At 27.7% G+C, this 144179-nt stretch overlaps 8 protein-coding genes across 11 annotated transcripts; 5 read left to right on the top strand and 3 right to left on the bottom strand.

Moving 5' to 3' along the window:
- Nucleotides 1-27939: 27939 nt before the first annotated feature.
- Nucleotides 27940-45894, top strand: LOC135927065 (mucin-2-like; the record flags this gene model as incomplete). The annotated part of the gene is made up of 10 exons (XM_065463002.1): nucleotides 27940-28034; nucleotides 28142-28181; nucleotides 28225-28269; nucleotides 30447-30501; nucleotides 32267-32380; nucleotides 32485-32586; nucleotides 32638-32807; nucleotides 34245-36116; nucleotides 43222-43345; nucleotides 45752-45894. Coding segments are annotated over exons 1-10 (2760 nt in total), but the record flags the coding sequence as incomplete, so codon positions are not given.
- A 3641-nt stretch (nucleotides 45895-49535) lies between these two features.
- Nucleotides 49536-63380, top strand: LOC135927704 (aconitate hydratase, mitochondrial-like). Its single transcript, XM_065463873.1, has 21 exons — nucleotides 49536-49597; nucleotides 49643-49690; nucleotides 49733-49812; nucleotides 49857-49923; nucleotides 54324-54518; nucleotides 55098-55190; nucleotides 56040-56109; nucleotides 56552-56640; nucleotides 56753-56804; nucleotides 57068-57271; nucleotides 57562-57653; nucleotides 57714-57819; nucleotides 58265-58422; nucleotides 58728-58801; nucleotides 58894-59078; nucleotides 59200-59405; nucleotides 59609-59706; nucleotides 59939-60032; nucleotides 61588-61720; nucleotides 62621-62742; nucleotides 63032-63380. Exons 1-21 carry the CDS (start codon nucleotides 49565-49567, stop codon nucleotides 63185-63187), a joined length of 2355 nt encoding a protein of 784 aa, XP_065319945.1. The 5' UTR covers nucleotides 49536-49564; the 3' UTR covers nucleotides 63188-63380.
- A 2222-nt stretch (nucleotides 63381-65602) lies between these two features.
- Nucleotides 65603-67416, bottom strand: LOC135925641 (leukocyte elastase inhibitor-like). Of its 2 annotated transcripts, none has more exons than XM_065461022.1 (4): nucleotides 67320-67416; nucleotides 66536-67211; nucleotides 66097-66471; nucleotides 65603-65974 (listed from the first exon to the last, which is right to left on the bottom strand). In XM_065461022.1, the coding sequence occupies exons 1-4, from the start codon at nucleotides 67342-67344 to the stop codon at nucleotides 65710-65712; spliced, it is 1341 nt and encodes a 446-aa protein (XP_065317094.1). In that variant the 5' UTR covers nucleotides 67345-67416; the 3' UTR covers nucleotides 65603-65709. The 2 variants fall into 2 exon arrangements, with proteins under 2 accessions (XP_065317094.1, XP_065317095.1); XM_065461023.1 differs by having other exon boundaries at nucleotides 65835-65974; nucleotides 66084-66471.
- A 2080-nt stretch (nucleotides 67417-69496) lies between these two features.
- Nucleotides 69497-73263, bottom strand: LOC135926113 (leukocyte elastase inhibitor-like). Its single transcript, XM_065461808.1, has 4 exons — nucleotides 73128-73263; nucleotides 72332-72995; nucleotides 71877-72251; nucleotides 69497-70260 (listed from the first exon to the last, which is right to left on the bottom strand). The coding sequence occupies exons 1-4, from the start codon at nucleotides 73150-73152 to the stop codon at nucleotides 70002-70004; spliced, it is 1323 nt and encodes a 440-aa protein (XP_065317880.1). The 5' UTR covers nucleotides 73153-73263; the 3' UTR covers nucleotides 69497-70001.
- Nucleotides 73264-76902: 3639 nt separating this feature from the next.
- LOC135927260 (stress-activated protein kinase JNK-like) lies at nucleotides 76903-106415 on the top strand. 2 transcript variants are annotated; one of them, XM_065463215.1, is made up of 15 exons: nucleotides 76903-77005; nucleotides 91682-92061; nucleotides 99897-100010; nucleotides 100363-100492; nucleotides 100995-101053; nucleotides 101840-101978; nucleotides 102242-102407; nucleotides 102502-102573; nucleotides 103491-103676; nucleotides 103789-103913; nucleotides 104245-104308; nucleotides 104515-104712; nucleotides 104814-104965; nucleotides 105626-105878; nucleotides 106063-106415. In XM_065463215.1, exons 2-15 carry the CDS (start codon nucleotides 92042-92044, stop codon nucleotides 106161-106163), a joined length of 1779 nt encoding a protein of 592 aa, XP_065319287.1. In that variant the 5' UTR covers nucleotides 76903-77005; nucleotides 91682-92041; the 3' UTR covers nucleotides 106164-106415. The 2 variants fall into 2 exon arrangements, with proteins under 2 accessions (XP_065319287.1, XP_065319288.1); XM_065463216.1 differs by having other exon boundaries at nucleotides 99902-100010; nucleotides 106063-106414.
- A 4419-nt stretch (nucleotides 106416-110834) lies between these two features.
- LOC135927238 (UPAR/Ly6 domain-containing protein crok-like) lies at nucleotides 110835-111913 on the top strand. Its single transcript, XM_065463191.1, has 3 exons — nucleotides 110835-110964; nucleotides 111008-111163; nucleotides 111542-111913. Exons 1-3 carry the CDS (start codon nucleotides 110880-110882, stop codon nucleotides 111790-111792), a joined length of 492 nt encoding a protein of 163 aa, XP_065319263.1. The 5' UTR covers nucleotides 110835-110879; the 3' UTR covers nucleotides 111793-111913.
- A 249-nt stretch (nucleotides 111914-112162) lies between these two features.
- On the bottom strand, nucleotides 112163-125602 carry LOC135926115 (protein KRI1 homolog). 2 transcript variants are annotated; one of them, XM_065461810.1, is made up of 13 exons: nucleotides 125470-125602; nucleotides 125196-125299; nucleotides 124879-125108; nucleotides 124017-124106; nucleotides 122982-123195; nucleotides 118373-118541; nucleotides 117660-117824; nucleotides 116921-117057; nucleotides 116290-116380; nucleotides 114996-115067; nucleotides 113868-113998; nucleotides 113091-113311; nucleotides 112163-112574 (listed from the first exon to the last, which is right to left on the bottom strand). In XM_065461810.1, the coding sequence occupies exons 1-13, from the start codon at nucleotides 125576-125578 to the stop codon at nucleotides 112385-112387; spliced, it is 1923 nt and encodes a 640-aa protein (XP_065317882.1). In that variant the 5' UTR covers nucleotides 125579-125602; the 3' UTR covers nucleotides 112163-112384. The 2 variants fall into 2 exon arrangements, with proteins under 2 accessions (XP_065317882.1, XP_065317883.1); XM_065461811.1 differs by lacking the exon at nucleotides 113091-113311 and having other exon boundaries at nucleotides 112390-112574.
- Nucleotides 125603-134500: 8898 nt separating this feature from the next.
- Nucleotides 134501-140127, top strand: LOC135926011 (dnaJ homolog shv-like). The gene is made up of 10 exons (XM_065461650.1): nucleotides 134501-134646; nucleotides 134688-134841; nucleotides 134926-135026; nucleotides 135068-135188; nucleotides 135269-135411; nucleotides 136571-136653; nucleotides 136777-136834; nucleotides 137073-137184; nucleotides 138157-138325; nucleotides 139476-140127. The coding sequence occupies exons 1-10, from the start codon at nucleotides 134573-134575 to the stop codon at nucleotides 139541-139543; spliced, it is 1083 nt and encodes a 360-aa protein (XP_065317722.1). The 5' UTR covers nucleotides 134501-134572; the 3' UTR covers nucleotides 139544-140127.
- The last annotated feature ends 4052 nt before the right edge of the window (nucleotides 140128-144179 follow it).

Genomic DNA, 144179 nt, shown 5'->3' with positions numbered 1-144179 from the left:
TTGATATATTTTCGATTCATTCATTAACTATTTAGTTGAAAATCATATCGAATCATGATAAAGGCGTATTTCTGATTCACAATATTATTAAGAAATATTGTGACAAAGATTAATTATCTAACTTAATTTATATCTATTAGGTATACCTAAATGGTGATAATTTGATGGATATTAGATAATAGTATATTATATGCAATATTTTTGATCATACCCTTTTATTAGAGAGCAATTAACATTGTAATTTAGTAGGATCAACCATAATCCTAATATTTTTTTAGAAGTACATTGGCTTAAAGCAACATAAAGTTTGTCGTGAGAAAAGACTGGTTCAGGTATAAAACTACATGATCAGAGATTTGTCACTGAAACATAAAAGAAAATTGTCGACATTTAAGAATAAAAGGTCATTGTGATTCACTCAGGGCTAAATCAATGCAAGGAATAAAAACTCTAATACCTGTAATTATTTCAGCATCCAAAAAATAATTATGCATGACTTTTATGATTAACCAAGTACCATTACATTACCCTCTTAAAGGATTCATATTTCGAAGGGGATTAAAATTGTACCAACCTTTAAGTATAATATATGAAGAGGTATGTCAGATCATATAAGGGAATAAAGTAATTCTCTGGGGCAGTTATTAAAATCATCTGCGTTATCGTTAATTAATAATTCAGAACTATACTAATGTCTAATAGGGGATGGAAGTTATAAAAATATTTCATTATTTAGGGACAAAGCAAAGTTAGTTATGGTTAAAATAATACGACGAGATAAATAATCGGCATTATTAAGTAAACTTAGATCACAATATATAAAAGATATTATCCTCAATCATTGTTCGAGGGATCTCTACATAGTCTGAATGGATATGGAATAAGAGCGGTATTTTTTTTCTTTCATCAATTTGTAAAAGCCATGTAATGTAGACTGTCTCATCTGGTAAAATTTTCATATTGTCCATCAACTCAGGAAAAATATGCCACTTGGGCAAAGATTTAATAGACTCTATTATGCATGTTTTAGTAGCTTAGATATAACAAGAAGTGTTTGTCTAAAATTCCTACTAATAGAAGAACTTTACCACCGAAGAGTGTATGTAGTTGCATAATATCCCTTAGTAATAAATTTATAACGTTAAGTTGTCATCATACCTACTTCGTTAATTATTAATAAATGTGTCATTTCAAGTTCTTGAGCCTATGATGATATAGATCTCATAGGGGAAACAGATTTTTCTAAAATAGGCACTCGAAGTTTAAAACAACTAATGAATCTTTATTCCACCAATTAGTAGGATAGAAGATATACCTGTAGAAGCAAATGGCAAAACAGTTTTATTTTGCTCGAATGTAATGCATTAAAGTAAAAGATATGTTTTGCCTAATCCACCGGGACCATCAATATAAAAATATCTAGTAACAACACAATATATAGTCAATAGCCTGGATAACCTGCTCAAAGCATGCCGTTATAAAAATTTAAACTGGCTAACTTCACCAGTGAAGTTTCTGCCTCTGTTACTGTTTTTTGAAGAATAGGTTTAGGAATAGGAAAATTAAAATTTTTACCATTGAACCCATATTTGAAAAATCATGTAAAATCAGATTGATAGCAATTGTTTCAGTATTATGTAACAAAATATCCTCTATTAATAACGATTTTATTTCAGACCAGATAAATGAGACGTTTTGCGGTTTTGCGAAAAAGCATATAAACGCAAAGGTGTAACATAATTGAAATTGCATTTGGAACAAGGGTGCTTCATCGAGACACTATTCCCACTCGTTATCATCAGATAACAATGATATCTTAGCAGTAGCCTCCTTAAAGTATCAGGCAATATACCGTCTACAGTTAGCAAAACTCAAAACTAGTCGCTTAGGAATATGAAGAAGGTAAGCAAAGGTAAAAACGTTCGTCACATGTTATATAAGCAGAGAAAATTCGTGAAATGATAGATTTGTGCATGCGTATTTGCTTGTGCCAGGCACAATTATCAAAAATATAGGGGTATGGTTTAGTAACATAGAGGTATTGTCTAGCGCAAGGGGAAATCTGATTTGAGATAAATTATGCAGTAAGAGTTGTATTTTTGTAAAGGGCTCTTTCCATATCCGCTTTATTATGGCCCAGATGAAAATAAACTTAGTGTTTTATTGGCCTATATATATACTTGTGTAAATACTATAAAATGTTTGGTAAATTTTTAACCCAATTTTCAACAAAATTATTTAAAGGCGTTATCTTAGTTTTGCCCTAAAATGACATTAATATATAACAATAAAAATTTTTTTTACTAACAATATAAACATTTTACTTTTAGACGATGATAGATAAAGTTTAGGGGTGGTATGCCCAAATTTTTCATTTATTTTTGCAGTCATAATAATTTGTTAAAAATCAAAATGGTGTAATAATTATGCGAAAACCAAAAATTATAATAATTAAATAAAATGGTAGATTAATTAATAATTTTTAAAAAAACAAATTGTAAACAAAATTATTTATTATATTTATTGCGTAATATCAAATCAATAAGCATAGTTATCCAATAAAATGTATTACATTTATTTCATTTATAGGGTAAATTATTTTTAAAAAAACAAACAATTAAAATAAAATAACAATATGTTTTTTTATTTTAGCACAACCCTCAAAAAATAAATGACAATCAAATATATAATATATAACAAAACAGATTTAAAAAATACATACGGTTTTGGTATCGTCCCTCTAATTCGTATGAAAATTTAGGAAATAGGTTTTTTGTCGTAATTGCAATAGTTCGTTCCCAAAAAAAAATAGTTCGTTCCCAAAGTAGTTTGTTCCCAAAATAATTATGAAAATCCAAGAGATTAATGCTAAATCGCAACAATTATCAATAAGAAAATTGTAAAGTATATATTATTTAATTTGCATATAATAATTAATTTTTTTAGAAAACTAGGCAAAACAAAGAGTGCATATAAACAAAGCTATTATTCAAATTCTAATAATCAAATGGTTCATTATAGTTTGATTAAATCAAAATACAACAATAATATTATCTATTCTAACAAAATTTTAATTCAATTTATACATTATCATGCAAAAAAAAAGAGATTGCATTTTTATATATTAATTAAAATTTTTATTATGAGATATTTCATATAAATTTTAATAATGTCATATCAAAGATATATTTATAATAAAGAGTTTGCTAAAATATTGTAAATTATCTGCTATTTATATCATTTTTAAACAAAGCTATTATTCAAATTCTAATAATCAAATGGTTCAATATAGTTTGATCAAATCTAAATACAACAATAATATTATTCTAACAAATTTAATTCAATTTATACATTATCATGCAAAAAAAAGAAATTGCATTTTTATATATTAACTAAAAATTTTATTATGAGATATTTCATATAAATTTTAATAATGTTATATCAAAGATATATTTATAATAAAGAGTTTGCTAAAATATTGTAAATTATCTGCTATTTATAATTTTTAAACAAAGCTATTATACAAATTCTAATAATCAAATGGTTCATTATAGTTTGATCAAATCAAAATACAACAATAATATTATCTATTCTAACAAAAATTTAATTCAATTTATACATTATCATGCAAAAAAAAGAGATTGCATTTTTATATATTAATTAAAAATTTTATTATGAGATATTTCATATAAATTTTAATGATGTTATATCTAAGATATATTTATAATACAATTGTGCTATCTATTATATATTAATGGATCTAGAGCATTAAGAGTTTGCTAAAATATTGTAAATTATCAGCTATTTATTTTTTAATATATACTGTTCTTGTATTAATATAAATATTAATTACCATTTAGCCATTTAAATTTAATTTAAAATAAAAAGCATTTTTTAATTTATTTCACAAATCTGTTACAACGTTTCAAAATTATACAATTTTATAATCGCTTCAAATATATTTGTGGCCATTTTAGGTCATTTGACGTTTTTTCACAAATGTTCATACGATCTAGTGGACCCTAACCAATTTTTTTGCATTTACAATTTTTATATAATTTAATTTTTTTTATAAAATACATACGGTAATTTTTTTGGAGTGTTAAAAAACAAATATAGGTCGATCAATCCCCGACCAAATACTCGAAACGAAATAATTAATAATGTAACATCAATTCTTAATGAATTTACTATTCCTTTTGATTTTTCAAATTATTATAATAAAATGCATCAATTTTTGGAGATTGGTTATCGAGGACAACCAATGAATTAAGGTAAATTTATAAATATAATTTATATTACGTGATACGTGATATATAGCGCTTATGCCCTCTAGTGTTGAAATGCAACAGAGGAATTTAGAAAAAGGAGAATATATATATAAAGAAAAAACGAAAATTAAAATATCCAATTTTTAATGTATTTTTTAAATCTGTTTTGTTATATATTATATATTTGATTGTCATTTATTTTTTGAGGGTTGTGCAAAAAAAAAACATATTGTTATTTTATTTTAATTGTTTTTTTTTAAATAGTTTACCCTATCTATATTACAACAATTTTATGCATTATGTTAACCTCCAGGGCGGGTAGGGCCCAGTTTGAATATGGTTGATGTTAAAATTTCACCTTAAATCCGAATTTAAACTCAAATTGAATTGTTGTAGTAGTCAATTGTTTGAGCCGGGTCGGTGGGCGGGTCAAAGATTTAACATCAGGGTAAATATATGAATGGTGAATTCCATATCAAATCAACCAAGGTTTCAACCCGACCCCCTTCAATTTTTCTTAAATTTTGTGTACTGGTAGTGTACACTATTATAACTAAGAAAAAAATGAAATTTTACCTTCCAACACTGTTTATCTGCTAAGATAAGGCCGTTTAAAGCGCGGAAAAATGGTACATTTTTTACAAAATGCACCTCGTTTATTTTCAAATATCTTGAGAAAAAGTTAGAAAAATAATTAAAATTTTATTTTGTAGCTTAATAAAAGTTCTTTAAAATGACATAAAATTAAATATGATAGACATTTGATTAATATCGAAAACCGGATGTGTAAAACCGGAAATGGCCATAGAATAAAAAGGTATTTTTTTCAAAATTTTTTTCTGTAGATAGATATCACACTGCTTTATATTTGTACAAAATCCTAGACTGAAATCAACATGGGTTTAGGAGTTATCACTCTTTATATGGCTAAATTGAACAAATTTAACATTAATATTATCATAATGAATAGTTATGAATTAATGTTAATTTTAAAAATTATGTGTTGATAGTACTTTTTTTTATCTTTATCAAAATTTTTGAGAAGTGGCTGGAATAATGAGCTAAAAAGGGATATTATGTGATTTAAAAAAAAAACATATATAATCCATACCGAACAAAACTTGATGTAAGAATTTGGATTTACTTAAATTCTTGTAGGTAAGATATAATAAAATATTATTCAAATATTTGGATATAAAATTTAAAAATAATATTTTTTTAAATATAATTTACGTCAGAATCAATGTAAATATCAAAATTCCCTTAAATTATGGAGTAATCCTAGTAATTGCGACAGATTTCCTAAATTTGTAATCGTTGGCCCTCAAAAAACAGGTTAAATATAGAACTAATTTCTTATTTATACACCAACAAAATGATTAGTATAATATAAATATTATTTAAAAAATAATATTGCTTAATATTAGGAGCAAAGGCGTTACTCTGGTTTTTATCAATGAACCCTTATTTAAAAAAGAATAAGATGACGGAATATTTTGAAGAGACTCAATTTTTTTCGGGCAAAAACTATAAAAAGGGAATTGATTGGTACATTTTATTCATTATCCTTTAATATTTTATACTTTTAATATGTGGACATAGAAAATGTTTGACACATAGAATTTAAAGCTATATGAGCTTGAAGTTAAAAAAATATAACATCAAGCTGCTTTCACATATACTTTCTTAAACAATTCATTTGCAGGCCCATCTAATTTAAGCTGGGCATTTTAGACGGAGTAAACTTGTAAAACCTTAGCATGGCGAACTCTCATAAAATCGATAATATTAAATAAAAAAAATCACAGCTCCACCGATAGCTTAAATTTGATACATCTAAATGCAGAGTTGTTAGCGCTCTTTTTTGTAGCTAGCTCTCGCTCCTACCTTCTTAAAAGGAGCTAGCTCCCGCTCCCGCTACTACATTTTTAAAAGGAGCTAGCTCCCACTCCATAACCGCTCCTTTGATTTTTATTTTTTTAGAAGGTATATGAAAACAAAATCATATTTTTTTTATCCAAAAGCTTTATTTAAATTAAATATCAATTTATTTATAATCTTTTATTAGCTTTTAAAAGTAATAAATTTTCTAAATTAGAATCTAACAAATATCCACGCCTCTCCCCTAAGACCTTTTTTGCAATACTAAATAGGCACTCCACAGGGACACTAGAGGGAAGCGGGGTATTGTATTTTATAAATATATTTAATTCAGGTAATTTATCAAAAATAGTAATTTTGGTATCATTATTTAAAAAATATTTGTCCAATATATTATCTTCCTGATGATCAATTTCATGGAATCCAAAAAAATCTTCCAAATCAATTTGTATTTAAAAAAAAGATTTTTTACTTTTAGATGCTTTTTTAGATTGAAGCTGCTCACTTTTGAAAATTAAATAGTTTTATTTAAACACAAAAGACATTTTGCCCTTAAATTTGTTTGATCATTTGAATCAACATCTTTTAGAAGTTTAAAATATTTTTTGTATGATGGAAATGGAATTCGATTTCTTCATCTATGATCTCTTAATCCATAATATCGAAAACTATTTTTTATTATAATATCTATAAAATGAATATTAATATGACTTACAAGATTTTCCAAAAAATTTTAAATATATAAAGGAAAACTTGATGTTTAATATTTAAAATGATTAGATAAAAAAACCAATATAAAACTCGGCTAAACATTTAATAATGGATAAATTTAAGTTAAATAAAATTTCATTTTTATTGAATTTTAATTAATAAATTATAATTAATATTTTTAAAATAATTTAATTTATACATTAAATTTAAAGGAGCGGTAGCGGCGCTCTTCCACTCCAGCCCTAAAAGAAGCTAGCTCCCGCTCCCCAATTTTAAAACAAATCATATATACAATTTACCTTAATTTATTGATTTTTCAAGTCAAAAAATTCATGGTTACATTAGGCCACCACATAGATAGTGTTGTTAAATGGCTCATTTTGAGCCGATTTTTAAAAACGGCTAACTCGATATTTTAGACAGAAAAATATTGTCTAAGCCTCGAAACTTCGCTAATAGATATTTGGACCTTTGTGCCATCTATGTGCAAAATCTTTAGGCTTGCGTCATATTATTCTGGATAAAATGTTGAGTTAACCGTTTTTAAAAATCGGCTCAAATCGAGCCGTTTAACAACACTACACATAGAAGATCATGCAAGACCACCACATAGGAAACTTTATTAACAAAAAATTATTTCTTAATACTTATTAGGAACAAGAAATAAGGGCATTTTTGCGTTCCCGATCTGTTCCAAGTTAGGTTAAAAAATTTCTCCCTTACAATTTCGTTCTACATTTCGAAATGTTCCTAGGAATATATCTTATTTTAAATCTATACATTTTACTGCAACATTCCGTTCCATGTCCCTGCTTAATATTATGGAAAACTTTCTTATTAAAAAATGAATTATAAACAAATAAGTCTTATATAAAAGTTGTGATTTATTATTAATTATTTTTTTAATTTAAAACATATAAATTTCTCATTATCAGCAGCATAGGATGAAAGTGCTCATTCTACAAATATTTTTCATTCCAACAAGTCTTCATTATGATGAAAATTATATTCTTTTCATAATTAAAAGTTTGTTTTACAATTTTATTTTTGCAATATCTTTCATTCATTCGATATTTCATTCAGCTTTTTACCCACTTCACGTTATTTTCTGATATGGGTCCTTAATTTCAATTTTTATATGGCAATTGGATACATATTTCTATTTTTTTTTCACTTACCTTGATTCATGGGTATATTAAATATCCTTTAAGTGTGGAAAAAAAAATATATTGCCATGGAGGATATTTATATGAGCTTCAATTGATATTGGGAAAGTATTAGATATAGATATTGTAATAAACAAGATTTTAGAGCCTAGATATAAAATAGAAAGACAATTAAATAATAAATTTATAGTTTTGAAACATAATATAAATTCTATCCTTTATTAAATTCTATTAATTATAAATTAACAAAAAAAGAAAAAGGAACAAAAACATAAAAAGACAAATAAAAATAAAATAAGAAAAAGTAAGAGATTAAAATTATGTGCAAAAAATAAAAAGTTAATCATTTCCAATTGTTGAAACTCTTAAAATATGAAAAATCTACAATTATCACGCGCTTTCATCTCATTAGCATAGTTTACTTAAATAAAAAAGTAATAATTTTAATAAAATATTATTTTTGTGAATATTATCACAATTTGAATAATAGATCTTTTTGTAACTGAAAATTACAAGATATTAAAAATATGATGATCGAAAAATTAGTATAATAATTTAGTAAATATGTTCTTAACAATAATAACGATCCCGAGCCGGGCTTTTCGTAATAAAATATACGAGCCTGGTAAAGATTCTTAATGGGCCTAAATGAGTCTTACACATCCCTAATCTAGATATATTTGAAAAACTCTCCAAATATCTATGTTTTTTAATGATTTTTAATTATTCTTGAAAGATTTATAGAAAGTATCTTGTATCCAGTATCTAAGATACATATTATTTAAAGGTAATAGTATCTTAACCAACTTTGTATTTAAAAAGATACAGATACTTAAAATTTTTATATTAGTTAATTTAAATAGTATTAAAATTTAAAATGATATTGTTTTAAAATTTAAATGAAAAATTAAATCAGAATTTAGAAATTTTAAGATAATTTATGATATATGACGTTTGAATCGTTTTAAATTCGTCTATTTTAAAATATTGGAAGAAAATAGAATAATATGTTTATACTCATCTTCAGATGATTCTCCAACCGAAAAATATAACTAAAAATTTAAATTAAGTATTTTAAATAGGAAATTTTTTCAAGTACTTTAACATGAATAAAATTACTGCAGAATTTAAAGAATGCCACAATCTATAAGTTATTCTGCAGACTCGTCATCAAATTTTGTCAAGCATCTAAAAGCATAATATATAATTATATAATAAATCACATTTATAATCATATTCATTATCATTTTATATTCCCATATTCGTTGTCTGTGCCATACTATAAGTCTTATTGCCACAACTGTCGAGAAAGCTATTAAGGATTCTCCTAACATTTCTAAAATTCATCATCCCGCAATAGCCAAATGTACTAAGCTATGGAATGCTAGTAATCGGCCTAAAACTGCCGAACTTATCAAAGCAGTTTTAGGAAAGCAATTTTACACCTTGCTGCACAAGATGGAATAGTATGTTTGATAGTCTTGGTCGTTTATTAAAATTTAAAGGCGAACTTCCTAAATTATGTCAAAAATTAGAATTTCCAAAATTAAGAGATATTGAAATAATATTTAAAAGAATATTGCAATATAATGTCCCCATTGGATATAGCGATTGACAAAATACAAAGTGAAATCAACTGCTATTATGGAGAATCAGCTCCAATATAAATATCGTTAAAAAAAATTACAAATCTAATTCAAATTGTGCAAACCATTAGGAAAATTCTTTAATTAAAAGATTTAAATAATATTTAATAAAATTTAAAAGCGCATTTTTGACAACTATTTCTCATCCCTATTTTAAAAATCGTTGGAATGATAGTTAAAAGTAAAAAAAATACCTTCAGGATTTGTTAATACATGAAGCTTTAATTATTTTTAAAAATAATATTGAAATTAATACGACAACAATATCTTCAATTGATGAAGATGATGATTACTTTTGTTTTAAAAGTACCACATCCAATTCTAATAATTCAATAAATGATTTTGATTAGAGATCCTATGAAAGATGATAGGCACAGTATAAATATGTTAAATAGTTATAAATATATAAAAGAAATATTTATTATATATAACACGATATTACCCTCCTCTGCCCCCGTTGAATGATTAATTAGCTTTGCTAATATGTTTATAGACCAAATCGTCAAAGATTGAACGATAAATTATTTAAAAAATTAATAATATTAAAAAATATTGTTGATTTATGATGTTTTATTATTATCTACTAATTATACAATTATTAAAAAAAATATCGCATTATCCTATATAATAAATTTGTTATTTTCTAAAAATTTTTATAAATTATTTTTTAAATTTATATTATAGTTAATAAAATAAAGCTTTATACATTTTGATTTTGACTATTTAAAGTTTTTTAAAAAAATATCTTATACTTTTTTTTAAAATAAATACAAGTATTTTGTATCTTATATATTATTGCAATTTTTCTAAAGTATCTAGTATCTTGTATCTTAAATACAAAATTTTATAAAGTATCTGTATCCGAATACAATTTTCTAAAAAATTTGCCCAATCCTGTTGATAGAATCTATACCTACAATTAATGGTATATACTTTATAAAATTGTAAATAAATTTTATATTCTAAAGAAATGAAAATACGTATATTTAAGTATGGCAAATGCCAATTTGGCACAAATGATTCTATGTTCCTCGATTCGAAATAGCAAAATCCCACTTCTTTGTCATTAAATTAAAAATTTACAAATAATATAAGAGTTATCCATATAATATTTATGGTTTAATTTTAAAATTTCAGACGAAATAAATTTTTAAGAAATTCATAAAACATCTCTAAAGCTTAAAATTTTAATGAGTTGACGCGTGTCAAATCTTATCGATCATAGGATTACATTTTAAATCTTAGATTTAATTATTATAATAAATGGGGTTAGCTCACGTGCTTCATGACCCTATGTATCTCCCCCTTGTTTATTACAGCTTAAAATAAAATTGGTCATTGGTTAACTTATAATATTCATAGGTATTTAGACCTCTTTGTGGATGATACAAACTGTTCTAATTGTGCAAAATCAAATATTCAACATATAGAAAAATCGACCACTTATTTTGATCATTCATTTGCTCCTGAGAGAGTTTTTAATTTATTACCCAAAGCCATAATCATTGCTGTTTTAACCAATCCTGCAGATCGCGCATATTCTTGGTATCAAGTAAATTTCCTTTTTTTAATTATCTAAAACTATTTTTTAATCAAAATTTTGATTTCATATTTATCAGCTAATGAATAAAATTGCATAAGATAAAAAAAAATTTTTAAACCTCAATTTAATTTTATAAAAAGTGTATAATAAGAAAAGGTTCAAAGTATTAACAATTTGATAAACATGATTTTATATGATACATCAAAAGATATATATATAAACTTTAGAACAAAATATTTTACGTTGTATAAATAATAAGTCAAAATTGTAAATTTTGATGTTATATTTTAGCATATTAAAGCCAAAAAAGCAGAGGATTTTAGTTTCAATTCCATCGTAAATTACAGTGTTAAAAGTTCTGGACTCGATTCCAATTTAAGTGCCAAGATTCTGAAATTACAACGTAGGTGCCTAAATCCAGGAAAATACGTTATTCATCTATATCGTTGGCTAGAATATTTTTCATCTGAGCAGGTAAATTTATACTTTATCTAGAAATTTTCTTAAAACGGAATATATCTAATGCTTATGTAGATTCAAATTTAAAAAAAATATAAATATATAAAATTTTGAGGAAAAATAAATAACATAAGCTATTTTTAATGCAAAAAAATAAAGTAGTGTCCTAAATCATTTTTCGTCATTTACAAAAATTAACATTGCTTGGGTAATTTTTATTACGAAAAAACTAGTAATATTAAAGTATTTGGTGGAATTGTTATTTTTCACATTTTATTCTCTTTTTTTAACGTTTTTTTTTCTTTCTTTTTAGTTGTACTTTTCGTTTTTCCTTATTTTAACTTTTACAAAATTAAAAAAAAATATTAGAAGATTTCGGACATGTTTCATAATTTTATTAATTTGCAAAAATTTATAAATTTTGAGGTTTTTTCCAAAACATTTTGGACACAGCTTAATGTAACATTGACACTGAGGGGGGGGGGAATACAACTTCTAGAAACTATGCCCAAACCTTGATCTCCGTGTCGCAAATACCTTACGAATTAAGATTGAATTGATTTTGGTTAAATTCAAATATAAAAATTGAAATAAGCTTTCACTAAAATTCATGTAATCTAAAATCCGCTCTTAGTTTAACAGAGTATTAATAATGCACCTAATGAGTGTTTATTTTGATAAAAAACAGATCTATGAAATATTATTATATATAAAAATAAAATTTCTTTTTACATGACAAGTATGGCTCAGATCTTACAAGCATAACAAGTTAGAATTTGATGGGTGCATATTTTTAATTGAATAATTCGAGCATTGCTTAGTAAGGTGCTACATTTTGTCTGAAGACCCAATTTCATGAGGAATGAATCAGAAATTAATCTTGAAGAAAAACTTAGATATTTCATGTATCCGAGAAAACTTGAACAAATATTTTCTAGGCCTGACTTAAAATTTTGCAGACCGAGCCCATCTATAATTTCAACACTATGGATTATTTTGAACATATTTGATTATTTTTTGATATCGATTTATATATCCTCTATAAAATAAAATTTCCTATATACATGCATAATAAAAAAAAAATTTCAACTATATTTTCTTTAAAACATTTCGTAAATTATGATATAAAATTCTGGTCTCCCCAAAAAAATTAATTTAAAAAAAATTGATTATTTATTATTCGTATTACGAATAATATATCATTCAACTTTTACGAATAATATTGCAGAGGTCGGAGTCGACGCGATTCGGTCTGTATTTTTACTAAGCCCATAATGATTTTGTATAAAAACACTTTCAAAACTTCGGCACGGCTTATTTTGCACAATTCGCTCTGTATAAAAATCTCTTTTTGGGACTTTGAGCCAGACCTTCCTTTAATACAATTATTCGAATTATAAAAAACGAAATAAGGCACTTATTCGATTTACAAAAATTGAATAATAAATATACTTCTCGATTTTTTGGAGGATCTATCTAGTCAGTGGTTCTGCAAAGTAAAAATATCCGACCAGGCCCGATTGGAATTTATCTTTTACGCCATCCGGCTAAGACCTTTTTTACTTTTACAAATATCACGATAATCCAGTCCAATAATTTTTTTCGCCCTCTATGCTGTTTAATGGCTCGAAAGTTATTGGGTTAAAACTTAACTCAATTATCGTTAGGTCCTAGTTACTAACTAATCAATCAAATAATGATTTTTAAAGTTCACTAATCCCCTTAAACCTCACAATTTATATAAATATAATATCTTTATTAATTTTATAATAAAGATTGTGTTAGTGGATGGCGAAAGATTAATGAAAGACGCTTCGGCCGAAATGACATCGCTTCAAAATAATTTGAATTTAGATGGGAAAATAGATTACAAAGAAAATTTAAGGTCTGCCGATCGTTAAAATATTTTTTTTTATGATACATTTTATAATCATTTCAAATTATTATAAATTGATATTTTAGGTTTGATACTACCAAAAATATTTATTGTCTAAATGACGGCACAAAAAAAAAATGCATGTCAAAGAGTAAAGGAATAAATTATCCACCATTCGACCAAACCACTAGGAATTTTTTGGAACAATATTACAAGTTTTATATATATTAATATGTTATATAACCAATTGATACAAAGGCCCTATAATACTGAATTAAAGAAATGGTTGAATGATAAGAAATTCAAAAGAAATATTAAACCGTCATGGCTATGATCGACTGAAAAATTTTAATTTTTTATAAATTAGACCTTTAATTTGATAATAAATTTTAAAGTGATTATTAGATTTATATAGAATCATGCTTAATAGCATAGGGAATATCATTATAAAATGAAGGTTACTAATAATATTCTGTGAATGGATTATCTATTATTATAAATTCATGTTGAACAATTAATAAATTTATTTAAAAAATGTTGCCATTAATGAAATTCGCATATTATTTTTTTAAAAAAATAAAATGGCTTCTTATACACCCCTTTCCTCTGCTCATCCGAAAATAAATATATATTAAAATAAAAAATTTTGTAAATAATAAGTATAGTTTTACAGGGTTCGGCATAATTACATTTTAAGAGGAATTAATTTACCAATTACAATTCCTCAGAAAAAAAAATGTATTTTATTTGAAATTTCTAAAAATTCTGTTTAAGTACCAATTAGAAGCAATCATGCCTTTTTTCGAGCAATGAGGATTACCCTTTTATTACTGATTATCCCGTCATAGAAATGCAGAAATGACAAAGAATTGTATAAAAGGCGGTGAATCCTAAATAATGGAGAATAACAAATGATAGCTAATCACGTTGTGGATATTCAAAGAAGATGAATCATATTTGGCGACGAGTAAAAGAAATCACAAATCAAAATTACAATGGTAGTGAAAAAAAAAATGTTAAAATTTCATTTTTAGATATTAAAAACGAGCAAATTATTAATTTACTAAATATAAAATCAATAAAGTAAGCCATATATTTATAAAAAATGTAGTGATGCAAAGTATTGATGAAAGTGACGGCGTTACTTGAGGCAAAACGTTATTTGTTGCATTAAACTGAATTGGCCCTGGATTCATTTCCAAAACGACGAAATAAAAAATTGTATACTTATTTCCATCTTAAGAGGGAATCTTGAAAATACAAATATAAATCAGACTACACAAACCATATTAACTCTGATAAATAGGAAAAAATTCGATGAGGATCTTAATGAAGATTCATGCGAAATACTCTAAGTATTTACGAAAATAAAGAATATTATTATTTAAAATATCCCCCACTTAATGTTTATTTATAAATGCAACACAACCCTCCCATCCTGTCATCTGCAGTTGAACGCGTGTTTTGATCCTGCGAAAGCTGTGAGTATAAAGCTATCTTATTAATCTGATAAAAATTTTAAAAACATTTGTTGAAAATGAATAAATATTACAAATATACTTATCTAAACTATAATTTGTATACTTTTACTATTTTGTTGTAAAAAATTTTTTTAAAAAAAATGTGTAATGTGTCACTCCTTTTTGAATAATCAGTTCCCTTTTTCGCAAGATAAAAAATGACGGTAACGTGTTTTATTTATAAATTATTTTCGATATGAAAAAAAATTGCGTTATTATAAAATCAAATAATAATAAGTAACAAAATGTTGCTTTGATATAATAGAAAAATTTTAAAAATAGAATACACCACAATGAGATAACAGTATTGTTAACCTAATGAATTTACTTTGCTCCTCTCCTAACATAAGCTAAGATTAGATATTGGACAAATCTTAATTGAATCTTACCAATGCGAAAACAGTATTTTCACGATATACTTTTGAGAGGAATTAAATCGGTGAGAATCCTCTCTAGACTTGAACCAACTTCATATTTAACGATATTATACGTCCAGCCAGTGTGTCCTCAGCTCCATGGTCAAAAAGTCAGCTCATGGTTTCTTCAGCATTGATTCAATTGCCTCATCTAACCAAAATGGCGATGCCCTGGCACTCTCTATCGGAAAATAAATGGATATAGTTTCATCAATCCTTCTTGAGCATTCACACCCATTGTCTGCTCTACTTTAATATATTTCGGTAGCAAAGCTTAATTTTTTTTTAGATTAGGGAGAAGGATCCGTGATAAGATCGATCAACTCAAGGAACTTTCTTTACAGAATAGGCTTGCTAAAGCCATATTTTGCTCTAACTACCTAAGCTTTATCCCTTCCATCAAATAGTCTCCAATACCTCTCATTATCTTTTCCTAAATTACTTTGCTATTTTCTTTATATCTTCTTTTCTTGTATTTATTTATTTTCTACATCCTAAAACATTTTCATGTAGACAAATCAAGCATTTTCTATTACAAAAGCCTTTTTAGGGTTCATATTTCGTGTTAACATTACTCTCAAACGTAATGAGATGAGATATGCGTGAAGGGGTACGTTTTTTGTACATTATGCTGTAATCATATTCCCTGCACCTAATAGGATCCTTTGATTTAAACGCGTTTTCGGAATGGCAATCTAATAAAATGTATAATGATATAAAGTAATTTTCAAAGGCTAAAAATCGGAACCCAAAACGAACTTTTATTATATAAATTCTGAACTGTTAAATAATTTTTTATGAAAGATTCATTTTATGTTTTTGATTCATCTCCACTAGATTCTATTAACATAATTTGATTCCATTACCATCATTATGTTTGTTAGTATCCTTTTTCTCCTTCAGTTAAAAGCATTTGATATCTTTATAATAAAATTTAAAAATATGTTTAAAAGAAATCTTCAATTTTATAAATATCTTCTTCAGGAAAAGGTTTTAATATTCTTTAAATCTAAATATGACAAAATGACATCATTGTAAAATAATTTTTCTCTAAATTTCATTGCATCCGTTAAAGATCATGACCGAACCTAGGATTGATCATTAGTGCCACTTAACCTTATCACCTCACCAAATCACTCCCTGTAACTGACTCATCTATTTTCGTGGCCTCTCTAAAATAAAATTTAAATCATTATATAATCATTATTTTTTAAATTTGAAAAGGAAATAGAGTCAAATCTCTTATTCTAATTACACCTATCCTTTATCTCTCTTTTTCTCACATATTACTTGAGACCTGCAAGAGTTATTTAGCTCGGCGGCTCACGTTTGTCCATTCAACAGGCGGGCTTGAAGGCGGGTTAAATAATTTTAACATTGAGCGGGTTAGCGTACAGTAAAAAAATTTAAAAATCGGGTAGCAATAATTTTTATCAAGAAACTCTTTTATATTATATATTACGATTGTTTGCCAAATAAATACCAATAATCATCACGTATTCTTTAGCAGTAAGAATAACATGTCGCCTAAGGATATGTATATGGCTGGTTTAGTACCACCCTGACTTATCTGATTTGATTTTTTGCTTCCATGTATAAAAATATACTAGCATTAAATAATATTCTATAAATTATTATCCCAATTGTTAGTTTTCAGATAAAACAAAATATAGATGTTAATTTGGCTCCTAGTCAAAATGTCTGAATATTTAGAAATAGTTTCTTTTTTTATTTTTAACAGAACCGGGGAAAATTACCGGAAACGGAATCTGTAATCCCATTGTTTATAGGAAACTGGAACATCAAAGAATTCCTTAATCAATATCAAGATAACCGTGTTAAATATCAGAAGGGGAGTCTAGAAGCCACATTTAAATTTTCAGAAGCCTGAACATTTTTTTTTAAAATATTCATTATCTTAGCGTTTCAAGCTCTGCTAACATTATTAATTTTAGTATATCAACTCTTAGGTAAATAGCAAAATAAGAAGAAAATTAGTATAAAACCGGACTCTCCCCTTATAGTTTCTTTAGTGAAATTGTTACATGGCTTAAAACCTTACAATATTTCTTAATAAAAACAATATCCACTTCTTCAAAAGTGGGACATTCAATTGTTTAATATAATTAATTTAATTGTTATTAATATTTTAACAATGAAGTCATAATATCTCATAGGGTATTCCATCTAGTTATGCATGTAACTTTGGGCTGATTACATCCTGTTATCTCCCTTATATTTTTTGAAGATTTTGGCCTTTTCATAATTTTGCAATTTTCTCATTGCTCAAATCATTCCAATATTCCTAGAGTTTGATATTGCAGAAGGACTATCTTTTGTGTTAATTAAAGATAAAGTGTGGCAAGCGCACTCAGGGTTGCTAGATGTCACTATTTATCCTCCAGTCTTTGAGCAATTCAAAATAATCCACTTTTCTCACGTTTTTTAAATAAAATATTTTTAAAACAAACATAAAGTTTTAAATTAATATTATTTTCAAATATCTAAAAAAAATTTATTGTTTGTTAATAGCCCAACTAACCAATCATGTTAATTTGTCAATATTTAATTTAAGAGGCATATTTAAGAATTGTTATTAACATAAACTTGCAATTACAATATAATGATGTCTTAGCTATATATATATGTATATGTGCTCTTATAAAAAAACCTGAGAATTCTTTTAAAATTCAACAAAAATTTTATGAAAACATTTCCAAAAACATTTTACAACGTAATACTGATGAAGAAAAGGCTTTAAATTTCAAAAATGAATCAAAGATGTTTGTAGAAATATAGAATACATTAGAAAATGTTTGTATTTGATGAATTTCAAGAATTTAGTAATAATTATAAATATTAAATATAGATTCCGATAATCTCTTTGAGGAATATTCACATTTTAATTCCGATTATGAATATAAATTATCCAAAAACAGTAATATGAACGTGCAAGAAAAATGGATGGATTTCCTTTCAAATAATAACTCTCCTTTAATAGAGAAATTTGCAATTTTATATTTTCCCTTCCAAATTCAAATAGTATGACTACTGCTTAGCGAAAATAACGCAATGGATTACAATTATTTTCATTGGAATGAAATTCTGATTAAAAAAATTATAATTATTTATGCAAAGAGTTTTAAGCATGTCTCCATCGCGCCCATAAAAAATGTTTGTTGCCTCTTTTAAAATGAACATCATAATAATTGATAATAGTAACAATTAAAAAAATATTAAATTTAATATTGTCTTAAAAATCTTGTTCCATTAATTATAACATATTAAGTGAGGTTTTAGTTGTATCTATTATAAAGATTATTGCTCGTTTACAGTCTAAATAAATTTAAAAGGTAAATTACGTGTTTGAAATTTTTTTCTTTAATCGAAAATTATTTTAGATAATATCGAAAATACATGACATGTAAAAATTAATGTTATTTAACATGGTTAATACTAAATCTAAATGATGGTATGGGACGTTAGTCAAACTTAAAAGCAATTTGCTCAACGCCTTAATCTAAATGATGATTGATGATGCGCGACGTTAGTCTAACATAAAGCAATTTACACAACGCCTAAAATGCAATAAGACCCATTTTTTAATATATATTAACGGATTCATGCTTAGTGCAAAAGTGCCCTGATTTACTTCTACTACATATATCTCTTAGCAAACACCTAGGTTGGTATAATAAATCACTTGTCGCATCAAGAATCGAACTGTAAATTACCTGGTTTCCTTAATTAAGGTTAAAAAAAACATTTTTAAGATATGCAATTAATTTTTTGAATAATTTTAAATATAATTTCTAATCAGGAAAGAAATAAATATGTTGATAATAGTTTAAAAAAAACGATATGGATTCACCTATAATCTTGGAAAGTTACTTGATATATTGCTTTTTGTAAAAATTGTCAACATTTATTGATTAATATAATATTGCTTTAATGTTCAGATATAATTTTGCGAATAGTAATATTAATAAGATTTTTATATTTTATAAGCAATCTAAATAATGATTGTATTATAAATTAAAAATATATAAATTTATTGGACAATTAACTTGTATTATAAAAATATGTTATAGTGATTATATCAAATAACTAATATGTATCCATATTTTTTAGAAAATTTTACGTTAAAATTATATAATTGTGATTGAAAAAGGAGTAACTATAATAAATATATACATCTTTTATACAAATAAAATTCTTTAAGCTAAAACAGAGATATAAATAATGGTTTTATATAAAAAAAAATTAACTCTATTATTATCCCAAAGGAGTTGTAATCATAGTTATGGGAGTTATGCTAACAATTGTAAGAGTAGTAGGTGTCGAAATTGTGGTAGTAATTATAGTTGTAGAACTTATAGTAGAAGTTATAGGACTGATAGTCGTAGTTTGTGAAGTTGTAGTAGTTGGTACAGTTGTAGTAGCTGGTGAAATTGTAGTAGTTGATGGGGCCGTAGTAGTTGGTGAAGTTGTAATAGTTGGTGAAGTTGTAGTAGTTGGTAAAGTTGTAGTAGTTGGTAAATTTGTAGTAGTTGGTGAAGTTGTAGAAGTTGGTATTGTAGTGGTTAGTGAAGTTGAAGTGGTTTGTGAAATTGTAGTAGTTGTTGGAGTTGTAGTAGTTGGTTGAGTTGTAGTAGTTGGTGAAGTGGTTGGTGGAGTTATAGTAGTTGGTGAAGTTGGAGAAATTGTAGTAGTTGGAGAAATTGTAGTAGTTGGTGAAGTTGTAGTAGTTGGTAGAGTTAAAATAGTTGGTGGAGTTGTAGTAGGAGAAATAGTTGTCGAAGTTGTAACTAGAGTCGTAGGAGTTGTGAAAATTGTTGTGGGGATCATAGTCGTCACTGGGGTAGTAGTTGTAAGGTTAGTAGTTATATTTGTCGGAGTTATACTAGAATTAGACGTAGAAATTGTGATATTAGTCTGAGTTGTTATAATAAGTCTAGGTATATTAATAGTAATCGGAGTTGTGGTATTAGTTACAAGATTAGCAGTTATATTGTTATTATTGATAGTTGTTTTTTTGGTTTTAGTCATTATGGGGATTTTAGTAGCTTCCGAAGTAGTCTTTGGGGTTCTTGTAGTTGTTAGAGTTCTTGTAGTTGTTGGAGTTCTTGTAGTTATTGGAGTTCTTGTAGTTTTGATGGTTCTAGTAGTTTTAAGGGTTCTAGTAGCTTTAGAGGTTCTAGTAGAAGTTGTTTTGGGAATTCTACTAGTTTTAGAAATACTATCAGTTTTATGAGTTCTTTTTCTTTTTGGTCTCTTCGTTTTAAATCTTCTAGTGGATATCGATTTATTTGTTATAGGGGTTCTAGTAATTTTAATGGTTCTGGTTGATATAGTAATTCTAGTAGTTCTGAGAACTCTAGTAGTTGATATTGGAGGAGGCGTGGCATTTATGATGGTTGTCGAAGTGTTGGCAATAGTTATAGGAGAGGTAGTAGTTGGGGGAGTTGTAGTTGTCGGAGTTGTAGCAATAGTTGTAAGATTTGTTGTAGGTATTGTAATCGTCACATTTGGGATAGTAGTTGTAAGGCTATTAGCTATGGTTGTCGTTGTTATGTTAGTAGTAGATATGAAAGTAGTAATTGTCGTTGAAGTTGCCGGAGTTGTAATAATTATTGTAGGTATAGTAGTAGTAATTGGAGTTGTGGTATTAGGTACAAGATTAGTAGTTATATTGTTATTTTTGATAGTTGTTTTTTTGGTTTTAGTCATTATGGGGATTTTTGTAGTTTCTGGTGTTCTTGTAGTTGTTGGAGTTCTTGTAGTTGTTGGAGTTCTTGTAGTTGTTGGAGTTCTTGTAGTTATTGGAGTTCTTGTAGTTATTGGAGTTCTTGTAGTTTTGATGGTTCTAGTAGTTTTAAGGGTTCTAGTAGTTTTAAAGGTTCTAGTAGAAGTTGTTATGGGAATTCTACTAGTTTTAGAAGTACTATCAGTTTTATGGGTTCTTTTTCTTTTTGGTCTTTTCGTTTTAAATCTTCTAGTGGATATCGGTTTATTTGTTATAGGGGTTCTAGTAATTTTAATGGTTCTGGTTGATATAGTAATTCTAGTAGTTCTGAGAACTCTAGTAGTTGATATTGGAGGAGGCGTGACATTAATGATGGTTGTCGAAGTGTTGGCAATAGTTATAGGAGAGGTAGTAGTTGGCGAAGTTGTAGTTGTCGGAGTTGTAGCAATAGTTGTAATATTTGTTGTAGGTATTGTAGTCGTCACATTTGGGATAGTAGTTGTAAGACTATTAGCTATGGTTGTCGTTGTTATCTTAGTAGTAGATATGAAAGTAGTAATTGTCGTTGCCGGAGTTGTAATAATTATTGTAGGTATAGTCGTAATAATCGGAGTTGTGGTATTAGTTAAAAGATTAGTAGTTATATTATTATATTTGATAGTTGTTTTTTTGGTTTTAGTCATTATGGGGATTTTTGTAGTTTCCGTGGTAGTTTCTGGTGTTCTTGTAGTTGTTGGAGTTCTTGTAGTTATTAGAGTTCTTGTAGTTATTGGAGTTCTTGTAGTTTTGATGGTTCTAGTAGTTTTAAGGGTTTTAGTAGTTTTAAAGGTTCTAGTAGAAGTTGTTATGAGAATTCTACTAGTTTTATGAGTTCTTTTTCTTTTTGGTCTTTTCGTTTTAAATCTTTTAGTGGATATCGGTTTATTTGTTACAGGGGTTCTAGTTTTAATGGGTCTGGTTGATATAGTAATTCTAGTAGTTCTGAGAACTCTAGTAGTTGATATTGGAGGAGGCGTGGCATTAATAATGGTTGTCGAAGTGTTGGCAATAGTTATAGGAGAGGTAGTAGTTAGCGGAGTTGTAGTTGTCGGAGTTGTAGCAATAGTTGTAAGATTTGTTGTAGGTATAGTAGTCGTCACATTTGGGATAGTAGTTGTAAGGCTATTAGCTATGGTTGTCGTTGTTATGTTAGTAGTAGATATGAAAGTAGTAATTGTCGTTGAAGTTGCCGGAGTTGTAATAATTATTGTAGGTATAGTAGTAGTAATTGGAGTTGTGGTATTAGGTACAAGATTAGTAGTTATATTGTTATTTTTGATAGTTGTTTTTTTGGTTTTAGTCATTATGGGGATTTTTGTAGTTTCTGGTGTTCTTGTAGTTGTTGGAGTTCTTGTAGTTATTGGAGTTCTTGTAGTTTTGATGGTTCTAGTAGTTTTAAGGGTTCTAGTAGTTTTAAAGGTAGAAGTTGTTATGAGAATTTTACTAGTTTTAGAAGTACTATCAGTTTTATGAGTTCTTTTTCTTTTTGGTCTTTTCGTTTTAAATCTTCTAGTGGATATCGGTTTATTTGTTACAGGGGTTCTAGTAATTTTAATGGGTCTGGTTGGTATAGTAATTCCAGTAGTTCTGAGAACTCTAGTAGTTGATATTGGAAAAGGCGTGGCATTAATGATGGTTGTCGAAGTGTTGGCAATAGTTATAGGAGAGGTAGTAGTTGGTGAGGTTGTAATTGTTGGAGTTGTAGCAATAGTTGTAAGAGTAGTGGTAATATTTGTTGTAGGTATTGTATTCGTCACATTTGGGATAGTAGTTGTAAGGCTATTAGCTATAGTTGTCGTTGTTATGCTGGTAGGAGATGTGAAAGTTGTAATTATCGTTGTAGTTGTCGGAGTTGTAATATTATTTGCAGGTATAGTAATAGTAATCGGAGTTGTGGTATTAGTTACAAGATTATTTTTGATGGTTGTTTTTTTAGTTTTAGTCATTTTGGGGATTTTAGTAGTTTCCGGGGTAGTTTTTGGTGTTCTTGTAGTTGTTTTTAGGGTTTTAGTAGTTTTAGGAGTTTTTGTATATTTAGGGGTTCTACTAGTTATAAAGGTTTCAGTAAACTTTGGGCTTCTAGTACTTTTGCGAGTTCTACTAGTTTTAGGAATTCTATCAGTTTTAGAGGTTTTTATTTTTGATCTTTTTGTTTTATGTCTTCTAATAGTTTTGGGTATATTAGTTCTAGGAGTAGTGGTTTTAAAAGTTCTTGTTGTTATAAGGGTTTTTGTATTTTTTTGTGTTTTAATTCTATGTCTGCGAGTAGTCGTGTAAATTAGTTCCCAGGTTGCATTAGTATTTATATTAGTTATATTTTTATTTTTTATTGTATTAATGTTTATAGTGGATGTATTAGAGTTCATTACAGTTGCATTAGTGTAGATCGCGGTTGTTATAATTGTGGTAAGGTTAACAGGTATAGTTTGAACAGTGATATTATCAGAAAGGCTTCCAACTCTAAAATCTGGTATTAATTTATCTTCATAATATATTGTGGCTTCTAAGACTTTGATACTACTACCAACTATCGTCTAATTTATGAATATAAAATTATATGTGTCATAAATTTTCAAAATAAATTCTTTACATTTTATCTTTATTTATATTAGATTTCTCTTATTTAAATATGTAAGATCATCAATTTTAAAACACCCAAAATGAATAAGAATCGGAAATAGACTTAATAAAATCGATAGGACGGAGTTGAATTAGAACGGACCTGTATAAAATCGTTTAAAAATAACCGGAGTAAATATATAAACAAGCAAGAAGGGAAAACAACAAAATTAATTCAAGTCCACGTAGAAAAAAACATATCTGTGAATATATTTTTTTTTTCGATTTAAAACTTTTATATATTATAAAAAAAATATATCAAAAATAACATATATAAAATTATATTAAAATTTATAAAACATAAAAACTATATCACATTTTTTTTTAAAGTCAAAGAAAACAATCAATTTTATATTAAATCAAAGAAAGTTTTCATTGAGATTCGAGGAAACTAAAATCTCCTAGCAAATTAGTAATTTGTATTTTTTTTTAAATAAAAATATATATAAAAAAATCTGTTTTAATCTATGTTGTCGAGAAAATGAAAAAGATACAATCTTAGATACAGATATAAGTATATTATTAAAAATGTCAAAAAGATACAAGATACAAAATGATTTTATTATATTGAATAGACACAAGTATACGCCGGACTGGCCAACTCTGGTTTTTAATATCATATATATGGCGAAATCCATGACAAATCAACATGAGTTTCAACCCGACCCTCTAAGATTTTTCTAAAATAAAGATAAAATTTTGCCTCCAACTCTAAACAGCAGCCGGGATACGAGCCTCTAAAAATCTATTCTTTTTAATTTCTAAATATCTTTGTATATAATGAAGCTAGAAGCTATATATAAATATAGTCTAATGGTAGGCCTTTAAAGTTATTTAATGTTATATATTTTTTTAAAAAAAATTAAGAAACGGAAATAGAAAACTGGTAATAGTCATAAAATCAAATCGACATTTTTTTTTCTCTCTCAAATTCTTTTATATATAGATATAGATCTAGATAATAAATGTGCAAAATTTTAAGTTGAACCTATCTCAGGTTTATGGAGATATGACAATTTATTAGTCAATTGTAAAGAAAAGCTCTTAAATATCATGTATTTAAATCAGAAACCTGTAGGAGTACCATTTGCATAGCCCGACCAAGATTTTTAGGCCTTGCCCTTGTATATTTAAAATAATTGAAGTACCGCTAAGGCCTGTGTTACTAGGCCAGGCTTAGGGTCGCGACTGCAGGTTTCAGATTTAAATAAAAGATTAAATATGTGTAGGGGGGCTATATAAGTAATATATTTACTTGGCACCTAAATTTTTCACAATTTGGATAAAACATATAGGTTGTGAAGGCCTAAGAAATGTGCTTTCTTTGAACGATTAACCAGAATAAATCATTAACGATCAAATTTGCGTTATAGGAAAGAAAAATTTGAGAAATATGTTTTGAAAATTTTTTTCAGAAGATAATCTTAATATTAACGATGAATGAATTGAAAAATAAATTTAAAACAACACATTCTAGCAATGAAAATATTCAATTTAAATTGATAGAATACCAATTTGATTTCTTGAATATTTGTAGTTTTCTATTTCCGGTTTTGACATTTAAAATTTTTTTACATTTACTATATAACTTTAAATGCCTATTATTAGGCTATACAAATAAATTTAAATGACGCTTATTGCTCAATTATCTATATCCAAAGAAATTTGTCCATTTTTCCCAAAAATACCTCATATTTTTTAGGTTTAAAGGCCCATATATCAGCCGTTGTTTGGGAATTGATGTTAAAATTTTCTCTTCATTATGACATATATAAATTCTTGTAAAAATTTTAGAAAAATTTTAGGGGGTAGGGTTTAAAATCGTGTTTTCTTTGTCGATTTAATTTATTTGTAACACTATTTCATCATTTTGATAAACAAACGTTTTAAAATTAAATTTTATCATATATATATAAGTACTAAATGAAAACCTCGAAATCTACGCTGAGAATTGATGATATCCTCGAATTTCTAACATAGAATCTGAATTTTTTGAAAACTCCAAAATCTGGAAATTCTCTTCGTACAACTACGGTTAATCCATTCATAGAATAATCCGTCATATCTTTAGTATCAACTAAAGTATTACCAATCCTTACGCCTATACAATATTATTTTTTTCTATTTTCTGTAAAAAAATCATTATATTACCTATCACATATGGCGGTGGTAAATAGAATATCAATTCAAAATTGCAAACAGCTTCATCGAAAGGTTTTCTCGCAGAAAAAAATTGTACGTTAGTGGGAATCTCTTAATAATTTTTTTATAATATATTTTAACAAATTAGATATAATATTTCTAAATAAATTTTAACAAAATAATACTTAATTGAGATATTACTATATATTTATTTTTTTTACTCTGCACGAATGAAATTGGTTCATTTTGGTCTAAATCTTTTGATAAATATACATTTTGCTTTCCACCTGACAATATACAGAGTTGTAATGGTCTACGACCCACATTCAGAAAACCTATGTTATTTATTGGTAAATTTTAACATCATTGTGTATTCATAATATTATTATATAATATATATAATATATTTAATATATACAATAATGAGTATGGGTAACACGGGCCGGCCCGTCCTTAAATCCGCCTGCCCGCAGGCCTTTCCAAGAATTTAAAAAAAAATTATAACACTGCCCGCGCTATGCAAAAAATTTAATGTGCTGGTCAAAAAATTTGGCCGTGGTCGTGCATTGTATTCGTATATAAAAAAATTCGCTCGTTGGACAATTTCTACATCAAAATTTAACTAAGACCTAGAAAATCTCTTTAATAGGTTATTCCGGGCATAAAAAATTTTGATATATATTTTTTCCTGGATTTTATGCTAATATTTTGATTAATACTATATAGAAATAAATTATAAAATATATTTCTTTGCAATTTTTAATTAAGAGCTGTCTAATTAAAATACTATATCTATAATTAATATAGCCTAATTCACAAAAAAATTAGTTGTTTATGATATGATTAAATTACGTATAACACAATACAGATATCAAACGCAATTAATTTATATAAGGCGTTTATTTTGGAAATAGCTAGCAATAAAGGGAGAGAAAAGTCTTAATTGTCATAGGAATGAATTTGATTTATTAAAAATATGAGAACCGGACTTTTCGTAAACTTTTAACTGGCCGGGCCAGTTTTTTTTTGTAAAATTTTAAAGGACAGAGCAAGTACTTAAAAAATTTCCGGCATTTAGGGCCGGGCCAGGCTTTATATACCTATTAATATTGGGGATATATAGAATATACGTACTTAAAAAATTTCCGGCATTTAGGGCCGGGCCAGGCTTTATATACCTATTAATATTGGGGATATATAGAATATACTTCTATTAACGCAACGTTCCGAGTATATTTCATTTTTTGTTTTAGAACTTATAATTTTTTCTTAACCTGCCATTTTATAATTAATATTATACAAATTTATTAAATAAATAATCTGTAATACTATTATTTTTTAGCAAATATTTTCCCCTCATTTAATTATCCTCAGGATTTGTATGTTACAATGCCAAACTATTATATAGGCATATGTTTAGTCCGCCTAAAATCTATGAATCCTTTTCATACTTTCTCTTTTTAATTTTTTGTATAACCCTTTTCATTTTTTTTTTTTAATGTTACATAATTTTACCGGGTAAATTTATAAAGATTAAATATTTCAATTTTCTCCCAATTCCAATATTACTACAATTTATGTATAGCATTATTATAAGAGGAAAAATTATATTTTAGATAACACATATTATATTTAGTGGCCGTTCCATCCTATTACTAAACCAAATATTAACGTCAAATTAGGAAAATATATAAAACATTTTTCGAACCAAGCCCGGTAAAAACAGGTTCTATATTTGTCCCAAGATTAAATTTAGCCAATAAAATTTTACTTTGCCCAATTATAAAATTAAAAAAATGGTTTTATTATTTATATTATAATATATTAAATGACATTTAATAAAATTTGTTTTAATTTCCTCCTCTTAAAATTTATTATTTATTAGACCATTTTTGGTATATTAAATGAAATATTATTATTTTTTTACCAGAGTTGAAAGCCAGTCCATAGTTGATACCAATAGCCAAGAAAATTGCAACACACTAATTGAAAAATTAAGGTTTGGCCTCATTAAAATTAAATATAAATTTGTTTTACCAGCGAATTCAAATGCATTCATATATTTGTAAATTTTATTGTAATGTTATTGTAAAAATTCTTATCAAGTCTTTTTATCGAATTTCCCCAACTTGAAAAGGAATGCCAAGTTTTTACATCAATATATTAGATTTAACATTGAAATATATTAGGTTGACTTATTATGCCATTTGAAAAGCATTTTGGAACCAATTTGGGTAATATGATAACTTCAATAACAAATATGTTATCTTTAATTTCTAACGATATTAAAAGGTAAGAAAACTATTTTATTATTCTTATCAGTAGTAACAAAACATCATTTGGAATGATTTTCTATGTAATTTGATATATATTTTGGAGTGTCAGAATACATATTTATAGTTTTATGTATAAGAATATATAAAAAATTACCGAAATTTATTCGGATAATAGTTATAAATCAAGAATTAAAATTTTCTTTTTATTTTTAATTATTATTGTAATTTATTTGTTGTATTCTGCATTCATTTCAAGTGTGAATTATACCTTATGAATGATTTAGTTATGTATAATAGCAAAGGGTTCAGTATTAAAATTTAAATGCAAAAAGGAAAAGAAAAATTCTTATACCAATAGAATAAATCCTTTTAACGATTTTAAAAATTACAACCGGATGTTTTGCTCCAGTCCTTCCCGGAATCCGGTCTAAACAAGGGCGAATAGCCCTGATTCCCATATTTTTTGGGTTTTCTCTTAATGATTTAGGAAAATACTGCCAAAATTATTAAATTATTTTAAAATGAAGAAACTTAAAAAATCTGCGCAGCAAAGTCGTGATTAAAAAATTGAATTATTTCTAAAATCCAGGTCGGGCTTAAGTTGTTATTTTAATCATTTTAAGATAATTGGTTTCGATATTTTAACCTTAGGAGACCTGAGCGAAAATTAATTTGGTCCTTTTAACCCTCCACCCATCTCCCACCATTAAAAACAAAATTTATGAGATGATAAACCAGGTTAGTATTCAGATATCATTTTGAATGAAAGACGATCTGAAAAATAAAATATAAAATTAATTTACCAAGAACCCCCCTTCCCCACCGCCTCGAACTTCAAGGCTGAGCTAATTTTATGGCTCGTGCTCCAAGACTTATTCTATTTTTTCCGACTGGCGCTCCTAGGCTAAGCCAATATTTTTTTAATCGAGCTCCAAGTTTAAACCATTTTTTCGACTCGTATACCAGGTTTGAGCAGATTTCTGTGGCTAAAAAAGAATGAGCCAATTTTTCAGCTCGATCTCCAAGGCTCAGCTGATTTTACAACTCATGTTCCGAGGCTGAGCCAATTTTTATCGGTGTTCCATGGCTGAGCCGTTTTTTCGGTTCACGTCTGAAGGCTGAGGCGATTTGTTCGGCTCCCGTTCAAGACTGGCCGGCTTGAGTGGAGCGATTTTGCATAGCTACACAAAGAGAAATAAAATTTGGTAACCCTAGATCAATGACATATAGTCATACCTAGGCTAACGGTGACGATTAGTAAACTTAAATATATATCAATATGGACCAACTGCTGGCAAGCCATTTTGTAAATTATTTTGGTTAACTAAAATGGTGTACGACCAGCCGATTCGAATATAACGACTCTTCGAAATGAATAGCAGTAAATGATAGGGTATTAAATGTCATTGTATCTAATATAAGCTCACCCACCTCCTCATTTGCAAGAGACTGCCGACTTTTTATTTTTAAATATATTTTTAAAATCTAAATTTTTTGTAATTTATACCCCCCCCCCCCCCACTCTTCAAGGCTAATGATATACCCGTTGGCAACCTATTTTAAATATATAAAATATGTAAAATTCAAACTTAGCCCAATAAATGCTCATATTTCATATTTACACAAAAATATTTTATTTTTTTTTAAGTTTTTATCATAGTATTTTAAAACTATTTATTTAAACACCTTAAATTGAAGGTTGGAACTTTAACCTTGTTGTAATTATCAAGTTTTTTAAAAAATATATATATATTATCATATTACATAAATTTACTCCAAAACAAATAATATAGATGTTAGTATCTTCCATATTAACATTAAATATCCATGTTTAAAATTAAATTTATAAAGGTATCAAATGTCTATTTCACCTTCAGTTTAAAATATTTTATATTAAAAATAAATTTTGATAATTGATGCCCAATATGGTTAGTATATAAAGGCAGAAATATCTGGATATAAAATTAATATTTTAAAACTAAACATTATTTAATTACCATCCCAAAATAATCCCAATTTTTATAATTATTTTAAAATGGCAAAGAATTCAACTTCTATTTTTCTGGTAATAAATTTATTTATTCATAAATGTTCATTATAACCAATTTATCTTTCTCTGTTTTTTTTCCTATTAGGGTCTCGTAATTTTGTTGATATTTGCGACCAACTATGGGCTGAGTTTCAACCAAGGTAAGAAAATTATAATTTAAAACACTTTACCATTCAATTATATATAAATACAAATTTTTGGGAAATATCGCTAATTAAAATAAAACAACTTCCCTTTATCAATCTCGTTAATTAATTCAATAAAAAAATGATTTTCGAACTATATTATCCAATAATAAAAAAGTTTTAGGAAATCCATGGGGTTTTGAATTTTTTTTAAGTTTATAAAAATTAAATTAACAATTCAGTAATTAATTATGTAGATGCGATTTTAGTCCTTTAGGAAAAATAGGTATACAGGTTTTTAGAGAGAGTGTTTGCCTTCAGTAAATTTTCTGTCATCTGGACGCTGCAAATAACTAAATAATTGGATTTTTAATTCAAAAAGAGAGGTTTAATTTTGAAATTTTATTCAAACTCTAAAACGCAATTACAATACTCGTGTAATTTTTGTATTTTATTTAATGATTTTTAAATATTAGCTAGAATTTCCAAATATTATCTATCGTGATTTTTATGCATAAAAAATCTTTCATGGTGAAATCATAATTTTTAACTTTTTTTCGTCTTTTTTTAAAAAAAAATCTTTAATTTTGCCATCATCAGGGTCTTTCTTTTCTTTCTTTTTCTTGCTCAAAATTTGCGAATATTATTTTTTCAAACTCTGATTTCAATTATCAGCTTATTTTATACCAATAAAATTTATTTTAAAAATTGGATTTGTTTGATATTTTTAGATATTTCGTGTTATAATTTCCAATAAAAATATTTTTAAAAAAATATGTAATCCAACAAGGCTAACGTAAAAACTTCCATATTTTTTTGAGCCATCCAATACCTTATAATATCTTTTTTGATAGTAATTTTCTCAAAAATTGTCATCTGATGAACAAGTTCATTTATTTCTAAGCAGAGCTTTTGTTGTGTTGAGCACTTGTTTCAATAGGTGTTGGTAAATCTGTTAGATGTCCGATTCTGGTGAATTTTTTAAAAACGAGCCGTTTAAAATTTTAGCCAAATATTATGTCAGCCTGGAGATTTTGATAGGCAGTAAAATGCTAAATCTTTAGGTATAATCTTTATCCGGTCATTATTTATTTAAATCGACCCTATTCGGACTTTTTAAACAATCCTATGTGTTTGAGATGCCCGTGGTGTATTATATTTCACAAAAATGATTTTTTCTGGATGGAAGTTTAAAGATTGCTAAAGATGTAACAATCTCCAAGAATTTAGGATTTTTCATTCTTTAGAGTCATCAGATTCCTTTAAAAAATCGTTTCCTCTTTCCTTGAAAATAAATTTTGGCACTAATAAAAATAACAAAATATAAAGATGACAAATAATTTATAATTTAGAACATATTCTCTCTTACTCTCTAATATAATTGCTAATATTCAATTATGGAACCCATAAAAATGTAAACGTGAAGGGAAATCAAAAATTTTAATTTATTAATTATTTAATTTGCAAATACTTGTTTTAAAACATTTCCAATATCAGTTGTAACAACTTTCTTATGGAATTGTTTTAAACAGTTATAATTTATTTTAGTTTAAATTTTACATTAATAACAGCGAAAAGAAAGGTATTGTGCAAATATAAGGAAATAATTTATACAACAAAATCATATTATTATTGAAGTAAAAAACCCTCTGAAAATTAATACGATTCTTTTTTATTCGAGATTGTTACAAAAGGCATCAATAAGAAACTATTATTAAAGATTAATATTTTAAATATTTTTATCATTATTGGCAAAAATAAATTTGTTAACCAATTACAGATACTTCCAGTGTGGGACGTAAACTATTACAAGCCTGCTTATTGTCAGGTGGAAGAGATAATATATATTTAGACAAAGAAGAACCGCAATCTAGGCCATTAACATTCGCAGCCAGTAAAACAAAAATAAAATGTCGATGTCATTTAAAATAAAAATTGAAATTTATTATATATATTTTACTACATAATATCTATCAAATATGTTATGTATGATTTAAGAGATTCTCACCAACATGCAATTTTTTACTGTGAGAAAGAGCGTTGCTGCGACTACTTGTAATTTTGAAGTGCTTTTTCTTGTGCCACCGCCATATGTGATAGGTAAATATCATTGTTTTTTAAACATATACATGTATTACATTTATTATGAAGGTGTAAGAATTGGTTCCGTTTTAATCGATACTAACAGTTTGAGAGAGTACTCTATGAATGGACTGACAGTAATAGTACGAAAAGAATACCCCAATCCCGGGATTCCCATAAAATATAGATTTTATATTCGAAACACGCAGATATCCACAATTCTTAATATAATTTTTGAGGTTTGTATTTAATAAATATACATTTTTTATATTAAAGATATCTTTCATTTTAAGGTTATAAGTTGAATGAATTATGATCTATATGTAATATTAAATAATATATTCTTTGCGTGAATTATATGATAAAAAAAAATTCTAATTACTAAATTAGTCATTTAAATTTTGCCTTAAAAATAATTTAGTGTAATAAATTTATCTGTTTAAATAATTTAACCTTCATATATTAATTGTAATTAATATTAAATAAATTCTCCTTAATTTTACGAAAGTTAACATTATTATTGTCTGATTTTGTCATATGATTATAATTTGCAATGATGTATTGCATATTTTAATTTAGTATCGCTTCGATATTCTAACTTTATTGATTATAAAAAATGACGAAAAGTGAATATATAATTTTCGGTTAAATACCAGTTATGCAATTAAATTTCTAGCTCGTTAAACATTGATATTTACTTAACTTAAGTTTTTATTAAATTTAATATTTTTGCAAAAAAGAAGGGTAATGTTTTTATTAGGTCATTATATTATTTAACCTAAACTATTTAGGAGTCAATTTGTATTAAGTGAATAAAATTAATGAGAAATAATTAATAAAAACTATTTATTTTTGTTAATAGTCACGAAAAGTATACATATTTATTTTTACCCTGTCATAAATGTTATTTAATAAATTTCGGATTTCTTAAAAGTAATGTTTATTTCTGACACAATTTCTACAAACCAGTTATAGAATTTTAATGATAACCATGATATAAATTCAATATATTGAAAAATTAATGACAAGAGAGGAAAAGTTTTGACCTGAGAATTGTTATGATCTCTCTATTAGTCGGTATTGGGGGGGAGGGGGTATTAGCCTGTAGAATGGGGGTTAGTCTGTGTAGAAAATTCGCTCGCCTCAAGAAGTTCACAATAATATTGATATGGAATGAATATATTATAAAACTAAAAATAATATGATTATTTGTATTAAGATATAAAACTTCTAAATTTTAATCATTTCGCAATATTTATATATAAATCTATGCCTCAAGTAAAACATTTTGTAAAAAAGTAATATAAATTGATTCGGTAAATACAAGTAATAATAAAAAGAAAAAGTAATGTAATAATATAATAAGTAAATTGATTATGTAAGCACAATTTGCTACTACTTTTTAAATACTTTAAGGCCATCTAATTTATTTTTTAAAATTAGGTTTGGAAATAAATATGTACACTCTTCGTGAAAATAAAAAAATAATTGGTTTGCATGATTGATATTTATTTTACTACTAAATTTTGGCTTTTAATAGTCTAACTCAAGTCAACTCCAAAGGCCTTACTATAAAAAAAGTGTAAATATTTTTATCAATATTCATTTGTATGACATATTTATATTGTATTAATTAAAGCTAAAATAACGTATGAAATTTTATATATATAAATAAGACTATAATTGGAAATCCTGTCAGAACTTTGGAAGGAACAATATTTTATGCAAATGGAATAATACCAGGAATTGCTCTTGAGAATGGCTTCACTAGTCCCAATACAAACCTTACCACTAAAATAGCTATAACTAAAACTAAAATAACTTCAACTGAAAAGAGAATACCTACAACTAAAATAGCTACTGGAAAAATCACAACCAAAATAACTACAGTAAATATGAGATATACTACTAAAACTAAGAGAAAAACCCGTCGAACCAGATCCCCTAGGACTACTAGAACACCCAGAACCACTAGAACTCCCAAAACAACCATAACTCCAACAACCATTAGAACCCCAAAAACTACTAGAACTCCAATAACTACTAGAACGCCCCAAACAACTAGAACACCTAAAACGACTAGAACCCACAAAACTACTAAAATCACTAAAATTGCTACTATACCAATTATTACTAGACCCAAAACTATTAGATCAGAATCGACTAGATCAAAAATTTCAACCCACAATACTACTAAAATCCACAAAACAACTAGAACCCGATCCCCAAAAACTACTAGAACCCCTACTACTACTACTAGAACTCCTTCTACTACTAGAACCCCTACTACTAGAACCCCTACTACTAGAACCCACAAAACTACTAAAACCACTAAAATTACTATTAAACCAAGTACTAGACCAAACACTATTAGATCAAAAACTACAACCCACAATATTACTAGAATCCACAAAACTACTAAAATTCGATCCCCAAAAACTACTGGAACCCCTTCTACTACTAGAAATCACAGAACTATTAAAACCACTAAAATTAATATTAAACCAAGTACTAGACCAAACACTATTAGATCAAAAACTACAACCCACAATATTACTAGAATCCACAAAACTACTAAAACCCGATCCCCAAAAACTACTAGAACCCCTTCTACTACTAGAACCCCTACTACTACTAGAACCCACAAAACTACTAAAACCACTAAAATTACGATTAAACCAAGTACCAGACCATACACTATTAGATCAAAAACTACAACCCACAACATTACTAGAATCCACAAAACTACTAAAACCCGATCCCCAAAAACTACTAGAACACCTTCTACTACTAGAACCCCTACTACTACTAGAACCCACAAAACTACTAAAACCACTAAAATTATTATTAAACCAAGTACCAGACCAAACACTATTAGATCAAAAACTACCCACAATATTACTAGAATCCACAAAACTACTAAAACCCGATCCCCAAAAACTACTAGAACCCCTTCTACTACTAGAACCCCTTATACTACTAGAACCCCTTCTACTACTAGAACTCACAGAACTATTAAAACCACTAAAATTAATATTAAACCAAGTACTAGACCAAACACTATTAGATCAAAAACTACAACCCACAATATTACTATAATCCACAAAACTACTAAAACCCGATCCCCAAAAACTACTAGAACCCCTTCTACTACTAGAACCCACAAAACTACTAAAACCACTAAAATTACGATTAAACCAAGTACCAGACCATACACTATTAGATCAAAAACTACAACCCACAATATTACTAGAATCCACAAAACTACTAAACCTCGATCCCCAAAAACTACTAGAACCCCTTCTACTACTAGAACGCCTACTACTACTAGAACCCACAAAACTACTAAAACCACTAAAATTACTATTAAACCAAGTACTAGACCAAACACTATTAGATCAAAAACTACAACCCACAATTGTACTAGAATCCACAAAACTACTAAAACCCGATCCCCAAAAACTACTAGAACCCCTTCTACTACTAGAACCCCTATTACTACTAGAACTTATAAAACTCATAAATCCCACATATCACGAAATCCTATAGTGTGGTAACTTAATTTCCAATACCAAATTTTAAATAGTACTTGACAACAAGCATCAATAAATTATATTAATTATATAACATTAACTTATATTCTAAATATTATAATAGACATAGACTAACTAAATTAATTAATATAATTTTGGTACAAAATATTAGCTTTGTAGAACAAGATAATTTTCATGTTTAGATAAATATAATCAAAAGACTGTAGGAATTTTAGACCCGGCGTGGATTTTATTTATAACTATTTAGATATTTTGGCTGTAGTTTACGAATTGTTTCATAAGGAACTTTAAAATATAAGCAGCAAGTGAATATTAAACGTTTATGATTTTTCAAATCATTAAATAAAAATTTTTTAAAAAAATTTGATCGGATCGGTCAAAATTTTTAACCCCGGCCCAGATTAAAATTAACTCTATTATTGGCCTCTTCCGAGCCTAATTTTTAATAAAATCTATTGTATATATATTTATTTAATTTATATTATTCATAAAAAGGCAATATTAATTATTTTTTTAAAAAATACCTATTTTAGCCATAAAAGATGAAACTCTTATTTTATGATAAAAATTACACAAACTACAATTAAATCAATTCAAAAACTTCTATCCACAAAATTTATTTTATTTAATGACCAAAAAAAATCACTCAAGGAAGTATATTGTTAGTATAGTAAAGATTTAATTTCATTACATGTATATTATAGCGGTTCTCTTTATTAACTAAATGATAAATAAAAAGGTTAAATTTCAGAAAAATGGAGAAATCCCTTTCCTCTGAGATATGCCTATGCTATTCCCTTAATAGGATTACACTCTATTAGCATAATATCATCTTTAGAATATAATTAAATGTTATATTTAAAGCTTATAAATGCTTGTTTTAATTTTTTTTTTAATATATAATATTTAAACTTTATTTCCAAATTTCAAATAATGAGCTATCTATGCTAATTCTATATTATGCAACTATCAAATATGATTATTAATCCTATAAATAAAACTAACTCTTGAAAACTACCCATTACCAACAATAACTTAAATTATCAACACTAACAACAACCAAAACCACAACAAATATTATCCTCTACTAAGCCCATATAGCTTAAACTACCATTTAAAAAGCAATAATCAAACGAAAACAACAACTCCTAAACTTATATCTAGAGTTAAAAAAACTCCCAATAAATAATTATAAATAAGGATAAGGACAAACCAAGTGTTCTAGCATTTGAACGATAATATAGATTATAAATTCACCGATTATTGATATGGAAATTATTTATTTTAAAATGTTTATTTTATTGTATTTAGTTTATTTTATCTCTTTTATAATTTAACGATCTATGTATTCCTTCTTTAGAAAATATAGATTATATTATATATATAATGTTCAATCTTTAATTTAAATCATAATATGAAAGATATAATTATAAAATTTCTTATAATCAATACAAATTATATAATGAAGAATTTACAAATGACAAAAATTTATATTATGATCATTTATACTTCGATCTATGTATTCCTTCTTTATTATAATAATTAACGTTTCATTTCCTTATTTATATAAATATACATATAAATTATCATGAAAAACATTTTAGAAAATATAGATTATATTATATTATATTATAATGTTCAATCTTTAATTTAAATCATAATATTATCAAGATATAATTATAACATTTCTAATAATCAATACAAATTATGTAATGAAGAATTTACAAATGACATATAAAATAATATTATGATCATTTACAATGTTGTGATTTATCTCTTTTCTATCTCTTATTATACCTTAATCATATGCCTAGCCGCGATTTTCAGAGAGAATGATGAGAAGTAAATCATAATTATGTAGAATTCTTCCCCATAAAATTTACTTAGGGATGGGGGATTTAGACTCACTTTTGCAGGTTCTTTGGTGGCTTTAATTTTTTTTAAGAAAAATATTAGTTAATGGTTATTTTAATAAATTTTTTAACTTTTATTTATTTCTTATAAATTGTGTTTATGGCAAAATATTCTATGCATCTTTGGAAGAGAGTGGAAGTAGAGGGAAGGGAGAGAGGGAGGGAAATTGAAGAATAATCTTTGCTAAAATAATATTTCTTCGAGCCATGCCCCCTGGATACACTTTTTATAAAAATAACTGACTACACATTAAGTCATTGATCTATCATCTAAGTTCCTTAAACTAATGAAAAATTATTTATATTAAAATAAAACATTTTTTTTACATTACTATAATAATTATAGTCCTTTTCTAAATTAGTATTGTTTTTCATTGGTTTTCAAAATGTGCATTTTTTTTCTAATTTAAAAATAATGGCATATAAAGATCAACCTAAATGCTCTATATTATCCAATCGATGAGCTTTTTGAGCCCCCATACCCCCTATCCCATTATTAATTACTATTCCCTTCGTATATTCCGTAGATAATAACTTAAATTATCCATACTCTACTTCCAACTATCAAAAAATAGTGAGTTTAAAGGAGTTATTTTTTTAGAACTTGAATTAGATTGAAAACCCCCTCATTAACAATGAATGCATTATTATAGTATATTCTTTGGCATGAATATGAGTTTGCTAATAGAATGTCTAACCCTATTAAATTACATTTAAAAAGATAGCAGAAAATTATGTAGAAATAAATTTTATTTAAAAAATTATGACATGCAATATATATATGGTCGTTTAGCAATATCATCTTATCATAATAAGTTAAATTATTCTTTATATCAATATTATTTGCCCTATATTATCTATAATTTTAATTGATGACATCCCAATAAATTTTCCTACTACTAGCCAAAAAAATGGAAGCAAACTGCATCTAACCCCAGCCAGTGGCCCCTACAACGGGGGGAAGGGGGTCCGAAGCAATTGCTTCTAGAAATTTATGTGGGGGTACTTTTTTTTAAAAAAAATTTTTTTTTAATTTTTTTAAATATTTTTTTTAAATTTAATTTTTTTTTTGTTTTGCTACATCCATCCATAATCAAGTGATCTCTAGTTTATGAATATAATAATAAGACCCCCCACCCCCCACTTATTATTTAATTTAATATGTATTGACCGAAATTTTAGTCGATGTTTAGTAAATTAGGTTGCTATCCAATATTTCTTGTCATAAAATTATTTTTCCAATTTCAAAATATGCCCAAAAATATTAACCAAAAAAAATACAAATGCTTAATTAAAAATTACACATCTCATAATACAAGAGGACAGACCATATTAGAAAAAGACATAGTGGGCTTAATTTTATTGATATAAAGAAAAGCTTTGTAATAGTAGCTTTTTCCCATATTACAATTTATAATACCCCAGAAAGAATGTGTGGACAATAACCGTTCTATTATAAGAATAATAATACGATGTCTAGGTTATTTAATATCTCGTAACCAAGCCTTCTGGGGAATAGACAACAAGAAGGCAATATGATGGGCCTTAATAAACTAATTGCAGATATGAACCTGTTGTCAAAATGTATTTACAACAAAATGAAGAAAGAAGAAGGGAGAAAAAAATTAAGGGATTAAAATCTAAATTATATTCAAATCTATTATCATATAATAACATAAATATTCTCATTGAAACCATGAAAAATATGATTATAAAAATAATTCAAAAGGAGATTGAATTTAACAGGTGCTTAGTAAGATTTATTGAAAATAGCGAGAGGCCTAACCCTGTTGAAAGACTGATAGACATATATTGTACAGGAAATATTTCGAAGGATATATGGTTTGCAATAAATCAAATTCAATTGGCAAAAGATTGCCTGATTAATTTGAGAAATATAATTTAAATTATTGTCTTTTATTATTTTCTAATCATAATTGATAATAATATTAAATTTTTGTATGTTTTTTCAAAAGCACAAGATTTTATGAAGGAGAGAAATCTACCTTTTCATTTTGAAAGTTCTAGACTTCAAACATTTCAATCCAAAAAATGAGAGGTATATACTTTCATCATTTTTATTTTAGCTTTAAAACCAGTGCTTTATGCTGCACTTGATTTTTGATTTGAACTATGCAGTTTAATGAAATATTTAATGATGAATCAATGAAATTGTTAAATCAAACATCATTTTTTACACCAAAGGGAATGGCGGAAAAGTCAATTGTTAATGATGATATCGAGGATATATATGAATTTTATCATTTAAATTCAAGTCAAATTTTTGAAGAAATGTTGAAGTTTCGACATATTTATAAGATGGCTAAAACAGGGGAGTAAATATTACTCGTGTAGAGGTTAAAGAATCTAAAATAGATTCTGAGAATTGTGAATTTATTTAACTAAAATATTTATACTAATACATTATTTAGCTTCTTCTTCTGATGATGATGATAATTCTTAGACTTATGATTCAGACTGGACAAACTATTTTTTTATTTTACCTTATCGTCTACTTTTAAATTTTTCTGCTTTCCCTAATTTAACAATTTTATATAAATATTTATTAACCATTCCTACTACCTCATGTACTGCCGAAAGGGTCATGAGTAAAATTAAATTAATTAAAACAAGATTTCGTAGTACCATCAATTTAACCACTTTATCAATGGAAAAAAATTTATTTAAACAATTAAATATTGATGAAATTATAAATTATTTCGCTTTCTCTTCCCCTAATTCAGCGTCTACATGACAGGATTTTCACTGGATGCAAACCCCCTTCAAAAACCTTTGCCTACCCCCCCCCCTAAAAATCGTCGCCTTCGGCGGCGGTGTCTCTTTATCATTATTTTTACCTATTTATTTATTGATATTTTTTTCAAAGAATTTATAAAGGATAACCTAAATTAATCTATATCTACTACCAACTATCTATATTTTGTGATTATAAATAGTTTATTTTTTAGATAATAAATTCAATTAAAACCTCCATTATTTACAATTAGTTATTATGACATTATGAGCTTGCTAAAATATCTAAACCTTTTAAATTACATTAAAAAGGATAGTTTATTTGGAAAACAATGTGTATGATTGTTTGCAATATATAGATTTGGTCGATGAATTGTATTATAATAATACTATAATAAAAGTATAATTTTTACAGCAATAAATTTTGTCCTACAAAATTTAATAGATAACCTCCCCCCCCCCCAAAAAAAAAAATTTATCCTACCCCCAATAAAGCAGCTTACCTCCTACCCCCTCAAAAAATAGGATGCAAACTGTTCCTACCCCTCATGCAATAAAAATTACTTTTGATGGGTGTCAAAAAAAAATTTTTTTCGAGGTGGGGAAGGTACTTTTCAGGGGGGTATACTGCTTCCATCCCTCAGAAAGTGTAGGGGCCACTGACCCCAGCCACTGCTCATGAAGTCGTTGTTCTTAATAAATTAATAACATTTTCTTATAACTTAACATTTAATTAACACCCATATAATAACATTGGTGGTTATCAAATTTAATTATAAACATTGTTGAATACTTTTTTTTTCACTGCATTAAAATTAATTATATAAATAATAACTACATTATATCGAAATAGACATATAATCAACAAAATAAGATTAAGCTTATGATTTATAAATATTTTTAAGATATAGATACATAAATATATACTAATTTTTAATGTTGACCTAATAAAATGGAGGAGGGGGAGTGCCAGAAAATTAAAAATGATTATAATATTTATTAAATAATAGCTAATTATTCAGTTTCTGTTAATGCGAGTAGTTGCAACTATATGTTTAGTGATACCACTTTTTCATTAATTGTTGTTTTTATAGTGTTATAGGTTTAGCATATATTTAGGTAGAATCTTTGCAGTTGGGTTTAGTAATCATAGTTTATGTTTTTTGTTATACTTTTATTTGATTTCTTCAACATTTGGTATAATTCCATTTACGTAAAAGATCGTACCTACTAAAACTCTTTCCGGATCGCCAACAATGGTCTAATTTTTTAACATAAAATAATGGGTTAAAAATATAAATGAATTTGATTTGATAATATAAACCATAAGGAACTGAAATAATTATGAACGCAACGTTTTCGACAGCTCACTCGTTAGTCATTATTTAATCAATGATAATATAAATAAAGACAGCCTCAATCTTTGATTGGACAAAATTTTTATAATTATTAAAGCTTTATAGAACGTATATTTTATTTAAAAATTATAGTTCTTAAATTATTATTTTAATATGCATTACTTTTTTTTGGCTATATTTTTTTTTATAAGTATAAAATTTAAAAAACATAGTTAAATCTATTTTCTTAATTATAGGATGAATCAAAATTATGGCGTTATGTTTAAAATTCGAGTTGAATATCATTAATTATCAGTTTATAATTTAGTATATAAAGATTTATTACATTTAATAATAATATTATTTTTTTTAGATCTGCATTAATTCTTTATTTTATAAAAAAAAAATATTAAGATATTTTATTTCAAAAAATAATTATTACAACTTCCAGGCTGTACCAAGCCTTTCTCTTTAAATGACACAACTCTGCTGAGATCAATAAAAAAAATTCTAAACCCAAATATTTTAAATAAATATTTTTAGGAGTGGACTTAGGAAAAATTTAATTTGATCATTTATTGACAAAGAAAATATTTTAGCATTTTTAACTCTTAGTTTATTTATTTTTATCAGTACAAACCTGAAAAGTTATGTTAAGAGCTGTAGATGTCTCGGAATTTCTAACATAAAATCTATAAATTTCATAAATTCCAATATTGGGCAATTCTTTCCGCACAATAACTATTAATCCATCTTTTGAATATTCTACCAATTTTTTTGTATCTATTAAGGTATCACCAATCTTTACACCTTCAAAGAATAAATTTTAAAGTATTTTTTTTTTAAAGTTCTGATATTTACCTATAACATATAACGGTGGTATTTTAAAAAGCATTTCAAAATTACAAACTGATGCAGCTACACGCTTCCGCACAGCAAAAAATTGTTTATCTGTTGGGATTTCTAAATTATTTTTTGTATACATATTGGTAAACATTTCCTGATCATTTTTTTAATCATATTTTATTTTATTCTATTCTATTCATTATTTTATTTCATTCTCTTTATTTTATTCTAATAATTTTACTATCTAAGAATGAAGATGGTACAGATTGCTCGATTTCTTCTTTCAATAATATTCTATCCTTTCCTCCCGACAATAAACAGTCTTGCAATAGTTTGCGACCCAAATTGGGAACACCTGCATCATTCAATATTGGTTAAAAATTTTATTGTATACAACTAAATAAATTAAAATAAATAAAAACTAATAATAATAATAATAATAACATTTTTAAAAAAAAAATAATATAATAATAATCCTAAAAAGTTATGACATTTTATCCACCCGCGTTTTTTTTCCAATTTCCGCACCTTTAATTTTTTTTTTCCATATCCGACCAATGTGCCGGATACAATTAAAAAATAGACCCAATAACTAGAATGTGCTAATCGCTATAAATTTCATGTGATTTAAAGAATAAAAATTGTTAGAATTCGATTTTTCTGCAACAAAGAACGAAGCTTAATAGAATAGTCTATGCAAGGTTATAGAGATGGGGGAGGGGGGGGGGGCAACTAGATTATTGGACCCTATTTTGTCCTTATGAGGGAGGGGGGTTGTAGCTACGCTATACACTAACAACATATTAATTGTTTTTGCTGCATATTTTTATCTTCTTTTTTTTTGAAATATGTTTTTTTTTATATACGTCTTATATTTATGATGCAAATTGTTGTTTATATATTTTTATATTGCAATTCACTGTTATGTTAATAAAATGGATATTAGACTATCTAGCCTCTTGTATCATTGGGATTTTGGTGTTAGTGTGGTTAAACTTAATTTACAAAAGGTGGGAGATGGAAGAGGAGTAAAAATTTATATGGATTAGGAAGTAAAGTTGTCAATATCTTGGGAAGGGGGGTATGAAAACTTCTGCAAGATTCAAATATAAATATAGCTATCGTGAAATGTTATATCCATTTAAAAACGAATACCCAAGTTATAAGGGTATCGCTGATCATTTTTTAGATGAAATATTTTTTTGTGTTTAACTTTATCAACACACAAGAAACGTTAAAATTAATGATTAATGATAGCTGAATAGGACTTAAAGACTTTAGGTTATTAAATAATAATAATAAAATAAATTGTTATTTCCACTCATCTTTTTAAACTTTAAATCATTTTTTTTTAAATTTGTATAATGATAAAAAATAATTTTTATATACCATGATTGAGACCCATTCCATAGTTGGTTGCTAAGGCCGTGAAACTTAGAAGACCCTAATTGAAAAATTAAGGTTTGGATTGCCATTATATTTTATATGAATTTTTTTACCAGAAAATTTGAATGCATTATAATATAAATTGTAATTTGATGATAAAATCAATCTATTTAAAATACTTATCTTTAACGAAGCCTTATATACCCTTTTCAAAAATTTTCATATTCCTTTCCAAAATTAGTAATTGGAATATTTCCCAACCTGAAAAGGTAGTTGGATTTGTTATACCTCAAGTTTATTCATATTTTCATAAAATTTTAAAACCATTTGGCATTGAGGTATGTTGGAACTTATTTATGTAATATGATACCTTATTTGAAAAATGTCTTTTTTTAAAATATATATTTATTAATGTAAAAGTTTTTATCATTTATTTGTAAAAACATTTTTTTTTCCATTTGGCATTAAAACATTTTGGAATGTTTTATCAGTAATATAATATTTATTGGGCTAAGGTTACATATAAAATTTCATAAATTTTAACGTAGATATATCTAAACAGTGGGGAAGAATGCCAAATTAGAAGTTATTTTAAAATAAATAATATATACAATGCGTGATTACCAAATGCGAATTTTTTGGTTAGATCTGCCAATGGGGAAGCAAAAATCAAAATAAATCGCATTTAAAATTTTTATATATTTAATATTTATATATATATATTTGGCATACTATAAATTAAGTAGTTCTGAAAATAAAGTAATTTTACCACACATAAACGTTAATGGTAATCTCATTTTAAAATTTATTTGTATATGATTATTATCATATATTACTTTTCTTCAGAAACATGGTGTATCTTTTTCAAACAGTATAGTTTTTCCTTTTCAATACTAATTAATTAATTAATTAATTAATCAATTAATCAATTAATCAATTGACACTAAGTTTTAAAAAAGAAAATTATATCTCCGATTAAATGCAACGCGAGTTAATTTTAGCATTATTTATCTATAAAACATTGTCCAAAAGAATAAATTAAAATGGCCCTATTAATCCTTACACATTTTTTTCGGAAGAGGATAGGGGAATTAGGGTTAACCTTATTTCACGATTTTGGGCGGTTTTTTTAAAAAAATTACATATGTTATATGTCGTTTTTGAAATGCGTTGGGATTACGAATCCCTAAATTCTATTCGAATTCCTCTCTTTTTTTAAATATTTTGTAGTATGTGAGTAGAACCAGGGAACCAAACCGGAAATCAATATCAGTTCGGTTTAGATAGATACATTATAACAGTTCAAGGTTTAGGTTCGGTTCTTATAAACGAATAATCATATTGGTTCGGTTCGGATCTTAAACCGGTTTGATCCCTCTTTTAATGCCAAAAGAAAGAAAGAAAGAAAGAAAGAAAGAAAGAAAGAAAGAAAGAAAGAAAGAAAGAAAGAAAGAAAGAAAGAAAGAAAGAAAGAAAGAAAGAAAGAAAGAAAGAAAGAAAGAAAGAAAGAAAGAAAGAAAGAAAGAAAGAAAGAAAGAAAGAAAGAAAGAAAGAAAGAAAGAAAGAAAGAAAGAAAGAAAGAAAGAAAGAAAGAAAGAAAAAGAGAAAGAAAGAAAGAAAGAAAGAAAGAAAGAAAGAAAGAAAGAAAGAAAGAAAGAAAGAAAGAAAGAAAGAAAGAAAGAAAGAAAGAAAGAAAGAAAGAAAGAAAGAAAGAAAGAAAGAAAGAAAGAGAAAGAAAGAAAGAAGAAAGAAGACTGCAATGGGTGGGTTTTAACCCGAACGTCCGTCTTCCATTGTTTTAAAAAATATCTAACTTATTTAAAAATTATTTTATTGGTTGGTTTGATTTCTTTATCTTAATCGTATCTTTAATTAAATTTATAATAATAGGCAATATTATGAAATAAAATACAGTTCTATTAATAAATAATCTATTCCGCTCATTCTGTAAAAATATTTCAAATTCACCCTCCCATTGTTTTTTACAAGCTTGTCAGTCCATAACAGATCATCGAATTGAGCTATACAATTAAAGTGATTTCTAGGTTCACCTCTGGAACCAATTTATAAATATTATTTTTTTTATTAAGATGGATTAAATTTTAATCTTCAAAAATATTTTATCTTACTTATTATGTTCAGTTAAAAAAAATATTATAAAGGATAATTATGAGAATGGGTATTAAATTGTTGTTAAACTAATTATTATGATTTTTGTTGATTTGAAAAATATTGGTATTGCCAAAAAAAATTCTTAATAATTATAATACAAAAAAAGAAAATAATCTAAATAGTAAAATATTTGGTAAAAATAATATTAAAATTTTTGTTGTAAAGATATTTCCTTTAAACTATCTTCCAGACTTGATAAACCACTATTCTGGGAATACTTCAAAGTTAGGAAAACTGTTAAAGATGTACCAAGAATTTATCTAATTTTTTTAATTATTGGAGAAAAAAACTTCAAAACTTAAAAAAAAAAATAATAATTTTATACAACATCTCCAAATAATATATGGTTTAAAAAAAATTAAAATCTTTCTCCTAATGAATAAGAACAAGTAACAACTCTTTTTTCAGAGTTTGCGTAACATGCACATGCTATAATAGATTATTTTACTTATATTAGAATAATAATACGATTTGTTATAAAATATTTCCCATTATATTTGTACCAACTTTCTTATAAAATTGTTTAACTTGTAATTATCGTAAAAAACAACATATTGCGAAAATTCTATGAAAAACAATTACAGCAAGATAAACAATTTTATAAGAAAGTTATTACAAATATATATGATAGTATTTTAACCCAAATCTTCCTTTATATTCTTTTTAGCTTCCACCTTTTTTGGTGGTAAGCTCCTACAATATCTCTCCCCACTTTATTACTAATGCTATATCTTTCTATCTAATTTATATTTCTGATATCCCACCGGAGTATTCCTCACACTGAAATATCAATATCGATAGATATTCAATCGGAGTATTCTTATCGATTCCATTAGCTTGATATTCCACCGGAGTATCAATCTCGATGGATCTCCCACCGGAGTATCGTTATCGAGTCCATTGTAGATTGGTAGACATTGTACTTGAACGGCCCCCGAGGTTACCACTATTTTAGACCTGGCCAAGAGATCGCTAGTCCTAGAATGGTCTTCAAGTTCAGCTGGCCATATTCCATTTGGTTTATTGGACAAGTATCCTAGCACTTGGCTGCCCAAGTCTGTCAGTGACTGGGGTGACATTTCTCAGCTAATTCATCTTATCATATGTCTTTACACATCAGTCATCGAAGAAAAACATCTAATTTTTACAGTTCTTTAACAGGATTAAATCTGGGACCTTCGGTTCTTAAGCATATATTATAAACCACTAGGCCACTATTAATATTTTAATTTTTAATATATTTCTTTTATCGGTACCGATGATTACACTTTAAGTGCATTGGTGCCAATATTGACCTTTTAAAGGAAATATCTGGTCGGTCGATCTTAATAAAATTGGCAAAATAATATGATTTATTTATATTTGTTATATAATAATTCAAACATAATAAAAATGGCAATAAATAAATGTGTGATCTTATAAATATTTACTCGCTTAATTTTTAATAAGCTCACAAATCATAATCTTAGTTTACAATACATATTTCCCAATTTTCCTGTTTAAAAAATTATAATAATCTTTATCTTTTTTTATATAAGCACAATAAGTTACATAAAACATTTTGTGAGGTTTTAGGTAGTATCTAGGTTAAGAAACAATATATATTTATAAAATAGATCCAGTTAGATGAAAATATAAAAAACATAAGATTCTGAAGAAAAAAAACGCTAGGATTCGATTGGGATTTGGAATCCGAGAATTCCTATAGCAATATAACATATATTATATATATTATATTTAAAATTACAACTATAATTGATATACTTAATATTTTGAATAAAAATACTACATTTTAAAATATTTATTAAGAACACATCTCCTATCAGTAATGTTGCTGTACAGGTTGTTTAATACTTTAAAATATTAAAAATGTATAAATCTTTCATCTTTGGGGAAAATTTTGTCAGGATTTTGTTTTGTTTTGTTTTGTTTTAAATTTAAATTTTAATTAAAAACTCATTAAATAATAAGCAAGTTGAAATATTTCAACAGTTGAAAATGTGAAACTGGAAAAACTTTTTAACCTTTTTAACTCATCTTTCTTTATCTATTATCTTGGCGCTAAGCTTAAAATATGGGTGAAGTATGGCGGTTAAGGTTATGTTAATTAATTTATATGTGCGGTTTTTAAATTAAAATGCTCACGTTTTGAAATTTAATCACAAAGATTTTATTAATTATTTGCATATTTTTATTTTACTTATTTTAAATTAATTGCATTTTTATAGGCGTTTGCTAATTGGGGCATTATAATGTTTTATTTTCATCACATCTGGCTAGCAAGCTGGAATCTGAAGAAATTTGTTCTAAAATAAATTGGTATCAAACAAGAATAATAAATTAAGTATACTTGTAATAGATACTAAGGATACTTTTGTTTGTAAAAGAATTGTACTTTCAAGTAAGCATAAAATATACTTTTCATCTTCATTGGAAACCAAATGTTATTTATTTCTCTTCTTGCCTGTATATAAGCCAATTATAAATAAAATTATATAATCAACTTATAAAAATAAATTAAATAATAACCAAATATAGTACTACCGATCCTTTTTCCATATTAATGATCATCGCTTGCTCTACTCTAACCTCGATGGAAGAATTTTTTAGAAAATAGGGGAGAAGGAGTAGCGATAAGACCTATTAACCCAAAGAATCTCTCTTTCAAAGACATTTACTAGAAAAAAATTTCTCTCTAACTATCTGAGCCTTGCCTCAAATTTTATTTTACTTACATTTTTCTTTCATAATTTACATGTACGAAATGAATTTGAATAAATATAATAAGTAAACACTTGATTTAGAAAGAAAGTATTAATATTTAATTATGATTTATTTAAAATAATATTGCAATTTGATCTTGACCTCTGAAATATTATTTTGACTTATATACCTAATAGAGAGACAAAAAAGTTCACATTCTGACTATATCAATGACATATATGTCATTGGACTATATATCGACCTACTCTTGGCATAAATCCATTATTTTGATTCGATATTTTGTCGCACTCATATGGAAATAAATTAAAATATGATATTATATTTAAGTTCTTTCTATTATAAGGTAAAAAATTATAATATATAGATACATATATATGGTTATGTATAGACTATTCCTAAATTGCGGAATGGGTTGAATTATAAAAGATATCATAAAGTAGTTTTATGATTTAATATGATAAATTAAATATAATTAAAGGTTGCCTTGAGTCATTTTGATCCAAAATCATTTATTGATTATGAAACTATGGTTACAAAATTGAAAATAATTAGAAAACGGTATTTAATTGATTTTATCATTCAATTTAAAAAGATTTGTATAGATTAAAATGTCCATTAACACTATCTGAAAAAATTTTATACTCTCATTTAGATGACCCTGAAAATCAAGTATTACTAAATTATATTTATATGATTAAAAAATAATTAAATATATATATAATTGGCCATTTTAACCCTTAGTTTACCAACTGGGTTTATTGATATTTAAAATGTATGTTACTTACACAATCTTTTAGGTTTATTTTCCCTATCTGAAATTTTTAAAGCCTATATATATATGTCATAGAATAACTAAAATTTTATCCAAAGGTTTCATCTAGAATATAATAAAATGATAACTCATTGCTAGTATTTTTAAACAGTTTATTTTTAGTCAATTTTATACATGGCTAATACAATATTTTAGCCAAAAAAATATTGCATAAGCATTAAGATTTTGATAATATATGTTTGAACCTCTGTTCCTTCTATGAACAAAATCTTCAGGCTTGCATTATATTTTTCTGGATAAAATATTGAGTTAGCTGTTTTTAAAAATCAGCTCAAATTGAGCCCTTTAACAACACTACTCACTGCTATCCAAAAGGATCCATTAACTCTGCTTAAATTTATAATATTTAAAATAATTTTTGTTAATGAGAAGATTATGTTATTTATATTTTATTGGAATAACTATAAGTTTTCTCCATCATTATGAATTATAAACTTTCATTGAATGATACAGTAAAAATAAAAATTTTGCATTATTTTATATATATAATACAATATGCAATATTCCAGACAATATTATTTGTTTTGTTTTAATTTATTTTATCCACTAAAAATACAAATATTTCATTATTAGCAATAAAATTTTCTAAGAAGTCAATGATTCTGGAAATACTGGATATGTCATAATGATTATCTGAAAGTTCTGATTCTCTAGAAGTTGAGAAAATTATAAAAAACATTGATCAAATCAAATTATTTGTATTCAAGAAAATAAAAAATAAACCTGTTATTCGTAAAAATCTAGAAATTTGCTGATTGAGAATGCAATTCCCAAGTATCTTTATTTTTTATATGATATTGCTTAAAGATATAGTGGACAAATTAGTCATTTTACCAATAAAGCCAAATAATTTTTATACATTAGACCAAAGGTCATATAAAAAATCAATTAACGATTATAAAAATAAGTACATATATATAAAAACAAACAACTGAATTAAATTTTAATGGAAAGGAAATTATTAAGAGATTGGTTTACTTGTACTATATGGAACCATGACAAATTCCGGAATGAAAATAAAAAAGAAAAAAAATTGAATTTTATATCTGCCATTCCAATTTCCTAAGATACACTCCTCTCTAGAGTGATATGTAGTGATGCAAAATCGCTCCATTCCAAAGACTCGAGATTTTGCCAACTAAACCTTTGTTCCACTTATAAGAAAAATCTTCAGGCTTGCATCGTCGTTTTTAAAATTGGGCTCAAAAGGAGCCATTTTGCACCATCAGTGATATTTGCCACCATTTTTTTAGTTTATTTTTTTAATTTTTTTTTCATATAATTTTTATTATATTCTTATTTGTTTTTTTTTTAAATAATATATTTTATTTTGATATCGTTTCATATTTTATTTTTGAATCCGATTTTTTTAAAAAATAAATTGTGGATTTATTTATTTAATCCTTTTTTAAAACAATTCTTTTAATTTTTTTTTAAAGTTAAAATAGATCTTATAAATTTATTTAAAATACTTTTCAAAATTTGTGGAAACAAAAAAAGCATCAATATGGGATAATGCTTATTTTGTAAAGAATAATTTTTATCAGTGGAAGTGGTTCCCGTTCTAAATCGCTAAAACAAAAATCGCTAAAATGGAAGAAATATCATCCAAATTCCCAATTTGATTCCCAAAACTGGGATTTTGGATGATATTTCTTCCATTTTAGCGATTTTTTTAAAATTTTCAATTTAAATACAAGCATTTAATCCCCTAGTATCTATTAATATTAATTTCAAATTTACTTCAAAAATTTTCTAGGAGATATAAGCCAGGTTCCCAATTTTTAGCGATTTAGAACCTATCCCGTGGAAGGTAGAATAAGTAACTTTATTATAAGTATCGGTAGTATTTGCAGATAAAGATGGCATCGAGGCATCTTTGAACTAGAGTCCTGCAAGCGCAAGCTGGTTCGGTCCAAACCTTTATTTATTTATTTTTAGTCCACCCCGGTTTAATTTTTTTTTAATGCTAATTTTAGGCAAAAAATACAAAATTAAGCCATATTTGTCATGAAAGTTAAATAAGATATCTTTACAAAAAAAATTGTTTCAAATTCCGGAGGAAGCTGTATTTTTTTAAGGGAACTTTTTAAATAACCACGCCTGATTTTTCTTTCAACATTTAAACTCCGGCTCGGCTTTGTTTATTAAATTTTAGGTCCGGCTCCCTTGCCTCTCCCGACTCGGGGAGCTCCGGGCCGACTGGTAGAACTCTCATCTGACAATTATGATATAAATACGAATTCCTTTCTATAAAAGTGCCACGTTTGTTAACTTATTTCCATCTATTCTATTCAATATTTTCCTTTCCCAAACACGCGACTCGGTATTGTTTTACAAACTTTCACTGATTGAAGATGCATTCTATAATTAAACACCATTTTTTTTGTTTATTTATTAGAAATGATATTTAGATGATTATCAAAAATAATCTTTATTTTTTGCAAATATTTGCCTAACCGCCCCGTTTATAGGCTGCGCGATTCTCTCTAGCGACTCGAAATTTTTCGCAGCGCAATTTACGAAAGCGAGGCAATAGGTATAAATACCGAGGCGAAATTACGAAATCGCGACAGAGAGTATTATATCTGTGACGAATCAGCTGTGATTTCGCTCGAGCCAATTCGCGCTTACTAATCGGAATAGGATTAATGACCATTATATTATTATTTTTTTAAAAAAAAAAGGTCAATATGTCATTTTTTCAACTTTAAATCATTTCTTGAGCACGTTTTTTTTAAATTTAACAATCGGATTCTACCGGAAATGTATTTCATCATGTTTAGAAGACCTACCCTATCAAATACAGACAATTTTGCCATGAATTGAACTTAATGTAATTTATATTAATTTTTTCATAGATAATTTTTTATATATAAATTATAAATGATTCAAAGGTTAACGACAACATTGTCTACAAGTCATAAGATAGGTATTCTAAACATGTTAGATTACATTTCCGGTAAAATCGGATTTTAAATTTTGTTTAAAAAAACGCGCTCAAAAAAAATGATTTTTAAAGTTGAATAAATAACGATTTGCCGGGAAAAGGGCATTTGACGCTAACATAATATAGTAAAGTAAATTTACGGCATTACATTATCATATAATCACTATTGCCTTTTATAAACTATTCATGGGCAAACGATTACAATTCGTCAGTTAGAAAATAAGTAAATTTGCTTTCGTATCTTATTCAGTTGACACTTTTAAAACATGACATCTTGAATGTGAGCTTATGTTATTATCTAAAATTTTGAATTTGAGATCGGGCCAAAAGCTGACAAATATTTTGATTAAATTTTAAATTTAAGGCAGAGTTTTTTTAAAAAAAATAATATTTTTAGTTATGAGCAATGATATATAATAATACCTAGAGACGATACATTCGTAATAATGCAGTCGAAAGCGTCTTTGAATGCAAATCAGCTGGACCCGCCATTTTGGTAATCCATAGTAATTGTTCTCACGTTAAAAACTACTACTAACTTGATAACTCTCTTCCTTATTATCTCCATGATCGGGCAATTCTTTAATAAAGTTTGCGTCAGACATAGGAATAAATTGGCCTCTCGTTTTAAAATTTTTAATATGATACGGGTAATTAAAATGGCGTCCACAGCTGTTTTTCATTGATATACACCTTTAATGTATACATCATCAGTCTAGGTATTATTGTATGTCATTGATGAGCGAGTTTAATCAACCCTGCTTGCCGTTGATTAATTTTTTTAGCCACACGCCCACTTATGATTTTTTTTTTTAAAAAACCTCACCACCCATTTTCTTTATTAAAATTTATTTGATTGATTGGTTTGGCAAATTTATTTAAATACATTTTTTAACTGCTAGCCCACCCAATCCTTGCATTGTTTTTAACTTGCCCATTGCACTAAATGTGCTTACCTTTCTGACCACCCGGAAAGGCATAACTACTTCGCGCTGTTTGGAATTATAATTATTAAGTCTAGGTTGGCCCATTTCCGGGAAAAATATAATTTAATAATTGTGCCAATATTAGCCAATCGAGTTTAATCTTTAAATGTGGTCGATTTAAGCCACTCCCTTTTCTAGATGTTTAAATAACCCCCTTTTAGATCTCCAGACATTTGCGGAAAACTGTGGCCATTTTTCTCTCTCTAAATGTAATGGGTAATAGGGACTGCATTCTCACTTAATTTTTTTTCTTATAAATTTAAAACCCGATTATCTCTGTCAAACGTTATTACGTGTGTAGGAAATCGCCCGTGGTAAAAGTTATTTAGCCCTTCGGCCGGATCGCGTAGCCATGCAAGATGCCACTGCTCAAATGGCCATGATGCAGTTCATATCAAGCGGACTGGCTCGAGTTCAGGTCCCGTCCACCATCCATTGCGACCATTTAATCGAAGCCACGACCCACGGCGGTCCTAGCGATCTGAGTAAAGCTAAGGTAATGATTATGCTCGTTATTTATTTTATTAATTTTATGGTCTGGATTGAATCAATCCAATAACAAGAACCGGAAACCTAAAAATTTATAGTAACCGAAACCAGAATCCATTTTGAAATTTCCTTGAACCGCAGCACCGTGCCTAACGAAAGCGCAACGTATTCACATTTCTAAGGAGAGTTTGAATCGGAAGGAATCCTTGGAACCTCGTTAATTCTAAGTTATAAAAAGCCGTATCATTTTTTTTTGTAAAACGAAATTCTAAAATTTATCGGTCTTTTCCAGGTTCAAACTCTGCTTGCAATAAAATTAAATTTATGCGAAAAAAAATGGATGGTTTTGTTGTTAAATCTTGTGTTCTTGAACTTCCAAAACAAATTTTAAAACTTTAATTTCATTTTATTAACAATGAAAAATGGTCTGATCTGTCTGAGATGATAACAAATTTTATCATTTATAAATAATAATCACATATATTATTTTTATAAATATAAAATAACATACGATTTTAATGATTAACTATTTATGAAAATTTAAATCGTAATAAAAAATTAATAATTTTATCACATCTTTCGCCAGCAACAAAATGAGGAAGTTTATCATTTTTTATCGTCTGCGGGTAGCAAATATGGCGTTGGATTTTGGAAACCTGGAAGTGGCATTATTCATCAAGTTTCTTTATTCATTTATATTATAAATTTTTTGTAAATGGCATTATTAATTCAAATCAAAAATGAGCATAAAAATAAGAATGTTAGTTTTTAATAAGTTTTCTGACGGTAATTAATAATGTTTCGGGAGCTTGTAACCTTTTAAGCATTAGATTCTATATTGACTAATCCACATTACCCCTCCATTCATAGTTAGCAATTAGGACTAAAGCCACACTAAACGCGTTATGCTCAAGCGTTTCGTTATTTAACGATGCAGCCTTATTACAAAATCAAGCAGTAATAAATACGTATAATTTATAGACATAGAGCGTTATGATAATAACGCCATGAGAAAATTTTAAAAATTTATTTTGCTATGCGTTGATAAGAAAATATGCAACGGGAATTGAGAAATGTATAGCGTTAGAACACCTGTTTGAGTTATTTCAAAAAATATTAAGGTTTAACGTTACGAAAAATCAGCTGTGATTTCGATAGCGTTAAATAACGCAACGCTCAAAGATAACGCGTTTACTATACACTGAGCGTAACTGAATGAGGGGATAGGCGATGTCGATGCTAACTTTTTAAAATAGACAACAATAGGCTTTGTTAAATGCAAGGAACAGAACTTCATTAGAAAACTAAATGCTATGACTTTACAAATTAGTGTTTTATAACATCCTAAAGGGAACTCGCTCTTTTTTTAAAAAAAAATGTAATTCTAACGAAAATTTGGCGAAAAGTCGAAATTTTTGAGGACTTGAGATCCTGCTGGCCCCCTAACGGCGCTACTGACATCAGATCTTTATAACTTATGTATTTCTCATGAAATCAAAATATTTTATTTTTAATAATTTTTTGCCAGATTATATTAGAAAATTACGCGTTTCCGGGTGTACTATTGATTGGAACGGATAGCCATACCCCCAACGGAGGTTAATTTTGATCATTTTCTATGATTTGCCTTTTTTATCGAGTACAAGTATAACTATTAACATTTTGAAATAAAATTATTTTTATGCGAATACGTATTTTAAAAAAATTAACTTCCATTGTACGCGTCCATAATAAAAACTTAGCAATTTCAAAGTGTGGCTGGTCGTAGTGAATTGTTAACCTTACCCGTTCGGGCTTTCATTATCCAAAAGAAGTGAACGTCCAAATTCAGATCGAGTTTTTACACCAAATGGAATCTAGTTATTTGGTGAGCCAAATCGGTCTGTAGGACTGTGAAACGGTCTGAACCACGCTAGATATATGGATTAAAAATTCCCCCTTATTTTAATGAGGGGCGGGGAGGAGGGGGTGAAATACATATTCTTTTTGTGTCTATTAAAGAAGATTTAATCACGCCTATAATTTTATGATATACTATAGGAGGATTGGGCGGTTTATGTATCGGTGTTGGCGGTGCCGACGCGGTTGACGTTATGGCCTCTCTACCCTGGGAACTCAAATGTCCAAATGTAAGATTTTAAATTTCAAATAATAAAACGAACAAAAAAAAGGTCCATTTGTTATTTACTTTTTATTTTATATTACAAAGACATGAACGCGCTTTACTAATTTTTTTTATAGGTGATTGGCGTTAAATTGACAGGCAAATTAAGGGATTGGACATCTTCCAAAGGTAGTACGCTTATATATATATTTAATCCATTACCTGTGGCTGATACTCAAAAATGTTAATTGACATAAAATTCATATTTTTAAAAAAAGTAATTTTAAAGTCATAATTTATAAAAACGTGGTAACAAAATAATGGATTTATCTCAGAATCAGAAGAATCTTTAAAAATCTGCTCAAATATACCAACAGTATTTTTATGAGATTATAATTAATACATTTCCCAAATAAAGATCTTAAAAAAAAAAAAATTACATTCGCTCAAAGACGTAATACTAAAAGTAGCGGGTATTTTGACTGTCAAAGGTGGAACTGGCGCCATAATCGAATATTTCGGACCGGGTGTAGATTCCATATCTTGCACGGGTATGGGTACCATATGTAATATGGGTGCAGAAATTGGGGCTACCACGTCGGTATTCCCTTATAACGTTTCCATGAAAAGATATTTAGATGCCACAAAGAGAAAAGGTTAGAAATAATTTATAAAAATAGTTATTAAGATTGTATTTGTTATATAACTTTAGAGGAGTGAGGTAAGAGAGGGGTGGGGGGGGTTTCCGCCTAATAAAATCCATTTTTTTGTGTGGATGTTTAAATTAGGTGTTTTTGGATGCGTTATTTAATAACTATATATAAAAATTTATAATATTATAAATTATATTAAAATACGTTGAACCTGATTTATATTAATAAAAACATTTTTGATGCGTTTTCGCCACTAAATTTATTTTATTCTTATAAATTGGCATACTTTTAAGATATCGGAGATCTAGCAGACCAGTACAAGGATCTTCTAGTTCCGGATAAGGATTGCCATTATGACAGGGTCATCGAAATTGATTTAGACCAGGTTGATTTTATTTTTTTAAAAAAAATTTTGACAGCATCACGATTATTTATTTTTTTATAGCTAGGACCTCATGTAAATGGTCCCTTTACGCCAGATCTAGCTCACCCGATTGCGAAACTGAAAGACGCGGCCATAAAGAACAATTGGCCTTTAGAAATTAAAGTTGGTAAGTTCGTTCTCGATAACTACCTTAGTTTTAATAAATATATATAGAAACTGGAAATTTAAGAACTCGATTTATATTTCGGTGAGACCTGCAGGGAAAATAATATCAGGTTTAGTGGGTAAATAAAATATTATAGCTATAATTTTTCAAAATTTTAGCTTAATTTTGTTAATTTTACAACTTAGCCACCACTGACTGCTTTTATTTTCCCGTCCGATATGGGGCTAAAGTTAGCCAATCCAGGTCGGACCTGAGTATCTGATATTTATTTAATATACTGAATTACCATTACTGCACCTGCATTATTTCCACACTATTAACTCTATTTCTGATTTTTTACTAAAAATTTATCACCTTGATTCATAGAGTGTTTACCAGTTCAAAATTATTTTATAAATTTTTATCCTATTCGATTTAATTTTTATACCGAACACGCGCATCTTAGGTCTGATAGGCAGCTGCACCAACTCTAGTTACGAGGACATGGAACGGGCCGCCAGCGTAGCTCGAGAGGCCTTATCTCACGGCTTGAAATCCAAATCGGCTTTTACGGTCACACCAGGCTCCGAGCAGATCAGGGCAACCATAGAAAGGGATGGGCAGGTAATGTAAACAAATTTGTAGATATCTAAAAGCTTATAAAATTAGATAATATCATATGTTCCTTTTTTTAGAACGAGTCAGTAAAAGAAATCGAGAAATAGACGAATAAAGACGTCGATAGAACGGGGTGGGGAAAAGGAGGGGGGGGGGTGGTATTAAAATAAATTTTGCCTTATCAGAGTTACCGTAAATAGACATAGAGCGGGATTGGCTCAAACGTTTTAGATCGGCATCGTTTAATCCCAAATTTCAGGAGAGAAATAATTATTATGTATTATAGAAATATTTAATTAAAACAAAACTAGGCGGATATTTTTAGAGAATTTGGCGGAGTTGTTTTAGCTAATGCCTGTGGCCCGTGCATAGGACAATGGGATAGGTATTATTGCTACTTATATGTATAAACACGAGTAATTGCATCCTTTTTTTTACTTCTTCCCATAGCAATTAATATTTTTTATGATTTTAAAGGCAAGACGTTAAAAAAGGCGAGAAAAACACAATAGTCAGTTCCTACAACCGTAATTTCACTGGCCGTAACGACGGAAATCCCGGTACACACGCTTTCGTTACATCCCCCGAACTTGTAGTCGCGATGAGCATAGAAGGGAGACTCGATTTCGATCCCGTTAACCAAGAGCTCACGGACAAAGACGGTTTTCTTTTTAGTATTTGGATATTGAGAAATAAAGGGTAGACATAGTTTCGGGGTTCTAGACTGGAACTCCCAAAATCTCCTAATTAATCTTAGATTAAAAAATTCTGAAAAAAATAAAGGCAAAAAGTTTAAACTCTCAAGTCCGCACGGGAACGAATTACCGGTTCGCGGATTTGACCCTGGCGTGGACACATACCAAAAACCGCCCAGCGATGGCTCTGGCGTCAAGTTGGAAGTCGACTCCAAAAGTCAAAGACTTCAATTGCTGACACCTTTCAAGCCTTGGGACGGCAAGGATATCATCGACGCTCTCATACTTATCAAGGTTAAACATAATAATAAATATGAAAAAAAAATTGTAAGATAAACCTAGTAAGAGACTTCATCTTAATCATGTTAAAAGTCTAAGAAAACTCAATAAATCATAGCCATTTTTGAGTAATTAAAAATATATTATATATATTGATTACATTAATTGTCTATAAAATACGACGACAGCAATCTTTAAATTGTTTAATATTTTTTAAGATTAAAGGTAAATGCACAACCGATCATATCAGCGCCGCTGGACCGTGGCTTAAATACAGGGGCCATTTGGACAATATCTCAAATAACATGTTCATTGGGTATTAATCGATAATTATTAATTAATAATATATTTATCCTCTTGAAAATGTGAACCTTATCTATCTTATTCAAAATTCAAAATTTCCTTCAATTAATCACGTTGCGGGCTGAAAAGCCTTAATTGTTATTTAAATTTCATTCAATTATCCTTACAATGATTCTAATAATTTGAATTACAATCGAATATTTTATTTTAAAAAATTTTTTTTTATATATATTTCCCATATAAAGTGCCATCAATATAGTCAACGATAAAGCGAATAGCATTAAGAATCAGCTGACAGGCGAATTCGACGCGGTTCCAGCCACGGCTCGTTACTATAAAGTCAGATTTTTCTTAAAAAGCAAAAAAAAATTATATATAATTAGACCTGTGCGTCGACGAATGGGCATAAATTATTAGATCTTTATTGGAAAGAAAGCAGATTATAAAGGCAAACTCACTTTTGTAATTTTTTTAGTCAATCGTGTGTTTAGATAAATTTATTTAAATTTGCCGGACATAAAAATGATCTCCTTGAATTTAATATCAACCCAGCTATAGAGAAACCCCTTAAAACAGAGTTTTTTTGGTTAGCATGGAAATATTGGGAAGTTTGATCTTCTTTTGTCTTTAAAAATTTAGAAAATCCATATCCTTTGAATGACATTTTTTGAGGAATATAGCATTCTTGTTCTATCACTTAAAGTGGAATCATAAATTGCTTTGTATGTTTAATTGCCAACCTCGTCATATAATTTGTATTTGTGGTTTTCAATCTCTATATTTATTAATCTAATATCATTATTATTTTAAGATGTTAAATAATATATTCCAACGATATGCTATTTTTATTAGATATTTTATTACAATTTTAATTTTTGAAATTTTAGGTTTAGAATAGAAGTCAACACCTATATAAATTTTGAAATAAATAATAATAAGATCGCAAGCAGGAAATGAAATAATTGTCGAGCTATCATTATCATTTACTATTAAATGTGTTTTTATTTCCTTAAAGTAATGCCAAGTTCAATGTTGCCCCATTTAGTGAAGATAAAAATTCTACTGTTTCTTTAAATTTCGAATGGAAAATTGTTTTGAGATAATGCTTTCTACTTTTTTTTTCAAAACATGATTAATTTGATTTTTTATTAGTTAGCTCAGATATGCATTTTAGCACAATTAATACACTGTCATCGGTTAGGACATTTAATTTTAATGTTCTCATTTGATTGGCATTATTGTTATTATTCAATTTGAAACGGGTATCAGTGCTGTCACGATCTATCATATCCGATGTTGGATCTAATCACATTATACAGTTACAACAATGATGTTGACTTATCATTAGAATAAAAATGTATTAAAACATGAAAATTATTTTAAAAGAATTTATGAGTCGGGCGTGCGCCACCGTTTTGAATATCGGCGGCATTTTTAGCATGATCAGAACGGCGGCCGGTTTGACACACAGGTCGATATATAACATTTGTTTCGTGCTATCTGAAATTTTGATATCAGATTTTCTAAAAATAATCTGATTGGCCTGCGTACATTAATTCTACCTCGCCCATTTAGTGATATATAAGCTAGACCCTACATCGGACATAAGGAGCAAATGAAAAATATTTTAAAAAAAAATAATTCCTTGCCCGGCCTATGAAGAGAATGCCGTTCAATACTGCATTGGGATCTAGTGTATCATATTATACTTCACGATATTTATATCTTACCAACCTACTTTATGCTTAAAAAAATCGAATTTGTTCTAAAAAAATGGATGGTGCATTTTAACAGATGTAACTGAAGAGATAATATTTTATATATATTTTATTTATTATTTTTATAAAAGAAAACTATCTTAAATAATTATCAAAAATTTTTTTTTAAAAAAAAGGCTCACAATGTTAACTGGGTGGTTGTAGGCGACGAAAATTACGGCGAGGGAAGTTCTCGAGAACACGCGGCTTTGGAGCCTAGACATCTGGGTGGGCGAGCTATCATAGTCAAGAGTTTTGCCAGAATTCATGGTTTATATTGTATATTTTCTTTATTCCAACATAATTTGAACCCCTCTTCACTCCGTTATCGTCGAATAGGAAATATTTTCTTATTTTTTATATCTTCAATATAACATCATTCTATTCCCAAAAGTTTTATATAAAGGTTTTCCATTATATAATTATATGGCGCTTTTTTTGCCATAAGTATTATGAGAATTAAAGAGGGATAAGAAAGTGTTCTCAAGGAAAAAACGTGATTCCCTTCATAGATTTTCGAATGGCATTCGTGCTTTAATAATAGTGAGCTTTAAGGGCTTTCTAGGGAACCAGTATAAAAATCTTAACGGTCCGGGTCATACCATGCTCTCCTCTAAAAGATACAATGTATGTATACAATTTAACATAATTTATTTTTTTACTTTAAATTAGATTATTATATATATATATATATTTAGCGTCAATATATTTTTCCCGGTTATGTGTTATTTTTTAACTTTCAGTCATTTTTTGAGCGCTTTTTAAAAAAATTTAAAAAATCTAATTTTACCGGAAATGAATTTTACTATGTTTGGGAATACCAACTCTATGAATTTCGAACAATTTTTTTCATGAACTTTTAAACATAATTTAATTTATAAGATTTTCCATATATTTTTTATATAAATGGCTCTAAGGGTAGCAGCAAAATTGTCTTGAATTCATAAGATAGGTATTCCAAACATGATAGAATATATTTCCGGGTAAAATCCGATTTTAAAATTTAAAAAAACGCTCTTCAAGAAATGATATAAAGTTGTAAATATAACACATTGCCGGAAAAAAAGAGATTGACGCTAACATATACACATATGTATATTTATTTAATAGTTTAAGATACACATGCATTTTATAACACAAAATATTTTGCCAATAAAAAAAACATATCAGAAACTAATCTAAAAAAACAGGGTGTCCTACCTTTAACTTTTGACAAACCAGCTGATTATGATAAGGTACAACCATATGACAAAGTCTCCTTATTGGACTTGAAAAATTTAGCTCCAGGAAAAGTAACAATTTTTTCTTTCAATAATTATAGAAATTCTAAGCAAAATTTTTAAGCTATTTAGTTAAATTATTGTTAATTTCTATATGATTCTTTGTTATAATCCATATATTTGAATATAAATAATAATAGTTATTTTTTTAAATTATTGCAAAATTTATTAATATAAAAAATGATAATTTTATTACATTAGATAATCTCATCTAATATGAGATCATAATGGTCTTACCCACGTAAATTTTTCCATTTTATTTTCGAATTTAATGATTTAATTTTTTTTAAAAAAATTGTAGCCAGTTAAATGCGTTCTAAGTCATGCCGACGGTTCGAAAACAACTATTTACTTGAATCACACCATGAACGCGCAGCAGATTGAATGGTTCAAAGCCGGTAGCGCCCTCAATAAGATGTCTCAGCTATTTCGCGATATGAAAGAATCGAAACAATGAATATTTTATAGCTACCTAATCATATTTCGCAACTTTTCTTGTCTACTTTTTTTTTAAAAAATTCCATCTACAGAAATCCCTTGTTAGTTAAATATTTAATTTATTTTTTAAAAAAAATTTAATTCTGATTTTTAATCTCAACAAAACTTATAATTTCTTTTTTTAAACGCACAACAATGTTTAATATTTGTAAAGTATTATAATGTGATTTATATTTATTTATTTATTTTTTAACAAAAAAAAAACTCTAAATTCTTTGTGAAAAATATATGCGATTTTTAGACTCGTAAAAAACTCAATAATATAATAATCATTTTTTAACTTGTAAAAATTATGAGGCATTTGGAATGTTATTTAAATAAAATTATTAATATTTATTCTTTTTATCTCGGTTGTAGGAAGAGTTTGAAAAAAATTGTCATTTTCTTCTTGAAGTATCTTTTTTGTGCATGAAAAGTACAAAAGTTATACTTAAAAAAATTTTCACATTTTAAGATGAAATTTGATCAGAATTCAAAAAAAAATCTTCCAAACTCTAGTCGTAAAGTATATAATTTAGATTTTAGATATTTCAGATCCAACTAAAACATTTTAGCTTTTATTATTGTGACCTATTTAAGTTATTAATTTTATATAATAGGAAGCAATATACTCGAAAAATAGGATTTCGAACTGTGAAGTCGAAAGTTATAAATTTTCGAAGTGGTAGCTATAACCGAACCGTTATAAGAATTTTGAAAGGAACCCTTATACTTTCGAGATTATTACCGGTTTCTGAAATTTAAAAAAAAATAGTACAAAATTATATATGGATATGTTATACTTAATTTCGTTATTTCTTATTCATGTTTTTATAGTAACATAGAAAATGAAATTTATATTCTTGTTGGCGTATGGTCGGAAATGAATTCATTTTTGTTAATTTTTAATATGAATTTTTCGGATCATTATTGATTAAATAAAATAATATATTATTATTAATTTTTTTTTAAAAAAAATCCAAAAATTATGAGAATCGATATGAATTTGTTTCAACATAACCTGAAATGGAATTACACCGTTTTCAAATTTTAAATTAAAAAAAAATAAAGTATACAATGAAACGAAATAATTCATAAGAAATTAAATATGAATAAATATGTATTTATTAGTTATCAGATTAGATATATATTATTATACAAAAAAAAAGAATTTATTATATAAAATCTTTTAGAAATGAATTCTCTATGTTTTTAAACGGCTCGATTTGAGTAGATTTTTAAAAACGGCTAACTCAGTATTTTAGTTAGAAAATATTGACTAAAATCCTCGAGATTTCGCTAATGGATAAACTTTGTGCCAGATCAAAATCTTCAGGCTTGGGTAATGTTATTCTGGATAAAATATTGAGTTATCGGCTCAAAGAAGCCGTTTAACAAAGCTAATGAATTCCATTGATATTTAAAGAGATAACTTATGATTAGGGGGATGGTAAGGAGTAGGCAGATATGGTATTAGTTTATTTTCGTTAAAAATGGATCAAGTCTCAACATCTCTTGGGTAAAAAAAAAAATTCTTAGTAAAACTCGGGTTAGGGTATAATTGGGTGGTTGAATACTTGTATAAGATCCTTTTGTGTCTTGTAGTCATTATCTTTTAGAAAATTTTAATAAGAGACTTGTAACTGTATTTAAGATTTTTTGTTTTCAAGACTTTTTTTCATTTTCTTGACAATTTTTTTAATATATTTTTGTTTATAATATTTAGTGATCACATAAAACCTTATTTATTTTCGTGGATTATTTTATTGATTTCATTATTCTTTCTTTCCTAGCGTCACATTTAAAAAAAATACCAGTAAAATTTGCAGTACAACAATAATGAACTTGAAAATTTACAACTTACATCAAGATAAATAAATAACTACACCAAAATAATAAAAAATAAAGCATAGGGCATATTTTTGAAACATTAACAAAACAGAACAAATTATATATTTATATGTAGTTAAATCACATCTACAAAATTTTAAAAAAAAGTATAGCTCTCTTCCTACAATACTTTAGGACCTGTAATAAATTAATATATAGTTATTTTATTTTACCCTATACCCGGGGTATAGTGGCTTAGTAACAGGTTAAAGTGGTTAAAATAAAATTGAACATAATTATATTGTTTAATTGAACAAAATATTTCAATTTTGACATCTATTCATCAGTTTTATAGTAAAAACTAATCAATACAAATGTCATAATTTAAAAAATTATATCAACAAATAACACATTTTTGAATGTACCCATTTTAGGCACATCGTAATTGTGACGATTAAAATTACTAAATTTTGAATACTTTTGAGTCAAGACATTCACAAACATTTCGTTAATAATAAATAATTGTTAAAACTTTGTTAAAAGACCTTCATTTTTTGATAGTATACTTTATTTAATATCATGAAAAACACCAAATTAAGAACAAAGGAATTTTGACATATAATGTTTAAACCAATTTAAAGAGAGAAATTTTCGTATATAAATTATTTGATTTTATCTCATTGTTTTTTTTATGTAAGTTCCTAGGAACAATATATTTCCGTTCAGAGAATCGAAGATAAAATATAGGAAGGGTCTATTTGCATTGAATTCTTGGGGCATTGATAATTCCCTAGACGTCGCTATACCGGTAGAGGCTACACCCTCAGTTCCTATCTCATTCACTTCGATCATAGCTTTGTGAAATACTTCACTAATGAACAAATTATCGATGCTAGAATCATTGGATCCTGTTAAGCCGGTGAAATCCGCTATGCTCCTAACCATGAATTTTTGGTTGTCATAAAATATATTAATTAATAATAAAATTAAAACGCTTCTCCTTATTTATCGTATTAAAATTGATAAATTATTTTTTAAATATATACTTTACAAAATTACTCGAATAGACTTCGGAGGCCGAGATTTTTGAGGGTCCTAGAAAGAGTGACATCATAACTTGTTATGAAAATAGGCAAGGCAATATCGACCATAACGTTTTCCGCGATATTTATCAGTGAAGCGAAGGAAGCGGTAGATAAGACATTTATCAAATTTGTTAACCCCCTTTTCTCGGGGAGCACAAAAAACATGGCTAAATTCGGATTCATATATTGCATTTTGAGCACTTTGATCTTTTGATCTGGAACGGAAGTTGTTAAGGGTGCAATGTTTTTTAGACGAGTTTCGCCGTATTGTACTAACCTTATGTCATGCATCATTTTAATCTTTTCTACCTTTTTATCGTCTCTTATGAAAGACCTTTTGGCAGTGTTTCTTATATTGATGAATGATAAAGAATTATTCTTAAAAAATCAATAAAACAATCATTTAAACTAACTTTGGGTTAAAGGGCGATTCCCAATCACTTTTAAAGTAAATTGTATCAACTATGACAACTCTGGTGTCTGAATTAAGAGATCCGGGAGGTAGTAAGTCCCTTATTAACCCTTTCGTAGCCTTTGAAACATAGGAATTGATACTCTTAGCGGCTTCATATGATTTCATTTTGTAATTCATAGCCTGAACATGTGCCGCATAATATTTGGAAGCTTTTTGGGCGAATGCGGGGTCAATTTTGATACTTTCATCGGGATATATACCGTTAGATATCTCTACTGTCGAATTACCGTAGTGCTTAAGAGTTTGAGTAGCATTCAGTATGACTGAATGCAGAATTTCTTGATCCTTAGGAGTAATTTGGTTGGATCCGCGAAATAAATCTCGGTAATGCAAGGTATTTAACAATTCCTTAAACGTTTCTCCCCCTGCTCCAAGTAATAAAAGGCTCAATGCGTGACCAATACTGAACGGCGAAAATACCAAATTCTTTTGATTCGATACAGCTATAGGGCCTACATTTATATTTTGTAGAGATTTTAGTAACTCGAAGGTAAATTTTTGGTTAGCCTCCCCCAAAAGCTGTATTTCTAAAATGTTATTCGGAGCAGCCGTAGCATTACTTATACTAATTTCATCGCATTTGGATAAATATACGTTAAAAGCAGCTAAGAATACTATGAGATGTTATAGCAATAAAAATAATGAATGTATAATAATAACTTAAAATAAATTTTATATCATAATTCAGGAGGAAAAAAAAAATTTTTAATTATTCCACTCACCTATAGTCTCCAAGTGTTTTTTCATCTTCAAAATTAGGATTATTTTTGAAAAAAACAACAAAAAAACACAATTAAAATTTAGATACAAATTTATTAATTTTTTTTAAAAAAAAACATAAACATAATTTATAACATGTGTTTGTCAAATTTTAGCATTGTTATTTATAAATAACTTACACATTAAAATCACCGCTATTTCTTATCATTTAACCTTTATTCTTGAACATCTGGCATAATTCATCTTTCTCATTTAGAAGTCTAAAAGTGTCAAAAAATAATTTCCGATTTAGGCTTTATTTGAAAAAGTTGTATAAGAGTGTTCATGAAAATAAAATTTAATGTTGTTTATTACTTTTCTTTTAACGTCTTAAGCTCATCTGTAGATTATCATACTTATTTTGAAACAAGTTTTATCAATTTGCGGGATAATTATATAAGATTTTGGTTGATTAATATATTAAATATTGGCGTAGTTTTCCATCTAAGACATTATATTCTCTTGGATCTCTTTGCCTCTTGAGAAAAACGCCTATCAAATTTTCAAGGCTTTTTAAGTCCTTTAACGATATTTCCCATTTTTGTATGATAAGATAACGCATTTTTTGCGTTAATATACTCAAGGTTAAATATTCATTTTTTTTAAAAAAATGATTATTTTGCCTAAAATGTAAATATCTTTAATGATCGACAAAAAATGAAGATTTTACGCATAATAAGATGCGCATGTTGTTTGTTTGCGGTATAAAGATAGGGAAAACCCCAATACCGACTAAACAAAAGGATTGATAGATGAATGATGGATGAAGGGAGGGGGGGAGGGGGGGGTGGTTTAAATAGTTAATGTTTTTATTATTATTATCATCTTACCTTGTTGTATGAAATTAATTATAGCTTTTAATTTTCATTTATATAATAACCATTTTTTTTCCAAAAACATTTTTATTTATATCTTATTTTTAATGGGGGGAAAAAAATATATATTATTTTTAAAAATCCATGATTTGAACAAAAAAAAATCTCAAATGAACATTTTTCCATAAAACTTAGAATTTTGGACAAAAATTTATTCAAAAATCTAGCCTTGGGTTATAAGTCCAAAACCCTTTTATTTAAAAAAAATACTCGAATTATTCTAAAACTTTCAGAAGTTTTAAAATTTTAAGGAAATCGTCATGTTATAATTTTTTTATAATTTTTTTAAAATTTTTTTAGCATTATATTTTGGAAACATGTTTTTAATTTTATATTTAAAAAAAAAAGGTTATATTTTATTTTCTATAAAGTTTCAAAAAGTTTGTCTTTTTGATATTTTGAATTTAAGCCCTTTTTAATCATACTTTAAAAAAGAAATATTTTAAAGAACCTTCATTTTTTTCTATCTTTTCACATTGAATATTTTTAAGGAATATAAACTTCTTGAAATATGATATATTATTTCTGTCAACTGCCCGTAAGTTTTTTTTAAAATGTTTAAATGGCGATTGTAAGGACATTAAAAATGTAAAACACATTTTTTAAATGATTTGATTTTAGACCGAATAAAATGTTTTGAATGATACCTTTGAGAGTAGTTCGAAATTTAGTTGTAACACAAATTTCTTTGTTCCACGAGGGCAAAAATAAAGTAATGAAATTTAACTTTACTTTTTTTAAAAAAAAGGTTTTTAAGTGTGGTAAAACACGAAATTAATGGCGCCAAAATTACTTCTAAATAAAAAAAAAAATTTATAACAACTTGATTTTTAGACCGGACAAATAGAAAATGTTTTAGGGTAGCAGCAAACGAGTTGTGTTAAGATGGGGATTTTTTCTTTATTCCACTAGAAAAATAGTTAAAAAAATTTTTAAAAACATTAAATCCTTTTTATCCATCACAAAAAATAATAATCGAGGGAAAATTCGTCTCAAAGAAATTCCCTCAATTTTTTTTTTCCTGAAAAGGCAGTAATGGTTATATAAAAATTATTAGGGGAAATTCTGGACTCGAGGTGGATAGACGCATCCTTGATAGCGTTCCCGCCATGGGGTGTCAACATCATTAACTGAGAGTAGGGTAGGGGACAAGCGTTAATTATAGATATCGCATGTAATATATATATTATTAAATTTGATAAATGTAAATCTATGAATGAATTAAAAGCTTCCACAGGGAGTAGAGTGACTAACAAAAAATAACATTTTCTAACCTTGCAAATTGGCCTTTTATTGTATTAAAAAATAATTTATTCTTTATATAACTATAAACAAAAAAATTAAATTAGGAAACAATTAATTTTTTATTTTTGTATAAAATGTTTATTTAAAAAATGTTTTAAACAAATAATTATAATATATTGTTATGGTGATATATAATGGATAAGGAATAATCAACTGAAGGAGATTTCTTTTTTAATAAGATGAAATATAATTAAAATTTAACAAGTATATCTGATGTAAGAAGTAGGATTATAAAGGTTAGAGAGATTTGGGTTCGGTTAATTAAAGGTTTGAGCGATATAGATTTGGGAGGGGGGGGGGGGGGTGAATAAGATATATTGAAGATTAGTTTTTTTCCTAATCTGATGTGAAATGAAATAGAAGAATAGCAAATTAAATAAATCAGTTGTTGTAACTTCGATTTTCCTTGATATAATAAAAATAATGTTGTAGCTATTTATCTATAAAAAAAAATTTATATCATCGTTATCCCTTTATGTAGGTTCCGAAGAATAAGATATTTCCACTCAGCGAATCCAGTATGAAATACAAGAAGGGTCTATCTGCAATAAATTTTTGGGTTGAGGGTAGGTATCTAGATGATGTTAACATCACTGCACCAGTATCAGCTATTGCCTTAGTCCCTCTCTCCGTCACTTCGATAGAAGCCTTGTGAAATACTTCGCCGAGATACAAATTATCGGATTTATGAGATCTAATTAACCCCGTAAAATTCGTCATGTCCCTAATTTTTATATTTTAAAAAAAATAATAATAATATAGATAAAAAATGATTAATTTAAATAAAATTAAAACGGTGATTTTTTATTTGAATTAATGTGACTAAAAGGCTATATTATATTTAATTAAAAGTGGACATTTAAAAAAATTTTAAGTTCCACATTCCACTAAAAAAAAATTAAATTTAAAAATGGAGCAAAATTACAAAGATTTAGAGTTTTAAAAACTTTTAAATTATAGGGCCAGATAGAGGCGTATTGCCCATAAAGACTTCTTTCTTTCTTTCTTTCTTTCTTTCTTTCTTTCTTTCTTTCTTTCTTTCTTTCTTTCTTTCTTTCTTTCTTTCATAAAACGATCCGAACCGGCTCGAAAAAAATTTGATTCAAAAATCCGGTCCGGGTTTAAAAAAAAATTTTTTTTAATTTAAAATTAAAAATAAATTAAAATTTTATAAATTTATTAGTTAGAAAATGTTAAAAAAAAGCATATAATAAACCATCTATTTTACTGATCATATTTCCAATTCCCCTTTGAAACAAAATTTGCAAAATACAGTTAAACTGTTTAAAAATAACGAAATTTATAAAATTCTGTTGTCGGGTGAGAAAATGATCAAAAATAAAAATACGCATGGATCAAAGATATATATTTTAAAAAAAAAATCGCGAGTCGGGCTCGGCTTGAAAATATTTTTTATTAAAAAAAAATCCGGACTGGGCCCTAAGATTTTAACCCTATATGGGTTATCACTTATGCCCCGGGCTGAAAAATAAATATTCGAAAACCTGGGGCAAGCCCAACCACCGATTGCCGGTCCCATAAAAGTTATTTGCCAAAAATTATTGAACTGAATTACTGATAAATTCTTATATGATAATCTATAAAGTATAATGTTTTTAATTAACCAACTCCTGCCAATAATAATAAATAATCGTTTATTTTTTGTGTTCATCTACATATATTTTGGGTTAAAGTACTAAATTCGCTAATGCAAAAATAGGCTAATAGTTGGGAATTCTCGCTTGCTTTGCATCTCCTTAGATAAATTTTAAAATTGATATTGAAAATAATATTGATTAGATGCTATAGCAAGTAAAACACTTGTTTAAATTGAGTTTTTTATTTTAAAAAATAAAATCGCTAAAAGATGGAGGAAATATATTGGTTCCAAGAACTGGAAGCGACTTTTGGCGAATATCGATGATATTTTCTCCATTTTTAACCAAATCTTTTTAATAAAAACTGAAAACTTAAATACTAATATTTACTTCCCCTTGCAGCATATATTAATTTTAATTTTTAATTTAATTTAAAAAAATTTCTAGGAGATATAGGCGAGATTCTCAATTTTATATTGTTTTTTTACAGTCCGGGGGGGGGGGAGGCCTGGCTGGGTAACTTTAGTAAAAAAAAAATTGGAAACAGGCCGAGCCGGTTACAAATTTGACCGGGCCAGACAAAAACTAAATTCCAATATGGCCGGGCCGGATCTGAAATATGGATCATTTTCGATTTTTTCTTTAAAATAATTTTTCAAAAAAATATTCATAAAATTTATTAAAATTTATGTATTTTTTAAAAAATATTTCTAAACCCTGACCAGGTTTGAAAAAAAATTACTCGAATATGCTTTTGAGTCCGAGATTTTTGAGAGTCTTAGAAAGTGAGAGGGCGTAGCTTGTCCTGAAAACGGGCAGAGAAACGTCAATCAATGTATCTTTCACGCTCTTTGTTAGTGAAGTGAAGCCCGTAGGAGATAAGACTTTGATCAAATCGGATAATCCATGTTTTTCGGGTAGCACAAAAAACATGGCCAAATTTGGGTTTGCATATGGTATTCTGAGAATTTCGATCTTTTGATTAAGAATAGAAGTTGGTAGAATTACTAAATCGTCTAGTTGAGCTGCACCGTATTGAAGCGTCCTGGTATCGTGCATCATCTTAACCTGTTCCACTACTCCATCGTCTCTAGTGAATGGCTCGGGATATGTCTTCCTTTATTAACCAAATTTTAGAATAAAACCATTAAGATTATTTAACCAATTCTTGTATAAAAAAAACAGTTGTAAACTCACTCTGGTTTAAAGGGATCTTTCCACTCACTTTTAAAGTAAATGGTGTCAACTATTAAAAATCTAGTGTCTGGATTAAGAGACTCGCGAGGTAATATATCTTTAATTACGCCTTTCGTAGCCTTTGCGATATCCGAATTGATGGTTTTAACGGCTTCATCGGCTTTTGTTTTGTAATTTAGCTTTTGAATGTGTGTCCCATAATACTTGGATACTTCTATGGCGAATGCCCGATCAACTTTAAATCTTTTATCAGGGTATATTCCATAAGATAACCTCACGGTAGTATTTTTGTAGTTTTTGAGAGTTCTAATAGTTTTGAGTATGGTTGAATGTAGAATATGCTGATTTTTAAGGGTAATCTGGTTGAATATTTGAAATAATTCTTCGTAGTGCAGGGTATGCAGCAATTGATTAAACATTTTCTCATCGGCCCCCAACAATAAAATGGCTAGTGAATTACCGATGTTAAAAGGAGAAAATATAAAATTATCCTGCCCCCCGAGCATTGGTATATCATGGCCTACATTCATGTTTTGAAGAGATTTTAGTAAATCCAAACCAAATAGTTGGTTAATCGCTCCTAAACGTTGCATATTATCATTTTCATCACCGAAACTAATTCCATCGCATTTAAGTAGGCATACAGTGAAAACAACCAAAAATGCTATAATAATATACAAGAACGATATTTATGTAAAATTATACGAATTAATATATATAAATTAGATTTAGTATCAATTTTTAATTTTTTAACCAACAAAATTTCAATTGCTATTCTAGATATTTATGTACTTACATTTAAAACTATTATAACCGATCATATATCTTTAGTTTTTCATCTACTATTTCAAAAAAAAAATTTTTGAATATATTTATATACTAAACAAAATTAATTAAAATAAAAGTGATACATATTTCAATGTATGTTTTTATTATTATTATGAATCAAACTCATAAATTATATAAAATATTTTTCTTCTTCTTTATCTAATCTTTAATCTTGAACATAATTATTCATTGCGTAAATAATCTGAAAATGGAGGATATTACTTTGGAGAGGGAGGAGAAAGGTGATTATTTAAATAAAATTTTCTAAATATTTATACCTAATAATAGGGGGGGGGGGGGTGCGTATTTCAAAATTATTCTATATACAAATTTTCTAATAATAGGGGGGGGGGGGTGGTTGCGTATTTGACCGGTCAAATACGATTCACAAAGTAATTCCATATACAAATTTTTTAGTCTTTATATTAGTTTAATATATGATCCATTGGTTGGACTTTTAATCTAATAATTAAATAATGAATAAAACTTTGAAAAATGAGATTTGGAAAGTTAAGCAAATTAATTATGCTAACGAGGAGTTATATATTTTTTTTTATTGTGTTAAAAAATCAATCATCTAACTTTAAAGTTGTGGGATAATCCTTTTTCTGTCAGACTTCGATCATAACAAGTTGTGTTTTTGATTGGCATTCATGTCATCATATCTTGTGACTCGATCCTGCTCTTTCGAATGTTGAAATCTAAGCGCTGCTTCATACAACTGATTATAAACTCCATACATAATTTTTGAAATATTTTATATAAATATCTTGCTTATTTTTTGATAATTTATCAACCAAAATATCAAAGTAAAATATATTGAAAAAATTGGAGTGTCTTATTGGATATTTTAAGATACTGAAAATTGTCAGAGTTATAATGCCGGGGAAAAATTACGGTAAAGGGTTCAACAAAATTATCTGATAATTGTCCCTGGGGTATGATAGAGTCTGATGCTTGTTTGATTTACTTCAATTAATTTTCAATTCAAGTTATTATCACATATCATATAACAGTGTAAATACCAGCAGAGTTCTTGAAACTCAGTAGTGTTTTGCAGTGGTGTCCGGGTCCAATCAAAGACCGATTAAAAAATATAAAAGTTTACAATGAATTACTTTTTAATAAATGTATATCGTAAAACATGATTAATTGCCTAACACTTTATAATATCTCATTCATTGTTTTCTTTTTCTATTCTCTTGCATAAAGAAAAAATATGTATAAAAATATTATTTTTTTATTAATTAATATATTTATCTAAGGAAATATGATATACTTGAACTGGGAAATCAGACGAATCTGAGAAAGATGATATATCGCATGAGAATGAATCTTTTCTGAAGCTAGTGATAAAATATTTCAAAAAAAAGGGAAAGGATGGAATCGAATGAATCCAAAGATGGTTCAATCCCTAATGAAATTTAAGTTATGGATAAAAATAGGAATTAATTTGAGAAGATTTTTAGAATATTTTTATATAAATCAATTTAACCAACTATTTATAACATATTATACATATCATATACTCGTTATATATGCAAATCGATTTATATTATATTCAATAAATTTTATATTAAAAATTATTAGATGGTATAATTAAAATATTAGTAATTTAACAGTTCATTTTAATAAATTTAAAGCAGAATAAAACTTTCATAGTATCACAAACCATATTTAAAATTAGACCGGTACAACAAGACCAAACTGGACTGACGGTCTCACAGTCTGATTTCATTCGACCTAACGGTCCAACAATTCAGTCCCATTTTAAAAAAAGAGCGAACAGGACTGGACCGCTACAAACACTACTCTGTTTGCATTTTGCTTTAAATTGCATAAACTGTTATAATATAATTACGAAATAATATTATTCGAATTTTATTCATATCATATACATATGATATGAATAGCCCTCGAAACTGAGACAAATTCTGGAAGCGGAATCAGGACGTCTGTAAATAATCATGAACCAATTTAGAACTGATTTTAAAATTTTAATAAATTCAAACTGGAATTGGTTTTATCATAAATGCTACCAATTTAATGCATATTCATTTAAAAATTTAGGGTGATTTATCTTTGAGGGATTGTTTGATAGAGTAAGCAGAACAAAACTTTCATAGTATCACAAAAACCATATTTAAAATTAGACCGTTACAACCAGACCAAACTGGACCGACGGTCTCACAGTCTGATTTCATCCGACCTAACGGTCCAGCAATCCAGTCCCATTTTAAAAAAAAGAGAGAACAAGACTGGACCGCTGCAAACACTACTCAGTTTGAATTTTGCTTTAAATTACATAAACTGTTATAATATAATTACGAAATAATATTATTTGAATTTTTATACATATGATATGAATAGCCTCGAAACTGAGACAAATTCTGAAAGCGGAATCAGAACGCAATTCTGAAAATAATCATGAACCGAATTTAGAACTGATTTTAAAATTTTAGTAAATTCAAACTGGAATTGGTTTTATCATAAATGCAACCAATTTAATGCATATTCATTTAAAATTTAGGGTGATTTATCTTCGAGGGATTGTTTGATAGACTTTGGAACCATTATCAGAACCTAGAACTATATGAACCGATCAGATTCCAGAACATAGAATAAAACTATAACTTTATTTTTAAAGAAATTTGAAGATGTAACCAGAACAAGGGCTCTATACAATTCAAGAGAGGCCACGACCTACAGACATTAAATGCAGGCTAAAATTTGATTTAATGATCTTGAGTCAGGCATATGTTAAAATTTTTTTTTTTAAATTAATGGATAGATACATAATTTATATGGGTGTAGCAAGGATTTTCCGGGGGGTGGGAGTGGGGGAATTATAAATAGGGGGGGGGCGAAACAACCCTTTTTTTGATGGGTCCTCGGAAAATGACCGGGTTTCAAACGGGTTTCCTAAGCCTATATATAGCTAAAAAATATTTTTATAGAATAGGAGTTTCATTTTAATAAAAACAACTTAATATTATTATTTAAAATGTGAAAATTGGTTGCCAAGAGATGGTATCCAAAAATAAGCTGTCTTGAACAAATAGGACATATATTTTTATTAGTTTGTATAAAATTTAATAAAATCCACATATTAAAACATTTTTTAACTAATATTTTTGATTTATCACAAAAGCGTTTTTCCAAAAAAATATAAGTAGTCATTAGTTTTAGTTTGAAAAATTATTAACCTTTACATTACTTTTTCAAATTATTGCTTAAGATATATGCTTGCATTTTTGGGAGATAATGGGTGAGGAGGGGGTTAAGGAAGTATTTTTATTAGCTTAAAATGTAAACATATTGAACATTGTATATTATATTTATTTAAATAAATTTATAAAAAATTAAAACAATATGGCGCTTTTTATTAAATATCTATAAAAGAAAAACCTTTGATAAGTAGAAAATTTTTAATTACACCCCAAAATTGTGATTAATTAAAAATTAGTAAATTTAGAGTGATTTATTAAATTGCACTACAGAAGTTTTTCTATTGAAAAGAATTATATATATAATTCATGATTCTTCAGATATCCATGTTCAGGCAACACTTAGTCATCCCTCGCAATAAAGATCATGACCCTCTTTGGAAGTTTACCACCACCGGGGCTATTAATATTAAATTTAGTTTCTTTCATTGAGAATTAATTTGATATTCTAATTAACTCAAAACAAAAAGCGCGGTAGAAAATTTAAGTGTCATTTCTTTCTCAAATTATCCATATCCCATATACATTCTTTTTAGGCCTTTTGACGATTATCGATCTTCCATGTGTTTGGGCATTTTTATTTTTGTATATGAAAAAAAATAAGCATATTCTTTAAAAGGTACTTTAATTTATGTTTTTATTGAGATTGATATACTTTATGTGTATTAAGATTATTAATGCCAATTTTTTAAATATATTTGAATTCGTATATTTATATATTGTAGCATTTAATAAATCTTTATACTTATTATTTTTGAAACTAGATTTAGATATTATTTTATTTTTATCTAAATACCAAACATTTTGATATTAAATTATTAATGGGACCTCAAAATAATTAATATATTGTATTAAACAATTATTAGTTTAATATTATATATACCAATTTTTAATTCAATATCCATACAATTTATACTAAATAACCTCATGTAGTAAATTTTTCTTAAAAGTTACATGAATATTAAATATTATAACCATTATTTTTAAGTTTACTAGACATACATTGCTAACTTTTCCAAAAAGGTTTTTACAATAAAAATATATAAATTACTTTTAAAATAATGTATATTATATACACTAATAATTACTTTGAGTGTTAATTTGGATGTGTTTGTTTTTGATATCACATAAATTATGCAGAGTCGTTTCTTTGTATAATTATGTTGGTTTGATTAAATGATCAAAAAAACCTAGCTTCTCAAATAAAAAAAACAAGAATTAAATTAAAATTATTAAGGGTTGTTCAAATCATCCTATTTTTTATGCTTTTTCCTTTTCCTCTAGAAATTACAATTACTTAATAAGGAAAAGTAAAAATTTGGGGGAATGTAAGGGGTTAAAGGTCACATTAGTTTAGATGTATTATTTTTTATTTATTGTTATATACTCATGCTCAAGTTTCAATTTATCCATTAATTTGGGCCAAGCTATGTTAAAATGTTTGAATGTTTTTTATGGGTTCACCTTTTTATTCTAACCATAAGCCACCTAGGCATATTTATTTGAAATATATTTAGGTAATCGCAGATCATCTTTATTTTATATTATAAGTTGAAAAATATGTATATTAGTGATCTGCATCGGGCCTAATTCTTCAAGCCCAACCCGAAATTTTTTTTTAAAAAGTTTTGCCAGCCTGGCCCTAACCCGATCTTTCTTTCTTTCTTTTTTAAAAAAATTTATTGGCCTGGCCTGAATTTATTTAAATATAGAAATTAATTTTTATAATTACTCAAAATAAAAGACATATGTCGTTTAGTTTCAATTTAACTAAAATCAAATATTTTTATTTTTAAATAATTCAATATAAAATTGATAAATTTAAATATATTTTAAAAAATTTCCAAGGTCCGACCCGACCCGAATTTTTTATTAAAATATTAGGCCTGGCCTGAACCCAATCATTTTAAATAGAATTAGGCTCAAACAGGCTTTGGGCCAGGTACGGGCTGGACCTAACTTTGCAGATCTCTAATATAGATTCCTCATTCAAGCTGGGCCATAGATTTTTATTAACTATGAGCAAGGCCATGTTATTTTATTATATACTATGGACTTCGCCTAAGTTTTAATTAATCCATCTGTTTGGGCCAGAACAGAACAACAAAATTTTAGTGTCTGTTAACCTCTGGGCCTAATACCAACTATTTTTCAGATAATATATCACAAAAGCTTTTTGCCTAGTATTTATTCTAACTGGATTGAATTTCCATTAGAGAAATATTACTGGTGCAAAACCAATATAAGGTAAGCCGTATGGAGACTAATTAAAATTAAGTTGAGTATGGGGTGAAGTTCCACTCCATTTATTTTTCTCACTACCAAGACCTAATTCATGAATTTTACATTTTATATATTGAGTATTGAATCAGAAATCTTCCTAAGCAGACCCACCCTTTGACCCATTCAGATTTTTTGCACAAACTGCCTGGCCCATCATTTAAATGATTGACTGCTAACCCAAGCCTGAAATATTTTTTAAACTAATTATCCAGCTCACCCTATTAAAATATTTTATTAAATGTAAGTCTGGACCGTTTTATATTTTTAGACAAATTTACTAAAAAAATTGGAGATTTTCGAGACCTGTCTCCATTTTTATGGATGAATTGCCAGGCCTATTGAATTTGCCTGCCGCCTTTAGACTGGTCGCACCTTGCAGATATCTGTATTTAATCTAGTGCTTTAAATTTTTACAAAAAAAAAACTAATTCGTTTGCGTTTGTCTTTCAATTATAGAATTGGTTCGCGTTTAAAATTTTGCAAAAAAAAAGAAAAGAAATGCGTTTGAATAATTCCTGAACACCAAATGCATGCTGTATAATAGAAGAAACATGGGCCCGATTCGGTCTAAAGTATCATTACATGTATGTAGCAAGAAAATCAAGATTTTCAGCCGAACCCTTTCAATTTCGATAAAAAGTTAAAGGCCGATTATATAGGTTCACATTAGATCAATAGCGCATTAGCAACTATATTAACGGGAGATAATCGGAGAAGCTCCAAAAGTCGTCCTTTTTTTATGGCTTCTTCACTGATATTTATTAGTTTTTAATTTAAAGCAAAATAAGATCCAATATTGAATCCGATATTAAGGGCTAGGCTAATAATCTATAATTTATGGCGAAAAATCAAAATGATTTTTTTAAAAAAAAAAATATGGGTCCTATGTAGTGTTGTTAAAACGGCTCATTTTGAGCCGATTTTTTAAAATGGCTAGCTCAATATTTTATTAGATTATTATGCAAGCCTTATAATTTTGCTCATAAGTGGCACAAAGGTTTGAACATCTGTTAACGAAATCTCGAGGCTTAATATTTTTCTGGCTAAAATATTGAGTTTTAACCGTTTTAAAAAAAATCTGCTCAAATTGAGCCATTTTACAACACTAGTCTTTATGGTCAGTAGAAAATTTGAGAATAATATTTCGATATTAAATATAATGTTCAATTTTTAATTTTCATTATTTCGTTTAAACTATTATTTTAATAATTTCTTCAACAATTAGCGCGACTGGATATTTATTTTAAAAAAATCTTTAAAATATTTTAATATATATGTCAGCGTCATTGCGTTTTTTTTTCGGCATGTGCGAATTTTTTAAAATTTTAATAATCTGATTTTACCAGAAATGTATGCCATCATGTTTGGAATATACCTACCCTGTGAATTTCAGACAATTTTATCGTGAACTTTTGAACTCAATATAATATATTAGTTTTAAGATAGATTTTTCACATACGTTATTAATGACTCGAAAGTTAAAGGTAAAATTATCTACAATTCCTAATATAGGTATTCTAAACATGCCGGAATACATTTTCGGTAAAATTAAATTTAAAAAAAAACGCTAACATGTATGATAATAATATAATATAATTAGGTAATATCGTAAACCTCATTCCCCGGCTATATTTGCAAGATAAAAATTTTTAATAATTTATATATATATATTTAAGTGTCTAGTTAAAGTGATTTTTAAAAAAATCAGGCTTAAAATGGTACAATATAATTATTAAGAGGAAAAATCGAAAATCACATTAATAACCAATTCATTTATGGAATGGTCATTTTCTTAAATTAATGCAAAAAAAAACGAAGATCAACAAAATTGAAGATTGTTTATTTACGAAGATCGAAAATTTTTTTTACTCAAAATTTATGATTCTCGACTTTAAAAATTTTGGGTTATAAAATGATTTTGAGCATTCTTTATAATATCTTTAAAAAAATTCTTCTGATCAAAGTCTTAGAATTTTGAGTAAATGCTTGTTTTTATCTTTTTCTAATATTACAAAAAAATTAAACTGATTAGTAAAATTAATTAGCGAAGTCTTATGTGTACTTTTTAATAAATTAAATCATGAAAAATCTAATCAATAAATAGAAGTTGCTAAAAAAAATACTAATTGATTTCTATAATATTTTTCTTAAAATAAAAATTTTTTTCAAAATATAAGCTTAAATGTTGCAATCCAATATTAAGCCAAAACATAAAAATTTCTACTTTTTTCTAGCATTTTTTCTAAAATATTTGTATATATATATTTCTAAACATATTTCACTGCATTTAATTCCCTTTTATAATATTGATTGAAAGCTAATTAGTTTTTATAATTTAAAGTTGAATATTTGGGACAGATATAAAAACCATCATTTGTAAGTTATTCCAATTTCAATATAAAATAAAAGTTTCATAACTTTAATTTATAAAAGAAAATGATAATATTATTTATCCGCTAGATGGCTTCTTTTGAAAATATTTAAAATTAATTTTAGTAATAGCGAGGATAATTTACTTTACCTGAATGATACTTGTGATTTTCTTTATAATATAAACATATAAACCCAAATTCTGCCCCTTGCAATCGAATATGACAGAATTATTTTCAGAGTATCATAGCGGATCAACTCTCCCGCTTAGGTTCTCCTATCAACTGTGTGGGAGCTAGTCAACATTTTTTTTTAAATAAAATCTTATCTAACTTCAAAAACTTCGAAGAACTCTTATCTGCTCACGAGGTTTTTTTCCCTTAATTTAAAAAAAACCCATCTTCAACATTTCCAAAATCTCTGCCTTCAGATCCACCGCTATCTTCAATTCACAAAGAACTTGAAACATACGAGATAAAAAATAAGAATCACCTGGTTTCAAGCACTTCCAGCGTAGGAATTGGTATTTGGTTCCCAATCTCATTATGGATTTGGCGATTATCTCATTTAGGTGTCCTAATACTTGAAGGAAGGGTCCTCATAAGAAAATAAAAAACATTTAAAAAAATGAAACCCGCCACTTATTTAAAAAATATTTTATTCACAAGCGTGGCAAAATTATAGTGAAAAAAAAAGATATGGTACCTTCATTCTCTTATCTGTTTCAGTTATTTTAAATTGCGAAATTAATTTTATTTATCTGGTTTGACTATGGATAATTAAACCATAAATTCCATTGATTTTTAAAATCAATATTGTTAATTAAATTTTGGATTTTTGCGATTGAAAAAAAAAATTGTGAAAATATATTAGAATATTCTATAAAGGTGATATCGATTTTTAAATATAATGGAATCTCTCCCCCCTCCTTATTAATAAATATATATCTTATGAAATTTATGAATTTTATATTATTAATAAGTTTTTGAAGGGGCTGCTAATGTATTTTGATTTAGAGACGCATTGCAATGCTGTAATGTAATCAAATTACAACGCAAAGACGAAAAAAGCTGTTACGATCACGTGATTTTATCGAATTCCTATTGGGTCTTTATTTTTTTATATATTAACTTCCCAAAATGTCTTCGGAAGAAAAGGATTTTTAAGTTTAGGACACGCGATGCCCAATATTCCAACCGGAAATCAATTTAACGCGCGTTTGATGATACACAATAAATATTCCATTTTTTTAAAAAATATTGACGCTAAAAAAATTTACAATGTCTTTAAATATAAATTAAAATACGTTGATTTTAAACTGGAGAAACTTCTTAGATATGCTAGAACTTTTCCATTTTTGACTGACATAGATTTATCTAACATATCAATATTTTTTTTAGCTTTTGGTGAAACGCGGATGAAAGCGTAAGCCTCATTTGAAAATCAGAGACCTGCAGAAGTGCCATACTCCACTGCCCGGCCCGAATTTTTTTTTCAAAAATTTTTTTCGGCCCGGCCCGGATTTTTTTTTGAACATAATATAATTATTTTTGATTTTTATAGCTAATGGCGATAAATATTTGATTTTAAAATATACTACCCGACCCGGAATAATATTCAGGCCCGGTCCGGATATATTTTAATGCCCGGCCTGCAGGTTTCTGATAAAAATATAATGGTGAAGAATTCTATTTTCACTATTAGAAAGTCAGTCGTTCTCACATCTGTATACTATATTTAATAAATGTTTAGGCATACCATAATCTATCTCACCCAAACCTCATCCTATTTTGGGTTTTTTATTTAAAAAATAATTTAAAAAATTTATTTACAACTAGAAAATTTTTTTTGTATACGTATACAAAATATATTAAAATTTTAATAAAAAAATATATTGTATTTCATGGACTTCTTATCATATTTTATACAGTTTGATTTATCTAATTTATTCCTAATATTAGTGTGTTAGCAATTTCGGATTTTTTAAAAAAAAAACCCTTAGCTCCCCTTAACTGAAAAATATTTTTTTTTAGATCCTTTAAAGGGCTTTAAAAATTTCGAATTATATATAATATTTTTTTTTTCATCTTAATTTGTAAAAGTTATGCAATATTGACCTAAAATAATACAAAATACAATTTACATTTTTATAGGGATTTAATATATATTTTTTACTAATATTATTATATTATAATTTTACCTCTTTTCTTTTATATCTAATATAAAAAAAATATAAATCATCTTAAAAACATTTAAACAATTTAAAAGCTGACTTTATCAAATTTTTCTATTCTATCTAAATATTTATTTAGTTTTCGCCTACCCTTTCCCTCCACCTACCCCTATTATATTTGCTTTAATGATTAATATGGATTTGCGTGCAATCTAAACCCTAAACCTTAAAAAAATTGCTTATCTAAAAAGTAAGAATTCTATGCCATATCTAGCATATATATGATAAATACGAATATACCCCCTCCCCTATCCCTATATTAGATCTGTAAATATCATGCGAACTGGATTTGGGATATTTGCGAATTTGATCTTTTTGGATTGCTTAACGAAATACGTTATTTAAAAATCGTTCTCAGGTATGGCTTCAGGTTTATTTTCTGCTAGCCCCTTAATTCCTTGTCCTCCATTTTTTTGTCATTCACCAAATTTAGCCTCTTCCGGAAGTCTTCAACAAATAAATTGCTTTCCCAAATTTTATCACTGGCATATCTACTTTCTACACGGCCAAACGGGCTTTCACAAAAAAAATAAGTTAACTGAGCCCTTTCGAAATATTTTAAATATAATTAAACTACGAAGTTGCCTTTAATTCAAGGCGAAAACTAAAGATCACTCCCCCCCCCCTTCCTTCCATAAAATCAAGTTGATTTTTGGATCAAAATTTAATTAATCGAACGTTCCAATAAATCGAATTTATTGTTTTTTATTACTAAAATTTTTTTAATTAAATTAGTCATTAAGTCTATATACTTTTGTCTTGACGATTTTCTGAAACATATTTTTTGACAATCATTCCCCCTCCTTACAAATCAAATTTGTTTTAATTTACGAGAATTATTAAAAAATAACAATTTTATAAAACGGAATTTCAATTAAAATTTCGTAAATTTGGATACTTTTGAAACTTTTAGAATTTTAATTTTTGGACATGGCCTAAATTTAATTTTAAAAAAAATATGAAAATGTTTTCGTTTAAATTTGGCACAACACGTTATAATAAATTAAATATATTAAAGTATAAAATAATTAAATTTTATAAATACGAAAAATATCCCAAGAAACAAAATAATTAAATATAACTATTATATATTTTTTTTCATTAAAATTTTTAAAATGATTATACTATAAGTAGAACTTGAAAATTTTTACCAATATTAATTTTGTTTGGAGAGCGATGGGGGGGGGGGGGGGGGTGATGGGTCATTGTACTTTAGAAAGAAGTAAAGAAAAGGAAGAAATCTTGCATTTATATATTATATTTCGTCTGCTTGTCTTTGACATTTCTTAAACATTAAACAATTCTCAAATTGCTGTATTCCAGATCCCCAAGGATAATATAATAATCTAGGAAATTTTTTTAATTGGATGAAATATATTTAAAATTAAATATGAGTATCTGAAGTAAGGAGTTAGGAAAAGGTTAGAGAGATAATGGGTTAGTTGTTTAGATTAGTTTTTTTTAATAAAAAAAATCTAATAACCTGACAGGGTCATGTGATTATAAATAGACGAATTAGAAATTTAAATGAATCGTCTGTCCCGGCAATTTCCTTGAGTTTTTGGATCATAATTTAAATCGCGTTCCCATTTCCGTTTCCGCGTTTATCTAAAACCATAGCACGCTCTATTGCTCCCATTTAAAATAAATACATATCTATCATTATTATACAAAGTGAAAACATGGCGAATATAATCCCACAAAATTATTTTTATTTTGTTTAAAATGAAAATATTTTACTCCCTTTTTTTAAAAAATGAAAAAAAATTCTAAATTTAATCAATCACAATCACTACCACAAAATAAAACGACATCCTCCATTTTTTTATGTCATTTAAAAAATAATCTTTTCCTTCTCCTTAATATCTTCTTTCTTATTATACCCTTCCCTCACTTCACCAAAAAAAAAATGTGGGGCAAACGACTTCGAAGCACATCGATGCATTATAAACTATAGTTGGTGAGTAATAGCTAAAATGTCTGCTAATTCGGCTCAATCTACAGGTGCGTGCCAGAGAAAATCCGTTAACATTATGGCGTCTTTCAAATTTGAGCTGCTATTAAAATTTTTTTAAAAAAAATCCCTGGGCCAAAGTGAAACTGCTAAAAAAAATATACAAATTACTCAACTATAATTATAACTAACTTCGCGTCAAGTAAACGACAAACATTTTTTTAAAGCTTAACTTAAATTATAAAGGCACATAATGTTGTCTATTTATTTGGCGGCATTAATGCTTCCATCCTGTTATCTGCAGAATCCACCCCGAAACTAACTTTACTGAAAAATATAACCGAATACATAAATAAAAACTCTTTTATTTGGTTGCTTCAAATCAGTTTGTCAGACTTCGCAACACCTGATTAGTGGTTGCGTAACGGCTCGATTTTTAAAAAACAGCTGTCTCAATATCTTAGCTAAAAAATATTACGTGATGTCCAGTCCCATCTGCCCTCTAAATCCTAAGGTTTGCATCATATTTCTTGGCTAAAATAATGGGTTATACGTTTTTTTAAATCGAGTCGTTTAACCACACTAGGTTAATCGGTTTTTTTTGAAAAAATACCTAACCCATTAAAAAACACAGTTAAAACCTGATATTTATTTGTAAAATATTTTATAATTTTTTTTATTGGATAAAGATTTTTTTTTTCTCATAAAAATGTGATCTTGTACATTTTTTAATTTGTAATTTATTAATTTTTTTTCCCAAAATTATTGGATATCAAAATTCAAAATCGATAAAATGGTTGCTTTGACAAATTGTTTTAAAAAGAAATTGTTTTTTTTTATGTGAACACGTGGTGAGCCCAATGACATATGACAATAGGTCAGACCGGCAATTCGTTCATTCAAATCTACAAATCAGCTGGCCACACGCCATTTTGATTTCTCATATAAACAATAAGAAGACTTTTTCTTTTTTAAAAAAAATTTTGAGTTTTATATAGAATAAATAGTACTGGAAAACGAAAAATGGCCTCTCAGTCACCAGCTGAGTCGCATTCAACGACGATTTAAACCGCATCGAATACTTGAGAAAATCATGGCGACCCCTAACCTATTTGAACATTAGTAATATTAATCTGATATGCTTTGAAATCGATACAACTATATTTTTCAATCCTATAACCGCAACTAATACTGTATCGGTCGATAATAATATAGTTACATTTTTATTGAAATTAAAAAGGCAAAAATATTCTTATTTTTTTAATTATTATAAAAGTAAAAAAGAAAAATAGGGGGGGGGGGGAAGGAGGGGGGGTGAGATTGGATTGGCAACCATCTTTTCCCCTTTTTTTAAAAATAATCGGTTTAGAAATTTGGGTAATTTAATTTGCATTGCTCTAGGCCAATCCACTCAGGGAATGTATTTTATTTATTGCAACCTTGCTTATATTTTTTTGTTCCCCTAAGGATTGCACTTTAAATCATTTATTTTGGCATAATAATCATTACCAAATTTTTATCGGGTAAATATAGTGTATCCAAAAGTTTAAACAATTCGACGATCGTTGACGTATTTATGGAGAACATATGTTTTTCCATAAAAATTGACACGAATTTTCTGAAAATTACGGGAAACTAAAGTAAACATAATTGCATAAGGAATTTGTGCTCTAACACTACTATTTTTTTATATTCGTATTTTAATGTCTTACCATTAGTAATTGTAGCAATTTACATCATCATCATTCTATTCTCCTTTTCTATGAACTAAAATAAGTGATAACTCTCTAAACCTTTTTTTTGAACATCCATCCATCCTAATCCTGTCTTCACAGCTGCATAATTAGCTTCGCCATCCAAATAAAGAACGCCCCCCCCCCTCCCACTTTCTCGAGCAAGTTATTTCTATACAATTTTGAATGAGGCTCGCTTCATATCTTCAACATTCTACTTGACACCTCTGATACAGCCGTTCCACTTAATATAAATGTCTTGCATCGGATATTTTTTTTTAAAAAATTTTCAAGCCCGGCCCGGGTATATATAAAAAAATTAAAATACGGCCCGGCCCGTGTACACGGCTTAGGGCCGGGCCTGCAGGTCTCTGATATGCACATAAATTTTATTCAGTTAAATATATAAAGTTAAGTTAAAAAATACAAACGAATATTTAAAAATTATTGTGATTATGTAAAAATAATTTGAATGGTTGATGTCAAAAGAGGATATATTTGTTTATATAGAGAAAAAAAAATTTCTAAAAAAATATAATAATGAACATCAGTTATTCTAAATTGACATTGTGAAACAAAATTATATTTTGTATTATTAAAGATATTGGGTCTAGGGTCGGACACATTTTACAACCCGATCTGAGCAAATTTTTTTCAATGTCCCAAACCGACCCAAGACTCGGGCAGTGTGACCTCTATTCAGGATTCAGTAATTCTCGTACCGCTGAAATCTTCTCTTAATCGCTGAAGATGGGATTACAGCTGTTTTTAAAAAAATATATATTTATATCCCTTTTAAGATGAGCTTAAATTTTATTATTTTATAATCTTATTTAAAAAAATGTTTTTTTAAAGAACTATTATTTATACATGATGTATAATAATCTTCATTTTTTTCTTATCCCCTTTTCTCTTAATATTTGACATAATGTCAAATATTTAAGAGTCGAGATTTTTTTGACTAGATAAGAAAAAAAGGAAGAAAAAAAATAAGCAACAAAATAAAACGAGTTATAAAAAAAATAATTATATATATATATTTTTTATGAAATTGTCAAAATTCAGTTAATATTTTATACATTTATAATATACAATATAAACATAATAGTAAGACGAGAAATTTTTAATAACATGTTCTCTCAAATACTTTTTCTCTTTTTAACTTATTATATTTTATTTTAACAAGTATAAATATTCATTTTTACAGTTATAATTTTTAATATAATACACCAAAAAAATAATAAAAGGTTATTATTATATAGATTTAATTATACTATTATAAATAAGTGTAAAGTCCAAAAATTTCGTTTATAATATTACAAATATTGACACTTTCGGACTAATTTTTTATATATATTTATTTAGATAAATTGCGTAGTGTTGTTAAACGAACTCAATATTTTATTATGAAAAAATATTATGCAAAACTTCGGATTTTGATCATAGGGTGGCCACAAAGGTTTGAACATCTATTAGAGAAATCTCGAGGCTTAGACCATATTTTTCGGGCTAAAATATTGAGTTAGCCGTTTTTGAAAATCTACATAAATCGAGCCGTTTATCAACACTAAAATTGCGCGGTAGCAATTATTTTTTAAAAAAAATATTAATAAATTCTATTTGTGTTGCATATATCTGAGATACCTGCAAAATCAATTTCTCGGGGCCCGTCTCTCGATGACAATTTCTTTTTAGTCAAAATGATGTTCTGACTCAAAATTTGGCGATTACATTAATTTTTTTTAAAAAACCGGTGAATTCAATATTTTATCCAGAAAAAAATTTGCTTTTAGTTGGCACAACGGTTTGGACATCTATTAGCGAAATCTCGAGGCTTGGGCGAATTTTGTTTTTGACTAAAATATTGATTTAGACGTTTTTTTTAAAAAAAAAAAATTTAAACCAAAAAAAATGAACGCGAAGAAAGAAATAATAGATATTCTTATTGGAAATAATTACTAATTTTTGTTTTCTTCCTTCAAATATTATCTTAAGATATACCAAATAATAACCTATATATATATATATATTTATTTTTTTCCTTTTTATGTCAGCCTAGAATAATGTTATCTTTTAAATTAAAATTATTTATGGTTATAAGCGTTTTATTAATTTTATAATTTTTTTTCGAATATATATATGTCCATGAAATTTTAAATTTCTTCTAATAACCATTTTTAGACCTTATTCAAAAAACTAATACAAACCGAATACCGAATTATCCGTATTCAATTCTTTAACCAGTCGAATAATTTACTATTCGTATCGGTTACGAATAATATAATATGATATTCTTATTTGATCGGTAATAATTACGAATATTAAACTATTCAATTCCTTCAAAGGCATGCCCAAAATGGAAAATATATAACCTCAATGTAAATAACCATTATTTTTCGTGGGACTTGATTTCGGGATATTAATCATACGCCATTTTTCTACCGGTACGGTCCTGACCGATTTTTTTAAAAGATTTTTTGGGCCCGCCAGGTAATGCACGTCATTTATGTTACTATTTATTTTCGACAAAAGGATCTTGCCTAAGAATGGGAATGTTAACTATCCAGTCAATTTTAAAAAATATGTAATTCATTATTAAAACCTTTCTTTTCTATATTTAGCTGAAAACAAGTTTTGTAATTCAGATAGAGCACTCTAATACTCAAGCGTATCTCATAAATCATCGCAATTTCGAGAAGAAAAATGATTTAAATGGGGGGAAGGGGAGTAATCACCTTCAAATTATGATCCCAAAAATAATACATAAAATGAAATATTATCTAATTAGCTCATACGAGTAGCGTCCATTTGAAACATTCATTTATATATATATAGCTCTAATTTAATCAGAGGACATAATAATATTGTATTTTTTTGCGGGATTATAACCTTTTCGTATTAATTATTCTCAATATTACATACACACACAACAGTATTATGGACAGAATATTTATTAGGAAGGCTTTTTTTGATATAATGCAAATGGGGGGAAAAAAAAAATTTCCATACTAGTATTATTTTTTTATATCACAAAGTTGTAAAACTTTATGTATTAATTAAAATAATAATTTATTTTATAATATGAAACTTTGAGCTATAGATTTTTTTAAAAATTTCAAAAAATCTTTATTTTTTTTGTATAAGCATTTTCTATATTCATAAATAAAATACCTAAGCTCATTATCGCCATATAAATATTGTAATGTGTAAAATGTATATATTTATCCAGTTTTTAGTATAGTTGGATGATGGCTAAAATGTCGGCTTATTTGGCCCAATCTGAGGCGTGTGCCGGAGAAAATCCGTTAACATTAAGGCGTTTTCTTAAATCTATAATAGTTTCTTTCAAATTTTATCTGCTATCTTCTTGTAAAAAAAAACCACCGAGGTTACCTGATAGTTTATTGGCTGGAAACTAGGTTTATCCGATTTTTTATTTGTCATCATAACCCTGCAAAAAATTTTTTTAGTTGGTTTTATTATTAGGACAGTTTTTTTAAAATAAATAAATAATTGAATTTAGAATGCGCGCCTCGCATAAAGGTTACTCTAAATGGTGTAAATGCGTGGCGGGATAATCCGGGTTTGGATCCAGAAAGTAAAATCTAAAAAAACCAGAACAGAATCTCTTTTTCTAAAATTTCCAGGAACCTCGGGATCTTAAGAGAATATTCGAAAGATATAAAAAATCTACGCGCTTGACAATGTTGTGCATATACTACCGGACATAGGCGTATCCAGGATTTTGCTAAGAGGGTGGAAAGTACTATTAGATGAATTTTTCCCCCGTAAATTTTATTGGAGATCTTTTCCACTTATTGTAGGCCTTTGGCTATTATAATGATAAATTGTATACATTTTTGGGGTGTGAGGGGGAGGGGTAGGGGGTATTTTTATTAGATTAAAATGCCTCTTCATTTGTTACATGCCAGCTACCGGATTGACCATTTATGTATCAACTGCATTTAAAAGTGTACACATTTAAAAGTCAGCTGTAACGCCATTTTATGGTTTGCACGTCGATCAGTGCACTGATATGATGATCGATAAGAAGCCTAGTTAACGTGAAAACCACAAAATGGCGCTACAGCTTACTCCTATGTATGCGTACATATTTAATTAACAAAAAAGCCAATCCAGCGGTATTATATTACATCAATTAATTTTTTTTAAAAATTAAATTATTTTTTATTTTAGATGAATTTTAACTAACAACTTTGACAATTTATATTTTATATTTATATTATATTTTTTGTTAAAATCGATTTTGCCAAAAATTTTGAGATATCAGATAACGACAAAAAAAAATATATATATAAATTTTTAGACTGTGAACTTTTTTCGAAAAATCTTTTTCATATTTTCCTTCCACTTATTATTGCATACATATATTTTTTTCCCGCTTCTCTCTTGGCTTGTTAATCTGACAAGGCATGAAATTATTTTATATTTATCGATTTACTTTTTAGCAAAAAAAATTTATAAAATATTTATCCATTTTATTTTATTTTTTTCTAATGAGAGAAAACAAAATGATGGTCATTAATGAACCATATATTGGAAAGATTTTATTTGTGATTAAAAATTATTTTTTATTGTTTGATTTGAGGGTTTTGTTGGGTTGACAATTTAAAATTAAATAAGTATTTAAAATTATATTATTTATTTATTTTTATGGAATTTAATTTAATATTTTATTTTCAAAATCAAAAAAAAATGAAGAATTAAAAATTGTATTCCAAAAAGGTCACATCGCTAACCGGCGCTATTCTATATTCTTTACGAGAACTATTAGAAACCGACTTATTTTAGATTTTTTTATGAGAACGAAAATAAAATATGCGTTAAAATAACGTTTCAAATGACAACAACAACAATAATAATACCGTAAATTTTATGGCATTACTCTCACTATCTCATCCATATCATTCCAAATTGCTGGCGATTCCATTCTTATAAATTCCTTTTATTTTTGGCGATATCAACGAATATATTCTTTATTTAATCTCATTCCTCCCACACCCCCTCTCCCCTCTCTTCCTTCAGGAAAGAAAAGATTAAGCAAAATTCGATCGCTTGGCTATGCAAAGAAACAGTAAAAAGTAAATATATTTTCTTATAAATTTTTTTAAATGATGATTATAATAGAAAAATATAAATAGTCTCTTTTATTATATAATATTACATCTCTATATTTTTGTATCCGTGCAATCCACGCGGATTATAAAAAACGTTTTCATTTTTTGCCGAATTTTATTTTTCCCGAATATCTGAAGTGTGAGTTAGTGCCTACTTAAAACATTTATTATTAAGAATAAATTATAAACCGTTTAACTGAATGGTCTCTTATGCCGTGAGTGACACAGCTGTTTTTTTGTCAGATTGGAAAAAAATAAAGATATTTGGAATTCAAAAATCAGTCAAAAAAAACTGTCATATTTATAACATACTATTAATTAAGAACAAAAAATGAACGACTAATCCTTAACCTAAACTTAAACACTTATAGTCGCCGATGTCTCTGTACGCTAACAGGTTTTTTTTTGAAATCGTAAACTATGGCCTGTTGCGTCTAGCGGCCAAAATACGTGCGGACAACAACGCTACTATTTTTTTTTCTCGCTAGCGTTTATAATATTCGGAGGGTTGGACCCCTCTTCCTTTTTCCTTAAATCTAAGTAAGAGCGTCTTTATCTAGCGGATGGCGTCTCTTCGGATAGATTACATTCAACGACACCGACAAAATCAGCGTGAATTAATATATTACCGTTTCTGGATATTACTAAATATTTTAGATATAATGGGGATGGGGGGGGGCATGAGTTTTCGTCAAAGAACTAGTAACAATCCAGCGTTTTATTTGTTTATATTTGCAACAGCTGATTCAATTAATTGAGATAAAAATTTGTATAAGAGGTTCAGATATAGTATAACGATGAAAGCCCATGTATGCTCGTCAACGAAAGGTGCAGAATTTCCGTTTCATGCTAAAAAAAATGAATACGATGCTTTTATTATAGCTCGTTTGAAGCTAGAACATCCTTTTCTTGTTTTAAATATCTTTCAATATCTACTAAATACATCCAATGACATTGGCTACAGCTGACTTTTGTATACGTACACTTTATAAATATAAAACGTCATTCTTATAAGTATTAATGTCATTGATCCTTTTTTTATCGTTTCATCCCGATCTTAAGGATATATTAGTTATCTGCCTAAATCGTTGAATTGGATGATCAAATAATCTAAATGGCAAATATAAAAAAAATTTCTTTGAAAGAAATGTGGTAAATGCGATCAGCTGATATCGGAGATCGACCTATATCAATTCAATATCGGTAGAGTTGGATAGGATCTGTCCATCAAGATCAGTATCGGCTCACTTCCAAAAATTCATTTATGAGGCAATCTTATATGACATTTATCTGCTTCCCGCAATCTTATATTCCACCCCCCTTCACCTTACAACTCCCTTCACGGATCAAATTATTTATAAGTTTTCCTAAATATTCTTAAAGATGATTTGATTTCTCCCGCTTTGGCACGCTATTCACAAATAACTTTCACACTTAATTTTTTTTACTATCTAACAATTTTCACCCAAAATATTATTTACCGTAAAAGTAAAGGAAGAGGGTGGGTGTATAATTATGAATGTAGCTGTCACTAAATTTTCTTGTTGTTATATGTAGACCATAGATTGGTAACGGCCATAAATCCCGGCGGGCTTACCTATTAAAAAAAAATTTGGACCGGGAAATTAGGGCAAGATATTTTTCCAGACCGGTCCCGGATTTTTTTATGTAGCGCCTCTCAAGCGGGGGACCGGATACCTCCAGTCCGGTTGGGACTTTTAATCATCTCTATGCGGAATCTACTTTCTACCCTAACTCAGTTTCAATCTAAAGATGGAGTTTTCTCTCTATTACAAGATCGTACGCGATATTTTGTCACGTGGATGTTGTTGTTGCAAAGAATTCGCAATGTCAAAATCTTCTAACTTATAGAAAAATATTTAAAAGCTGAAACCGGAAACTCTACCTATTATACCACAATTTTTGGAGATACAATAAAATAAAAATGGCGCCTTATATAATAATATCTATTTGAATTTTTATTAATGAAGAGAATAAATAAAAAATTGTAAATTGGAAAAAAAATATATATAAATCATGGCGGGCCTTGGCCCCGTCAATGAGTCAGATCCGTTACGATCGCGTATCTATCCTTGTTTCACGCGGCGGAGGAAGTAGAGAAGAAAAAAATTTGTCTCGTCTCCTGTCATAACATGATATATATAATTATGTTAATTACCATTTAGAAGATTTTTTAAAGGAAAATGAAATGTAATATGAAATATTACATTAAATTATAATAAATATTCAAGGCTATCTCTTTCAAAACCGATACGACGGATGATGCGTATATGTATATGTGCGTTGGTCTATTAACAACTCTTTTAAATATACATTATATATATATATATATTTTTTTTTAAATAAAAAAAGATCATAAATTATTTAAATGTTAAAATATTCGTGAAAAATGGTTTTTATTTTACATTACATTTATTCGATAGGTTGTTAATTGCTCCCTAAACGTCGCATTTTAAAACTGTATACTTTTAAGAAGAAGTAAAAAAATGAAATTCGATATTTTGTTATGAACCAAAAAAAAGCGAAATTAATTGTTTTTTTTATCTCTGTATTTATATATCAAAATCAATTTTACAAATATTTTTTATTTTTTGTAAAAGGTTTTGGTTTGCTATTTTTGAATCTTTCTTTTATTTATTTCATTCTTTTTTTTATATTTATTTATTTCTTTCTTTTTTTTATATTTATTTCTTTCTTTCTTTTTTTTATATTTATTTCTTTCTTTTTTTAAAAAAAATTAACGTTTCAAAAAATATGGATAATCATGAACAACTCTTATACTTTGTTATTAAATAACTTAGCTAGTCACGACTCCAATTAGACTGAAAATCAAGTTTTTATCAGTGTTGTTAAAATAGCGCGCTACTTTTTTCAATAGCGGTAGCTTTAGCTGGTTACTTTTTCTAGAAAATAGCGATAGTGGTAGCTCGCTACATTTAATTTAATATTGAAATTTATATTTAAAAATATACATTATAAATGTAATTAGCATTATAAATCTAGTTATTAAAAATGTGTGAGATTGTTGAAGATAGCGAAATTTCTTTGGAAAATGAGAAAAATATAGATTATTCTATAAAGTATTAATATAAAATTCAAAATTAATATATTATTAATAACCTTGTGTACAGCGTCTACATGAGCGGGAGGGGTAGGAACAGTCTGCATCCTATTTTTTAAAGGGGGGGGGGGGTAGGGGGTAGGCTTTAATGAGGGTAGGATAAATGTTTTGAGGGGTTATCTATTAAATTTTGAGATGAAATGGAACAAAATTTATTGCTGTAAAAATTAATACTTTTATTATAGAACTATTATAATACAATTCATCGACCAAATCTATATATTGCAAACAATCATACACATTGTTTTCCAAATAAAACTTTCTGCTATCCTCTTAAATGTAATTTAAAAGGTTTAAATATTTCAGCGAGCTAATAATGCTATAATAATGAATTCATTGTAAATAATGGAGGTTTTATCAATTTATTAATGTTATATAAGCCTCGAGATTTGGCTAATAGAGGTCCAAACCTTTCTACCATCTGTGAGCAAAATCTTCAGGCTTGCATAGTATTATTTTGGCTAAAATCTTAATCGGCCAGCTTAACAACACCAGTCAGGTTTCAAAGTAGTTAGGTTATTTTCACACTTTTTTTGCAGCGTTGATTTGGATCCTATATCGGGTGAACTCTTGTGAGATGCTAATTGTTTTACATCTTGGGTGTCGCGTCTCGTTAAAACGCTATCGCTTTCGTGTTAAAGTATAAATGGGTTGATTCCAAGTTGTCAGCGTTTGAAATTATATTTACTTGACCTCTAGTAGGCAAGTATCAACGCTTAATAATTAGTCATCGATCTTATAAAATGTTTGAAGCCAGATGACTCTACAGCGAACTGGCTGAAACCTTCAAATCCTTGTGTAGGTTTTTTAAATCAAATCGACATTATAGAAGTCCGAGCTCAGCCCCGCTTAGAGCCCTGCAAATTCGATTATTTTAAGGACCCGGACTCGGCGACGTTATTCTATCGAGATTTAGGCCCAGGTCGTACTTTTAGAGATTCTGGCCTCCGACCCCTTATTTCGCGATAATTGAAAGATCTCCTTTATATACCCATTTATTTCATTTTGGGTCAGCTGGTTCGAATTTGCATTTAAATATTTTTTAAAAAAAACCACAAACACTTGACCGCTTCAGGCCTTCCTTATTTTTGTTTGTTAAAATATATAGAAGATATCTACCTGCCTGTTCCAAGATACGATACCCAACCCGGCCATGTCTTTATTAAATTCGGGCAGTTAAATTACGATTCTACGTAATGAGAGAGTTATATTTTTTATATTTATTAGACCCTGTAACGTATCTATCGCGCATTCACAGTTATTAACGTATTCGCGGCGAAGAATACAAAAAATGTCGCATATTTTGTATATTTCCACTCTAGTTCGCGCTAACTGTGAATAAAAGGATAGCGGGTAATTGAAAATAAGGATCGATTCCCTTCGAAAAAAAACAATTTTGACACATTTCTAATACCAATCATTGACGGCACTCATGTCCGGTGACATATAGTACCATACACTCTAGATTGACTATTTCCTTCATTCAAAAGTAATGCAAATCAGCTGGTGACACATTTGTGAAATTTTTTTATACGGGAAATAAAAATGACGTGTCATCAGATGATTTACATTCAACGACTCCTTTGGAATGCATTTTTTTTAATGAATGAATCCTGAGTCTATCCAAGTATATTATAACGATATTGCGCATGACAAGAGGCGCACTTTTTTGCACCTTTTACAAAAAAAAAGAAAAAATTGCCGAAGAAAATGGTGGAACCAATGACATATAATATACCTAGACTGACGATTCATTCATTGAAAGTGTACATCGATGCAAATCAGCTGGAGACGCCATCTTGGTTACACTAATCATTATTAAAATTTTAAACGAGAGCGTAATTTATTACTATATCTGTGATGCAAACATTATTAAATAATTACCGGCTGATCGAGATAATAAAGGAAGCAAGTTATCAATTGAATACTAGTTTTTAATATGAGAATAATTACTATATAGGTTACAAAATGGCGAGTCCAGCTGATTTGCTTTTAACGATGCTTAAAAATGCATTTTAATGAATGAATCGTCGGTCTAGGTATCTTATATGTCATTGTATAATAATACCTAAATTGACGTTGCATTCATAATTATGCATTTGGAAGCGTCGTTGAATCCAAATCGCTGGACCCGCCATTTTTATTAGCCCTAATTATTATCCTGTTAAAAACTACTATTAAATTGATAACTTTCTTCCTTATTATCTCGATGATCAGGCAATTCACCCTAATAAAATTTGTGTCAGGCATAGAAATTGAATCGGCCTCTCGTTTAAAATTTTTTAATAATGATAATGAGTCCCCAGCTGTTTTCAATTTTACACTTTTAATTAGGGATGTACCGATATTTTATATCGGATCGGATCGGGCCGATATTTCGCCCATTTTAAAATATCGGTTATCGGCAAATATTATAAAATTTTCCGATCCGATATAAAATGGCGCTTTTAACAAAATTTAAAAAAAGTTATATCTAAAAATCCATTTATTTTTATAAATAAAATCGGAATATATTTTTATGCTTAATTATTTTAATAGTAATAATTAGTTAATAAACATTCTGCAATATAGTTATTTTTTTTCGCATTCTGTTTAAAAAAGTGTTCATTAATCTCTTCAGAATCTGTTTTTAGTGATACTAGTGATATTAACAGTCCCCATCACCGCAGACCGATCTCTGATAAATTGGAAATTTTGGTATTTCTAAAAAGAAATCTTCGATAAATTAATTTTATATATCAATTTCAAATTTCAATATATTTGTTTATTACTAATTGTAAATAGATTAATGTTATTACTTATTATATAAATAATTGCAATTGAATTGAATATAAACTATAACAGATCATTATAATATATTTAAATGACATATGTTATGGTATAGTAAAATTATAGATGTTGTACTAATAAAAAGAATATTAAAAATTAAAACCGGTATCTTTACAGAATACAAAATTAGATATGATATCGGATCGGTTATCGACCGATATCAATTAAATATCTGGAATATCGGATCGGATCGGCCTCCAAACAGTGGTATCGGTACACCCCTATTTTAATGAATTCAACGTCAGTCTAGATATTATTATATGTCATTGGCTGGAACCAATAAGATTTATTTCCCCCTTATACACAAGACACGACAAAAAATGATGTATCAATTTTTTATTTCTCTTAAAAAAAATTTAAAAAAATCGATAAAATTAAATTTGGATCCAAAAGCGCATTAATTCTTCTGCCAAATTTGTTACCGTTTAATTTTGTCGGGTAAAAAAAAATGTTACAATAAATTGGAAATTCTTTTCGTATAAATTATAACCCCCCCCCCCCCACCACCATTTTTTTCCCCATTTTTTTCCTCCATTTTTCTACCAAATTAATTCTAAGATTTTGTCGAAAAATAAAGAGAAAAGAAAATTGAAACATTTATTTTAGAAAAAAAAAAATTATATAAATCTACATAATATGTAATATTTTTTTTTATTCGGATATAAACTCTCGTTGAATACTAATATAAATATTATATATATTTTTTTTGATATAAATCAAGATAGAAAAGAAAAAATTTTTTTTAAAAAGATAAACGTATGCAATCACGGTTTGGCGCGAATTTTTTTATACTTCCCCGCTAATTCGCACTGATTATGAATGCGTGCAACTGGGGGCTCTACCCTCCTCCCTGCCTAGTTTTGAAGCCATAAAAAATAATTGCGCGAGGCCTGAATATTGATCATAGATGGTAGAAAGGTTATGGAGATGTATTAACCAAATGTCGAGGCTTTGCGAGATATTATTTTGGGGCCTAGAATCTCCATTTTAAAATTTGGCGAAATAGAGCCGTTATAACGGTAACCCTGTCTACGTTTTCCGAGCAATCATAAATTTATACCTATTTGTATCGACTAAAAGATTGAAATAAGGAAATCTTTCCTTCCTTCCTATCCTTCTTTCTTATCTTATAAGCTACGAGGTTAAAATAATTAAGTATCCGAAACCAATACGAATATCGGTTCAGACTCGGTTCGGTTTTAACTTTTAAAAACCGGTTCAAATTTTTTTGTACAGGCTAGATATTATGTATATAGGGATGCATTTACTTTAAAAAAAAATTTATCCAAAATTGTTAATATAATTGTTTTATTTTCCATTCGAAGCCGCGTAAAGTGAATTATTTTCCAAGATTTTCTAGTCTTGTCGACTTACGTATTTTATAAGGAGAAAGCTGAGTGAATTTTATTCGTTTAAAGAACACCACTCTCTCTCTATCTATAAGAAATATACGAAAATATTTTTAAAAATAAAATGAGGAGCGAAAAACAGACTAGGAATAATCAAAAGTGTTTACAGAACCTAACCCCCCCCCCCTATTTGAGTCGATTTTTTTTTCTTAAAGTTTGGCAAATAGATGGGCCAAACCTTTCCGCCTTTTATAAGAAGAATCTCTAGGAATTGTAGAATATCATTTGGGATTAAAATCTTAATAATCGGGTCGTTTTTAAGAAGAGCTTAATTAACAATATAAAACTTTTAAGCGGAAAATTATTTCTATCTAATTCTCCTATTTCTTTGACAGGCAGGCAGGGGGTAGGTTTCATTATCGAATTTATGTCAATCAAAAAATAGGGTACATTTCCGATTTTATTTATATTTATAAAAGAAAAGAAGAGGATGACAGGTTTTATTACCTCGAAATAGGCGACACAAATTTCACCATTTTAAAACGTTATCAAAATCTAAAACCTATCGGATCCGGTGCTCAGGGGATGGTCTGGTAAATTATTTATACGCCATTTTATTCCACGTATTTATGAATCACGAGGGTTACGTAATTTAAAAATTAGCCTTAATTAACTTTTGACGTGACGCGATAAAAAATAATATTTTGCGTTTAGCCTCGTTTTGTCGAGAAAAAAACCCTTGTTTCACGGTCATAATTAGGTAAGTCATTTCCCCCACACAACCTTTATTTACCCGGCTCGGGTTTTCTTTCTTATTCATTTATTTTGCTACCATGACTTAGGTTTCTACAAATTGAGTCTGGTCCTTAAATAGGCCAATCCGGACCAGGGCTTCTGAGGCCTCTTAAATATATATAAAATGTGTTAAATTAACTTGGGATTCAGCGCTTCCTACGATTCGGTTTTAGAGCGAAACGTTGCCATCAAAAAGTTGAGCCGACCTTTTCAAAACGTTACTCACGCCAAACGGGCGTATCGCGAATTCGTGCTACTTAAACTCGTCAACCACAAAAACGTAAATTAAATAATATTATTTTATTTGGGTCGTGGGTGAGAGGGAGGGTACCTAAAATTTTAAGGATATGATATGCTCATATCTTAGGAAACCATTTTTTTTTTCATGCGTGGCATATTTTGAATTGCCAAATAGGAATTCAAATAAATCACGTGATTGTAACATCTCCTTACCTCCAATTTTGAGCTACCAACTTAAAAATCTATTTTTTACTTCACAATTTCTAAATAAAAATAATGAATTAAAATACATCAGAGATTATAAATCTCTTATATCGATTTAAATTTTTATAAAAAAGGCGCATTAAATGTGTCCTTTTATAAATTTTTTTATAACTATCGATTCGAATTTAAAACTTTATATAAAGTGAAAAAGAAAGAAGAAAGAAATAAAAGAAAAGAAAAAAGTGAGAAAATGAAAAAAGGAAGAAAAAAAATAGAGAAATCTTTACACGGTGACCCGCTTTTGAACTATAATTATTTATCCTTTTATTATTATTTAGATAATTAGCCTATTAAACGCGTTCACACCTCAAAGTTCTTTTGAAGATTTCCAGGACGTGTAAGAATTATAAGAATATATTTTTTTTTATTTTTCAAATTTTTCCGGCAACTCTTTCCAGCTGGGTAGGAAGGTAAGAACGAAAGAAAAGAGAGAAGAAAAGAAAGAAAAGAGAGAAGGAAAGAAAGAAAAGAGAGAAGGAAAGAAAGAAAAGAGAGAAGGAAAGAAAGAAAAGAGGCGCAAAAATACCATAAATTTTTATTAAAGATTTGAAAAATTTTTGGTACAAGAATTATAAAAAAATAATAATATCAGCTTAACAAAGAGATGGAAAAAACGTTAATTAAAAAGTTTGTAATTTGAAAAAGAATTATTTTTAATTATCCTTTTTCATTTTAATGTATTTTTTTTTAGCAAAAGAAATATACATTTAATTTCTCATAACCTTTAGTACCAATTACTTAAATTATTAAATACTATTAATTCAATCAAAACACCACTTTATTAAATTAACTTTTATTTTTATCTTTTGATGTTCAATTTTTTTAGCAAAAATATTAATTTTTTCTTTCTTTCATCTTTAAAATTTTCTTATTTTTTTTTTATTTGTGTAAATACAATTTAAAAAAGGTACTAGGTACATATTTTGAGGAGAAAATAAAAATATTTGTAAATATAATGTATTTCGATTCAAGGAAAGCTAGAAAGAAAGAAGGGAAGGGAGGGGAAGAGAAGAGAAGAGAAGAGAAGAGAAGAGAAGAGAAGAGAAGAGAAGAGAAGAGAAGAGAAGAGAGAGAAGAGAAGAGTTAGACAACCTTATTATTTCGTCCCTTTGAATATTTATAGGTATTTGGTGACCGAATTGATGGATGCAAACTTGTGCCAAGTCATTCAGATGGATTTAGATCACGAAAGGATATCTTATTTACTTTACCAAATGCTATGCGGCATCAAACATTTGCATTCTGCCGGCATAATTCATAGAGTTTTACAAATATAAATTACGCTTTTTTTTAAAAAAAAAATCACAGTTTTGAATATATAATTTCTAAATATATTGTTCCTTTTTTTCCTGCGAAACAATTCTTTAATTATTTGCAGGGGGTGGTGGCAGGCAGTAATGAACATTCCATTGAAACGCATGTTTTGGTAGCTCTCCCTCGCCATTTTCTGTTTCTTTAAAATTACTAAATTTTTTGGATTTGATCCAATATATATTTCCTTTAAAACTCATTTTACTTTTTTTAGGACCTCAAACCCAGTAATATAGTGGTAAAATCAGATTGCACCCTCAAAATATTGGATTTTGGGTTGGCCCGAACTGCTGGTTCGAGCTTTTTGATGACTCCCTACGTGGTCACCAGGTATTATAGGGCGCCCGAGGTTATATTGGGTATGGGTTACAAAGAAAACGGTAGGTCACGATGCTTTTTTTTTTAAAAAAAAACAGCTGATATTTGATGTATTTTATTTTTTTTTTAAATTAATTATTAATTTTTTAAACAAAGTCGATATATGGTCTATAGGATGTATAATGGGCGAAATAATAAGAGGTAGCGTTCTTTTTCCTGGAACTGATCGTAAGTTTTTTACAAATTATTCAATATTTTTCATTCGATTGGTTGGGGTGATTAGAAATCATGAATTTTTTATACAAAAAATTTTTTTCTAAATGTTAATATGTGGATTAAACAGTAATGTATATTTTTTTTTATTATTTATTATGTCAAATTTTAAGATATCCTTATTTGTAGTTTTGATTTAAATTCCTTATAAAAATTAATTTAAACGTGCGTGGTTTTATATACCATATATATATTGGTTCGCAACAATTGCTACCTTCCTCGTTGGTATGATCATCAAAGTCCAGACAAATTCGATATTTTTATCCCTAAACGGCTAAACCCATCTTGAATTTTAAAGCCCGGCCTCTATCCGCCAATTTTAATTTAAAAAAAATATATAATGTGAAATGGGATTTTCCCTCCTTAATCCCTGAGAATATTCCGAGAATTGCTTTAATCTGAATTTAAATGAAGGGACATAATTTATAAAAAAAGATAGTTAGTCACGGTCCTACGATATTTTTATAAGCTCGGTCAGTCTCTTAAACCCAGTCATAACCTATATTTTTTCAGAACTTTGTGCCCACTTTACTGAGCTCTACTTTCATGTGCACGCTATTATGGATTTTGATTTTATTTTACCGTGTAAGCGCATTCACGTCGGGGGGGGGGGGGAGGCGGGTCCAACTCGACACGATGTAACAGCTGATCAGTTTTTAAAATCCTGTTTATGAGATCAATTTCTCTTTTATCAAAATGAACATTTCGTGGATTATTATCATGAAATAGAATTAAAGATAGATATATTAATTATCGATAAATTGATCTATCTTATAAACACGATTTTTAAAATCGATCAGCTGTTAAGGATCGGATTCAACTATTAACGCGGCCTAAATATGATCCGTTTTACTATTTTAACAAAAAAAAAGACATAGACCAATGGAGCAAAATCATAGAGCTTCTTGGCACTCCGCCTTCCGATTTTACCAAAAAATTGCAACCCACCGTGAGAAATTACGTGGAAACGCGGCCTAAATGTTCGGGTTTCCCATTCGATAAATTATTTCCCGACGTCCTATTTCCCCGGGACAGCGCGGAGCACGGAAACCTAACTTGTAAAGAAAAAATTTATTTTTTGGGGGGGATAGTTTTTAAAACCAGGATATTTTTTTACTAACTAATTTTGTCTGCCAAAAATAAGTGTACATTACTTTTTTTAAAAAAAAGCCGCCTACGCCAGAGACTTGCTAATAAAAATGCTAGTCATAAACCCTAGTCAAAGGATCACGACCGATCAAGCCCTAAAACATCCCTATGTCAACGTTTGGTACGACGATTTGGAAGTCAACGCTGTACGTATCAGTTCTTAATAAATTTCCACCCAATCTCCATGAGTTTTTTTTCCTTTATAGGGCTCACCTTACCCCGTCTTCTTGGAAAGAGGGGTAGGACTCTGTAATGGCAAATTTTTTTGAAAAAAAAGAAGATAACTCTCCCATAAAAATATATGAGATAGTTTTTGAAAACTAACTTAGCGAAATATCACAAGCTTGTTAAATATTTGGCTTGATAGAAAAATGATTATGATACGCGACACGCGGTGCATTCTGTTTTTTAAAGAAATAAAATAATTTTTAATCAAATTTAATTTTGAAACTTGTACAATATCTATGCTCACTTAAGCCTTCCCCTGGCATCTACGATTATACAGTAGACGAGAATGAACACACGGTGGAACAATGGAAAGGTATTATTAGTGTAATTAGCTAAATATAATTATTTTGAGCACCGCATTGCGGATATAGGGAAGAAAGAAAGAAATATTTGTTCATCAATAACAATTTTAAAATGTAAACAAGGCTTAGCTCGAGTTTAAAAAAAGAGAGATTTTTAAAGGTCCAATTCGGGCATGCGGTTATTAAAAAAAAATTTATATCCTTTTTTAAAAATAAGATTTGATCTACAAGGAAGTCCTGGAGTATCAACTCAATTTCGATTCTAGGTACGTCAAAAAATCGGTGGTCATATCAACGACAACGGAAATACCCGAAAATTCGGCCCACGACGGCAATGGTCCTTTTAAAGACGACGATAGTTTTTCAAACGATGCCCGTGAAAGCGAAAACAATTATACTGACCCCATTTTTACGAGTAATTCTTTCGCCCATGCAGAAAGTTTTTTTTTTGTTAAACTTTTGAATTTGGCGATCTATTTAAAATTGGTTTTATTTTAAAAAAATTATTTTTTAAAGACGAAAAAGATAGGATGGATGGACCTAGAGATATGGATGATTCCGGTTACCCGCCATCCAGTTGTTACTATTATGCCAACAACTCCAATTATTACCCTAACTCGAACGAGACCAACGATACGAATCAAATATCTTCCTCTTCCAAAAATCATGTTTTTAAATAAAAATTATTAATTTACTGTTAAATTCGATTTTCTTTATACCATCGATTTATAGGTGAAACTATTTTAAACTGGCGTCAAAATTAACCTCAGAATAAAAACCATACATTTATGTTTCATATTATAATTCTTTTTGTATTTCTTTTTAAAATTTTGATGTGAGACTTGGAATTTGTTGCGGCTTAGAACCGGCCCGGCAAAATTTAGCTTTAGAACCCGGCCCGAACGATTAAAACTTCAGATCCGGATCGCATCGTAATAGTACTTTTTTACTATCCATGCATCCAGCGAGACAAGACCTTAATTTTAAATAAATATTCCATCCATTATTTTTTTTTTCCCCAACTTGCATGATTTTTTATGAATTTTTAATTTGTGGTTTTGGGCGATATTTATAAATATATAAGTTTGTCAATCTCATAATTATGATAACGATTACAGTGTTGACCAGGTTTGATGAAAAACATTTCCATATTTTTTTTAATTTATTGGAAAATAAAATTATTTGACCTGCAAAAAAAAATAATAACATATTTAATTCGTATCAATATTTTTACGAGTTTAATAATTTTATTTACAAACGAATTTAAAAAAAAATATGGAATTAATTAAATCTGCACAACACTGTATAATAACAAATAAAAAAATAAGGATTCAACCAATGGCCTCGCAAACAATTACACAAAAAACAATGCTAATTGCCATAATGCTAAATATATTTCGACCAATGGAGATAGCAAGAACTCGTTGAAAAACAACTCGAAAAAGGTTCACACAACCACCTGTGATAAACAACAACAAACCCATCATGCTAACTCTCATAAAAATCGCTCCGGAAATTTCTGCAATAAAACGTCTTCTAATACCGCTAATCAATACAATATGACCAGTTCTTCCTCAACTGGTATAATTCACACTTTGAGAATTCAAATAGATTATTTTTTTTTAAAAAAATTGGAATTCTATATTAGCTAGGAGGAATAAATGAACGTTCGAAAGAGGGCAATTTAGTGGTTTCGAGATCCCCTTATAATAATTCCCGCATATTTTGGGTATATATTTTTATTTTTATCATAAAAATTTGGCAGATAGTAATTTTGTGAATGGCGATATCGATATGCTGAATGATAACTTTTGCTGCTACCCCTCTGATTCATCTTCCTGTGCATGCAATATTATTAAACATTAGATTATATTTTATAAATACTTATAATACTCCTTCATCTATAATTTTTTTTTCATTATAAATATGTCATGCTAATTTTGGTATAATTGTTTTTTTAAGCATATTTACGATTTTAATAAAGCGGCGTTTTCTATTCATTTATATATAAATAAATTAAAAATTTTTCTCCTAAATAAATTTTATTAGCTCAAATTTATATATAATAAATTATTTTTTTTATAATTTTTTTTACGTCATTTGACTTAGCCCCCCACACTTTTTAAAATGATCAAAAAAGTCAAATATTATATTATAAAACTATTAATTAATGAAATATATTATTAATGAATTGTATTTAATTTTAAAAAAAAATTTTTTTTATAAAACAAAAATAAAATATTTATAAGTGTCTCATCATTTCTAATTTTTTATCATGTTCATCATCCAATTTAGTATAGCATGGCCTAAATAATTGATCACACCTAACATATTTTGATTATGGTCAAAGCACATAGATATTACCATTAGCTGATTTATTTAAATTTATATTGGCCTATTTATAATCGCAAGACCTGTCAGATTTGAGGGTAATAATAATAAATTATATACTTTTATTAAAAACCATTTTTAATATATCTTAAACCTATCTCATATTTCTCAAACATGTAGTTAATTCTAACCCTTATCTCCTTGACCTTTAATCCCACTCCTTAGTTCGGATAATTTAATTTTTAAATATATTTTAAAAAATCTCCTAAAGTTTGAACATTCCTTGAGTTTAGCTATTATCATTTATTTTTGCTTCTCGGCAAAACGTTTTTTTCTATCATATGATAAAAGCTGTTCATGAAGGCTGTAAGAAAAATTATCTATAAAGATATCACATTTGAAATCCCAAAAGAATGGCAAATTTTTAACCCCCCTCCCCCCAATCCCGTGCTTCTTTGTATATATATATTCATACACTTAAAAACAATATTTTGTGCTTAACATTTTTGCATGGTTATAATATGTATAAAATAAATTGCAGGTTTTGATTGCTTCCGTTAACTAGTCGGTGAATGCTTATATAACTTACTTCATTTATTTGGGATCAAATCCAGCAAGGATTAGGATTTTTTTTCTGAAGCTAACTAGGTAGTTGTTGTAAAAAAAAAATTCTGCAGCACTTGCGTGCGACATGGCTTACTGTAAAAATATTAGCGCGAAGGTCACTTACATAAAAGAGGATTCTGGTTAACTCCTTTTTTATAATCCGCCTCACTTAGAGAACTTCGTTAATTCTTTTATATCCAGCCACCTTACTCAAGAGAACCTTTGGTAATTCCTTTAAACCTTTAGCGTTTATAATAGTATATAAAGATAACACACAATTTAAAGTCTAAAATAATTTGTTTATTAATATTATATTTTTTCTTACAGATAATATTTTGTAAATAACAAGTTTTTCATATGAGAAACAGAGCAGTAAATATAATATATTTCACAAACGAAGAGAAATAATATTCTAATAATTTTAACTTTTTTGTAATATCTTTTACATCTTGCACATTTGGAAATATTAATTTTGATAACGATGACTTGACAAAATAACAATGAATGCGCAAAATTAGTTTACTAAAAATTAGATATATATGACGGTTGTGTAATACGGAGTATGATAAATGTAATAGATCGGAAGCGATTACAGGTCAATGTGTAGTTTTTTCAACTTTAAATCATTTTTTGAGCGCATTTTTTATAAAACAAACAATTTTTCCATGAATTAAACTTAATATAATTTATATTCAATTTTCCATATATTTTTTATATACAAATTATAAATGACTAAAAGGTTAACATCAAAATTGTCTACAATTCATATGATAGGTATTTCAATCATGATAGAATATATTCCCAGTAAAATTTGATTTTTAAATCTAAAAAACGCGCTTAAAAAATGATTTAAAGTTGTAAAAATGAGATATTGGCTCTAACTTATATATATAATGGATCTTCTTGTATTTTAAAATTATTTATTTGACACCTTTTAACATAAACCAAGATATTGCATGTTTTATGTATATAAATACAAAGAGAACTACTGAGATATAGAAAAGACATGACGGTTATTAGGGTTATGGAACTGATCATACGCGTAGCAGGATTTTGCTAAGTGGGGGGAGGGGGGGGGCTATTAAGCTGGGGTTTTTCCCAAAAAATTTATTTGGAGATCCTTAGGTACACTTATTTATAAGCTTTGGGATGCTAGATTTTTATAAATATAAGTTTGTCACTTTTTAAAAATAAAAATGCTTTTTTTCTGAAAATATTGAATGATAACGGCTATTTTAAAATATTATTAACATTTTAGTAAAATAATTTAAAAATTTTGTTTATAATGATATATTGTATAAATTTTTTCAGGAGGGAAAGGGATGTATATAGGAGATTTTTTTATTAGTCTAAAATATTATTTACAAGAATTTCTAAAAAATGATGATTTTCCCTTGCCCTAACCCCCTTGACTGCGCATATGGATTGAATGCTATGTAGTTTGTCTTTACATTTGGGAAAACATTATATAAGGCAAATTCATGAAATTTACCAAGAGAATGGTAAGTTATTTAAATATGCATTTGTAGATCTGGAGGAGGCATATGACAGAATGCTGAGAGAGGTCCCAAAGTTGGGGCTAAGATAAAAAAGGCTGGATTAATAGCTGGTAAAACTGCCTTAGGGATCTGTCTTAACTCCGTTACTTTTTATTATTGACATGACATATTATCTTAAAATTTATGCTGAAATAATTAAGTTACTTTATGTTTTTATAGGTTTTATTTTAATTTTGACGAATAAAGCATAATTTGCAAACTTCTATGATTTTGGTTATATATATTACTTTTTGTAAAAAAAGAAGTATTTATATTTGAATTAGTAATCGATATTACAAGTTCCTTTCGCATTATTTTTTTTGTAAAGGTTATTTTAAAAACACGTATCCGGTGCATTTTAATAATATTTTCCTAAATTGAAAAATAATATAAGCTGGCAAAATGAAATACAATTAGACATTAGTATTTTCGTGATGTAAAATAATCATTTAGGTTATATTAAATATAAAATTTTATTGTATTAAAGAATTTATTTTTAGCATATATTATAAATAATTATATTTATGATTCATATAGAAGATATATTAATAAGAGGTTAAATTATATATATTGATTAATGTTAAGGGAGTAATTAAAGTTTAATTAAGATTCTTTTTAATAATTGAATTGAGTTGAGACAAGATTCCAATTAATAATTAAATTGAGTTGTTGAGACCCATTTATTGTGTGACTTTTTTTTACAATTATAATGAATGTAGGGGCTATAGAAATATTGTATGCCAATGATCTAGTGCTCATAGTGATGGCTAAAACGGAATTAATGGATAAAATACTTTGATGGAAAATGATTATGAAAGAGAAAGATTTAAAAATGAGTATAGAAAGACGAAGTTTATGTTTGAAGCTGAAGGTTTAGTAAATATCGAAGAGACCAAAACATGGCCAAGTGGTGTATGTGAGAAAAGTGTTGCTAGAATCTATCAATTGTACTTGCTATCTTAAATGGGACATAAGGTATAGTGACGTTTTAAAGGAAAGTCTGTATAAGGATAACAAGACATTTGTTTTTATATGTATAAAATGGGTGCGAGATTATAATAATATAAGACACGTTTAAAATCGGAAATGAAAAATTTTAGAAAAGTGGGGAGGTTTTTGTGCCTAGACAATATATTTATCTTAGATGGATGCCATGGTCTTAAGAATAAGATATGCAAGGAAGATTCAGGATGTCAATCATAATGGATAAAAATATCTCTAGATGTGTATGGAAAATTTTATTCACTATGTGAAAATTTCTATGAAGAATGGCAGCGACACGTGGCTAATTATGACGATACACAATGCCAAGTAGAAAATGGAGATGAGAATGGTTAGTTGGATATGTAACTCTATGAGATAGAAAATAAGGGCGACCATAACTAGTTGAAAGTGGTAGATATTGACATGAAAATATTGGGTTTGACTAGGACCGTAAAAAAGAGAGAAAGGGGATTATAGGATAAACTGACACCCGGATAGACATGGGAAAAGGACAATTAAACAAAAAGTAATAAATAACATGAAATATATATCGCAAACCTTACAGTTTAACATACGTCATAATGGAGTAATCATAATAAAGATTTGATAATAATAAAAGCAGCAGCAACTATAATCACTTATTATTTCTGAATCTTCAATAAAAAATAAATCGTGTCATATAACTTTAATTCATAAGTAAAAATTCTTCCAACCCGATTTCTTAATGTATTAATATAAATAATGGTTGTAATTTAGTATCAACAATCTTAACATTTTCCTATTGTTGAACTGAAATTTGAAGCTTCATCAGCTAGTTCTTTTAAACTTTTTTTGCATGCAATACAATTGAATAATTGATTGGCTTATAAAATACCCTATTTTTTCATTTAATATCATTTTCTAATATAATATATTAATTTCAGAAATGTAATTTGAAATTAACCCCTTAATAACTAAAATACAGATATGGGCTAGGGTTCTCCTATATTATATTATATAATATTAACCGAAAATTTGACCTGTTAGATTAAATATTCAATTTTTCTATGTGTTAGCAGGTGATATTCCTGAGCATATGTCAAAATATTAGGGCTTTCGTCGTCAACAACATGGCCTGGTAAAAATGAAATACCTGAAAGGTGCAAAAATGTTTCTTTACAAAATAAATGTATGGATAATTATAGGATTATTCTTATGCTTTAAATCAAGTAAAATAAAACCTTAAAAGCAAAATTCAAAAATCATATATAGATACCTGTATTAAATGTTATAAGTGTAAAAGTCATGATGACTCTAGGTGTAAGGACCCATTTAATAATCAAACTAAAGAAATAAATCCATGTATTCCTAATAATGGACTTTATCAAAATGGAAATGCACAATATTGTATCAAAACAGTTCAAACAAGTAATTTTGACATTGGAAGAGTATAGTTTTAAACAATTCTACTAATTATCACAAGTGTATAATAATAAAATTTTAAAGTCATGAAAAATATTCTCATAAGTGTAAACAGGATATTGCCTGCTGATCATATACTTTTATAAAGATAATTTTGTTTTTTCCAAAAATTGTGAATTAGTCTTTTAAAAAAGTTTTTAAATTTTAATAATTTTCTTTATAATAATATATTATAAACATTTTTGAAAGAGAAAATAAGGGGGGGGGGGTTACCAGCTTAAAATGATATTTAGAGAGAACAGGCAAATTTGTGTTGATCCCCCTCTTTTTTACACACCTGAATATTCTAAACCAAAACACATCAAAATTTTTATTACAATAAAGCTGAAGATGATCGCAGAATTATAAGAGACTGTGCTTGGTTAGGCCCTGATCAAGACTTTGACAAAAAAGGAATAGATATCAATGAATATGTCAACAATAAATGTTATAAAATGACTGGAACTTATCGTGTATCCCGAATAACTTGTTATTGCAATGATAGAGATGGTTGCAATGGAGCTTCCAATTTAAAGGCCTTACAAACTTTATGCATATTTGCTATATTCATTGCAAGTTATATGCTGATATTATAATTTTTGAAATTATTCTATCCATAATTTTAATGCTCAAAAAACACTTATTATATTTATATATATTTTTTTTAATATGGATGATCATCAATATTCTTGATCTCATTCCAGATACTTTTATCTTTTTTAAAAATAATATTTGAATATGAAAAAAACCATGATGCCTTTAATTTTATCAATATTTTTTATATAAAGCCACAAAACACACATCAAAGATAATAATTAAAAAATTTTTACTTCCACTATATTTTTCTCTTTTTTTATGCTTGAAAAGTATGAATACTCAGTGTAAAATACTTGTATTTAATACAAATTTTTATATATTTTTTATTACAACATTATATATATATAATAAAAATACATAATAAACGTTTCAAGTAACACCACAAAATTTTGAATCATATAAAAGATCCATAAAATTTCTTCTTACGAATTTTTATTCTTTACATTTTACCATCAATTATTTTTTTAAAAGAACAGGTTTGCTATGTTGGCATCATTTTTGTTTTAAATTTTTGTGTCTTCTTAAATTTTTTAGGGTTTATACCATAGGATAATAATCTCTGGTCAGAGGGTAAAGTGAGATTTTTGAGATCTACTTTGGATTTGTTCTTTGATTTGCCTTTAGTTTATTATTATTATTATTGAAGCTTGATAATTTTTCGTCAGAAATTTTCGAGGGTATAAGAATGGATTTGATTTCATCCCTTTTTTCGGTAGATTTTGTTATATTTTTAGGCTTAGTAGTTGCTATTTGTGACTTGATGGTAATGGCTCCTTGTTTCCTATAAAAAGGAATAATTAGTTTTAAAAAATGGTTTCGATTAAATTTAGCTTGAGTGAGTTATACCTTAAACAGGATATCGAATGCTAAAAGGGTTCAGTTCCATTTCCGGTTCTTTGTTTAAAATTTTAAAACGATTTGGGATTATACCGATTAATTCACATATATATTTTTTTAAATTGGCCACGAAAAATCTAATAAAGTTATTTTAAAATTTATTAAAATAAAAATCAACAAAAATTAAATATAACCTTATTTTATTGTGAGGCACGAATAAGAAATACCTGACCAATATAAATATCTACTTTAATTTTTTTTAAATTGAATTAAAACGAATTAACGAAATGTATTTTGTAAAATTGTGCTAATCATTTTTACAATATATAATAGTTAAAAAGACCGTTATGAAACCGGTTCGACAGTATGTTTCCTCCTTTTAGAATTTTTTTTTGACGTTTCGGTTATAACGGTTTCAAGGTTCGGTTCGACATCCTGACTTTAATTTGTTATTATTTACTCGAGGAGATCAGGAACCGTTTCCAAATCGTTAGGTTCGCTCTCAATTTTATTTTCGTCCATTTCGAATAAACTATTCAGAATTTTTCTTTTTTTATACAATTGTTGCCCTTTAACTTTATATGCGTGCAAATCGAATTTCTCCTCTTGATCAGTTCGGTATTGAAACATTTTTTTCAAACTGACCCATTTATTTAACTCCTTATCGTTAGCGCAAAATATCTGTTAAAAAAAATGAATATTCGATTTTAGGCTAAAAAATAAATTTTATTTAAAAATCCTTTTCTTAATTTTTTTTAGTGAAACTTAAAAGTTTATTAAGAAAAAAAATTATATTAAGTCCTAAAACAGGCAATATTACCCTCTGTTAACAAATATTTTCCCAAAGCAGGAGATCTTGGCACAAAAAAAAAGAAACAGACTTTCTTTTTAATAAAAACTAAAACCCGTTTTTAGGTTCCGAGCCGGTCTTTGGTCCAGACCTGTATGTGGGTCTAGGACAGGACCTGTCTGAGGGTCTAGGTCAGAACCTGTTCGTGGTTGAGCTCATAATAAACTGAGCCTACTGAGATTTGAAAAACATACTTATAATGCGATTTAAAAAAAATTTTTAAGCCTCATAAGCAGGGATCGAAACCATTGTGATATTTTTTTATAAAATCATTTTCAGATAAGTCGTTCCAAGAATCAAATTTTTTTTAAGCGTATCTGGTTCAGCGTCTTTAAGGTTCCAATTTTTTGCTCATAGTATAAAAAAATATCTAAAAAAATTTAATACTTCATCTAACGTTAACCCAAATTGGTTGGGCACTACTTGCCGATATTTAAATCGCGTAGGTATACCAGCAACGATACCTTCAAATTGTAACTTTGAATAATCGTCCAAATTTCGTTTCAAATCTTTGAATTCTTAATTTTTTTTAAAAAATAAAAATGGGAGGATGCCATGTGAGAATTGTTTTATTAAAAAAAGGGTACCCAATTTTAAGGCTGTGCCGATCTACATATTTTTTACCAATCCGATCCCAATATTGCTTCAAAACCGATCCGATATTTTTACTGATTTTTACTCACCCCCGTTTGAACCAAATGTAATTAAGAAATCAATATTTTTTATGCAAAAAATCGAATTATGAATAATTTAATTTTTTTTATTTCTACAATTAAGACTATAATAAAAAAATATATATTTAATAATATATCCATTTTATGTTGAAATTATAAAATTGTAATATTTAATATATAAAATTATAATATATTAGATTTTTTTTAATAAATATGAGAGCCTCTAGATTTACTGGGAATAAGCTTCTACGATATGGACTATTTATATCTCCTGCCGTACTGAAGGCAGACTCGGATGATTCCGCAGATAACGCATTTTGCAAAATTATCTTTGTCTTTTGTAAAATTCAGATACCATATTTAAAAAAATTCTTTTATTTAAAGTATAAATATAAAAATTGGCGTTATTTAAAAAGATTTAATATAAATAAAAATTTGGGTGTTCCTTTCTATTTTTATAAAAAAAAACTTTTAAAATACTATAAATCTATTTTAAAAAAGAAATAAAATTTTAAAAAATTATTTATTATATAACATAAAATAAAATAACATAAAATAACAAAAAAAAGAAAAAGTAAAACGATCGGATCGGGTTTTTTACAGGATCGACCCGATCCGATATTTTCGGAAAACGCTGAATATCGGTACCGATCCGATCCGATATTTAATATCGGCACAGCCCTAATTTTAATCCATTGGATGCATATAAAAAATTAGATCTAACTTAGGAAAGAAATTCAACAAGCGCTATTAATAAATTTTAAAGAACAAAAAATTTACGGATAAGTCTTGATTTAATGTATAAAAAATTATTAAAATGGAATAATTTTAAAATATAAACCGTTTTGGGTATTTTCATCTAATTTACCCATTTTGATCTTTTTACTTGTACCTTGATGTTCATTGTACTTACCTAGCGGGTATATAGAAAGGTATAATAATTTATTTATAATTAGATAATTTAGATATTTATAGAACCCTGCATGCATGGTTGCCATTATATTTTTCACTTATTTGCGTGAATTTTTATTTCCCTGCCTTCTGTCGGGTTTATCGACCAAAATATGACTCAGTAATATTTCTTATTGTACTAATTATAATATTATTTTTTATCATATTTATAAATTAAAGCATAATTAATTATATTTTATGGATGATTTTAAAATAAGTGAATGATATTTCCCATCAGTCTTTTGGAGATAGGCTGAACGAAAACTCTTTGCATAAATTTAATAATTATAAATTTGTCAGGAGCGTCGCTAGCCTTTACAATCTAAGGGGGCTCAACTAAAAAACTTTTAGGAGGGCTTCGCCCCTTATTTTCCCTAATTTGAAGGCCTTCGCCCGATTTTGCCCGGCCTTCGATCGGGTTTTATATTAATATATTATACTTTTTTAAATTTGCTAACTCTGAAAAATTATTCTGAATTTCATATTTTGTCATTTATTCTATTATGCATACAAAATAAACTACAATATAAATAATTAGAACAATACAAGACATTTCTAAAAATAATATTTTTTAATATAAATTTCGATTTTTGATATAAAAAAATTTTGCGTCTAAAGAATTACAAGTGATAAAAAAGGTCATACATATGCCTAAATAGATAATGGTTTTTAAAAACCACATAAGGCAATATGATGACAATGTTTTATAGAATGGGCTAATAAGGAAAAATTTATAGGCCTAACCAAATCAACAATTCTCGAAGAAAAGAATATAAACGACCAATCCAAATCATAAAACTATATGGTGGTTAGAGCTTCCTCTTAGATAACATGATGGAAGCTAGATAAGTAATCGAGAAAATTATTGTGGTATATTAAATTTATAAAAGATTATCTTCCATTTTTAATGATATATAAACGACTATACAATTGACCATTATTGCTAATCTAAAATATGAAATCATATGCTCTCAGCAGTTTAATCTTAAATTACATAGCCACACATAATAGATGCTGGTTAATATGCAGTCATAAACATGACACTCATGAAGTTAACTCATATCAGAATTTATTATGTTAGATAAATTGATAAAGCAAAAACACTAAAAATATTTAGAAGAGATTATGCAAATATTTGTTAGAAAAAAATTTGGGAGAAAAAAACATAAATTTGTTCATAAAACTTTTTATCTGTTCCAACTCTTCGTCGGTATCGTCGAACACGGGTTTAGTTGGGTCGACATTTTTTTCGTAATATTGATCGTCAAACATTTTCTAAACCATTAAAATAATAAACATTATAAATCACGTGCTAAAGTAACATGAGTGAGTGCCAAGAGGAATTCAGGAAATATAAAATGAAACGTTTCGGAAACGTAAAATTTATATTTTGATAATTATAATTTTAAATGAGATATATATTTAGATGGCTCGAATTATGATGCCAATATTTTTAGGTTTTACCCAAATTTACCCGGTTCCGCTAAAAAAAGCTAAATTTAAAATTTGGTTCGCGGTTTGTAGGTCTGTCCGAATTTTTATTTTTAAAAAATATTTTCTAAAAATGATTTTATTTTCAACAATTGCAAATGAACATTAATAGGCACTTTATTTAAAATGTTTTAAAAAATAAAAATATAGGCAGTGCAAAATGGCTCAGCCGATGCGGCAGTTTTAACCCCAGTCGAGTCTTGAGTCGTAAAAAAATTGAAGACTTATAAGCTAACTCGAAACCACTGATTCCTGTTAGAAAAAAAACCTATAAAAAATGCTTTCCACATATCGATGACTAATTTATGTATTATAAAATATTACGGCAATCATACGGTCAAATTTTTTAGGATCGTAATCTTTATCTATATCCTCGAGGGTTAGCACCGAATCAAGACCCTTTATTCCGGCAACTTTTTCGAGCTTGTCCAATTTTTTACGAATTTCTTTGAGCTGAAGACCTGATATTCATTTTTTTTATAAGAGATCATATATTTTGGCTAAATAACGCATGGTTAATTTAAATATTTCCAAATACAACATTTTTGCTCAGCAAGACTCTTATTAAAGTGCGCACAGATTGAGTGTTTACGTTTTGCAGTAATTTTTAAATAAAAAAGACGTAATACCCCTTGTTCAAATTGAGGTTGTCTTTATATCAATATCGTTAATTCAAAATTTTAAATAAGTTCTAAAAAAAAAGTTTTGTCTTTGAAAATTATATTATCGTCTGCGTTCTTATTTCTTTGATTTCTAAATATTCTATTTTAGGATATAAGTAAGTTATTTATATTACATTTTATATAATTTTACAAAGCGAAGAATAAAAAAAGTAATGAAAAAGGCAAACCTATTTGCGTTTTTTTAAAATGGTCGCTAACGCCAAACGATAATTTTATCAATTTACACGAGGCCATTTGAAATGCATAGTTCGCGCTTGCAATGCAGCGTTTGAATCGCTCAATTTGTGCGCACTATTATTCATTAATTAACACTATTTACTATTTCATTATTTTTGTGTGTTCTAATAAAAATCCGTCAGCTAATTCAAAAAAAAAATTACCTCTGAGCCTTTTAACATCTTCCATCGCCTTCAGCTTTTCGACCCTCTTCTTTTCTAACTTGGCTAGCCTTTTGGTCTTTCGTTTTTCTCTTTTGTCTCCCGTTTTAAGTCTCATGAGTTGATCGCTGACTTGAGCCGGTAAAATACGCGGGTAAGAACGTAACGCTTTATAATATAGTTGTTTTTCATATTATTACGCAAATAAACAAACAAAAAAATATTAGAAAAAAATTATTTAAAAAAAAAAATAATAGCTCAAACTCAAGGAGTATTTGACTAAAGGAAATTTTTTTGATTGGATGAAATAAATTTTAAATTTAAACCAGTAAATGAAGTAAAGGGTAAGATTGCCGGTTAGAGAGATATGGATCATGGTTAATAAAATGGGTTGACAATCATATAAAATATTCTTTTTAAGAAACACTATAAATTAGAATATTAAAAGAAATTTGAGAAAAATGTCATTTTAAGCCGGTATAAATATATTTATAGAAAAGAAAATTTAAAATTTATTCATTAAATTCCATATTTTATTCTTCAATTTTATGTTTGATAATCAACTTTATCGATAAAAATCGCAAATTGTACTAAGAAATTTAGCGTATAAAAACCTTATAAAAGTCAGACAAAGATAATTTAATATATAAATCCTATATAAGTTTAGAAATAATTATTTAATTTAATCTTTTTTTAAAAAAATAAAGTGTAAAAACTTTTTCCTTCTTGGCTCATTTCTTCGAACCTGTATTTGCAGGGTTGTTTGATTTTTGGAGACATGACTTTATCTTGAACTTCTTGAAGATTTTGTGAATATAAGAATTGATCAGATTCTTCTTCTGATTCACTTTCCATATTTACGGGTATTCTGGAATTGCTGTCATCCTTTCAAAAAAAATGTATTCATGGTTTTAAAGGCAAAAAAAATAGCAGATTTTAATATTAATGATAAATTCGAAAGATAGTAAGCTATTTTAAATAATAAAAATTATCTTGTATAAGATCATCAATTAAACAAAAATTGTAGAATATATAAGTAAGCAAGTAAGTAGTGCTGTTAAATGGTCGAATTTTCCTAACTCCAACTTTGAGTCGAAGTCGCAATAAATCGAGTCTAGTTTTGAGTTGATTAGTCGACATTTTGAGGATTAAGATATAGATATCTTTTTTTTTAAAAAAACTTCTAGAATTTATGAACCCCAAAACTATTTTTCTCCTGAAATAGTGTCCTGGCTTAGAATTTTAGTAATTTATTGATATCTTCGAAACAAAGTATAGGAGAACTAGTTCGAACCAGATCTTGTCTACTTAATAAAATAAAATGATTACATAAATTTTGTCGTGTTCACAACTCCGCTTTGAAATTTTTTTCATTTTATTTATTTAAATCTTTATAAATCATGAATTAAAATTTTACAATTACAAATATAAAAATCTAATAATCTAATAAATAAAAAATATTATAATATAAAAAAAAATGTCTTCTGGTTCATTTTTCATTTGCCAAATCTTTTTCTTCCGTAAAGCTTCAAAATAAATATAAAGATATATTAGAAGAATTAAAAAAAAAATCATTATTAAATTTTACTAATTTGTGGTGGGGGGGGGAGGGGGTAAAATTCTTGTTTAAAGTTTAAAAAAATATTATTCGAACTAATTATATATGTTAATACGGTCTAAACGCAATCACAACTAATATTTACATTTATTCCAACCCAATAACTTAGGCACAGGCATTGTTTAAGGGTTTCTAAAGCCATCCTATTTCTTTTTTTGGTCATACAATCAACCGCTTTGCTGAAGGTTCTCTCACTTGCAACACTTGTAGTTTGTTGCGCTAAATAATCCCTAGCCATTAACGACAAAGTGGGATATATGGAGGCGTTCTTTGCCCACCAATCCAAAATATTTGTCGATGTTGGCGCAACGGGCTTCTTAAAATATTCCACGATCTCATCTCTCGTGGGGTCTGGATTATCAATAGCATCTCTGAAAAAATTAAACCCTAATTTGGCAATCTAGCAGATATTTTTCTCTTAATATTGTACAAAAGTTAAAAATAAAATGTTAAGATCTAAACATGCCCATTAAGAGAAATACGATGGTCAAAAATTTTATACGAGTAGCCATATTTATTTTTTTACACCCGCTCCCAAGTCAAACTTATATACACCATATTTAGGTTGAACTAGATTGATACCAATCCATCATATCAATAATTGGTGCCGATAATAATCCTAACCTACGTAGTAATTGCCATAGAGAGGTGGCGCTTGATTAATTATTCAATAGTTCTAATTAGCTATCGATTGATGCCTCTAATAATCATATATTTATATACCTTAATAAGGTCAAGAAAAAACAACTTAAAATATATTGGTTGTGCTTGTGGTTTGTGCTCATTGCTAGTTTAGTCGATTTTTAGACTTAAGCCACGGGTTTACACAATTAACCAATTATAATCAATTGAGTTTCATAAAACTATTTATTGAGTTCACGATACATAGACAAATATTTTGGATTGGTGGGCAAAGAACGCCTCTATATATCCCACTTTGTCGTTAATGGCTAGGGATTATTTAGCGCAACAAATTACAAGCGTTGCAAGTGAGAGGACCTTCAGCAAAGCGGCCAAAAAAAGAAATAGGATGGCTTCAGAAACCCTTTAAACAATGCCTGAGTTATTGGGAACTAAATCTATTTTGTTGTGTTTGTGTTTAGACCGTATTAACATATATAATTAGTGTGAATAATATTTTTTTTAAATAAACAAGAATTTTAACTACCCCCCCCCCCCTTATTAAAATTTAATATGCATTTTTAATTCTTCTAATACATCTTTATATTTATTTTGAAGTTTTCTGAAAGAAAAAGATTTGGCAAATGAAAAATGAATCAGAATACATTTTTTTTATATTATAATAATTTAAATTTATTAGATTTTTATATTTGTAATTGTAAAATTTTAATTCATGATTTATAAAGATTTAAATAAATAAAATGAAAAAATTTCAAAGCGGAGTTGTGAACACGACAAAATTTAGGTCATAATTTTATTTTATTAAGTAGACAAGATCTGGTTCGAACTAGTTCTCCTATACTTTGTTTCAAAGATATCAATAAATTACTAAAATTCTAAGCCAGGACACTATTTCAGGAGAAAAATAGTTTGGGGTTCATAAATTATAATTTTGCCTCTTAATTACCTAATCGATTATGTCTAACACTTTTCTTGAAAATTATAATCTTCCATATTTAAATCAGGAAAGAGCTTAGGCAATACGATAATTTCCATACATAACGGTTTTTGGGTAATGTTACCAGCAATCTTTTGTTTATTTCCAAACAAAGGATAATAATTTTAGGAATTGATTTTTTCGATTAAGTTAATAACAAAATTTCTGTTTAATAGAGTTTAAAATTCCTGGACCCGGATTAAACCCTAATTTGGCAATCTAACAGATATTTTATATTAATATTGTAAAAAAGTTAAAAATAAAAAGCTAAGATCTAGACATGCCCATTAAGAGCCATGCGATGCTCAAAATAAATGAGAAACCATATTTATTTTTCACCCCCGCTCCGAGGTCAAACTTATATACACCATATTAAGGTAGAACTAGATTTATACCCATCCATCCATCATTCAATATTTGGTGCTGATAAAATTATTCCTGACCTACGTAGTAATATCTTGGCCCATCGAGAAGTGGCGCTTGGTTTGCTACCTATTCAATAGATCTAATTAGCTATCGATTGATACCTCTAATAACCTTATTTATATCTATATACTTTATTTAGGTCAAGATAAAACAACTTAAGATAATATTGGTCTAAACCCCTGGTCTGTGTTCAGGGTTCGTGTTCATAGCTAGTTTAGTCGATTTTTAGACACAAACCCCAGATCTGGGTTTTACACAACCAACCAATAAATAGCACTTATATAAGTAATCGAGTTTCATATTTAAGTTTACTAATTTATTGAGTTCATGACTCAAGTTCAAAATTCGAGTCGCGATTTGAGTTTACGACTTGAGTTGTAAAAACAAGTCGACTAATCGACTCAAAACTCGACTTGAGTCGAAGTTAAGCCAACTAGGCTAAGTCGTTTAACAACACTACAAGTAAGTATTTTCTTTCTTTCCTTTACAGTTTTTTTGACCCAAATCTAAAATAATGATAGGATGGATGTTTTAAAACATATAATGAAATAATCGCATTTTTATCAAGACAGTTTACGAGCTTTTAAGATATTTTAATAGAAAACAATTATATTCATGAATCTATAAATGGAACAAAAAAAAACATTTTGCCAATTTTGTTATTTAGACTGTTTTGTGTAGTGAGGCAGGGAAGACGATAATATTTTTATTTTTATTTTTTTTAAAACACTTAATTAAAATGGGGGTTCTGGTAAAAAGGTGATCCTACTTTCTGTTCCAATTAAGGAAAGATTTTATTTTCGGTTCCTATATTTGATCCTCCTTCTGGTTTCAAACTATGAGATATTGGTTAGAACCGGTTCCCATATTTTTAAAATAAATAATATCCAAACAAAATAAAAATGGGCCCTCTTATTTTTTAAGCAAAAGGCCAACAAGATAACAGCTGACTGGCCAAATATATAAATTTTTAAAAAAAAAAATTTGATCAAGTTTATAAAATAATTTATTTAATCTTTAAATTCATTAATCCAATGTTAAAAAAAAATATGAACCTAAAAATAACGGTTTCCATTTAGCCAACCTTGTGTATACACTTAAAACTTTGATATTATTTTATAATTAAGTCTATATAGAAATATCTACATCATTCGCGTTCGAGTGATTGGTTGAATCTGATTCGAAATTTTACGAATTTTATTCAATTTGATTGGGTGACTTTTTTTAAAGCTTACTTTCAAATTCAGTTGGATGTCAAAAACTCTTTTTTTTGGAAAAATTTAGCCTTACTTACCCAATCAGATAGCTTAAAAAAGAGCTATGTTTAAGTAGACGAAAATGAAAATTATAAATTTTGTTGTTTTTTTTGAAACAAATCTTTTGTCATACTTGAAAGCTATTACCAATTTCTGGATCGGCTTTTTTATTGTGGAAATGGTTAGGATTCTTTCATTTTGTTATATCGTTTTAAATATTTTAATTTTAACAAAAGAAATAATAATAATTTAACCGCTTCGAATACTTTGGGGGCCATTAATAAAATATTTATTAAAATTAGCAGACCCTAAATCGGTTATGATCCTATTTAAAAAGTTGTAGTTTTTATTAATATTTTTTTCTAAAGCTTTTTAGAAATAAAAATTAATATATTATAATTATTTACGTATTTATCAGATGTAAGTTCGGTTTCCCCTGTTTGGTGGTTATATGTCTCGAAAATTCGTTTGAGAGGTAATGATGACGTGTCTAAATCTGATTCGTCGCTTCCATCCATTTTGACAGGATCGGTAGTAGATATTTTAGCCTTTTTTTTAATGCTGAACAAATCCTCGTCACTATTTTCATTATCCTGGGTTGAGCCCAAAATTTTATTAAAGCTAAAAAAAAATTAAGTGTTAATCGTTAAAAGAAAAAGGTCCTATGAAAAATGTCAATCAAAAAACGCAAAAAGTCCCAAAAGAAAAGGAAAATCTTTATTTTTAAAAAAGATATATTATTTTTTTTTTCTAAAAAAAATTGTTATACAGGATGAAAAAAAGGAGAGAATTGTTAAAGATGACAAAAAATAGAGATGTGAAGAAAAATAACAACGGAATAAATAAAAAAAAATTTTAAAGAGAAAAAAGAAATCAAAAATGATTGAGAAAAAAATTGAAAAAAAATAATTAATAACGAATTAAGTAAGAAATAAAATATGAAGAATAATAAAAATAACGATTTTCTATTCTTGAATGGGAATTTTCTTGATTGACACTTTTCCTTTTTATTAAACTTCTCCTTTTTTGATTGACATTTTTCATAATTTGATTGGATCTTTTAATTTTAATTGAACCTTATCCTTTTTATTGAACCTTATCCTTTTTATTGAACTTTTTCCTTTTTTGTTTGACACTTTTTCCTTTATGATCGAACTTTTTCCTAGCCTTGGGAACTTTTCCTTTTTTTGATTGACACCCTTTTTTGATTGGATTTTTTCCTTTTTTGATTAGGCCTTTTCTTTCTGATTAACACTTTTCTTTTTCAATATAACTTTTTCCTTTTATGTTTGATACTTTTCCTCTTTTGATTAGGACTTTTCCTTCTTTGGATGGGAAACCCTGTAATAAAATTAAAGCTATTTTTTTCATTCGTATAAAAATAAGAGGGCACTTTAATAAGCAAAATAATTTATAATAACTAATGTGTGCAACTGTTATACTTTTGTTTAATCTTATCTTGTTGCTGAACGTATGATAATTTGTCGTCTATATTTCTTTTATTATCAAATGTATCATCGTCACTGAAAACGCTATTTTTTATAATAATAAAAATATAGATAGTCATTAAAATTTGAATAAGACCTTTTATGAATCAAATTATTTGATCAATTATTCTTAATTTATTAATGATTTTTAACAAAGTATATTTAGATTAACTGGTTGTAAAGTTTTTCTTAGTTGTAATTTTTTCTCAAAAATCACATATCTTATAGAAAAAATACAATATAAAAACATATTGCCCTAAAAATTGGTTTGGCATTAATATGCATTTATATTTCTTTAATAAATTGATCACATGTTTTTATCATCAGATTATTATAATTACTTTTTCTATGATGTGCAATAAAAATTTCGGTCAATCCATTTTTGGAGGAAATATTTTTAAAAGCAAATTATTTGAATAATAAAGTGCAAATAAATTATATCATTCATACATATACAAATAGTAATGATATGTTTAAAGAATTGGTATAATGTAAAATTTTTATTCATTTTTGAATAGATCTAATTCACAAAAATGTTTTTTTTAAATATTGGGAGGTAACCAATTTAGACAACTATATGTTTTATCATTTTTTTTATTAGATGGGAGTTGAGGTGTCTTTACTAAGGCCAGGTACATAATTCAATAATAAATTATATTATTTCATTCTATGAGAGTATTTGACAATAAGTATTTTATATATTTAACCATAAAAATAGACAATTTTGAGTATTTGATTAGTCTAATATATATTTGTCAAATGGCACACTTGTTAAACCCTGATTGTAATTATAGTTTTAACAATTAACATTTATTACCCTTTTTTATTAAGTATTATATGTCTCTCATAATCTTTAAGAGTCATTTGCCTATTTTTTCTCCCTTTTTTGTTGCATGTTCCTCCATCAATTTGGTTATCATTATTTTCAATTTTATATTTTTTGCTATCTTTGAAGCATTGAAAATTTTTGTCATATATCTTAGGATCCTTGCTTTGCAGCAATTTTAATGTGTGGGACAATTCATTTTCAAGGGTTGATTTAAAATCCTAAATTGTTAGATATAAAATTTAATTATATAATTTATTTTTATTAAACAATTATTTAAAACATAAATTTAAATTTAAAAAAAAAACTTCATTTTCCAATTCACTTTCAGTGGCAGAGGAAGAATCTGATAAACCATCTGGATTATCACTATCATCATCTTCAATATTAATATCACCATATCTTGCTTTAACTTGTGTATAAAATCATATTTTTAAATATTTAAAAAAGTATTAATTTATTTATGTATCAGTATGTTTATTTTTTACTATAAATTATTATGTATTAAAGAGATTTTCCAAGAAAAACCATTATTTTGCAAAATGATTATATTAATTTTGCATATGTAATTTGATAGATTACGTTTAGTATGTTCTTCCTTTTCACGCCAATTATTATAGTTATTAGCATAGACTTGGTTTATTGTCATTAAACTAGGCTTTTCATCTTGATCAAGCAAAATTTTAGGCATAAGAATTTTGTGAATGAATGTAGAATAATTTAAAAAATAGTGCTAAATCTTTACCTGTCCGCAAATAGTCGTGCTGAAAATGTTATTTGATATATAACAAATTAAAATTGAAAGATTTTTTCTGTAATAATAATGGATGACGTTTAAACTGCAAACAAATTTAAATTTTTATCTTCTTCGTCTAAATAATTTTATACATCGTATATATTTTCACTTAAAAAGTTATCCAATTATTTATATTTTTTGAAGTTAATATACCTTACAACTTATTGTATATCATAGTAGAGTTGTAAGGTATCTTCTTACACTTCACATATTCTATATTTAGTAATGTACGATATTAAAAATTATATAAATGATTACTATATTAGTTTTTAGAATGTAAAACATTTCCATATATTTGTAATAACTATAAAAAATAGTTTAACTAAGTATATTAATGACCATTTTTTATTATAAAAACTTTTTTAAAAAAATTAAAACTTAAACATATAACTATTGAATTAAAATATATCTTAAAAATCAAATTAGGATATATAAAAAATAAATATAAAAAAATATTTTTATATTATTATTTTTTTATCTATGAAGAAAAACTAAAAAAGAACTAAGAAAAAAATATTTAAAAAAGGGCATATCACTTTAGAGAAGAGTGAATACTTAAAAAAATTGGACCGGCAGATTTCAAGAGAAATCTGCTGAAGAAGGAAAAATCCTTCATTGGGGTCCCCTGAGATCTGGTCATTTTTTTCCTATGATTTTAATAAAATTGATAGCCTCCGTTCCGAACATGCTTAGGATATTGGTAAGGATTGGTATGAACATATAGTTGGTAAGAGCATATTTGTTTTTTAAGGGTTTCTGCCTTTTCTATGACAGGATTTTGTTGCAAAATCTATACAATTATAGTCCCGAGTAAGCAGGAGACCATTAGTCCAGGGAATAAGGAATATACCATCGGAGCAGGCGCAGAGCGTTTCTAGTGCTGTAAACTAACGTATTCATTTTGATAGCGTTCGTGAACAATACCTAGTATTTTGTAACTAATTTTATATAAGAGAGGAATATCAACTATATGTCTACTTACTTTTTATTAGAGACCTCGGCCAGGCCGTATTTTAAATTTTTAAAATAAATTTTTAAAATATACACTGGCCGGGCCTGAAATTTTTTTTTAAAAAATACCCGGGCAGGGCCGAAGTTTTTTATCCAGAAAAATATTATGCAAGCCATTTTGCTCATAGAAGGGGCAAAGGCCTAGACATATAGTATCGAAATTTCGAGGCTTAGTCAATATTTTTCTGGCAAAAATATTGAATTAGCTGTTTTTAAAAATTGGCTCAAAACGAGCCGTTTAACAACATTAGCTAATATACTTGCTTATTAAATGATAATACTTGCCGAAAAATATGATAAAATACGAAATAATGAATTTTTTGAATATACCAGGTCGAATATAATTTTTAAAAATTCCGAGCCGGGCCTAAAAAAAATTTTTGGAAAAAATATCCGTGCCGGGTCGGGCCGAAAATTTTTTAATATAGGCCTGGTCGGGCCGTACAAATGGTACCTCTGCAGGTCTCTGCTTTTTATAAATAAATTTCTTATACTTGTTTGTAATAAATTATTACCATGCTTTTATATTAATGTATATGTGGATGTGAACGCGTTCGATTTTTTTTTATAAATGTTTACAGCAGCGTTTTCATTTGAGAGTCTCATTGGTTCGAGGGTGGATTGAATATTAGCTTTTCAAGGGAAGCTAAAAAAATGTTCTTCAGATTAATGACGAGGTTGTCCTCCACGGGAAAATTTACAGTGTAAGGGATGGTAAATTTTCGAATAAATAAACTGGCCACAATCGATGCTAATGGAGTGTACTACAGCATTACAGCCAAGACGAAGGGCTATGATATACGTGGATGATGAGCAAATGTTGTCTCAAAAGGTGAAAGCCTGGGATAGGTCAGGATATAAAGGAGTGGATTCATTATTAATAATAAAATGAAAGAAATGAGATAAAGGCTCTAAGGGAAAGTTGTAACAGAGATCAGATACCAATACCATCAGACTTTCTGGGGAGGGTGGCTTGAAGTCAGGATTAATTGGAAAATTTTAAGTTTAATATATTTTCAATGAGGCTGATTTGGGTTTCATGAGGAACTAGCAAATCATTGCATTTGAAGATGGATGAGGATCCCGGGGCGTAAAGGAATTTGGGTTTATTAAAATAGTTTTAATTAAAAAAAGCGGGGAGGTAATTAAATAATGTGTTTAATTTATAATTTTTTCTTAGTAATTTGATAAAAAAGTTTCGATGGCCTTTTCACACCCCCCCCCCCCCACCAAAAAAAAATCTAAAGGAATTGATGTAAGATTTATAAATCTCACACTTGGGGAGATTAAGTGATAGTCATGTGAGAGATTCTCAATGATGGGAGGGATGGATAGGATTGTGGAAAGGTTGCCCGCCACGATGCCATAATCGAGATACGAGAAAGTAAGGATAGATTTGGATAATATTTCCTGGGTTACTTTGTGGATCCCATTGCAAACGAGGGCAGGGCCTAAGGGATCTGCTTGTTGAATTCCCTCTTGAGATGATTATGTTATTATTGTATTTTAGAAAAGTAAAGATTGAAAGACTGTGGATAATGTATGAAGAGAATTCAGAATATTTGTTGCAAAACAAAGGAACGAAGTAGTTTTATTGTATTAAAGGCATTATTGAAATCGAATTTTAAGACAACTTCGCCAGGAATACTGTTTTCAATAGTTAAATGGATAAGATGAGCCGAAATTTCAGCGCCTCTGGGAACACCAAACCCTAATTGGAGAGGCGAAAGGAATGAGGAAAGAGATTCCTCGATTTTTGAAGTAATGATCTTAGAGGCGGCAGATCCAACACCCATTAGGTGAATACCTCCGTCCTTTTTTAAAAATCTATTAGACGGACGCCAAAGAGGATAGGAATAATGGGTGCTGGAAGGGGCCTATTGAGAATTATATTTAATAACCAGGTATGTGCTGTAAAAGAACTTTACATGGAACGTTGGATTTCAAATTGTATAAAGATAGCCCGAATATCATCAAGGCCCCCAGAAGAGTATTTTTTTAAAAAAGATCTAAGGGCTCTTATTGTCCAGTCAATGTTAATTTCTGGTGCATTATTATTGTTTTGATTGGAATAGACAAATTCTGAGTCACATATTAGGTGTTTTTGAAACATAGCTTTTAGGGTGGACGCGTTGTTGGGAGTTAAGGAGTCTTCAGTAGTCATGGCACGAATGGGTGAGATTATGTTAATGCGTGGGTTAGATTGGTAAATGTGGGTGAAGAGATTGGTATGATATCTGGATTGAAAAAGGATATTGAAGTTTTAATATATTTGGATTATATGAAAATTTATTGTTGGCTATTTTAAGGGTGAAATTGGTGTATCTTAGTAAATTTTTCCTACTGAAATGTTACCCGGATTGTTTAGAGTAAATGAATTAATTTGTTGAAGAATTCCGCGAAAAAATTACCTGCACCCCGAGGTATATGGGATATGGTTGGTTAGTTATGTAGTGATAAAAATTCATTAAACAATTATTATAGGTTAGGTGTTTTTTGATATGGAAGCAGGGCCGAAGTTTTGTTTTATTTTTATAACTGTGCATTTGCATTGAAGTTTTTTAAAAATAAAATGATAACATAATCTTTACTATCATAAATCAATATTTGATTTGATGCTATTTTTTGGCATACAGTAGCTAAGCTATCTTTTCGTGAAATCGGTTCAACAAAAATTATGGGTGCTGCAAAGGATAAAAACATAATTTATTCTTCTGGACTATTTATAGCAATGTTTCATAGGCCATTCAAAATGATCATGGATTAAATAACCCAAAAATGCCCAATATACATCAACCCATATTCAAAAGGTATTAAAATCTATTATGGAAGATAGGTGCTTGAAATATCTCAGATAAATATAACAAAATGAATGCCTTTTTTTTTATCTTAAGGCTGATGAGGCAAAATATGCATCAGTATGAGAAAACCTTTTGGAGAAATTCATGAAAATTCTTAAGGAATTATTAATTTTAGGGAACGCCAAATGGCATATTAGCAAGAAATAAAAGCTATATTTTTTCTTATTTATACGCATTTTCCTAAGATAAAAAGTTACGAAGTGGTCAAGAAAATGGATATATAAATAATATCACGAAATTCAATTACCTCAGAATTTATTGCCATCTTTTAAGTAATGTTATATATCATTTTTTAAATTTTGGTCACTCCAAGTAATTATAGTTGTTTATTTTTGATATATAAAGTAAAAATAAGATGGCAATGATTTAGGAAATTTAGAATGATTGAGAAAATAATAAATATAAAGAAATACATTTTAAATTATATTGAAAGTCTTATTTTAAAGGTTACTTGGAAACATTAAAGTTCTTACCTTGTGATGACTTATTCTATAAAATTGACACACAACAATCCCTAGCAAGCTTCAAATCTACAAACAATTGCTCATTTTATATATATATTTTTTTTATTGAATTTATGTTGAAATTTACAAATTATATCTTTTGATATTTTTTTTTAATAAAGAGAGTTTAGAAAAATAAATTACTCTTAATGAGCTCCTATAATCTTCTTAATTAATTTACCTAAATTAATATAATTTTAAAAACTTATGAACCATTTGGAAAATATTTATACCAATTTCTAAAAGACTTCTTATATTTTCTTATGGTTCTTCAGGGTTTCTAGAATTACTTCAAAATGGTCAAATTATGTATTTTGGCAAAATTTTTGCCATTAAAATATTCATTATGAATTTTAACATTTTATTAAAACTTATTTGGTGGTAATTTTTTCCATTTAAAAAAATGATATTCATGTTATATATATTAAATTTTTAATATAGTCATTTTTGAGTTGATAATTTAAAAAAAAAGATTAATTCAGATTTTAAAAAATTTTCCATTTTATTTTTAGAATTTGGGAAAAATTGTACAAGCAATACAAATTAATCTAAAGTAAACATAATAAATGGTGTGATTATTATCAAAATAAAGCTGTAAAACTAACAAGATATAAAATATAAATAAAACTTACTGAAAATCAAAAATCTAAATAACAGGAAACGTCAATACTACTAAATTTGTGGACTATTAAATCGTAACTTTTTATTTTAAACACATAAACATAAAAATATAATGATGAAAAAATGGTTTTATAACTTTTACCTTAAAAATTTAAATCATCAAAAAATGGTTTTATAAATTTTATTATCGAAAAAACTAATAATCAAAAAAATGGTTTTATCAGTTATCATATAAAAAATTAATGGTGAATAAAAATCATTTTTCAAAAAAAACGAAAATAAAAATGATAACTAAAAAAAAATCAAAGTTAAATGATTGACATTTCAACTAAAAATTAAAAAAAAACATTGCAATTTACAACAATTATATGGTGTTGTAATGAAATATATATAAAAATGGTATGATTAAAAAAGATTTCTTTATTCTATATATTTATTTATAATATGCTTAAAATAGGATAAATAAAAAGAAATATGCATAAAATCTAGACAAATACAATCATCTAAAATACTTTTAGAAAATTATCAACATTTGTAATTAATCTTCAAAATCAATAACATTAACAATGGGATCCAGAATTGTTAATATAAATGTTTTTTATATTTCCATCATCATATTTAAATAGCGGATACATTTGCCAACAAAATAAAGCTCCAGAGTTAGCATACACCATAATCGGGGTATTGAGAAATGTGGCAAAACTTTGCATCATTACCCGTTCAACATTCTTATTTACCTTTTCTATTATATACTGTTGTACATCATCTTCACATATATTTTGATATTAGGCATAATCTAAATTATTTTTTTTGCAGCATCAGCAAGACCATATGTGATCTAATCAAACCATAGGAGTCTTGTTTTCCTGTAATCTCCATACTTATAGATCTAATTATTTTTTAAAAAAAATAAAATGTTACTATCTAAAAATCAATAATGCTTTAAAAAAAATAATGTTCTGAATTAATATAGGATATAATCATTAAAATTTAAGGTAAAGAAAGAAACAAAACCATATCCTACGAATATTAGTATAAAAAAATACAACTATAATTTATAAAATATTAACCTATATAATCAGGCAATTTTTTTTATGATTTTTAAATTAACAGTAAAAACAAATCCCATCTAGTTCAATTGTTTCCTATATTTTGGGGGACTTTCTTTTTTACTGACACTAAATTTTAGAAGCATATTTTCTCTAAATATTGGTAGTTGGATTCAGAGTTGTACAAAAGATCTTCTTTGAAGATTTTTGAGCGAGATCTAGCTCAAAAATTTGAGCAAGATCTTTGAAGATCGTAAAATTTGAAGATCTTTTATTTATAAAAAAATTTGAGCAACGATCTTAAAAGATCTAGATCTTTGAAGATCATAAAATTTGAAGATCTTTTATCTTTTAAAAATTTTGTGTAACGATCTTCAGATCGCGGGGATCAACGTTCATGATATTTATTTTTTTACCCCTTTATTAAAAGCCCAGATGTTTTTCAATTTTCATCAAGGCAGGAGGTGAGGTATAAAACATAAAAGAAATATTATATTAATAAAATTGAAAAACATCTGGGCTTTTAATAAAGGGGTAAAAAAAGAAATATCATGAAGATCTTTCAAGATCGTTACACAAAATTTTAAAAAAATAAAAGATCTTTAAATTTTACGATCTTCAAAGATCTAGATCTTTTAAGATCGTTGCTCAAATTTTTTTATAAATAAAAGATCTTCAAATTTTACGATCTTCAAAGATCGCTCAAATTTTTTTATAAATAAAAGATCTTCAAATTTTACGATTTTTATTTTGAGCAAATGTACAACTCTGGTTGGATTATAAAAATGTTTAAATGAATGTTGAATGATTTTGAATGTGTCATCTTATGGCTTTAAATATTTTAAAAAAAGTAAATTAATCATGATTTTTAAGAATTACAATTAACTGTAAATAATTACAATTTTTTAACTTTACAAAGTCTACCTCTACTAGGTCACTTGAAGATCCTTCAAAAGGTGTAAAGAAGATTTTTTTATTATCTAATTAAAAAGGTTTGTAAATTTTTCTATATCAACAATATACCTTTGGTAAGAACTAAGAACTATTGCGAACATCATCAAAAAATATTGGCGAATTAACTTCGTTTATTTAACTTCGTTCGTTTATTTAACTTCATAACTTTTTATCGATTCGGAAAATGCGTATAAATAAGAAAAAATATAGCTTATATTCGTGCTAATACGCCATTTGACGTAAGTCTATTATCTTCCTTAATTTTCAGTGTCTTACTACTGTAAGCATTACTGATTGCATTTTAAAGCATCTTAACGAGTTAAATATTAATTCAATGAATATAATAAGCCAGATATATGATGGTGCAAACGTCATGTCTGATTAAAATGGAGGAGTGCAAATCCTTAAAAAAAATAAATAAATAAGTTCCTTTTATATGCTACAATCACAAGTTGCATATTGTGGTTCAAAATTGGTATGATATTATTATCATTTCTAATTTTTTAAATTTATTTAATGCATTGTAAAGTATCCTGTAAATATACAAGTCATATCTGAAGAGACTTTTATTCCAGAGGTAGACTAGTCATTTAAATCATATCGCATCATTTATAAGAACTTTGAGGCTATTGATGAAGTATTATTATACTTTTCAAATAGAAAACTTAATTCAGAGTTACCACTAATGATTCAGTCGAAGTTGGTCCTTTTTCTCATTGCGTTAATATAAATTATTTTATATTAGCCATTATTTATGAAATATAATAACAATCCACTAAATAAGTATCTACGGTCAGTAGGTACTAATCTAGTTCATGCTAAAAATTGTATTGAATCCACTATCATTATATAAATAATAAAAGAAGCGATAATTCTTTTGTTGATTAGAATTAAGGCTGAGAAACTTTTAGCAAAATTTAATTTCACTCTCCACAAATCATCAAGGGTACGTAAAACGCCTATAAATTTTCAAGATTTTTAGTCGAGACCAAATTACAATTTGATTGTAAAAAAGACTCCATTTGGAATTCTTTAAAAAGGAATTATTATGAAATTATTGATTACTTTGTGTTGATCATTTTTAGATAGATTTACACAAGATGTTTATAATCTTCTATCATGTTTTAATACATTGTCCCCCTCTGACCCTGATTATTTTATATCGGATAAAATGGCCCTATTAGAATCATTATTAAACTTAAATATGTAAAAGTTAAATCATGAAATAAAAATAGCTAAATGATTATTACCAGAAGTTAAAGAAACAAATAATTTTGAAAATATCCTATATGTAAAAGATAATATCATCATGCATTCAAAGCATTGTATAAATGCTACTCAGCAGCCATCATCATTAGGGTACCAACGGCTTCTTGTGTGGCCTCCTCTACAATAAAGAGAGTTTTTTCAAGCACTAGAGAGGGAAGATGAACGTAAACAAAATTTAATATTGATGGCTTATGAAAAAAATAACACACATTTATTCTTTAAATCGAGTATTATTTTATATATTCATTATTATAGTATTATTTTGTATTCATATTACATTAATAAATTTTTAATATAAATAGCAAAAAATTTCTATGAATGTTTAATTATGTTTTATTTTAAAAAAATAGTGGCCCCCTCAAATAAGCAGGTAGCCCCCTATCCGAAAACTCCTGGCTACGGCTCTGCATGGAGGTGAGTCAGTAGAGGTACTGAATGGAGGAGGATCTGTAGGTGATATAATTGGTAGCCCTGAACCTGGATGGTGACCATGAATTTGAAAGTTTCTAACTTTCATCGATTTTTTAAATTTTAATTCTATTCGAAATCTTAGGAAAATAACAGGCATCCATTGTGTTCCACACGTGTAAGTTGCTACTAACTGCATTTACAACAAGGGATATGTTAATAAGCAACTTTTTTCTGATATCCGGAGTTATAATTCTACAATTTGGTATCCTAATTTGTGATAGAGAGTATGAATTTTAATGAGACTTATAAATATTTAACATTGTAGTAACTATTATGCAACTTTAAATGTACCAAAAGATGCAAATATTAATAAAATTAAAAAAGCTTATAGGAATTTAGCAAAAACATTACACCCAGACAAAAATAAAAATGATCCAGATGCATCTGAAAAATTTAAAAAGCTGACAACAGCATATGAAGTTTTGAAATTATGATATATATTTCTTATAATAATATACTAATGAGCTTTGTATGTATATATATATTATAAATACATTTAAAAGGTTCTTTCAGATAAGGGCAAACGTGCAATATATGACAAAGGAGGGGATCCATTGAAATCAGGAGGTCAAGATATGTTTCATGCAAATGATATATTTTCATCGTAAAAAAAATTTCCTTAAAATTGTTAAAAATATATGTAAGGTTTTTTGGAGGGTTCTTTCATCAAGAAGAAGGAACAACTCAAAGAGAATTTAAAGGGGCAAATGTTGTTATTGATTTATATGCCACTCTGGAAGAGATATACAATGAACTTTTTGTTGAAGTAAACTAAAAATTTCTTTGATAGTCTAAATCTTAATTTTACAATTTTATTTATTGTATAGATTTTTTATTTTAAAATAGGTTGTAAGATTCAAACCAGTTTATAAACCAACTTCTGGAACAAGAAAATGTAATTGTAGGGCAGAAATGGTAACAAAGCAATTAGGACCTGGTAGATTTCAAATGAATCAGGTTGAAATTTGTGATGACTGTCCTAATGTCAAGTAAGATTTCTGTACTATATAATATATTGTCATTGATGGTAAGATATCACATGATTTTTGAACATGCTGGCATGCATGACATTTTTGAAATATTTTTTTAAATACTTGATCTTTTCTATAATTTGCTTTCTAAGATCTTACCCTGATTTGTTGGTTGATACAAAGTTTTATCGTTTGCATCCAATCTAAATATAATTTGAGATAATAATCAATTAGAGGACACCAGTTCAGAAATTTTTGGGGACCAAGGTAATAATTTTTAAAATAAACTATCCTAAAATGGTATAGTTATTGTGCAAACCATTCCAGATTGGCCTTCTGAATAATTTCCGAACCTGGTGGAGAAATGTTTAGAGGGCAAATTGGCCCCAAGAGGCTAAGAAAAGGAGAAGTGTATAAAGTATAATGCTGATTGGCATGCAAAAAATGGGGAGGGGTAGGGTTGGATAGAAATGATAAAAAAAATAAAGATAAGTTCATAATGAAATCATCAAAGTAAATTGCGAGGTCTTCTAAAACTTTGACACTGTGGGACCCTGCATTATAATAGACCTCTCATAATATTAATATATATATTTTTTTTAAATTATATAATATTAAAGTGTTTTATCTTTTTTAAAATGATCATTTCTTTTTGGATCAGTAGGCATAAATTTTACTAAAAAATTAAGAATAAAATTTCAATTTTATTATCTTTTTATATTTAAAATATATCTTATAAATAAGAATTTTAATGAGTAAATTTTTGAAATTTTGAAAATACATACAAATACGAAAACCATCAGGAAGTATGTTGTAGTAGAAGTCTGTTAATGGCAAATTTTTCTGGCCCAGTTGGAGTTTGGCTTTTGCATTGCCAAATTTGTACCTGGACCATATCCTATTTTTTTACCATTTTTTTAAGTCAAAGCCTAACCCAAAAAATATGTAGTATAGCGCCAAAATACGTAATTGGGGATTGGTTAATACTTTATTGTAGTATCACCTCTATCAAATATCAGAATCCATTTAATCCAACCCAATAAAATTTTTGTCCAGTCAGGCCCAAATTAAAACTGGGCATTGCAGACCTCTAGGTTATAGTATTTTCTAGGAATATAATAATTTAATCGATATTTTACAGTTTAATTTTTTTTATCTGTATATTGTGAATGTTAAGGATCGTGAATGAAGAAAAACTCTTAGAAGTCGAGATCGAAAAAGGTGTCGCTGACAGATATGAATATACATTTTTTGGAGAAGGTTATTCAATTTTTTGTATTATTTTTTTTAAATGAACAAACAAAACAGCAATAAAAGATAAAATCTTTTATCAGAAATGTGTTTTAGTTTATTTTTAATATTTATGTATTCATGCACACATAGGTGAGCCGCACATTGAAGGAGAACCTGGAGATTTGATTTTCAAGATAAGAGAAACCAAGTTCGTATAAACCTTTTATAGATAATCATATATTTCATTAAGTTGATAAAGAACCTCTTAGAATTTGGGTAAACTAATGTACATGTAACTAAGGCAATGTTAGAATTTCAGCATTCTAGCTCTCTTTTTTTTGAAAATAACCAATTTTTCTTAGCATTTATCATTCAATTAAAGATTTACTAAAAACTGCAGAAACATTTTTAAAAAAAATTGTGAATAATTCATTTATATTTAACAGGCACAAATTTTTCGAAAGAAGGGGAGACGATCTATTCTGCAATATTACGATCTCATTAGTTAACGCGCTCTTGGGGTTTTCTATGGATATCGAACATTTAGATGGTCATAAGGTAAAATTAATTATATCATCCTCTTGAAAAAGATCACGTGAATTACAAAAGAAAATTAAAAGATCTATTAGAGATCTGCAGAGGTACCGATATAGTCCGGCATTTTTTTTAAAAAAAAGAAAATTTTCAGCCTAGTTCTGGTTTTATATTTTTTCCAGCGCAATTTGGAGTTTTTAAAAATATATTTTAATTTTTACGGTTAATGCCAGGGCTTTTTTTAAAAATAAATTTTTAGGTCTCTGAGATTATACATCAGATAAAATTGATTTTTTTCCACGGATATGAACCACTGACCCTGAATCCGAATCCTCGTGTGATGCACCAGATCCCGATTCCTTTTCAAAAGTTGAGGGTTGGTTTTAAAGATAGGAAAATAAAATCCAATATTTCCCTTATATTCCGTTTTTAATAATTTAATGCAATTATGTCAATGTAAATTTTGTTAATAGTTTTGGCATGTTTGATTTTGTTTTGTTAAAAACACCTATGTGTTTAATAATATAAAAAATATAAATGAATTGTAAATTGATTTTTACAATTTCCTGCTAGTAAATTATGTCTACATCGAGTAGAATATTAAAAGATATATATTATTTTATTAATATTGAGTCAATATTTTTATGCCATCCCAAACCCTTATAACCCGGACTCTTTTTTCTCACCTGGACCCTCATTTTTTTGTTGTTAATCGACCAATATGAAAATTAAAAAATATAGGCAATTTTTGAAATTTTTTACAGAAAATTGATTAATTCATTGTTTTGACTATTCTTCCAATGACTATCACAAAATTAAATGGCTAATTTTACTTGCTGTAAACTGGGTTTTCGCTCTAAAACATTATGTCTAGCCGGAAAATTAAGCTTGAATTTCGTAGCTGTTTCCTATATGATACTTAACAAATTTTGTTCATTTCGCTTAATTTGTCATGGGTCTAGTTATTTACGAAACTTTTAAATCTAATATATATAGGTAAAAGTCAAACGTGATACCGTTACCAAACCAGGCGACAAAATGAAGATACCCAGGGAGGGGATGCCCAATTACGATAACAACAACAAATTCGGCGTATTACACATAACCTTCGATGTTGTATTCCCTCCCAAAAATCACATATTTAATGACGAATCCGAAAAAACAGGTAATTCACCACAATAAATAACATTCACTTGTATTTGTTTGAGATTAGTTCCATATAAACATTGTTTTCCATGCCTATTTTTGCCGATGCTCAGTGATAATCTGGTAGTGCCACTACTAGGGCTATGCGATCCATAAATATTTTCTATTTAAAAAAATAATAAATTAACCTTTCACGAATGATTAAATGTATTTTGTTTTTTTCATCCTCCAAAAGTTAATAATTTCATATTAGATATTTAAAATGTTTATAGGTGAATGTAGTGTTATTGAAATCTCCATACCCGATTTTTAAAAGAGTCAAAATCAAGATTTTAACCAAAATTTTATTTACCTAACGCTCGAAATTTTGCAATCAATAAGCTTGAGTAATATACTTTTGGCCAAAGTCTTAATTAACCGTTTTTTAAAAATTGATTAATCATACCGCTCAACAACACTTGCTGAATATCGTTTAGATATTTTGAAATCCTTTTCTTCAGATAATATAACAAAAAATAGTGTTAATAACTCTTTTATATTTACAACTAATGTTGTTAAACGGTTGAGCCGATTTTTAAGAACGGCTTACTCAATATTTTAGCTAGAAAAATATTGGCTATTCCTCCGGTAATATATTTCTAGACCTTTGTTCCTTCTATGAACAAAATCTTCAGGCATGCATAATATTTTTATGGATGAAATATTGAGTTAGCCGTTTTTAAATATCGATTCAAAACGAGCCGTTTAACAACACTATTTACAACTAATAAAATTCTTAGTTCCTGTCATTAATTTATTAAGTATCTTGAAAACGCCAAAAATTGGTACACAGCCCTAGTAACTACTAATTCTAAAAACACATCTTGATATGAAATGATATATTTTAACGTTGTAATGAGAAATTTCGCATAACATGTGGATCATGTTCTATTTTTAAAAATAAATTGTGTGAACTTTAAACATTTCTTAACACAGTCTATGTCCATATAAGGATTTTGTGTTGACACCACACTACTTAATTGCTACTCAAAAACTACTTTGTATTATTTACTAAAAATATTCCTAAAACATAGGGATTGAATATTTTTAAATAAAATTTTTCGCGCGTCTCATATAATTATATATTTTTTTAAAATACTTTATTTAATATATTACATTTACGTTGTTAGCTATCGACAAGCTATTTGGATCATGGCATCAAGCTCCCATTACTTATAACGGTTTACAAGCTAATTAATCTAATAATTGTCAGCCGAGTCAACTATTAAAACGATATCCATATGGTTTTTGCACAATAAAATGCGAATTTGAACATACTCGTTAACTAAATCCCCTAAGATCTAATACCATTTACATTCATATATATATATATATAGTTTAATTATTTGTGATATGTACCATAATATTTTTATCTCTCATATATATATTAATTTATATAATTTCTTAGGTTTTATATATATAAAAAAATAAATGTATAAAAATTGTAACTTGCTCGTATCAAATTAATTAATTTATATATTTTTTTTATAAACATTATTAGGGATTCCTTTATATATATTTTTTTATAATTGTATCGACTTGTCATTTTTGTAATTATAATCATAATTTTTTTATGTCATTTATTTATTTACTATGTAAAGTATTCGTTTGATTTATAAAATTCGATAAATTATTTGGGGGACTTATGTAAAATGTAAATTTTTCTATTGAGGGGAAGGAGAATAAAGATATGTTTTACGCGTTATTGTTTATCCGAGTTTATCGACCAATTTTTCAATAATCCAATATTCACACAAACCCGATCCGATATTTAAATTGATTTGTATTTATGTTAAGACTTAAATAGAATCAAATGTTATTTTATTTACAAGGCACATTTTATTTTAATAGGAAGCAGAAATTGTTATGATCTTAAATATTTGACTAAATTAATTGAACAAAATTATATGAATTTAGTTATACACTATATATTTTAATTTTACGATACCCGAAGGCGTATAAATTAATAAAATCAATATATATTACCGTTAATTAAACCAATCAATACTAATAGTCTTAAAGAGTAAAGACTCAAAGATAGTTCTTAAGAAAAGCGAAGAGGCATAAACATCTAATCAAATTTTTATTGAGTATTCACAATTATAAATTTCAATATTCCGGAATCTGCAAATCGAAAGTTAATATTCAATGCCTTTTTTATCCAAAATTTATGGAAGAATATCTAAAGAGAAAATTTAATCATCTCAATATTATTGTTATATAATAGGAATATTTATAAATTAAAATATTGATTTTCAAATAATAAATAATATAAAGTATTTAAAAAAACGAAAATATAATATTTTATGTTTTAATATATTTAAAAATGTTTGAAAAATATATAATAATACTATTAAAAAAAAGAACGGAGATGGTGTGACGCAGGGAAACAAAAATGAAAAAGGGACGTAAGTGTTGTCTAGGATAGCTCTTTGGCTAGAAGACTACCATTGAAACTGATATAATTAGCTTTGAGAATCGCTATGGATAATCGTTGATGAAGAAAAAAACCCTCTCGAGGTTCTTCTGAGAGTTTGCTGATTTGTGATCCTAAGTTTTTGAAAAATGTTAAGGCGAGTTTGCCGAAGGTGCCAAGAGTGGTTGATATGATTGGGATGAAGCAATGATCGTTCATTATTTTTGTGTATTTAGAAGTTTTAAGTTGTTCCTTCTGGTCAAGGATGTTGATGGCGTGGTTGGATGGGGCCAAGGGGTCAATACAGGAATAGTCCCATACCAAAAGTTGGCCTCTCCTCCATGGGATTTGAGAGATCCCGTCAGGACGTTTACCGTCAGATCTAAAAAGACCCTGTGGTTCATATATTTTATTGAATAGTAATAAGTTGAAATTTTATATCGCGCATTCATTATTTATTTTTATCAGGGATGTGAGCCCTTCCACAAAAAAAAGGGTCCGGGTTGGGGTACAGGAATAAAATTTAAAAAGGGTCCGGGTTCAGGGAACATAAGAAAAATGACTCAAAATAAGATTTCTTTTTCATTCATTTATTATTACACTTCAATACATACACAATATTTTAATTCAATCGCACAATCATAATATCTTCAAAAATATCATCCTTGAGATTTCCACGTAAATTAGACAATATATATTTCAAAAATGAAAATCCAATGTTCTGCTCCTAAAATAGGGAGTTATCTTTTTAATACGAAAATCATTGTACTTGTGTCGCGGGTATCCTATGACGATTCTAGATAAGATATATAATTCTGGATATATTGAAGAATTTTAAAATATTTGTATCCTTATTTATTCTCTTAACTTCTGAGAACTTTTCTATTAAAGATGAAATAGGCATTTTATGATCCTCCTTTCTATCTAATGATAATTTGATTTTTTTTCTTTATCTAAAAGTAAAATTTCAAGATCATCAATGTTGCTATAATTATCATTATTATTGCTACAACAGTAGGTATTGTCATACCACCAATATATTGAAAATAGTAGGAGTTTTGCTTATGCCATAAATCCTTAAGATGGTTTTAGCCATTTGTTTTTTCTCAATACTCAATGCAACTTGATATCGAGGGACTATATTTAGAGAAGCGTATACAATACTATTTATTTTGCAAATATTGTTGCTCTTGAATTTTCATGTTTTCTAATATTTGGTATAAAATAGGACTATAAATTTTTCTAAATCTAATCGGCTTCTAATCCATATGCCCTAAAAATCAGATAAACATAATTGTTCTGATTGTAATCTTAATATTATTTTTAAAGGAACTAAAACACTACTCCTTGATTTGGCACAACGCACAAATCATCTTCCGACAAAATGACTTCATAATGTTCCTAATAAAATCATTACAGAATTATTTCAAACTTAATAATCGTTCTAACATCATACAAATTGAGAACCAACGTGTTGTGCATTATCATTTAAATTAAAATACTAATATTTGCACTACAAAATATTTCACTTTCAAAATAATCAACGTATTTCTTATAGCATAGCATATTAATAAATTTACATAATAAAATATTATTACCTATACTAGAAAATAATTTATGGTATTAATCTAGGAAGAAAATTGAAAGAAAAACGCGAAGATAAAATAAATGATTCTACGAAAAAAAGTATTTTTAAATTTTTTTTTATGATACCTTGAACCCTTGGACCCTCCCCTTTTAAAAAAGGTCCGGGTTAGGGTACAGCCAAAATACGAGGGTTCCGGGTCTGGGTCCTAGTTTAGGTTAACTTCCCTGATTTTTATATTATTATTTTATAAGAAACTTATTCTATTCAGATTTTACTTCTTTACTTTTTACTACCATTAAAAGCAAATTAATTTTAATTTTAAAAGCTTTTTTCTCTTTAATTTTTAATTACCAAAATAATTTTTATAGATATTATATATAATGTAAAAAAGTATTTATTTCTTTTACTTGACGCCTTATTTCTTATTCTCAACGTCATATTTCCGACGCCATATTTCTTATTCACGATGCCATATTTATTATTTTTGAATTATTTCTCAATAGTTCAACACAAAAGGCATTTCTTATGGTAATCTGACATATAGAGACATTTTCATTATTCAGCACGCAGATCAAGTGATTTATTACTGCGCAGGATCGCGGCCATTTTTTTAAAAAATATGGCCATATATATTCCATAATTCTTATTTTCGAAGACATTTTTCTTATCATCGACACCATATTTCTTATTTTCGGATAATTCAACACAAAAGAAAAATGTTTAAATTTTTTTAAATCAATAGTGTAATGACAAAATAACAATGGCTACCTCAACCCAAAATATGTCCTACCTGCCGGAAACTTATACATGTAACAAATGAAAGTGTTTTTTATGTTCATGGACCAATCTCCAACAGGGGTCCCCAACACCTCTTTCCCAAATCGCTTACTCACTTCCCAACCCATTCATGGAACCACCTTCAGACCAAGTCTCTAATATTTATTTCTCACAAAAATTTTCTCATTAAAACAAAGCAAAGTATCCGAGAATACAAGTAGCCAAATCTCTCAGTGACTGATCCTCTCTCCTGCAAAATTTTAATAATGAAGAAGAATGATTAAAATTCTCTTTTACTTACTTTGCTAAACACCCATTTTTAAATATCCTTCTCCACGAAAAACATATAAAAAAGGAATAAAAGACCTAACCAAATAATAAATCTAAGATTCAACGAAACCGCTTGGGCCTAAGCTTCGCTCCCTACCAAATCCGGTGGACTTGGCATTAGATCTCCTTATGACATAGCAATAACCTCTTTTATATCGAATAGTCTCTTGTCAAAGAAAATAACCAACTCCCATAATACAAAAGAAGACCCTTTCTTAATTGAGGCCATAAATACTTGGAAACTCGGATCATGTTGATTCTCATCCCCCCACAACCCATAGACATAAGGACTGGGATGCTCCGGTAGTTGCTCGCTGCGTTGAAACTCTCTTATCTCCCATGCAATTAACTGACCGTACCCTATTCTCTTCCCTGCTCAAATGGTACTGGGTATGAGTTTCTCGAAGCCATTCATTCTGTCAATCTTCAACTTCAACTTTCCAACAACGAACTTACCCACACCATCGGTATTCGTCTAAATTACTCAATCACCCATCCTCACATCTGTTCAGGTTGTAAATCGCCCGTTGACACGAATGGAAGACATGGTTTAAATTGTCGCTCCTGCGATAGACGATTCATCAGACACAGGCAATGTAATTCAATCACCCAAAATGTCTTGAAATCAGCTCAAATCCCATCCATGATCCCCAGGGTCTTTTTAGATCTGATGGCAAACGACCTGACGGGATCACTCAAATTCCGTGGAGGAGAGGTCAATTA

Source organism: Gordionus sp. m RMFG-2023, chromosome 3, assembly GCF_954871325.1.
Source record: "Gordionus sp. m RMFG-2023 chromosome 3, tfGorSpeb1-WG-v2, whole genome shotgun sequence".
Taxonomy (NCBI): domain Eukaryota; kingdom Metazoa; phylum Nematomorpha; class Gordioida; order Chordodea; family Parachordodidae; genus Gordionus; species Gordionus sp. m RMFG-2023.
This window is presented reverse-complemented; position numbering and strand designations above follow the sequence as displayed.

Excerpts from the sequence above, each read along its gene's own strand:
- LOC135927704 (XM_065463873.1), top strand. The coding sequence starts at position 49,565 with ATGATATTATATTTAAGTTCTTTCTATTATAAG. Across the intron at positions 54,519-55,097 it reads GCGATCTGAGTAAAGCTAAG|CAACAAAATGAGGAAGTTTA; the intron begins GTAATGATTATG and ends ATCTTTCGCCAG. Across the intron at positions 58,802-58,893 it reads TGCATAGGACAATGGGATAG|GCAAGACGTTAAAAAAGGCG; the intron begins GTATTATTGCTA and ends ATGATTTTAAAG.
- LOC135925641 (XM_065461022.1), bottom strand. The coding sequence starts at position 67,344 with ATGAAAAAACACTTGGAGACTATAG. Across the intron at positions 67,212-67,319 it reads AAAACACTTGGAGACTATAG|TATTCTTAGCTGCTTTTAAC; the intron begins GTGAGTGGAATA and ends AACATCTCATAG. Across the intron at positions 65,975-66,096 it reads GGCCTCCGAAGTCTATTCGA|GAGCATAGCGGATTTCACCG; the intron begins GTAATTTTGTAA and ends ATTCATGGTTAG.
- LOC135926113 (XM_065461808.1), bottom strand. The coding sequence starts at position 73,152 with ATGATCGGTTATAATAGTTTTAAAT. Across the intron at positions 72,996-73,127 it reads CGGTTATAATAGTTTTAAAT|CATTTTTGGTTGTTTTCACT; the intron begins GTAAGTACATAA and ends ATATTATTATAG. Across the intron at positions 72,252-72,331 it reads AAAGATCCCTTTAAACCAGA|GAAGACATATCCCGAGCCAT; the intron begins GTGAGTTTACAA and ends TGGTTAATAAAG.
- LOC135927260 (XM_065463215.1), top strand. The coding sequence starts at position 92,042 with ATGCAAAGAAACAGTAAAAA. Across the intron at positions 102,408-102,501 it reads TATGGGTTACAAAGAAAACG|TCGATATATGGTCTATAGGA; the intron begins GTAGGTCACGAT and ends TTTTAAACAAAG. Across the intron at positions 103,914-104,244 it reads ACGATTTGGAAGTCAACGCT|CCTTCCCCTGGCATCTACGA; the intron begins GTACGTATCAGT and ends TGCTCACTTAAG.
- LOC135927238 (XM_065463191.1), top strand. The coding sequence starts at position 110,880 with ATGAAATACCTGAAAGGTGCAAAAATGTTTCTTTACAAAATAAATGTA. Across the intron at positions 110,965-111,007 it reads ATTCTTATGCTTTAAATCAA|ATACCTGTATTAAATGTTAT; the intron begins GTAAAATAAAAC and ends AATCATATATAG. Across the intron at positions 111,164-111,541 it reads TATCAAAACAGTTCAAACAA|CTGAAGATGATCGCAGAATT; the intron begins GTAATTTTGACA and ends ATTACAATAAAG.
- LOC135926115 (XM_065461810.1), bottom strand. The coding sequence starts at position 125,578 with ATGCCTAAAATTTTGCTTGATCAAGATGAAAAGCCTAGTTTAATGACA. Across the intron at positions 117,825-118,372 it reads AATGAGCCAAGAAGGAAAAA|CGTTACGTTCTTACCCGCGT; the intron begins GTTTTTACACTT and ends TATATTATAAAG. Across the intron at positions 113,312-113,867 it reads TTGGGTTAACGTTAGATGAA|ATATTTTGCGCTAACGATAA; the intron begins GTATTAAATTTT and ends TTTTTTTAACAG.
- LOC135926011 (XM_065461650.1), top strand. The coding sequence starts at position 134,573 with ATGTTAATAAGCAACTTTTTTCTGATATCCGGAGTTATAATTCTACAA. Across the intron at positions 135,189-135,268 it reads ACAATGAACTTTTTGTTGAA|GTTGTAAGATTCAAACCAGT; the intron begins GTAAACTAAAAA and ends ATTTTAAAATAG. Across the intron at positions 136,654-136,776 it reads ATATACATTTTTTGGAGAAG|GTGAGCCGCACATTGAAGGA; the intron begins GTTATTCAATTT and ends ATGCACACATAG.